Source organism: Manis pentadactyla, chromosome 1, assembly GCF_030020395.1.
Source record: "Manis pentadactyla isolate mManPen7 chromosome 1, mManPen7.hap1, whole genome shotgun sequence".
NCBI classification, from domain to species: domain Eukaryota; kingdom Metazoa; phylum Chordata; class Mammalia; order Pholidota; family Manidae; genus Manis; species Manis pentadactyla.
Window position 1 is genome coordinate 216,517,553 of NC_080019.1, and position 144,179 is coordinate 216,661,731.

The following is a 144,179-nucleotide window of genomic DNA, read 5'->3' on the forward strand; positions in this document are numbered from 1 at the left end:
AGTATATAAACATTTAATCTTAGAGTAAGTATGAATTTAAAGAAGTTATTTTTATCCCCAATTGAACTCTTACAGTTATACTGTTTCATGCACCAAGGTGTTTCCGAATGTGACATGGAAAGGGGCAGTGCTAATGGACAAACTCATGTCTGATTTTGTCGATGACACTGACACTGTTGAGACTGTCACCCACTAGATAGGTTGTCACATGGAACTCCTCCTTTCTTCTGGCTCTCGCATTGAAGCAAGAACAACACAAGAGTCGGGCCACCAAAGCAGGACGTGATAATAAGTTTGTGAAAGCAGTTTTATGAGCTCTTAGCTTATCATTCACAATGAGGATATTAAAAACAAGTGCTTGAAGACACAAAAAGATCAAATATTGTGTGACTTCATTTATATCAGTACTTAGAATAGGCCAATTTATAGAGACAAAAAGTAGAGTAGAGATTACCAGGGCTGGGGGCAGGAGGCATGGGAAGTTATTGTTCAGTGGGTACACATTTCTCTTTGAGACAATGAAATAGTTCTGGAAGTGGACAGTGGTGATGGTTGTGAACACAAATGTACTTAATGCCACCAAATTGTATACTGAAAATGGTTATAATAGTAAATTTTATATATATTTTATCATAATATAAATACATAAATACATACATACATACATGCGAGATTTTAAAATAAAATTACTTGGAAATAGAAGAAACTGACTGCTCCCTCCTTCCCTCCAGTTATGTCTCCCCATCCCACTTCCAGGCTAGGCTTGCAAGCCCAAAACAGGTCTGAGCTACAGGAGGAAAAAAGTTTCAAGCAGCTGAGAATCTGGGCTGTTTACATGATACTGGTCATAACATCTGTGGACTAGCCTGAGATTTCATCCCAGAGAAAAGAAAGCACAAGTCCATGAGAATGAGTTACCAGGGGCACTTGGGAGAAAGAATCAGTTTGCTTTCTGCTCACATTCTGCAGATTATGGCTTGTTCAACAAACTGATTAGACAAATATTTTCTCCATCCAATGTTTTAAAATGATAGCAAAAATAACAACCATTAAAGATAATATTTAACAAAAATGATAGAAAATAGTGTTAAAGTTGATTAACACAATCCCGTTGGGCACCAGAAACAACGTTCAGATCATTGAACATAGATTGATTCACAAAGCTAATTCTTTGAAAACTACTCCAGTTCTCATACCCATGATAAAAGCAAAGCTGGCTGATTTACTGGGAGTCCCCATAGCCTACTTCACCATGGTGTATCTTCTTCTGGGGTCCTAATATGTGTAGTAAACATGCTACTGATCGGCAGACAGGCTGGTAGGCTCCCAGAGTTCCCAATACCTTCCACTCTCAGAAGCTCCACTGATCTTTTCAGGCCTGCCAGCTCTCCATAATTGGACATTCCTTTTGTCCAAAGACATCCCTGAATGTCCAGCTAAGAACTTATTCTAATTAATTTTCTTCTTCTGTGGTAATTAAGGCCCTTTAAAGTGATGATTTTCTCTTCCTTTTAATTAGATGCAATGATTAGAAAGTATTTTGTATTACACAGTACTTTACCTCTAATTGAGTTCATTCTTCATTTTAATAAATTTTTATGAAATGATAAAGCACTTTTTTACCTTTGGGCTTTTATCAGAGTCTGTGTGTGTGAGTCTGCGTGCACTCACACAGAGCTGTGGGTAGGTGTGCAAGTGCTGCCATTCCACTGACTTTGCCCAGTAAGACTTGAAAAGAGAAGCAAAGAATGTGCATGTACATGATATATTTTCACCAACATGATTTTCATCTTCTGATTTGAGGAATACTGAGTTTAAACAGAAGCCAGAAAGTGTGCTGACCACTTCACATGCAGTATCCTATTGAGGATCCACAATTATTCCGTTTGGTACCTACTGCTTTATTCCAGTTTTGTGTACAAGATCTGAGAGCTGCTGAGTGGTGGCCTTGACTCTCAAATGCAGGTCTTTTGGTCCTGGAATATTTGCTCTCTACCTGTACATTCCAGTGACTTTCATTTTAAGTGAGACTTCATATCCATTGCAGAGATGGATTCTTTTCCGTAGGAAAAAATATCTAATTGACAAAAGTTATACCTGAAAATAAAGTTTTTCCTGCTGTGTGGGAGTCTGACTCACTTCCATTGAAGCATAACTTTTTTTTGTTGTTTTCCTTTTGGTTTTTTAGTTTTTCTCCTAAGAAACCTCCTATAATTAGTCCCCTTAACAACCTGTCATTTGTTATTTTCCCTAGAGAGAAAAATAAACACTAGAGAGTTTGTAAATTATAAATTATCATGATTTACTCTTATTGAACTCTTCAGCTGTCAGTTTCTCCTTTTACTTATGAAATTTACACACAAAATGTATAGTTTAAAGGCAATCCAGGATTTCACCCAGACTCAATTTATATAATATAATGTAAAATATGGCAGTGTTCTCAATGAATCTAAATCCGTCTGCAGAAAATTCTTCAAAATCAAAATACATGTTTTTAATAAGTTGGGAAAAAGTTTCATTTCTGAAAGTAAATGCTGCAAAGATATTTAAGGGAGAAGGAAGTATGAGTAGGTGGAGAGCATTGTTCTTGGAGTCTGGCTCAGCGTTTAAATCTCTGCTGCACCAGGTATTATCTTCATGGCCTTGGACAACCTGCTTCCTGTTTCTCAAAATTCCTTCTCTATAGCGTAAGAATAGTAATTCCCTCTTACGGACACCATGAAGGATAAATGAGATAGTATATACGAGAAACAAAGCTCTCAGCAAAAAGTAGACCGAGTATTCAATAAATAGTAACCCAGAAATTTTCTTGTCAAAGTGTGATCTTTCCTAAGGAAGTACTGTGTCTCTCTTCCCTTTTCTTTCCTTGTGTTCTAAAAGAATTTTCCTATTTCCTTTAGCCACCTCAGTAGGAAAAGCTTTTCAAAAACACAGATGTTTTTGAGGTAGTGATTAATTTCAGGACTTACTTTTAAGTTTCTTCTCTCTCTTTCTTTCAATTAGCAATGTCAGCTTTCTTTGGCTCAGGAGTAGCCAGTCCTCACAAAGTCGTGGATACCAATCCAAGCTTTATTGGGCCTTAGGTCACTGTTGCAATGCTAGCTTAATGTTGTCCCCTCTGTGATCAATGGCACAGCCAAATATGGGTTGCTTCACGCTAACCTGTGACACTCATTCCTGGCCTATGTGCTCTTTATAAGCCACTGATTTGTTATTTTAATTTATTCATTTATTTTTATATTAATATATACTTAAACTAGTTTTCAACAAGCAAACATTTTACAGCCCAGAGAGTGGCTGATGGTCTCATGCAGGGTCAGCTGACTGTCTTTTGGTTCATGCCAACTTTGATGTAGCAGGCCATTCAGCATTACTTAGGAAACCAGTTGGCCCAAGCATACTGCAAATTTTGTGATTTCTTGAAGATTTTCAGTATAAGCCACTGATTTCAAAAGTCTGCCATGAGGCAAGCAGGTTGATCAGAAATTAGGTTATCTCAAAGTGTTGCTTTAACATGCTCACTGGATGAAGACTCACTTCAATTAATGGGAGCCCTCAGAGTGACCAACCCTTACTAGTTTTTGGCTTGCTATCCCTTTGTTATAAACAACTTAGAAGGTGAAGAGATTTTGATGTCTTCATTGAAATTTTGTTGACATTTTCTTGGGCAAGGTACAAAATTAGTCTAATTAACTAACTGTTATGACTGCAACAGTATAGAATATGATCATTTTATTTCTAGAATAGTTGCACTGTCAATCTACTGTGCTGGTTTTTAAAAGGGTAGATATTGTTTGGGTTATTAGCGTAAAAATTTGTGTGTTCTTGGTTGGTGTCTTAACGTATCTGTGAAGAGCTGAAAGCTTTCAGTTTGTCTCAAGTCTATCCAAATTCATTATTCTCCTCCAGACATTATCTCTAGCAACTGATCTTGCTCCCTGTTGCTCTAGATTTTCATAGTTTCTTGCAATCATCTCTACAATGATATTCCTGTCTTTATTGTTAACATACACCAAATCCACACTTCACACTACCTTTAACTCTCTTCTTACCCAGCACATATGACAATGTCCTCCAAAAGCTTTTGATGGTTCCCCTTTGCCTGTGAGAGTAGTGGCCACCACTTTCCCCACACTTTCCCCAGCACTAAATGTTTACATGTGTTCGGTTGTTTGCCTCTCTCAGCATTAAACTGAGGTAGGAACTACTACCATAGCTACATTACCAATGCTCTCAGAGGTCTAGTAAACTGCTTACAGTCATACAGCTACTAAATGTTGGCACCAAATCTTGATCTCACTTTTGCCAGATTTCAGATTCCCGCGCCTGTAGCCTTATTGTTTGCCAATCAAACTTCTTAATCTATCATCTTTACATGGTAGGACTAAAGCTATCTTCCCAATTGTATCTTCTACAATAGTCCTACAGTATAGAGCTGTGCATTCCATAGTCTGTGAACATGCCCTGTATGTTATTACTTTGATGTTTTGCTTAATGCTATTCCCTCATTTCTAATGTCATTCCTCTTTTACTTACATTCAAACACCTTCATCTTTTAGAAGCCATCACCTGTATTATGTTTTCTGTATTGTTTAAATTAAATTTAAGCTCTCTCTCTTCATGTTCTAATAACACTTTTTTTTTTGTCACATCCATCATTGAGTTATAGGCAGATTATCATGTAGCTTTCTGTAGGCACACTGCCCAATAAACACCCTCAGAGCAGAATTGAATGTATATCTATTCTCATTCCATTTTTAATTTCTACCCTAGAATGGAAAAAACAGAGTTAAATGTTAGAAAGTAAATTTTAATAGGTTGTTCACCTTGTTTATTTAAATTAGCAAATGGGAATCAAATCCGGTATTTTTACATTCTCTTTTGAGATCCTCATTACATTAAAATAAAACAAAAATTGACATTCAATTGAGCTATTACTACTGCTTTTTGGTTTTGTCTCCTACAACCATGAAGTCTTCCTGAAAGAATTATTTCCTCACAATGGAGAAATTCAATCTGTGCCCTCTTTAACCAGGAGACTAAAGAGCCAGTGTCAACAAATAGAAACTTAACATACCTATGAAGTCTCCCCAGATGAGGTGCATAGTCATGAACTGATGACATGGGCCCATTTTACTTCCTTGTAACTTTATAAAAGAACACAAGTTACTTCGATTTACAATAGAGACAAGGTCATCCTTATAATGAAAAAATAAATAAAAGAAGGGAAACAGGATCTATATTTTCAGACCTTGAGATTCAATTTGTCATGAAGATCAATGACAGTTTTATTCTCTAGAGAGATGAACTATCCTTTTTGCTGTAAAATTATCACCTTCTTTCAGACCTTATGTTGTTCCTAAGGAATTGTGAAGCTAGAATTATAATGGGATGCTTTAACAATAGAAAACCATTACACCTGAATATTACTTTGTATGCATTGCTTTTCTTTCCAGACAAAGGGTATATGAATCCACTGCTTGAACTGGGGAGACTGGGTGAAAAAGTGACCTGGCTCATTAAGTTACTAATGGAACTCAAAGATTGGGTGTTCTCTGAGAGCCGCTAGGGTATGAGAAGGTGAAAGATAAGGCCAGAAATACTTGGAGGTAATCTCAGGGGGGAAAAAAAAGATGAAAAGTAGAAGAGAAATTATTACTGACCTTAAGATATTATAGAGCAAAAAGGAGAAAGAATAAAAACACAACTGAAGCTCCAAAAGGGAGGCAGGCTGCCTGCACTAACCCATCCAAGGTAACTTTATTGAGTATTTACCATGCACCCAACTTTCTGCCAAGTGCTAAGGAAAATAACATACCACAGAAGAGAAGCATCAGCTATTGTATCTAACTTTGAGACTTCACAGTCTATTGTGGAGTCAAGCACACAGCCATTCTGTCATTTATGCATTCCATGGGAGATTATTGAACACCTTTGCACTGTCTACCAGGAAGTAGAATGAGTGCTGGGGAATTAGGAGGACACACGCGATGGCCTCACCTAGCCTTCAGTCTAAGGAGATGGCCAAGCATCATAAGTATCTTCAGAATACAAATGTAGCCAACTCCAGTAGCTTGGGATATCCTGCATTCATGTCCTCCACATCTCCACATGATCAGATGATCAGGAAGCCAGTGACTTTTCCTGTGACTTCTTTCCCAACAGTCATGTCAAAGAATCTAAGTGTGGCTTAGTCTTGTTTCAGTGTCAGTCCTAGCCGCTGTGTAACCTCAAAAAGTAAATCAGAAGTTGAGACACAATCTCTTTTTTTTGACAGTTTTTTCCAGCTTTACCAAGGTATAATTGACAAGAATTATATCTATCTAAGGCATGCAATGTTATGTTTTGATGTACATTGTAAAATGTTACCACATCCATCAACATATCCATCACTTCACATGGTTACCTATTTTTGTGTGTAATGAGAGTATTTAATATTTACTCTCAGTAAATATCAAGATTATAATACAGTCTAATTAACTGTAGTCATCATGCTTGCACTCGATATATAGACCTTAGTCATCCTGCATAACTGAACTTTTGTATCCTTGGATCAACATCTCCCCATTTTCCCCACCCTATAGCCCCTGGTAACCGCTGTTCTACTCTCTGCTTCTATGAGTTCACCTTATTTTAGATTCCACACACAAGTGAGATCATGTGGTATTTATCTTTCTATGCCTTCCTTAATTCGCTTAGCATAAAACCTTCCAAGGTTATCCATGTTGTCACAAATTACAGGATTTCCTCCTTCTTCAAGGCTAAATAACATTTCAGTGTGTGTATCATGTTTTATTTATATAATATTCATCCATCAACAAATATGGATTGTGTCTATATCTTAGCTGTTGTGAATAATGCCACAGTGAACCTGGGAGTGCAAATATATCTTTGAGGTATCAATTTTGTTTCCTTTAGATATATACCCAGAAGTGAGATGGCTGGATTACATCATAATTTTATTTTTATTTGTTTTAGGAACTTCTGTAATATTTTGTGTGATGCCTACACAGATTTACATTCCCACCAATGATGTATGAAAGTTCTATTTTTTCCATATCCTTGTCAACACTTTTCTTTCTTTAATAATAGTCATTCTAACAGTTGTGAGATGGTATTTCGTTGTGGCTTTTATCTGGTTTTCCCTTATGATTAGATAATTCTGAGCACACTTTCACATACCTATTGGCCATTTGTAGGTCTTCTTTTGTAAAATATCTACTCAAGTCCTTTGCCCATTTAAAAAAATTTGTTTTCTTCCTTTGAGTTGTTTGAGCTCCTTATATACTTTAGATAATAAATGCCTTATTATATTATGGTTTGCACATATTTTCTTTCCTTCCATTGGTTGTCTCTTCATTTTCCTTTGTTATGCATAAGCGTTTTAGTTTCATGCACTCCTATTTGTCCATTTTCTTTTCTTCTGTTGCATGTGCTTTTGGGCTTTTTTTATTATTATTATTTACCCAAATGTCAAGAAGCTTTTTCCTTATGTTTTCTTCTACTAGTTTTCCAGTTTCCAGTGTTATATTTAAGTCTTTAATTCATTTTTAAATTGATCTTTGTATATGGTGCAAGAAAGGTTCCAATTTCATTCTTCAATATGTGAATATCTCAACACTGTATTTGTTGAAGAAAGCATCTTTTCCCCATTGTGTGTTCTTGGCACCTTTGTAGAAGACCAATTAACTGTAAATGCATGGATTTATTTCTGGTTTCTCTATTTTGTTCCACTGGTCTATATGTCTGTCTTTATACCAGTACCACACTATCTTGATTACTGTAGGTTTGTAGTATATTTTGAAAGACAGTCTGATGCCTACAATTTTGTTCTTCTTTCTCAAAATTGCTTTAGCTATCCTGGGGTCTTTTGTGCTTCCATATGAATTATAGCATTGTTTTATTCTATTTCTGTGAAAAATTCCATTTGAATTTTGATTGGAATTGAATTGAATCTCTAGATTGTTTTAGGTCATATGGACATTTTAATAATATTAATTCTTTCAATCCATAAACACAGGACATGTTTCTTGATTTTAGAGGAAAGCTTTTAGCTAGATTTTTTTTTTCTTTTTTGCCATTTGAGTAATATGCTCACTGTGGGCTTGTCATAAATAGCCTTTATTCTTTTGAAGTATGTTCCTTCTATGCCTAATTGATTGGGAGCTTTTATCATTAAAAGATGCTAAATTTTTTCAAATGCTTTTTTTCTGTATCTATTTGAGATGATCATGTGGTATGTATCCTCCAATGTGGTGTATCACATTTATTGATTTATATTTTGAAATATCTTACATCCCAGGGATAAGTCCCACTTGATCCTGGTGCATGATCCTTTAAATTTGATATGTAATCCTGTCTGGTAGTACTTTGTTGAGGATTGTGGCACATATATTCAACAGGGATATTGGCCTGTATTTTTTTCCTATAATGACCTCTGGCTTTGGTATCAGGGTAATGCTGGCCCCATAAAAAGAATTTGGAAGTGTTCACTCCTCTTCAGTTTTTTGGAAGAATTTGAGATAGTTTGGCACTAGGTCTTTGAATATTCTACACTTCAGCAGTGGGGCCAACAGGTCCTGGGATTTTTGTTTCTGTTGTAGGGAGGTTTCTTTTTATTATTAATTCACTCTCTTTAAGGATATGTTCAGGTTTTCTATTTCTTTATGATTCAGTCTTGGTAGATCATATGTTTCTAGGAATTTGTCCATTTCTTCCAGGTAATCTGATTTGTTAGCATATAGTTACAGTATTCTTCCATGATCCTTCTATTTCTGTGATGTCAGCTCTACTGTTTCCTCTTTAATTTATAATTTCATATATTTGAGTTTGATCTCTTTTTTTCTTATTATAGTTAAAATTTGTCAATTTTATCTTTTCAACAAACCAACTTGTAGTGTCATCAGGCTTTTCTATTGTTTCTCTAGTCTCTAATTTAGTTTTTCTCTGATCTTTATTATTATTACCTTCCTTCTGCTAACTTTGGGCTTAGTTTTTATTTTTCTAGTTCCTTAAGGTATAAAAGTACATTTTTTATTTGAGATCTCTCTTGCTTCTTAAAGTAGGCACTTATCACTATAAACCACTCTTAGAACTGTTTTTGTTGTATCCCAACAGTTTTGGTATGTTACATTTCCATTTGTCTCATTTGTTTCCCTTAAGGTTTCTTCTTTGACCCACTGTTATTCAGGAGTATGTTATTTAATTTCCATATATTTGTGAAATTTTCAATTTTCTTCCTGTTATTAATTTCTAGTTATATCCTATTGTGGTCAGAAAAAGTACTTGATATTATTTTAATCTTCTTAAATTTATTAACACTTGTTTTGTGGCCTAACGTCTCATCTGTCCACACGAAGTGTTCTGTGTGTGCTTGAAAAGAATGTGTTCTGTGGCTATTGGGTGGAATGTTTTATATGTCTGTCAGGGCCAGTTGGTCCATGTGTAGTGTTGTTCAAGTCTGCCGTTCCTTACTGATTTTCAGTCTTGATGATCTATCTGTTGTTGAAAGTGGAGTATTGAATTGGACTACTGTTATTGTATTGCTAAGATATTACCTCTTGAGGCCAAAAAACAATTACTGTCAATGCTTGTAATCTCAGAAACTGGATGCTGTTGCTACAGTTACTGCTTCTCCACCCCTTGATGTCACACATAGGTGAAATTATACTCAGAAAAAGATGTCCATTGTCAAATATTACAACTCCCAGCGAATCAAGTTTTTATTAGAATCATTGACACAGCCTTGTCTGTAGAATCACAGGGTTAGAAAACATTCTCTCTGACCAAGCAACAACATTGCACTGCCATATAGGATAGTTTTGGGGGCAGTGAGTTCACTAATCCCATCTCCTACTTTAACAGTGAGATATTTTTCATGGGCCTCTTTGCATTTTCCTACTGTTTATCCATAGCCAGAGCCATCCCATCGATATAATCCTTTAGTGTGAAGTCTCAAAAGATATTCGGCCATCTCCCACAGCAGAAGGCCTGTCTGCTTCTCTCTAATTTTGTGGGATCTCCAGTCAATTCCAGGCAGCATTATCCAAACTTCCTGTTTTCATGGATGTATTAAGAGAGGTAACACATCTTTGTCTGCTTATAAGGTCTGAGTCCTGGCACTGGCTCATTCAAAATGTCCTGTTAGAAGATGACCAGGAAAAGGATCTGTATCACAGCAGTGAAAAAATACACATTACTAAATATAATCAAGTATGAGACATACAGGGCAGACTGTTCTAAATCCTTTTGTGGTTGTTCTGCATCTTCAGGAAGATGAGCTTTACTTTTCTGACCTCACAGTCACTATCACTGTTCATCAAACAAAACATTCTCTCTTGTTTAACGAAAGGATAGCAGAGTTAGGTATGAGAATCACTCAGAAAGATGAGGGCTTACATCTGATGTAGTACTTTCCCATGAATCTTTCCTGACTGGTCCTAAGACTTCACATAAATGTTGCAGAACTGCAAACATGTAGTAGACCCCTGATAAATGTTTACCGGACCAAACAGAACATGGCCAAATAATACTATGATTTTTACAGATAAACTCTGATGTTGCACCATCTTATTTTATCAACTTCAATATTTACACTTCTCCTATAAGAGAAAAATAAAACAAATAAGATAAAAAACTTAATAATACAAAAGAGAAACAATTTAAATAATGCACACCATTCCATCTAAGAAGCACATGCCTTAAAGTAAGTGAGCATGAGGGGCGTGGGTCTGCTGTGCCCTAAGTGTGGCTTAGCCCCTGTGGGAACTTATATGGTAGTAATTACAGCGTGCTGAGTGAATGGGGACTCACTGTATGCATCATTCATACACCATGGCCCCTCTGCAGGAGTCAGCTCCATTATCTGATGCTTAACTAAACAAATGAATATCTACTTCACTGTTGGAGGACAACTGGCTGTACTGGAGTTGTTGGGAATTTCCCTCTCATTTGCCAGTGTGGTGCACAAATGTGGCCACAGCAAATCTTGCATCAGCCATGATACCAAGAATAGGTAGTTACCAAGCCATGGTAGCAAGCACTCCACTGAGTATGATGTTGAGAAGCTAGGTGCAAGGTAGTGGTGATTGGACTGCATGTGATTTCCATCTTACCTAATGTTTTAATGCTATGACATCCAAGGGAGGTGCAACTCCACCATATTTATATTATTCTAAATCCAAGCTTTGACCATTTATACTTACTGACACATGGCTTCTTATTTTCACCATAATTTAATTTGAAACACACATAGCTTAGCCATATAACCTTGAACTCATCATATAAATCTGTTTTGTCATCTGTAAGCCCGCAGGTGGGACATGTTGATCAGTAGTGCCCCTTCTAGTAGGACCATCCTCATTCTAAATATATTAAATTCCATTCTGTATGCAGAATAATCTAACTGGGAGATGATTTGGTTAAAGCTTCGTTATGAAAATCAGAGCTAGGAGGCCATTTTTGTGACATCGAGAATAGTCAGAATTGGGCATATGAAGTGGCTGAGTGAATTATTAAGGCTAATACTAATGAGATTCTATTTTTTATGAGCTGTCCCTTGACAGCAATTCTTAAGTAAGAGGATCGGACTAACATCTCAGGCACAATTCACTGCACGGTTGGCAAATACAGAAATACCTTTATTAAATTACCCCTGAGTCAAAAGCCTGTTTGTGAGATTATCTCTTATAATCATTTTTGATTAAAAAGTCAGCTACCAAGGGTTTAATTTGAGGACGTGTTACTATTTATAACTATGTATAATACTTTCATGTATTGAAGAACTTATTGGGCACATTTGAAATTCCATTCACAATATATACAAGAGGAATGTAAAAATAAAGTACGATTTCTGATTCTTCTCCCCAAGCACTGGGAACTTAACTCTGCCAGGCTCTTAGTGAAATGATGAAGCTGTAGTTTAGTTACACATATTCTGCTACTCTAATAAGATGTTTGCTAAGAAGTTTGAAACCAAAAAATTCCCCAGGGCATATTAATATATAAACTAATACAGGTGTTAATGTTACAATACAGGTGTTTCAAATTATATTCTTATTATGAAAGTTTAAATTTTAATCCAGATTTAAATGTTGCCTGAAGGGAAGACTATTAGTCCATGGGGGAAAAAAAAAAACCTCTCTCCCAATTAAACCCTTTGCAAGGATTTTTTTTTTCTGGTAGTTGTTTTGCCCTTACAAAGTATGGTTAGACTTTAAAATATATATATATATATATTGCTTATGTCCTCTATTGTATAGATAATTATCTTAAGAAATTATTGAAAGTCAGAAAGTTGTCAAAGTTAATAGAGAGCAGCAGCCAAAATTTAGAATGCAGGTCATTAAAAATTAAAATTCAGGTTATTCATATGTAATGAAATGAGATAATATTTTAAGATCTTGATCGATGTATTTTTAGTTTCTAGTATTCATTGTTCCTTCATGGACCTTTCCCATTAACCCTCTAGTTTAAGTGTTTTACACTCAACATCTCACAGAAAGGATGACTCAGAAGAATACAAAACAATTGATTTTTGGCTTTTGACTTTCAAGAAGCATAATTGTTGTTAGACCAAAAGGTAAAGGAGAAAAAGCTTCCTGACCCCTCTGTCCATCTCCTTAACTCGCACTACAATGATAATATCCTAGGTTGCTTAAAAGGGAGTAAAACTAGGGACAAAAAAAAACAACTTAGATTTGAGTGGGCTCTGCAAACCCTTAGATTCAGTACCAAGGTGGAAAACTAGAATATGGTAATAGGGTACTGACCCCGGTGTAGGGAATTCTCCTGGTTACCCCTACACATATACCAGAGCCATTTCCTCTTTTCTTTAGTAATAGAACTTGCAGGTTTTAATTGCCACATGGCCTTCTAGGCAAAAGACTGTTTTTTTCTGGCTCTTGGTTTCCTGGCCCTGCAGCTAGGTTTGATCGTGGCCTTTTCGCATCTTACCTTTTAACTGTCATGAAAAATAGTGAAAACTAGACCACAAGATAGTAGTCACAGATTAAGAATAGCAGAGCAACAAGAATCCTGGATGAAGACACATTTAAAGCCCTCAGTCATCACACCAACAAAGAACCACCTTCCCATATTTTCAAGTGAAGAAAAAATGAGCTTTTATCTTATTCAAATGACATTATTTTGATCTGTGATTAAAGAGTTCAGCTACTATCCTAATGTACTAGGTAAAGCCTAAAAGATGGGTTGCTCTCATCCAGCCTGGTGTGGGTATAGAAGACATTTCTGCAAGATGTGTCTAGGCAGATGAGACTGAGATTTCAGAGGGTTTCCCTGGCTACAGCAGAGGTTGGACAGGCCAAGGAGCATGGGAGTAAGGATCCCCCCCATTCAGCATAGTACAAGAGTGGGAGATGGTTTACCATATGCCCCTGACTGGCAGATAGCAAAAGGATTTGAAAATGTCTGACATTTGGAAGCAAGGGAGAATCTCAGTAACTATATGAAATGTTGACCAAAGTCCAGACAGGAACGAGACTTTTCAGCAAAGGCCCATTTAATGGAGTAATGACAATCTCGTGCCCACTGCACACTAAGCTAAGATGCCCTGACATTACATAAACCCACTGATTTTAGACACAACCCCCAAGAAAAAGGAAGGGAATAGATGATCCCAAAATCCACTGAAATTAATTTTTACCTTTTAGAAAACCAGAATCTTGTGACATAGATTGTCCTAAAACTCTAAAGTTAGAAAAACTAAAAATATTCCCAATTTTTACATTTCTTGATTTGTAGCCTTACACTTGCTGCTCAAAGCATTTTGTGGGTGGTAGAGTTAAAAAATGTTTTAATTATAAGCAATTGCTGTATTATTCCTTTCATTCATTCATTTCTAGTCCTTACCTAATGTCTGGCACATAGTGAGCAGGCCAATATTTTAAAATACTTGTTGCATTATTCTAGTGCATTGACTATGGTATTATATACATAAATTGTGCTCCATAAATAATTACAGGTAAACTTTAAAAATATCCCTCTCCTGTTTTACGTATCTAGCAACTACTTAAAGTAACTGTATACCAACTCACTCCCCTGAATATACATGTTACATATTAGACTCTGTAATACACTCTTAAATTTGGTGATTGTATTGGGTGACATATTTCCTTCAATACTATCCAAGTGGTATTTTACAGTTGATAAAAACTTTAATGTGACAGTATCTATAGGTGACCTGCCAATTTCCCTTTATTGCCTAGAATCCTTTGTATACAGAATTATTTATTGAACGCTTATTTTTGAGCACTCATTATACACCAGATACTGGGTTATTACTGCAGAGATAGCAGAGAACAAGCCCAACAAGTTTCTTGACTTTTAATGGAGAAGGAAAATATTAAACAGAGGGCGTCATTGCTTAAGATGAGACCTGACTATTGAATTTCATTAACCAGGCCAATAGGGTGAAAGGAAGGAGAAGGAGAAGGGAATCGTTTCCAAAAAGGGGAGCAGCACATTTGAAGTCTGAGATGGAAGGAGCTGTTTGTGAGGAATTCCGAATTCCGAGCGGCAGTATCACAGAAGGAGAAAGGGAAGGTAGAGGAGAAATAAAATCGGAAAGCGTGCATGCGCACACTAATGCAGATCTCAGGAGCCACAGCCCTAGGAGGAACCTCTCAGTAAAACCCATTTTTCTAAAAACTGCTAAAGAAAATTAGAGCCCCACAATCATAAGTCAAATGCTTTCAAACCTGAACGCCCCCTTGTGTCATAGTTCAAGTCAACTACTGTCCTCTCCTCTCAGGATAAGGTCTGGAGGGGAGAGTGACCAGCAGATTTGACCATTTTTATGGTTGTACATTTTAACAATTATTTAGAACCTTGACATACACTTTAGATTAATTTTAATGATTTTCACGAATATTTTCAGTTTATAGATTTTTTTTAAAAGAACCTTTTCCTCACTCCCATTGCCAGTCCTCAATATTAGCCTGGAAGTCTCTTCAGAAAAGAGATAATCAGTTGAGATAAAAAGGGAAGAGAATTAGTTTGCTCTCAACGCATGACATTGTTTTACTCCACGAACAGAAATAGAGAATGCCTCTTGAATAAAGGTTGGTAGATAGGTGCAAAATTCTTTAATTAGAAAAGACAGTTCAGTTCATTAAGAGATCATTTTTATCTTTCCAAACTGACAGAATTTGAGGGAATTCAAATTTGCTAAGAGATAGAAAGCTTATGAATGTTCAGAGAAATAAGAGTATACTCTGGGGAAAATGTTGCTTTTCCTCACACCCTATACACTAACTCTCCACGGCAAGATTGTGACTAAATTCTACTGGGGATTCTAGAAGAAATACCAATTAAACAGCCCATGAAGAGGGAATCTAGACTGTACAAATAATCACATTGTACAACATACCCTTAAAATTGCTAAACCAGAAGACACATCTATATAGGCTGAATTTAAAACCCAGTTCAGAGCTGAGTTAAAAGTTACAGTTACTACTTCTGAGGAAGATACACCCAAAAATTTAATATAGAATTCCAGATTTTACAAGACACTCACTATCCTGGATATTGTGTCTGAGCAACCTAGTTCACTAAATTGTAAGCTTGCAAGACAGGGAAAATGATTGAAAACAGCAGGAGGTGAAAGACCAGGAAAATATGTAAATATTCCAACTGTACATTATTTGAAAATTGACCTTAAAACAGCAAGAAAAATAGTAAATGCGCTGCATGAAGTCTACAAGTCTTTCTCTTAAGACTAGATTGGTCAAATATTCAAAACTATAAACAAAGGTAATGATGAATAAACAGGAGACCTTAAAAATAGATTTAAGGTAACTTTCAGCCAATATTCTGGGATAGATTCAACAGTAGAAGTCAAAAGAACCTTGTTCTCTCTTTTGTATTGCACACAATAAGGGGGCCTGAAATGGGAGCCTGGTCATAAAAATAATCACAGTGGGAAATTACCAATTTAGAAGATCTCCAACATGTATCTAAATATTTTCAAAAGGTCCTAGAAAGTAAAAAAGCTAAAAATGAAAACAAATGCCTGGCTGTACAAATAAAACAACTGGCCCCCAACACTGAACACAGACGAAGAGTCCTCTCTTCTCTAAGAATCTAGAACCTATAAATAAGGACACTTGTTGACATTGCAAACAAGAGTCTTTGGAAGAGCCAACATAACTTACTGGTTGAAAAACAAGACCACTGTTCAGAATTTGTTCGGTGGATGCTGCTCTAAGGAAATGTTAGAACCCAGTCATTCCCGTCCTCTCTTTAACTTGCTGCAATGAATTGTTTACAAATATAAATGAACAGTAATACACTTTCCTTGTTGATGCAGTGCTGCTCTGTAGACTTTCAATCCCCCTGCCATAGTACATCCGAGCCCAGAGCACTAAAACCACTCAGATAGGGGAAGTTCTAACACTCCTAAAGCCTTTCTACTGTCCCAACTTAAAATTGTTACTTTGTGGCTATTACTAGAAAAACAAACCTGTATCTTCTGTGACACAGTTTCTGCAAGTTTAATAGGTATCTATTTAGAATTGGAACTGCCAGATAAGACATACTACAAAAAGATTATTTTTAGACGTTGCAGAAAATTCTCTTACACACAATGAAATTATAGCTGATATGGACAGTAATATCCCTACATTGTCTATGATTCAAAATACCTGTGATAATAGCTACAGTTTCAGAAACTCTATGGACAAAAGACTCTTCACAGTTTGGCAAAAATAACTAGAGCAGAACTTGTAAGATTCCAGATTGATTTTTCTAAAACTTTGCCTACATTTTCTCAACACCCTCTTGGAGCTAAAGCCAGTGAAGGTGTCAAGCCAATTGCATTCCTTATCTGGGGCATTCCAACTTACCTATTCAGTGATAGAAAAACATATTTTACTAGTTGAGTCATTTGTGAATTAGGCAAGGCCTTGCCATGATCTCGAAAACTTCACTGTCTTTAATCACTTTCAATATGCTGGAAAAAAAGAAAAAGAGTGAACCATTAAAATGGAAGTGACCTCAACAACCAAATACCCTTGAATGCACATGGTCTCAGATCTGACAACTTTTATGGCCCTGTGGCTCTTCCCCCTTCAAGATCTCATAGATTCCCTCCTCATGAACTTGTAGGGTCTCCACATCCCAGAAAAGGGATACCTCCGCCCTTACTTGATTCCAATCTAACACAGGTCAGTGTAGCTAAATATATAAAACAAAACAACTCAATATACTCTGTCCTCTAACAGGTAAAGGCTGTCTTTCCTCACCAATCACCTCATCTGTATTTCATGACCTAAAAGCAAGGGTTCTGGTGTACTGGGGAAACATCAGTGACTGTTGTACAGTCATCATCTCACATCAATCTTGCATCAGTGCTGTAGGTATTATTACCTTCATTCCACAAAAGAGAAAAACTTTATTTACTGCTCAGATGTCTAGAAAATGGAGAACCTAGGATTTGAACTGAGGTTGTCCAAGGAATTTAACCACTTGGAAAATACTTTCAAGGAACTAATAAATTAATTAATACCACTTTTATCAACACTGGGTGGCTCTTCAGAAATGAAGTTCAGTTAAATTTGGTGTTACATTCCATAGGACTATGGCCAATTTGTTTGCCAAAACTTCTTTTCAGTGATGTCTCAGGTACTTTTCTTCTCTCTTTCATGGATTTTTGTCAAACTGATACATTGAAAATTGTTACTCAGACTGTTTGTTTATTATGTGTGTAATGAACATGCATAAGTCTTAGAGATAATGATAGAAGAACACACAATCCATTTGTCATACAAATACCTGGCCAAACACAAAAATGTTGGTTTTTAAGAGTGGAGTAATTAGTAATAGAAGAAGGAACAGGTTTTCAGAGTTCTGGCCAGTACCATCATTTGGTAGTAGTAATTATAATGAAAAATGAACTGACTTCTGAGTTCTCACAGTAATTGGGTAAAAGCTCCTGCTCGAGAACTTTCTTCCAGCTCTTCAAATGTGTTAGGCTAACAGAAATGAGGCTGGCAAATTAATGCACAGAGCATCATCTCTCATATGTAGCTCTGCCCAGATTATGCATATGCATATAGTTTTCTCATTAGCATTTACTGAAAGGAAAAGAGCATAAAATAATAGAGGCGCACTGGCAATCTGTAGAGAAATGGAAATAATGAGAGCCTCATCACTTTTAAATTCCTCTAAAAATATTTTTAGAAGGCAATTTCTGTTGATCTTTATTTTCACTGGTGTATGTTAAATAGTTCTCCTGGATTTGTTTTTGTTTTGCAATAGACATGACATGCATTTTCCTGAAGACTGGGAAATAGATGCAGGCCCCACGTGCTTTTCTCATCCTGAAACTAATGCTACAAGCACTTGATTTACCAGTCTTTTAAAAGTCCAGAACATCCACAGATCCGCCAAGTGACTTTAATTTATTATCAATTTTCCATAGTGTAGACTGGAGTAACTCCATCCGTTATTCTTCACCATTACCATATTCACTATCATATACCTATATTCTTTTTCATTAAGTGAAGTATTAATGTCCTTTCAAATCCCTTTCTGCCCAGTGCTTCTCTTCATTTTATTTCCCCATCTTTGCCTTTCATTTCCTACGCTAAATTTCTACTTACCTGGTGATTGCTTTCAAACCCTTTTGTATTAACCTTAGATTGTGAACGTTGTCATAAATGCTTTATAGACCCATTTTCATTGCAAAAAAAAAAAAAACATGGTTGGGCTCCAAAATCATTTGACTATAAAATCCAGCCATTTGAATTTAAGGTGGACATGCATAATAAAGGATACATTTTAAATGCACATTATTCCACAACATATATCTAAATTTTCAAGATCAGTTTTCTCATTATTTAGTAGGTCCTGAGAACTGAGTGAATTTTAATTGAATTCATCAAAGGAATATTCCTGAATGCCAAACACAATGTTCATCCTTTGAAAGAATGACCTCATACCCTGTAATGAATTTATGCAACCCATGAATGACCAAAACCAGGTTTATTTAAAAGCCTTATTAATCCCGAATGAATTATTTAGCTACCACCAGCAGCCATCTTGCACATCTGAGGAGCCACATTGACCTCATAGGTGAATGAATGAGAGAGTTGATCTGCTATGTTTTCCAGTTTGTTTATATTTCAGGATCTAAAAGGAATGCTAATGATATTGTTAAGAAAGATAAAGGAATTTAAAAAAATAACAATTGAGCATAAGATATATACAGGATAAGATTGGTGGAGCATGGTGGGTTCTAATGCTGGATAGGTTTGAACCATATTTTGAAAACAAATTAATTGGAAATCTAACTTGATCCTATGGACCACTATTTTCCACTGGGCTATATATATTAGAATCAGTCAGGGGATTCTTCAGAAATACTAATGGCCAGTTAAATCAGAAATTCTGGGCATAAATATTCAACTCCTGTATTCAATCTGTATTAAACTTCTCTGAGTGATTCTACAGTGTAGCCAGGGTTCAGAGAAGTGTCTCTGAACTTTATTGAGAGGATTACAGATTTTAGAACAAACCACAAATAGAGCAAACCATTTACAGATTCATTCAAAAAATAAATATGGATGAAAATTCCCTTGTCAATGTAAATGTCCTTCATAGAAGACTCACATAAATATGTCCTAATGAGTGAAACTTGAACATGAAGAGAAATTTGAAACTTGAACATCTCTGTGGACATTTTATGCAAAAATATAAAAGCATATCATTATTTGTGGTTTTAATATCATTAATTGTGAAGATCCTAAAAGACCAAAATATGTCAGTGTCAATTTTGAATTTCATGTTTTAAAGAATTTCTGTTTAAACCCTGATTGTTTCAAAACATTTCAGGTGTTTTGATTTGTGCAGTACTCAACCTCAGTTGCATATTTCAGTATCATGTCATACAATTAATTTGTGTGAAACTTGTAGTGCCATCAACCCCTTGAGTATTCTTTACACAAACTATAGTTAATATCTGAGTTTCCTCCATCCCATTTTTTGTGTGTTTTACAATATATACATACATATGTGTGTAAATCAAAAGCTCTTTTACTTACCCTTATTAAATCTCTCCTATTTTGTTCAGGCCTATCACCTTGCCCATTAAAATCCCTTCAAATCCTATCATTTTGGTCTGTTATTTACTATGTTTCCTAATTTTGAATCATCTGTCGGTATGATTTTCAAACATTATCATATAAGATGTTTCACCTGCAAGAAACAGAAGTCTAACTCTAAGTTGTTTGAGCAATGACAGAGACTATGGATCACGGACCCAAAGTGCAGAGGTAGGCCATGTGTGTAAGGTGGATGTCTCAGCCATGTTACGTCGTCAAGGCCTCAGAGGCTTTCCACCCTTCACTCAGCAAGAATGTCGGCTTCATCCTAAGGCTCTTCCTCCTTATAGCCATAATAAGATGCCTGACAGAGCAACTGAGGCTGCATGCTTTCAGTCACATATAAGACAGGGTGTATCTTCTATTCTGGAGACAATTTCACAGAAGCCCCCAGAAAACATCCCATTTTTACCCCATTGGACCAGCTCCTCCCAAACCCTCCATCAGAGAAGTGCCATGATGAATGGCAAAGCCTGGATTGCAGACCAGTCACTGGCAAAGATGGGATGGCTGGGCTTGACCTCGCTAATCAAGTCCAACTTCTAAAAATGTGGTCAGTGTACAGACAACTTAGTCTTTTACAGTGGAGCTGGTATACAGTGAATATTAGGGAGGCAACACTCGCATTCATTATACCGGCTTCTTCAATCTTCATCGAAGTCAGTGATGAGACTCACAACTTTCATATATGCTTTTCCTCCTCCCTGGAACATATTTCCCTGGAGATGTTTCCCCACACTCACCCTTGCATTTTATCTGATTCCCTTTTAGTTTCATCTTTCAGCCCTCATTCAAGATGGCATTTCCTCCATTACCTGAGCTTCTATCACTTTCTCTCTCTCCTTGGTGTCCCTGTAGCACCATATAGAACCCTAATTATGCCATGGTATCTGTAGTACAGCATAGGACGATGTGTATAGTATGCGTAGTATAGTACAGTGTGTGTACTAAATATTGTACAGTACTAGTGTAGTTTGTATTGCATATACAGTGTGTGCAGCATCGTATAGGAGAGGATTAGTATGTGGTGCTCCCTGGTGTCAGTGCTCTCTTCTTCCCTGGATTTCCTCACAAAGCTACAAGTTCATTGAAGGCCAGCTCATGGCTTTATACCTGTGGCATCCCTAATGTCTAGTCCAAGGACCTGGCAAATTATAAGCTATCAATAAATATTACTGAATGAAAAAATTACATTTGGATCTGAAATCTCACCACTAGAATCCCTACAAATTGACGTTAATTAATCACTCAAGCTTAAGTATAATTGTCCAAAGTATGGCAGGCCACCTAAGTGCATTATTAGCCAATCCAAATTTCTTCAAACGGGTATCCTTGAAACCTAAGACTGAACATTCACTGAAATAAGCTATCATTTGCCCACACCTCAAGTTTAGCAAATGTCAGAAAAGGAAATTCATTTCTGAGACTGGTTCTTAATAAACCTATATTGGTTTTCCAAGATTTTTATGTGTTTCTTTTATTCCAGATGTCCACAACATATCTGTTCATTGGTAAAATAAATAGAGGAATCAAATGTGATGCCATGAACCTAAATGAAATATTTCTAGCCTGTGGTGGAATGGAAGGCTGGTCTTCAGCACAGAGGAAGAGTAGATGCAGCAGTTCGTCCTGCTGCTAAGTGTGTACTTTTCATTCATGTTATTCTCCAAGTATTGATTATCATCCCTTTCTCCCCTCAGACTGTCAACATTCCAGCCTGTTATTATGTGGGGGGGGGAACATCTCCAAAAACATATGAGTAATATGTTTTTCTTTTGTTACAGAAGTCTTCCTGGATTTTTCTGAGAAAGACTAATTTCTTTGGGTGCAAATTGATGTTACATATTTCTACAAGACAATGTAGAGTGAAAGAAAAGAAACCAAGAAAAGCAATGTTTTACACAGAGCTAATAAAAAGCAGACAGATTAGCTCTAAATCAACTTGCAGCATGTCAGAGAAGTAAATTTAACTGCTCAGACTCACAGAAAGAGAATTCATCTTTGTCTCTGTGGTTTAAGGAATATTTTGATGAGAAATTTAATAATGGGAAAGAATAAGTATGCTACTACACACAGTGGTTTATTTCATGAAAGGAAAGGATGAAAAACTCACTCAGTGTAAGTCATTGTTTTCAATTCATTGTTTCTCGTTCATTGCATCTATTCATAAAAACAGTTTTCACTCAGCCTTCATGACTTTGGCATTTGGAATAAAAACGGAAGGAGAGAAGAGTTCCCAGAGCTGTTGATTGAGTGTTTGAGGCCATAAACACTAAAGCAGTACTTAAAGAAAAAAAAAATTGCACAGTAAACACAAAGCATTCCTATATACTGAAATTAAAAATAGATTAATTCTGCACTTGCTTATCATAAAATTTTGGATAAGTTCACCAAACTCAATATTCGTGTTTTCTCTGGTATTCCTGTTTTAGAGGTCGCTACGCCTTAAACAAAGACCAAAATGAAGGCACTGGTACCAGTTTTACAGGATTGTTCTGAGTATTTGAGATTAGGTGTGAGGGGGGAAAAAAACTAGACATATATGTAATAGATTTGTGGTTTCAGTTGCACCCCTTCAAAATTCATATGTGGAAACCCTAACCCCAGTTCCTCAGAGTGTGAACTTATGTGGAAATAGAATCTTTATAGAAGTAATCAATTCAATGTGAGGTCATTGAGGTAGGGGTACTAATCCAGTATGACTGGTGTTCTTATAGAAATGAGAAATTTGGACACACAGATGTGTATGCATATGTAAGATGATGTGAAGAGACGCAGGAAGCAGATGGTCATCTACAAACCCCAAGACAAGCCTGGAACAGATCCCTCCCTCACAGCCTCAGAAGGATCCAACCCTAACAACACCTGTATCTTGGGCTTTAAACTCCAGAACTTGATACAATGAATTTCTGTTGTTCAAGGCTCCCAGTTTATGGTACTTTGTTACACAGCCCTAGCAGACTAGTACAATAGTCAGTAAAATTCGTTTATTTCCCACACATTAACCTTTAGTCTTGGCTATCAAGTCACTGCCCTTCCATGCACTCCCAACACTTTCTGTTTGCTGCATCTATGGTCATCCTCTAGGAAAGGGACACAGTCACCAAAGCCTTGCTCTAGTCTACCCTGAACTGTGGCCAGTAGAATTCACCATGACCATCACCTTTCACGACTAGGCCCTCCCTGGCTCCAGCTCATGAGGTGCTCCAATTCAAACAAGAACAATAATGGGAATGCAACTAAATGGTCCCTATGGCTAGAAATAAGCAAAAGGTTTAACATAATTTTATCATGATGTAATTAACAACTTACAGTGGTATAGTGCCACATTCTTTTAAAATTAGCTTCATGTATAAGAATTAAAATAAAGAACTGGAGAGTAATTTGCATCCTCCTGGATTTGGCTGGCTTGATTATGGGAACCAGGTGATAAACCATTCTCTCATCCATTTTCTTGAGGTCTTAATTTCTCTTCTGTGAACTTCTGAATGTAAGGATAAAAACTGTAACCATCTCCAGTGCCTTCCTTGAATGGAAGCAAGAAATGAACAATTGCTTAAAGAATCTGACCCTGCACTAAAATTGCATTTGTCCACACCAAATTGTCTGAGGATTTTTGTAGCCCTGAATTCAGAATCTTTAAGCTGTTCGGACTTGACATTAATGTGTGACCTGTACCTAGCACCCTGGCAAAGAAGCAGTTCCCCACTAAGAATTAACCAAAAGATGTCTGTTTTCATTATCATTTGTATTTGCTTCCTTTGGCTGAATACATTTTCATTTCCACTCAGGTTTTACTGTTTTCAATGCTTCTTGACTGTGACCAGTTTGATTTCTGACACTTTGGCAGCCTCAGTGCAGAAGATGAATGCAACTAATTTGGTAGATAAAATTTTAATCTTTCCTGTCTTGATTGTCAATTTTTGAAAGGTAATCTAAGATGATGTCTTTATCCCATAATTTATTTCATCTCTTTTTGCCTAAAGCCAGGTTTGAGCAGTTGATTACATTCTCTCATCTGATCAGTGGAAGGCTGAGACCAATGACACAGGCTCTAATTGTAGGAAAAGAACACCCTTCTAAAGCCTTTTGTGACAGAGTTGGCAATAAATTTGCCAGTTAAAAAAGTGTTTATGAAGTTGCTAACGAGTGAACTTGGCTTTCTTCCTTGAGGTCTGCTTGCTCTGATCTTCTTGGTCAAGCAGAAAACTCTTTTGGCATATTTATGAAGAGCTGGGAAAGATTTTCTTTCAGAGAGAATTCCCTCTCCTCCAAAGAAAACTCTGTTCCACAAAGCAATCTTGATGTCAGCCTAAGCAGGTGCCAGCCACAGGCATATAGCACTAAAAAATATACTTATTAAATTATATTTTGATTCAGAAGCCATTAAAACTTTTTTCTACATGTTTAAGTCATCTGAATCACTTGTATATCTCTTAAGTTTTTCTTTTTTAGTGTATACATATATATATATAAATACACACCCTCCCTTGGAACTCACTAACCCTTAAATCTTTTAACTTTGTCATTTTGAAAGACTGTTTACACAAATGAGTTTAGTGTTTTCATTTGAACTCTGGGCTTTCTTATTTAAGCCAATAATGAGTTTATCATCCTTGTACATTGCTAAATGTAAAAGCACCCCTGGCATGTATGGCCACAAGCTCCCCACATGCTAGGCCAGGGCAGTGTCTGCTCCACTTTCTTGGCTTTAACCTTTAATGTGGATGGGCATTGTGCACCCTGCATGCATGATGAATGGAATCTCCAGTCTGCCTGAAAACAAGTTTGTGTCAGCAGGAAGATTTAGTATCCCCTGTGCACCCTCAAGATAAAAAATTGTCTGGGCTTAAGGGAGCAATTTGTCTAAGAAGAGTAATTTTAGAAATTCTTGCACTGTCTTTAGAGGTGCTGAATTCGCAGTGGCTTACCCCTTGATTTTATTTCAAACACCTGTTCTTCATGAACAGGCATAATTCGAAGCCAGTGTAATAGGGGCCCACGGATGCACAGAACACGCAGAGTGGGCTTTGGTCCTCTGTATGGCTTCTCTTCCTGTAGTGCGTGTGAGCCCATGTGTGTATTAAGAACATTTGCTAACTCTGGTTCTTGCATTTTCAGAACTTCAGTCCCTATTATGAGGCTCTTTCAGTGTGATAAGTCTAACTGATAAATTACTAAAACAAGAATAGAAAATTGATAGTTGGCGATAACTTTCTTTAGTACACAGCTGGTGCAGGCATCTCGTTCTCACATCTGTGCGTCAGCAGCCTGCCTCCAACCCCACCACTGCAGGCACTTCTTTTCTTCTCTGAAGTAAATCTCTTTGCCAAAAATCTGCTTGTTTGTTCTGCTCAACAAATGAGACATGTTCTTATTAATGAGCCCCCTTGCATTTCTCACAGGAGCACTACCAGGACTCCCTTCCTTCTCTTCAGTCTCTTAACCAGAGCCTAATGTGTAGACCTGTGGTCCCCCAGGTGAGCAGGACTGCAGGGAATGCTGGTTTGGGCCCCCTTGGCACTTTCTGCCATAGCAAACTCTACACTGTGTAGTCTGTCCAGATGCCCAGCAGCCTGGGTGAGCTGGCCAGTCCTAAGGCAGTGAGAGCAGAGTGTGCTTGAGAGCATGAAATCTGTAGTCAGGCAGATCTCACTCTTACGTTTATTACATGTGTGACCTGAGGAGGGCCATCCATCTCTCAGCCTAGTGTCCTCATCTGCAGCAGAGGCAGAATGCTGGCAGGATATTAATTTTGCTTGAGTCTAGGCTACCATACCACAGAGATCTGGGATTAACCCAGCGGCTAACTATCACCCAAGTTTATATCTTCTACACATTCCAGATTGGTGGGTGGCCCTATTCAGCAGTCACTCAGAGGTCTTCATTCATTCGTGTTGCTCTGCTCTAGCCTAGAAATTGGTTTTTCTATGTGTAGGATCTAGGCTGGGGTTCCATGGGTTCTGACTTGCTGAAAGGGAGGCAGAACATAGAGGACGCTTTCCCATAGTCTTACAGTGCCAGGCTTGACCTGGCACATGTTACTTATACTCACATTCCACTGGAGTGTACTGGATCACATGACTAAACCTAGCTGCAGGGGAGGCTGGGAAATGTAGTCCTGCTCAGGCCCAGGAATACGGAAGACAGATTCAGCCAGTGAGTTAACAGTCTCAAAAAAAAAAAATAATAGAGCCTATCTTGAAATCCTTAGATGATTAAATGAAATCACATATGTTTGTGACTGGCACATGGTTAATGTGGATTAAAGTGAACCCACATCATTTATAGTACTGGCATCTGATAAGCTGAGATGTTAGGATGAAAACAGACCACAAGCAGACTCAGTTTCCCTTAGTCCTACTACCAAAAGGATATTAGGAGTTTCTGCCACACCAGAAAAAGGACCTATAATTAGTTTATGTCCCAGTGTCCACTGGTCTGGAATCTGTGAGAGGTACTCATTTGCTTGGGTTTCCAGTATGGTTCAGATTCCCGCTGCAGTTCTTTGCCTGGTTATGACACTTCCCTCCATACCTAGTTCTTGAAAGTTTCTTTCACTCAGTGTGTGGACCCTGCTTTCTCTAACCCCAAGCCCCTAATTTGACTTCCCTCCCTCTTGGCCACCAAGTGTGGGTTAGGAGGAAAACCAGCAGACTACCGTATGTTGCCCTATCATGTCATAACCTTCATCTTACTCCAGTTTCCACTTACTCATCTACCTTCTGCCCCAAATTGTGAATTTTCCAAGAGCTCAGACTAGGTATGCCCAATTTTTATCGAAGTCCTTGGCATAGAATAAGTGAACTCAAACATCTGAATGAATAAAAAACTAAATTAAAAATGCCCCTAGAAACTCAATATATCAGTTTTCTTAGTATGCAACTGAAGCTGACAGTGGGCAGATTAAGCAGAAAAAAAATTATTTTAAAAGGTCACTGTTCTGGAAATCACAGAATTTTTAAGAGCATGAAGGAACTAAGCATGAGGCCATGTACCCAGGGTAGCACCAAGATCCACAATGGAAGTGGGTCAGAGGGGAGAACTGGTACCACCACTGACTACATTACATCTGTATCTCTGCCACTTCTGCCTTTAGAACTTGACCTTGAAATGACCATCAATCAAATGCGCAGTTGCATCTGGTTGAGACTGTGCATGCGCCAGCACCCAGTGTGTAAGGAAGTGCTCAGTATCCCTGTGTGATTCAGCATCTGCTCTCCCCCAGGATCCATAGCAGGAAGTTCCCTGACAAACACAGAAAAGGTCAGCTAGCCAAAAAGAGACAATTATTCATTATACACAAATGCATCTGTTGATATTTTAACACTCTAATTCCATTTAAAGAAAGTTGGCCTCAGATGCAAATTATTAAAGCCTGCTATACCATATTGTACTAACAGAATGTCCAAAGTCCTGCCTCACTTTTTCTTACTCTCTCAATTCTATATGTATGCATATTTCTGAATAATTTCTTGATCAATTTATTCCTTTTCATAGCAGCCACATTTTAGCTCTCTCTGGACACAGAGAAGGATTGCACAAAGATTTCTCAAAATCTGCCTTACAAAGAAAATATATAAAACTAAGGAACATGCTAAGCCTTAGGGCTAGGATGTGTTTCCTCTGTGGGAGGACATGAGACATAGTCTGTTTCTGTATATTTATACATCAGCTTATTTTCTTTTTCTCCATAGAAAACAATTTTTATAAGAGCAGGGACAAAGGTGTTGGGTTTTTCTTTCTTTGTTTTAATGCTGTATCCCCAAAACCTAGAACAGTTTGCTGAATGGTAAGCACTCAATATTTGTTGAATGAGTGAATAAATGGGCATGTACTATCTTGAGTGTAGTGGTTGACACAAAAGTGAGCAGTCTAACTTGTTTTGTTCCTTCTTCATGAATTTTGGTCTTTACATGTTACCTTCCTGTTGAGTAGGACAAGAGACTATAGGAATCCATGAAGAACTTACGTCCTTGGCCCCTCTGCCTTTGACTAGGTGCCTAATCCCTGAAGTCTCCAATTCTGCAATCTCTGCCAGTGAGTAACACCCTTGTCCTCCTACTTCTCTTACTCTTAACCTCAGACTCCTCTTTGGTCCTTTAATCCCACGGGGTTATTATTCAGCAGCAGCAGCTTTGTCACTTCTTGACTGTCAGTCTGTACTCTACAGCCATCATTTCAAAGATGCTCTTACTAGTTGTGCAGGATTGAATAATGTCCCTCTACAATTGATGTCCACTTAGAATCTCAGAATATGACTTTATTTGGAATTAGGAACTTTGCAGATATAATCACGTTAAGATGAGGCCACCCTGGATTAGGTTGGACCATAAATCCAAAGACAAATATCCTTATAAGAAGAGAGAAATCCAAAGACACAGACAGACATACAAGGAAGGCAAATCATGTGAACATAGAGAGATGGCTACTGCAAATCAAGGAATGCCAAGGATTGCTGGTGATCACCAGCAGCTAGGAGGAAGAAAGGAAGACCCCTACGGTCTTTGGAAGGTGCATGGCCCTGCCATCACCTTGATTTCAGGCTTCAGCCTCCAGCACTGGAAGAGAGAGTACATGTCTTTTGTTTTGTACCACCATCTGTGGTACTTTGTTAAGGCAGTGCTAGGAAACAAATATACTAGTCCACAGACCCTCACAACCTTGTCCTCCGGCAGTGGTCATGATACCCATCCCCAAACTGGAGTCCTTTCCAATATTTACTTCTGGTTTTCTTTAGCTGCAATGCAAAAAGTCACAAACACGCTCTATCCTTGGCCTTAGTCCCATTTTTTTCCACCTAACACACCATCTTAACTCCAGAACAATACCTGCCTCTGCAAGCCCTGTTCCTCTTCCCTAACCTCTTTTGTAACTTACATGCCACTAAAAAAACTCCCTGTGACCCTGTTACCTCTAAGGACCAGTTTTCTTTTCTTTCCCTCCTGCCAAACTCCTTAAAAGAATAAATGTGTTTTCTCTACATTCACCCATCTCTCATCCCCCCAAATGCATCTGTAAATACTTCATACCATTCTTAACATCTCTGTGTTTTTGAGCCCTATTTAACCTTCATGGTTTTCTTCCTAAAATCTTTATGAATCATCAAATTCTGGGACTTTACATTGTTCTGGTTTCTTCCCTCCTGACAACCATTCCCTTTCAAATTCCCCTTCCTTCCTCCCACATACCTGAATGCAGGCATGCTCCCGGGTCTGGTCTCTCACCTTCTCTTTTACTATTTTCCATGATAACCACAATTATTTTCCTGAATTCCTCTATCCCCTCTGCTTTCCCTATCATATACTTCAGAAGGTCCTAAGTACATGTTTTAATGAATAAGTGAATGAAAACCAAGTCTGTATCTGTCAGATCCATGCATTTCCAAACATATATGGAACAAGGTTTTATTTATTATGTATCTCTAATGCCTGTTTTAGGCCTTTTTATTTATGTACTGAATGAATGAATAGCTATTTTTATACAAATATCCTATTTGTATAGAAAAATTCAGTAAGTCCCACAGGTGGGGTGAATCTCACATATACCCATAAGCCAAATCTTCCTTTCAGGTTTTTCCCTGCTATAAGTGTCAACACCAATGCTTGGGATCATTTTTATTTTCTTTCTTTCTCTTATACTCCCTCAGTTACCATAATCTTTTGAGTTCCACATCTATAAAGCATTTCAAATCTCCCAATCCCAATTCTCATATTCTAGATTGGTGTTCATTTCTTTAACATTTGGCACATTTATTTCCATGCATTCTAAACCTCATAATTATTACCCACATTCTCATCTGCTTTCCCTTGTTATCTAGCCCTACTGGTAGTAGAGCATGATGTTAAGAATATCAGTTCTTTGTAAGCCTGACTCAGGGTGAACTCCATCTCTGCCACTTACTAGCCGTGTGATCTTCGGCAGGTCCATAATCTCTCAGAACCTCAGTTTCTCATTTGTAAAATAGGTGAAATAATAGTACCTGTCTCACAGGTGCAGGGCCTGGTGTCTGGTGCGGAGAGTGTTCAATAAACATGAGGATTCGTGAGTCTGCAGACGGGGGCCGTGGTGGTAGGTAGCAACAGCAGGTGGAGGTCCAGTCTCTACCCCTCCTTGTTCAGCCAGGCAAAGCTTTCAGAAGCTTCCAAAGACTGTGTATAATGACCAACCATCCACAGGCAGCCCTGTGCATCCTGTAAGGAAGAACACAAATGCCAGGAGTTAACCAGCCAGGAAGATACTAAAACCACCATCAGGGAATTTTTGTGAGAATTCAAAGAAAAAGTTCATATAAAGAGGTCATCCTATTAGCTGGCACAGATTAAGCACTCAGTACATGAAATATTATTTGGGAATATTTTAGAGGGGTATGAATCATAATATAATACTAAGTGTGGATGTGTTCTTGTGGTAACCATGCAATGAGATTGTAGTGGACATTAAAACCATTCTCCGCTGTTTAAGGCCACAAAAAGATTAAATTTCCTCGCCCTTTTGAAGTTAGGCATGTTCAGGAAATATGTTTGGGCCAATGAAACGTGAACAAAATGACTTCTTGCTTCTACATGGAAACATTTAGTTATTGACACTCAGTTGTCTGGAATTGCCCTGCTAAACAGAACCTCCCTTTCACCTTCGTGGACATCTAGTGTGAGAAATAAGCCTTCATCTTCCTAAGCCACTGAGATTTGGGAGCTGTGATTTCTGCATTATAGCCCAGCCTCTTCTCACTGTTCAGGACTGATAACCAGGGTCAGGGAGGAATTCTCTGTACCCACAGAACTATCTAAACTTGCTTCCCACTCTCGAATTTTTTTTTAAATAAAGTCCTGCAAATTTTAAAAAATGAATGAATTAATACAACCATGGGGGATTTCTTTTTAAGGAGAAATGGCACTGTTACTGGAGCTGGCAGGAGGACCAAACACAGAAGAACATCATTTCTGCTCTCCAGCTTCCAGAACTGTTCTACCTACTACTTCCTATCCTGGAATAGATCCCCTCATCAGCTTGTATCTCCTGCTCCACACTTTGTCAACCTTTCCTGAATGTTCCCCAGTAACTCCATGTTTTCTTCCTTCACACACATGCTCCCTGTTCCCTTATCTGGAAAGCCATTTTCTTCTTTTAATTACATTCCTTTATCTGCATGTCAAAATTTTACCCATCATTCAGGGTCCACCATAAATCCCTTCTCTCTCTAAAAGACTTCTTGCCCTTCCCAGCTTAAATTATAGCACCTTTTCTAATTTCCCAATGGTGTTTTATGTATCTCTCTCTTGAGTTACTTTTTATGTTATATTTTTCATTCTTTTGTTAACATATATATTTTAAATCAGTTAGTAGATTGAAACTCTTTAGTGTTTCATCTGTGACATACACATCTTATCCTGGGAAATTTAATAGATTGTGTAGACCTCAGTAAGTCCTTATAGGCAATTGTAATGAATGAAAGCAAATGAAGAGTATTGAGTTTTAACTATATGGTGAGACTTGATTGTCTATGGCACAAGAACTAAACTGTACTAAGATTTTTTAAGACATGCTCTGGTTTGTAGAAAACCTAACCACTCATCACTACACCCTTCCAAATTCTGACTCTGTTGCCAAATTGACATGGAAATGGCATTAAAGTGATCCTCTTCATAGTTGTAAAACTGGATTGGAAAAGGTAATTTGGATCCATGGCCAAAACGGGGCATCCTACAACCTCTGGAACTGATTGTGTGCAGCCAGTCACAGCTGCAGCAGCTGGAGACGTCGAGGCCTCCCAGCAGGGTGGAGACCCTGCCCTGGTGAGCTTCCTGCACAGTGGCCAGAGTGGAGAGGGAAGCACACAACACTCGGATGGTCGTGAGAGACCGTGAACCGGGCCCCACACGAGACATAAGCAGTGACCTTCATCCAGACACCTAAGAAACAAGAAAGGAACATGCAGTAGAGAGGAGGGTTTTCTGAGAGGACCAGGAACAAATAGGAAGAAAAGGAGAAGGGCCACCCCCACAAAAGCCACCTGGAAGCATGGGTCATAAGAACTGAACTGAAACATTTAACCACCATAGATGAGTGTGTAGAATGAAGAGCACACAATTCTTTGAACTTCCTGTGGTTTTAATGTCAGATTTTTAAGAAACCACACATAGCTAAGAATAATAGTCTTTAGATTAAGTTTGGAGAGTCTTGTATGCCTGATCTCCAAAGTAAATTTTTAAAAATATGCCAGTTTTGCACTGTTTATTTACTCATTTACTCAAATACAATTTTTTAATACTTTAATTGAAGAATAATATAAGCTGAACTACATCATATATATCTTATGAAAGAAAACAGAAAGCTTACATAGGATTCACTTGTTACTGACTGTCCAACTGGCCCCAGTAGATCATGGTGACTTAGTGCACATAGGGGAGGCCACAGGTGCACACTTGAAATTTGTTAACATTTTCGTTTTGACATGGCAATCTTCCATTGATCCAGAAATGCAGGCATTCAGTTTGTAAAGGAAGAGTGTCAACTCTATCTATGGGAATTTATCAGTCCAGCGAGTAAATGGCTTCTCTGATAGAGGGAAAAAACTATATATTGGCTTTCAATAAAATACACTCCATTAAGACTTAGAAGCAGGATAAAAGTGTTTTTGCTTCTGTTGTTTGACTTGTGTCTCCTATGTAGGTTTGTAATGCATTATTTCATGTTAGGTCACTTACAAAGACTTCAAATCATTAAAAGGCTATAGTTAATAAAGCAATGGGAAAGAATCAGAAAGTGTCCCCTCCTCCGCACCACCCTGCCCCTCCCCAGATAGCAGCACCTGCTGGAAGCCACGCTGTGCTTTCATAAAAAGCCATTGGAAGCCAGAGAACAACAGGCCAGACAGAATTAAGAAAAATGGATGTATCCCACTGACCCTGAGTACAGAGGAGAAATGTGGAGAATGTGTGAATTATTAGCACAGAAGAAAAATATGTTATTTAAGAACCACATCTTCACACTCTGCCTGAAGGGTTTCACTCAAGCTGCAAAAAAGAAAAAAAAGTACAGATTCAAAGCTCAGGATACTCAAGAATCTGTCATGTTGTGTGTCAGAGAATCAAAATCACCAGCTAAAAAAGACACAGTGGGAGTCCCAACTTGTAAACCATTAAGCTCCTGGACATGCATCATACTTCATGCTAAGGGACAAAAGAGGAATTTCAAACAAATTTCCCAGCTCTGTCAATGGAGTGGCTCTTTCTGACAATGAAGTTATCTTTAAAGGAGTCAAACTCAAGGCATTGTTTTATCTTGCTCTGCATTCCTCTTCAACAACGAATGAAATGCATTTACATTTTAGGTCCTCAAAATAAAAGATTGCAAAGAACTCATTGTAATTTGTTATCCAGGAAAGAAAGGACTAAGGGAGGGAAAACAACAAACAAACTATGACTTGGCCCTTAATCTAGTGAGTCCTTGGACAATTCATGGGTCACTGAGATAAGAGCTGTATCTAAAAAGTGAAATAACAGTGTCTGCTATACATTGAGCACTTGCTTTTCTCTGAGTCTTTGTTAAAGCTCTGCATTTTCTCTCCTCATTTGCACAACAACCCTGCCAGTTTAACACTTTATAGAGGAAATTCATGCATACCGAGGCAACATTTTACTCAAGGTCACACTTGTGGTAAGTGGCCCAGAAGTTTGATTCCCATCTGTCTGAGTCCAAAGTCATGCTCTAAGAGAGTTTCTCAAGCCTTGGCTCTACTATCATCTGGGTCTAGATAATTCTTTTTTGTGGGGCTGTCCTGTACACTGTAGTCCATTTAACAGCATCCCTGTTTTCTGCCCACAAGATGCCAGTAGCAAACCGCTACCTTCAGGTGTGACAACCAAAAATGTCTCCAGAATTGCCAAATGGCCTCTGGGGGGGCAGAACTGGCACCAGTTAAGAACCACTGTTCTAAACCGGTGTTACTCAAAAATGTGGACCAGGCACTAATTGCCAGGTTATGAACTATGAACGTAAGAAACATGTGCCAGAATGCAAATTAACTATGTCACGAAGCATAATGTCTACTTTGAATAACCTTTTTTTTATCCCCAGTAGCAAGACTTTTTCAATGAAAAAATCTATGTGCAAATTTTCATTCCAGGGCAAGTTTTTGATCTCTTCAAAGACAAGCACTATAGCTAGGTTTGCTTTAAATCACTGTGGTATATTGCTTCCATGAAATGGTGAGATTCAATAAGGATTTAATAAATCAATACTTTTAAATTTGCTTTTCTTCTCAAGCCTGTATTAGGCAGTGTTTGTTCTAGCAAAACACCTCTGGTCAGTGACAGAAAATTATTGCAAAGCAGAGCTTGAGAAATGGCTTTAAGATTTGGTTTGAGCGTTGCATTGTATTACTCTCTCCCTCATCTTCAAATTCTAAGATAATATTCGTGAGTGAAGATCTCAGTGCCCAGCCAGGCAGCCTGTCCCACATCACACCATTGCAAGGTCTAACACAATTCAGTCCAGAGTAACTATTGCAACTTACAAGTTACTGAGCGTAAAAAATATATACCAAAATATAACAATCATACCAAACAAATAAGTGGTTCCCTGAATTCATTCTTGCAGTATTTGTTGGGTGACTACTCTGTGCTAAGCATCGTGTTAGGCACTGGGGTGTGGAGGCTCTATCTCCCCTCAAGGAGTTCAGTCTTGTGGGAAATACTTTGCTGGAGTTGTGTACAACCAGTAGAAGAATCAATCAATCTGGCTTTTCGGGAATGAGGGAAACTGCATCCAGCAAGAAGGAAAGAGTAAAAATGGTAAATATTTGGAGGAGTGCAAAATCAGGTCCTCTTGGTCTGTGCCAATGAATGCTTCATAGAAGGATGATGTGAGCTGGCCCTTGAAGGGCAGGTGAGACATGGGGTAGAGGATGGAGCAGATTCTTCTGCAAAGAAATGGTGTGAACTGCAGTCCTATGTAGGGGAGTATAGAGTGTGTGCTGGCCAGGGAGATAAGCATTTGGGTGAAGCAGGGGGCCTGTGTAAGGCACCACTGGCAGAGACCTACTCACGCAGTCCCATTTATACCATCTCCAGAATCAGAATATCCTTTGGACTAAACCTAACTGAGTAATAAGAGCAATAAAAATGATGATATTTAATACCATTATTTTCCATTATCTTAATCTTCAAAGCAATACTAGTGGCTAAAGGATATTATCTTCCATTGTATAGCAGAGAGAAAGGGGTTCTAGAATTCTTAATTGTCTCCTACCCAACTTCACCCAGATTGTAAATACCAGAGCAAGGCTTTGAACTCAAGTCTGTGCTTCTTAAACTTAAATGTTTTTAACCACAATATGCAATCTCTACCCTAATTAAAAAACATAGATCCAGCTTTTTGTGTGTGACCCAGCAAACATTTGTTAAGCAAACATATACTCTTCATATTCCAGTAAGCATAAATAATAAGCAGAACAATGATGATTATAATAAAAGCAGACAAGCAGATAGACACCTGAGAACTGGGCTAGAGGTACAGAATAAAATAAGGAAAAATATAAAATCTAGGTAACTTCAACTTCCCAAGTCGGTAGGTGAGGCTGCCTTCTTCACAGCAGTCTTGAAAGAATAGATTCTTCGAATTCAAAGCAAGATTCTAAAAGACATTTTTTGCCACGCAAGTTATTTTTCCTTGTTTCACACTAACGTTAGGTTCAGTAGAATTTGGCGGTGTGAGAGAACCATGGGATGTGGTGTAAGGACAGGTTATTGATTGTTGATTGTTCCTGGAAGAACATTAATGCATGTGAATAACACAATGAGGGTGCTAAAATTGAGGGGGAGAGTGTCTTGTCAAATATCTAGCTCAAGGTCTCTCAAAGTATTTCTGAAACAAGCTGAAAATGACATTCTTTAAATGAACTTAAATGTTCGTATTGGATTTGGTCATCCTTTAAATGTTACTAAAATGAACATTTTCAGTGGGTAGATCATGTAGATCTATTCTTATGATAGAGAGTTATCACTGAATGACGATGAGTAAATATTTTCGTCATTTCTTTTGACAGTGACTTGTCAAGGCTGATGTGAACTGGACTAAAAACACTGATTCCAGAAATGAGGATGAAATGTTGTGATTCCCAATTATTCTAAGAAATCTTTGAGATTATGAATTTTGGAAGGATAAAGCAGCTCCATGTTAATCTGTGGAAAAGGACTTTTATTTAGAGGCCTTGGTCAAGTTAGCAAGGGAAAAAAATTAGACCAGGAAAAATGGTGGGAGAGTAATATTGTCGGCTAGTGCCCTCCAGTGGCAAAACTGGAGAGAGTTTGTGGTTAAGTAAAATTCAAAGTGTCTTCCATTTCAAGAATCAGGGTTTTTTGAACAAATGAGCCCAAAGCTTTTGAGAGCCTGCTAGTGAAGAATAAAAACACAAAGGCTTTAGAATCGGACATCATTTTACATTGTTCAGTTATAAGATGCCGACGAAGGACATCGTTTGCCTTTAAAGTAAAGTGTCTCACTTGTTGGTCAAAGGCTGTAGCCAGAGAGCCACAAATACTCGCTTTCAGTTTCCAGGACTAAGCTAGAAGTTATGGGGAAGGCATTAGAGAGTCCTCAGGCTGTGTGCTCCCGCTTTTTTCACGTTCCTTCAAAGACACCCCCTGCTGCTTCAAGGAATGAGCAGGGCCTTGCATGGGGGTACAAACCCTTTGCTTCGTGTTAGAGGCACCAACCATCCTGCCTATGGGTATGGGTGTTCCCTGAGGAAGCTGATAGCCACACACTCACCTGACAAAGGATATGGGTTTCCTCCTCATACTCTAAGGTCATTTATTTACGTCCTTATTTTCACGTCTTTCCCTCAACCTCCTTCAGATGCCTCTGGGTCTTGTCTGTTTTCCTTCTGAGCTTCGTTTCAGCAAGTGTCCTTATCTTCACTCCCCTTTGGATGTGAGGGTGTGCACATCAAGAGATCCCAAGGTACCTATATTCTTGAATATCTTGGTGTATTAAAACATAAAGAAATGCCAAGATAGGTTTTGCAGAACTGTGGTATATGTTCATGTTTCTAAAACTGGAATATATTTTCCTGTTAGTAATTTTAACACAAATGCAATAGAATTATATTATTTGTAAGATGGTTTCAGGTGATAACCTTTAAAAATTTCATAGCTCCAAGTGAACTGTGAAAAGGGTGATCTAAAATTTAAAGGTGTAGGAAGAACACCATCCTCCTGCAATCCTGTCCGTAGTACATCTCTCAAAAAATACGTACAAATTCATTGAGAGATAATGTGATAGAATCGAAAGTCTGAAATTATATAACATCCAAATTTTCAGCCCATCCTGAATATAAGACGTGGACCAATTGATGGCTCAGTCTTCTCTTAGAGAGGGAGGGAGAAGCAGGGTGTTTCTGTGTAACCAAACCAGGAAGTGAGTTCATAAACGAAACGAGGGAATTGAGGAAAGTATTTCAGCTGGGGCAGAGAGCCAGACAGTCTCTTAGTAACACCCACCCACACAGTCCGCAGTGGCTTCATATTTGGAGCATAGAATTGTAACTGCCTGAAAAGCCCTTGGGGCTCCCTCCGCTGCACCACAGATCTGGGGAGGGGGTGTGCTTACCTCTGCAGAGGTAATACCTCAGCGTGGACGCTTGGTGGCCGAGGCTCTTTTTCAGGATGCCCACATCTACCAGAGATAGTTCGCATTCTAATAGTTCTATCAATTATTTCTGATGTTTTAGAGGTTGGTGCCTCTGAAGCAAAGGGTTTGTATCCTCATGTGAAGACCTGTTCATTCCTTGAATCAAAAAGGGGTGTCATACAGGAATGTGAAAAAAAGCGGGAACAGTCAGCCTGAGGATTGTATAATGCCTTCCCCGTAATTTAAATTTATCAATGCTAATACAATATTTTTATAGCATCTAGAGGAGATAGGAAAGGCTAATTGTAGCTGACCTTCATTATTCTTGCCATCATAGTTGAGCTGCTCCAGTCTGTGTTTGCAGGTAGACATGAGGAGTCAAGCAGAGTTTTGAGTGTAAATCAGAACCACTGCTTTAAGGAGGCAGTAACCTTAATGCCCACTAATTCAGTTATCCAGTTTTCTTCTCAGACAGTCTGAGAAAGCATGCAGGCCGGTCCCACTCAGTCTGAGGTCACTTAGCTGTTTAGAGCATATAAATTTAACACCCAATCTCATGACCTCTCCATTTTGCTAACATGAAGTTATTGATTCTCTGGTTGCTAAAATGTTATATATAACCCCTGCCCGTTGCTATAAATATTTTGACTAGATCTACTCTTTTGTGGATTCTCTAAGTAATGCTAGAAATGGAATGTATTCAAAAGCAGTGCCCAACACTAAAGGATCAAGAGGGCAAAGTAATGGTGCAGTTTAATAAGACTGAAGTTTGGGTTCATCATGGGAATTGATTTCATTTTGAAAGGACACAGGCAATAGTTTGGATTTGTGATGTGAATCCATCAGTGTTGTGTACCTAATTCCATAGTTTAACATCTCTTTCACTAAATCAAAATTAATTTTAATGTTTTTTGGGTCACAGCACCTTCAGGAAATAGAAAACTGCAGATCCTTTCCTTCCCTCTTCACACTTCCCAAGTAAGGCACTAAATGTCATGTTCAGTTCCAGGGGATTCACTGACCTAGTTTTAGAATACTTGCTCAAGATCGTTGGTTTTCATCTGGGGGTGATTCTACCCTCTAGGAGACATTTAGTGATATCTGGGGACATTTTTGATAGTCACAATTGAGAAGGCCCTTGCTTGGACTCTAGTGGGGAAAAGCACAGGATGTCTGCTATACATTCCATGATGAATTGTTACATTCCCCCCACAGCCAAGTAAGTTCCTGTCCAAAATGTCAATAGTTCCAAAGTGAAGAAAACCTGCTGCAAATCTACACTGTCTAATTTAGTGGCCACCAGCCACATACAGCCACTGAGCTCTTGAAATTCCCGAATCTGAATTGAGATGTGCTGAAAGTGTGAAATGTACACCTGATTCATATAAAAATGTAAACTATCTCATTAATGGCATTTACATACAGAAACATACATACAGAAACAGTATTTTGAATATATTTGGCTTCATATGTTTATGGAACTGAACTATTTTTAAATTTATTTCTGTTATTTTAAAATATATTGTTATTAAATTATTCAAAAATATATTAAAATAATTAATGTCACACCTTTCTTTTTAGATTTTGTAATATGGCCACTAGAAAATTTTGAATTTTAAGTTTGGCGTACATCTGTGGCTCAATTACATTTTTATTCGACAGAGCTATTTTAGATTCTGAATAACGTTGAATCAGTGAAAACTAATTAATGGTTCGATTCTAAAACAGGTCAACAAACTAAGCCGTAAGCCAATCCTAGCCTGCCACCTGTTTTTGTAAATCAAGTTTTATTGGCACCTAGTCATGTTTGTTTATTTATCTATTGTCTGTAGCTGTTTTTAAGCTACAACCACAGAACTGAGTGTGTGACAAAGATTGTATGGCCAGCAACGCTTAAATTGTTCAGAATCTGCCTTTTCACAGAAAATCTGCCAACCCCAGATCTAAACACATGTCCACCAAATGGGTGGGATAAATGTTGTCATCCTGACAGTGGTAAGGTTTTCATAGTTGAGGTAAGCAAATCTAGGACGTTTGAAGACCTGGCTGCACAGATAAGGGAGCAGGTGTAGTAGACACACTAACTGGCTAAGCTGCCCTGATGTGACTGTACTTACAGTCCTACTCAACTGGAATATGGCTCTTTACAGTGGAGAATAAAAGAGTACCTTGTTTTAAAAACTGATCATTAATTCAATCCACAAATATTTATTGAGCCCTACTATTTGCCAGGCAGTGTTGTTGTAAGAGCAGGAGATATAATAGTAAGCAAAAGAAACAAAGTCCCTCTGTTCCTGGGACATATAATCTACTGCAGAAGAGAGAGTACAAATATATGTCAAGGGGTGATAAGTGCAATGAACAAGGTAATAGGGTATGGAGAGCTTCAGAGTGGAGGTGATACAATCTTATTTAGGATGATATCATCAAGGAAGGCTTCGCTGAGTAGGCAACATTTGAGAATGTGGGAAACGTAATTGTAAGCTCTCCCTGAGGACAATTTGATGGTATGTGTTTAAATCATGTGACCCACCAATTGTACCTGCAGTAATTTAACATAAGTTACTACAAAAATATAGCCAGTATATGTATACAAGAATGTTCTCTGGAGCATAAGCTTGAAGGAGGGACTCTTATGTTGGCCCTGTAAGGAGATATGCTAATCCAAGTTAATATTGCCTTGGCTTACTTTTGAACATGGCTGAGACTTTTTGTCTGCGACCTGAAACCAGCTTAACTTCCTGTCCCAACTGAAACAATTCTGGGACTGGGCTCATTTCCCATGCATACGTTAAACAATACTGAGAACAAGCAAAAATAAATACCTGTTCCTGTAAAGAAATACTTCCTCATGGGAGACAGGACTATATATCACTTAAAATAGCTTATTTATCAACACTTAGAGCTTGCTCGTTAAGACTTATTTCAAGACCCTCTCCTCTGTGTCTACCCATGATAGCTAATATATCATAAAATATGCCCAATCCCAACCATTCCCCACATTGCAAGACCTACCTAAAAAGCATCAAGCCTGGTCCCTAAAACCTTATAAATACCCTTTGCTAACTTCCTCACTCTGAAAATGCCCTAGACCCTGCCCTGGTGGCATCTCCCCTATGACAGTAGGTTCAATACATGTAGCTTGGCTTAGTCTCTTCTGAAGGTCTTTGAGATACTAGCAGTCTAGATGCCATTATTTCAGTTGATGTGGGTTGGCATATTCCAGCTTTTCTGGGGTATCTCTTATATATGACTCATAAAAACTCTGTCTCTAGGCTTCACTGTTCCCCTTTCAAGAACTGTAACTTATTCCCAACTAAGGCTCTTGGCAAACATCCCCACCCAAAGTTGCTTTTATCAAAGAAGCAACCAGACGAAAAGCCTAAAAAAAGAACCCAGTCTGTTGCAGTTTTTGTAAGTATCTTTGTGATTTAAATTCTGGAGATGCCTGTAAACAGTGGCAGCTGAATTTCACCTTTTTATTAACTTTCTTGGTGCAACATCTGTCTCACTGATTCTTAGGAATTAAGAGTTAAAGTCCCAAGTTCAATGCAGAAGCAAATAGAACACAAAAGAAAAGCAACAAAAGTGTGCAGATTCAGAGCATGGGTATATCTGGATACTGAGGTCAGACATCTCTGGATATATATCTGGCTCTCCTTGCTGCCTATGAGAACTTTGGCATCCCAATGTCCCCAACCGTCAATTTCCTTAACTTTAAAATGGGAATAAAAAATTGTACAGTAGTGAAGATTGAAGGGTCAAGCTAAAACACAAGCTCTGTAAATACTAAGCCAATATTTCACTTCTACAAACCATATCTGAAAGCTCTCAGATGAAAATAGAAATAAGATAAAAATTCAGATTTGCATTTGAATCCTGGTTCTTTCTCTTACTAGGCTTGTGTCCTTGAGTAATTAAACCTTTTAAGTCTTGGTTTTCTTACTTACAAATCTTAAAATAGAATCACTCCAACAATAATAAATAAAATAATGCATTTAAAATATAGGCACACCAGTCCATTCAGCCACCCACACTGAGAGTCAGAGTGCCTGTACATAAAATGCCCAAGTACTCTCTCTAATTCCTTCTTATGGAATGTAACCTTTGTGCCTAATTCAGAGTTTTACACATGCTAGATTTCCTTCAGAAATAGAGACCTTTGAGACCACCCCAGCAGGACTCATTTTAGTAAGCCCAAATTCCTCTCCCTTTTCTCCCAAAAGATCTCAGATATGCATTAGTTTGAACTCTAACCTGACTTTCAAAAAAAAAAGAAACTCCTAGTTCTGAATCTTTAGCTTTTCTCTACAAGTCGCAGCTACCTTGTTAGGTTTCTCTTCTTTTGTGTGCCCTCCTTTTTCCCTCATGTTCTCATCATGTTTCAACCAGAAATGATCTCTTCAAGGACATACCCACAAAGCAGTCAAGAAAGAGAATTTTAGAACTAGTGATCTGATACCTTAAATACGTTCCTCTTCCATGACTGAAAGTTATAAAGTTGGAAGCATGTTAAGAAGCAAATATTTCCATGGTTCATTAGGATATTCAGAGACATTTCTCTAGTATAAGTTTGCATTATTTAGTTTTTCCAGGAGCCGGCAAGAAAAATACCAAGAATCTGCTTTGGGGGAGATGCCATTTCATGAGTGATGAAGCAGTAATGGATGGTAAAGCTGGAATTTCAAGGAATCATTTTTGAGGAAGAGAGGCAGCGCTAATGCTACTCAGCTCAACAGACTGGCACAGGATGTCCTTATTTTTCAACTACCTGTCCATGCCCTCAGTAAATATTCATTTAGTAATTACAGCATCTCAGCCAGTACAGCATTAAAAGGAATTACTGCAAATTCCCTGAGACCTGAAGGGATGACCATCAATATTGGGATTGCTTTTATTCAAAAATACTGGAGCACTTTTACTCAAAAGAAACAAGGAAGGAAGGAGTGTCCAGAAGCACAGTAGGCATCCACAGCCTGAAGGTAGAAACAACATTGGACATGTCGGGAAAATGAAGGAAGGAAGGAATCAAAGGGAAACTGTATGCAAAATATACACCTCGGGCAGGTGGGGCCCAAGGAAAAGATGGTCCTATTACAAATTGCCAAATGGGCTTAGCATAATCCAGTAGCGGTGGGAGGTTTCAACTATTCAGACATGTAAACAAATTTTCATCTGACTCCAAGGCAGTGCGTTTAACACTGCTAGCGTCTCTTTCAAAGTGTCTTACAGCGGGCTGAACTAAAACGAGGACCCTCCTTATCGCAGTTTGGCGTCTTTCCTCCTGCAAAGCCTTGCCTGAGAGCCTGACTCCGTTTTAGCTTTCCTCTTGTGCTTTCCGATAGCCTCCACTTCCTTCTCATGCAGTAACTCCAACCACTCCTTGTGGTCATTGCGGCCGGTCTTTCTCCAGGACTGGACTATGTATGGCCTTCTTGGGAGCCAAAGATTGTCTCTCGTTTTCTGCCTGGTTTACTGTTGATTCTCAAGTGTCTGTTGAATGTGAGGGTTGATGGACTATTCGGGTTGGTAAATAGCTGGACCCACAGGATTGATGAATAATCTATAGATGATCCATCATGTGTATATGGATCTATACATGGTGAAAGCAATGAGTGAAGGCACTGCACACTTGTTTACCTAAGAGGAGTCTGTGATAATCAAAGTAAAAGTAAAGAACAACAGCTAAGCTGGCTTCTCTTTGCCAGTCTAGATGCCAGTCAGTTGTTGATCTAACTGGAATGCATAATCTAAAACTGGTACGTTTAGTCTAAACCTCCCACATCCCCACTGACGTAAGAATGGTCTGACGTGATGGCCGCCGGGCCCTTCTGTGCTTTGTGCAGAACCCAGGCTCCCTGTCCGCCTGTAGCCACAGCTCTGCCGCGGTCTGCGCGTGCCTGTGCGCTTGGAGGACAGCAGCTCCAACCTGAACAGAGCGGCTACTGACTCAGGGCCTTCCTGGGGAACCTGCCCCAGCCAGGCAAGCAGCGGCTCTGGTCGGCCCCTCCTTTCACTGCTCTTTATATACTAATGGGGGGCCAGGCGGTTAGGAGACCCTGTTAACCGTATGGCCCTACTTGCAGTAAAAAAGAAAGTCACATACAGCTATGAAAAACATAGAAGAGACCTGCCAATTCATCATAGTGGTTATTTCTGAAGATGATGGAGAATTTTTGAGCTTTGTATCTGTATTTTGTTTTTTTTTCATTAAAACTTATGAGAGCAACTCTAAACTCACAGCAACAGTTGTGACTACTTTACCACTCATTATATACCCTAAATTCCTTAGGTCAGATCATGTCATGCCCTAATGTGTCACCTCATTAAGCCCTAAACACAGGGCTCTGCCCAGCAGGGTCAAGATACCAAATGAATGAACTCTTGGTTCTGTTTACAGTTCACTCATGCTCAGCAGCGAGGATGATGAATTTTTTAGCCCTCATTTAAATTTGGAGAGCATCTGAAGGATATTTGTACGCTTTGAGATTGTCAGTCATTGGGATAATAGTGGCTTGAGGTCAGAAAGAAGAAAGAAGGAAGTAAATGCTGAGTCAGTTATGGAAATATGCTCATTGATTCTGACGGACATTTAATGGTAAACCATCTTCATTTTTCTTCCACATTCTTCTTAAATGCATTTTTTTCCATTGCAAAGTAGGCCTGTCCTTATGGTGCCTTTCAGTGGAAGCCTTCATCTTTGCATACTGTCTGAGGAGAGTCCAGGGAGGGACACAGAGGCCAATGTTCAATTTATTCCATCTCTTCTGAAACAGGCAAATTGTGCTTAACTGTGGCAAGCCTGACAGGGGCTCGCTTAGAGTGCATTTCATTAGGGCTGTCACTTTTCCTGGGTTTCCAGCAGATCTGGTGAAGAGCTGACCTCATACCTCAAGCAGGGTCAACTTTAATAATAAACACCAAAGATGGGCACAGCACAGCAAGAGCATTGCTGGGCTGGACCTTGATTTATGCTCCAAGGACAAGAGCTCTGTGCATGGCTTCCAAATGGAATCAAGAAAGAGACTCCTTACATCACATGGCAAGAAACATCAGGAAAGCAGGCTGCAGAGAGTTAACAGCACAAGCTTTGCAATCAGGTGAACCTGGATTCAGTGTCAGGCTCCATGGACCTCTGTAAGTCAGTGCCTCTCAGCCTCACTTTCCTCATCTGTAAATAGGGATAATGTTAATCCCTATTCCATGAATTCCCTAAGAGGTTTTAAAAAAAACAGTATGTATGTTTCACTTACTACAAGTACACCATAGGCACTTAATGAATGCTCTCGTTCTCACGAACAGTTGTAGCATATCCTAGTAGGGTAAGTGGAAAAATAAATACTGCAATTGGAGTCAGGCTCTGCCACTAATTATGTCATCATGAGTAATTGTGTAATTTGTCATTCTCAGTTTCCTCATTGGTGAAGTAAATACTTTGAACCAGATTTAGGATTGCAAACTGATCCCTTAGCAGTATTTTAAAAAGTTGGGGATATTTCTCTAAAACACCTACATGTCTTGTTTCTAAAGAACACCAAGGCAGCATCTCCAGATGACTATAACTGAATGGCAGAAGGTTTTGGACAGAGCATCCAACACTTCAGTTCACCACAGACCCCACCAGGCCCTGTTGTCTTACACTGGGGCCACCTAACTAATTTGCATTAACTTGCAGGTCCCTGTAACCATTTAGGTTTGCAGCCCATGGATTATACCAGCTGTTCTTCACCTTAGCATCCGGGAATATTAAAAAAAATAGTGAGTACTCCTCGTATAACAATTAAATAAGAGTATCTGTCCAAAGAGCCCTAAACACCTATATTTTTTTAAACTCTTCAAGTATTTGAAATCCACAGCCAGGGTTACGACCCGCTAGATAAAGTGTTCACTAAGGTTCTGTCATTGTGATAATTCCATGATTCTCAAATCATTAACTTTTATGCCACTCTAGCCTAAATGTGTAAGTAGCTACTATATGAAAATTAGATGTTCAAAATACAACTACTGTGTATTAAAACATGATGAAATACAGCAAATGAGAATTTTTGCTAACCTATTTTTTTCTGAGTTCTCTTCAATAGCCATGAGAGAATTTGGAGATGAATCTCATTTTGCTCATTCCAAAAATAATCATTGTAAAATAAAAAATACATTTTATAAAAAGAAAAAAAGCCTTCATCACTTTTATGATTCCTTTTTTGCATGTTATTAGTTACCAGTTCCTATATCAAGCTTAGAAACTTTTCCTAGATTTAATCTTCAGATGTTCCACTGTAATTACTCCAGGCAAGGAAGAAAAGCTATGCTATTACTCATACACCTCATGCTGTATTAATACAAAGCAACATTGAAAATAACCATTAATTCCTTTAGAGAGGAACATCATTTTCAAGTTTCATAATATTTTCTTTACCATTCCTTTTTCCTTTTAGCTCCTCTGGATATTTAAGGATCCTTTTGATCAGTTTTCTCACCTATTTACAACTTTAGGAAAGTTCATTTCATGCTCTTAACTTTTAATTTGAAAAAATTGAAATGCATTTGATTTTATTAGCTTAATTCACCTACTGCCAAATTTTATATTTCTAACAGCTGTGCTATCCAGTGAGTTTGGGGAGAAGCAGGAAAATGAAATTGAAGTGGATATGAAGCCATGAGTCCCAGTGGGGGACGATTTGCCCCCAGGCACCCTGGCGGCACCCGCAGATGGTTCTGGTCATCACCACTGGAGCGTTGGTGCTCCTGGCGTCCAGTGGACAGAGAGCTTCATGCTGCTAAACACCCAGCAGTGCACAGCACAGCCCCAGCAGAGGTATGTGGCCCCAAAGGACACAGTGCCAAGACAGAGAAACCTAATATAAAGAGCTTTTGTTTTTGTTTTTAACTTTGCTCCACATGAATAATTTAAGTCTTGGGTGTTCAGCCCCTGACCATGGAAAAATCATTAGTATGGTGCTTTCAACTTAAAAATGTGGGTGATTACTTTTTTCTCCTTCAAAGCACACTGTCCTCTGAAATGAAGGGTTGCATGCAAATTCTGGCCAGTTAGTCTCTGGCTGACTTAAGCACAGGAAGAGGACCAGGTGTGGCTAGGTCTCCAGAAAGGAGACAGCCAAAGCCATTATCTCATCATACTTATGCCAATTCCTCTATATTTCACCTCTTGGAAAACAGAGGGAATTTTTGTGAGAAGCCAGCCCTTTCTTGGAGAATGAGAACTTGCTGGTATTAATCAATGGCATAATTACAGAATGGCATGGGGAATCTGTGCATTTACTATTGAACATGTATCATCGACAAAAGATGGCACATTATAGATGGCTGAAGAGGTCTGGCTTAGAAGACACAATGTCAATTTCCAAGGCTCAAACCCTCTGGTTTTTAAGATGGTGCTGGGCTGGTATGCATATTATTGGAGTGGGAGTTCTTGCTGACCACAGTTACACAAGATTCACGGCTGTTAAAAAAATATAAAGGCTGCCTCTGAAATATGATTTTGGATGGGATGAAGCATGCCCGATACCACCTTTCCTTAGGTCAGAATTTTGCTTTAAGCTTATTTGGCAAAAGGTTCTTGTCTCTGAGCTCCACCTGGCCATGCCACAAAATTCAGTTAGCCCACCAGGAGAAGGAACTACAAGTCAGAAGTCACATGTTCCAGCTGAAAACTAAAAGGCAAGAAGAAAAAGACACAGCAAGACCAAACCAGACAAAATAGGCCTTTGGGCTGTGCCTGGCCTACTAGCTTGAAACTGATAGGCAAATAAAGTCTTATTTCTTTTCAGTTGAAAAATGGTATGGTTGGATTTTTAGTAAGAGAACTCACCATTGCTAGACTGTTTTTAAAATGTTATTTCCCTTATTGTATCATTTCCCTGCTCAAAAAATCCACAGTGGCTCCCTACTGTTCTGCAAATGGAGTCCATGCTTCCAAAAGGGCAGTACTCTAAATTGTGGCTCGGGCCTCCCTTTCCCCTGAGTTCCCAGCATTCTCTGACACTTGTTCAGCCCATAAGCTATTACGTTATTACTATGGGTCAGCCCATAACCTCGCTTCCTATGACCTAACCAAGATTTGTACTTCCCAGGCCTGCATTTTGGCCCAGTGAGGATCTCCCAGCAGACTGTGCTCTCTCACCCCAGCTTGGCCAGAGCCAGCCATCCTCCTCTCCCAAATGCCTTCTGTACAGCCCTTCCTGATCCCCCCTGGGGCATGTTTATCCATTACCGCTTTATCACAGGCCCGACCACCCTCTACTTGACGGGGGAAATGGATGAGAATTCAGGCCTGGGAGTCAGTTCCACCATTCACTAGCGCCTCACACTGGGCAGTTTATTTAACCAGTGAGAGCTCAGCCTCCTCACCTTTCTACTGAGTCTCTTCCCAGTGTCCACTGTCCCTTTGTCCACAGGAGTGGACTGCTTAAACTCCATAGCAACTAATTCACAAGCTGGTGATGATAAGAAATACCAGCACACCATGCATTTTATAAGTTTATACTTTTTTTTTGGTATCATTAATCTACAATTACATGAGGAACATTATGTTTACTAGACTCCCCCCATCACCAAGTAAGTTTATACTTTCTATTTAACACCTATTTTACTCAAACGTGTGTGTGGGGTGTGTGTGTGTGTGTGTGTATTATTATGTGTACCTTCTAAGTTGATCTCTTTGGTCTCATATTGTAAGTGCCTCAGCCTCCATTATGCAGAGAAGTTTACTCTGTGACTCCTGCATCTGTATACAATTCTGAACTTATCTCCCAGTTCTGTGAGTAGAGAGACTCTTTGGCTTTTTAGAAAGTAATAGAGAAAGAAACATTTTTTTCTATTAGTGATAACAACAGTACACATTTGTGGGGAAGTTGGGGTTCCTAAGGCCAGGATCCTCACTGAACTTAAACCACCTGATGATGTAACTGGCCTGTTGCTGGGCTGCCGCTTCCACACCTGTGGGCAATAAGCTATTGTTGTGCTATATAGAGAGCTCGGCCCAGTGCTCTGCACGGAGGTAGAGACGCTAGTGCTCGACCCGCCACCAGAGAACAAGCCGGGGAATAAACCCTTTCACCCCCAAGAACGTATTGCTGTCAATTTCTTTGGTCACACTGAATCCATAGCGAACTTGCCCGGGGCTGAAACCCACTGGCAAGACAACATCTTACGGTGTTATCATAAAAAGGTGACATCTACAATATGATATCATATAGCCAGATGGACTTGTAATTAGGTAAATTAGCAATACAAGTCAGAAGGTAGACCTCAAATTCAGTATTCTCATGGAATCCCCATTTAAAAAAATATATGGCATCTTTAAGAGATAATACCCAGTACATAGCTAAAGGCTCAAGGTGTAGGCTATTGTTATCACAGTCTGTTTTGGTTTTGTCTCCCTTTTGAGATTGTGGACACGTTCAGAGAAAGACTGTAACTTATTCGTGTTTCAATAAATAGTACAGCAATTCTATTCTCCACTTTGGCTCCAAATTAGAGTCACTGAGGAAGCTTGAAAATATTGTCAGGTCTTCAATCCAGATCAAGTACATCAGAATGCCTCAAGTGAGGCCCGGTTGTCAATGTTTTCCAGGTGATTTTTATTGTGAACCCTGGCTTGCAGCTACCAATTCATGCAGCAATAATCATTATTAGCGGGGCCTGGGTGTTATGCTGTGTGACCTGTACAGGTGCTGAGAATAAGGACCTGTACAGCCCCAGGTGATTCCAGTGTGCAGCCATGTTTGAGGATCGTGCCAGTTCCAGCACCAGCTCGAGGAGCTCCACTTCCCCCTCACAAGGTAGGCCTGTGGTCAGCTGCAGTTTACAGGCCGGGAAACTGAGGCAAAGGGGGGATTGCACATGCACTGGAGAAGATGCTCTTCCAGCCTGAAGAGTCTGATTTGGAAACCCTTACTTCCTGTCCACAGACCTCTCCTGCCGCCTGCAGGAGGAACCAAGTAAGTGTTACTAAACTGATTTCTTACCCCCACAGTAGCTGTTGCCAGGAAGAGAAATGTCCTTGTGATGCTCCTGCCTTGTCCTATCAGGACCACTGCACGGTTCTTTCGCCAGCTCTCCGGCTATGCCCACAGCATTTTTACCCTTCCTACGATGCTTTTTGCCTAGAGAGACTTTAAATTAAACTCAAATATATTATTTGGTAGTATGAAAGAATCCTGAGATCCTGACATTATTAAAGGAAGACATGACTTGATTTCAAATCCAGATTTGCAAATAAGAATATTCTCCCATCCTAGTGGGCATTGGCTATTTGAGAATAAGGACCTACTTTTAGTAGTATTACTCACTAACTTTAAATGAGGCAAGGTAGAATTATATGTCTTTTTTAATTCTGAAGGATTTGCAGTTTGGGTTTTAGCTATGTGTATGCATAAAATTTTAGTTATTTAAGGAATTTATGCTTAATCTCAAATGATTTTAACGTAAGAGAAAATAGAAAACAATCTAAGCCAACATTTACTTTACTTTAAAGCCTTGCTGGAAAAAAAAAATAACCTCAATATAAAAGTATCCATAATGTCGCCAATACATGAACCCTATTTTTACTAGAAATAAGTTTTTTCTGTTTGCACATTTATGAAGCCCGCAGTTGTTTTGGGCTTTTGTCACTGCCCCTTACTCCCCTTTTCCGTGCTGTACGCACCCCAGCTTCACCTTATCCCCCATTCCACCCATTCTGTAGGGACCCCACTTCCAAACATCCAGCTCCCTGGCTCTCAAACATCAACGGGCATCAGAACCACCTGGCAAGCCTGTTAAAATAGATTTCTGAACCCCAATCCCAAAGTTTCTAATACACAGGCTGTGGTAGAGCCCAAGTTTTTGCATTTCTAACAAGGTTCCCAGTACTCCTAATTCAGGAATGATACTTTGATCATCTAAATCAGTGGTTTCCAATCTCTAATGAGCTGAGTTTGTGTGCCTTTTCTGAAATAACAAAATCAGGAGCATGGGAGTAAAGCAAATACCTGCAGACAGTATCTATTGATTGAACTCTTCTAGATTCTGAGCAAGGACCTCTGTATCAAAAACTATTTAATTAATTTTAACAGATGCAGCTAGTTTTTGTGAGACTTGTAGCAGCCCTGGCTTCCTGCAGGTGGCAGAATATTCTAGCATAAATGTCATTTGTTTATTTTGTGAAATGATTGACAACTTATAGAAGGAATAATCAAAATACTTTGTGTGTTAAAGAAAAATAGAGGAAAGCATTTTAAAGTATAATGGGTTCAACATTCTGCACAGGAAAGTGAATATAATTGGCAATTTGGATAGCTTATATGTCAGGTCTTGAAAAAGCAACATTTAATAATTATATAGTAAGCATTTAATATTTATAATAACAGAATATGTGTTAATTGTTTTACGTGGCTCCTTTTCTTAATCCACAGAGCAAGCCTATAATGTGAATTATCAGTCTTTTTGAAGTATAATTGATATTTAACATTAGTTTCAGATGTTCAAAATAGCGATTTGGCAGTTAAATACATTAGAAATGCTTGTCACAAAAAAGTGTAGTTACTATGTGTCACCATACAAAGTTATTTTGATATTATTGGCTATATTCCCTATGCTGAACTTTTCATAGCTGTAAGTTTGTCCCTCTTAATCCCCGTTTTCTTATTTCACCAATCCCCCCATCCCTCCTTTATGGCAACCACCAGTTCTCTGTGTTTATGAGTCTGTTTCTGTTTTGTTTGTCATTGTTTCTTAGATTCCACATATGAGTTAAATCATATGGTAGATTATTTTTCTGTCTGACTAATGTCACAGCATAATACCCTGTAGGTCCACCATCCCTGGTATTGCAAATGGCAAGAAAATTCATTATTTTTTACAGCTGAGTAATATTCTGTTATATATATTAACCACACCTTTTTTATTTATTCATACTCAGTAGACACACTTAAGTTGCTTCCATTTCTTGGGTATTTTAAGTAATGCTACACTAAACATAGGGATGCATGTATTTTTTCATGGTGGCTTTGTTTTCTTCAGGTAAATACCCAGAAGCAGATTATAGGGTCATACAGTATTTCTATTTTTAATTATTTGAGGACCCTCCATAGTGTTTTCCATGGTGGCTGCACCAGCTTACATTCTCACTGTTGGCTCCCTTTCCCTACATCTTTGCCAACACCTGTTATTTCTTGTCTTGTCTATACTAGCCATTCTGAGTGATGTGAGGTGATAGCACATTGTGGTTTTGATTTGCATTTTCCTGATAATTGATTTTGAGGATCTTTTCATGTGTCTGTTGGCCATATAATTTTGTATTTCTTAGCGTGCTGAGAGGTGACACCCTAAAAGATATGTTCACATCCTAATACCCAGAACCTGTGAATGATCTTATGTCTTCCTTAGTTCCTTCCTTATTTGGAAAAAATATATTTGCAGATATAATTAAGGTAAGGATCAAAGGTGAGATCACCCTGGATTATTCCAGCAGGCCCTGACTCCAGGGGTGAATGTCCTTACTAGAGACACACAGACATTTAAGACGAATGCAGAGATCAAGAGTGACTGGCCAAAAACTGCAAAGGTTAAATAATTTCCCCAGGCCACACAGCCAGTAGAGGGCAGTTCAGAGACTCCAGCTCACATGGGCAGACTCCAAACTTCAGTCCACTTCAGTTTTTGTCAGGGTACTTTAGCGAATGAAAGGTGAAAAACAGAGACATGTCCCCTTTGTTTAATACCTGGGTTCTCACCTTTTTAATGAAGATTTCCTTATTCCTAAGAAATTTTTCCTTAACACCATTGCCTTAAAGCCAGTGTCATAAACTTGAAGGATCACTTGATTAATAGGAGAAAAATTTGGTTTAGGTCTGTTAGCAAAAACGGACTGCGGAAAGATTCTGTTCAGTCATCGCCCACAGGAGGTAGGGAGAAAAAAATCAGAATCTTCCTGGAGTGTGGTGCAAATAGAGTTTGAAAGAACATACTCAAAATTATAAATTTGTATTTCTCAGATGATAAGATCCTTTTGTTTCCTTGCTTAGGAAACTTTCTTCTGAGTCTTCATTTGCAGGTCCCTCTGAATGCAATCATTTTATCCATGTGCCAGTTCACCTGAGGGCTTGTTAAAGAGCCCCCTTCCCACCGCCCAGACTTGAATCAGGTATATGCCTCTTTATCAGGTGTCCAGGGAGACCACCGCTGTGGCAGCTCCAAAGGACGCCCTCATCCTGCAGATGCAGCATGTGGAACACGCAGGGTTGGAGGTCCCTGGATTTAAGGTAGCTCTCAATGCCTCCACTTAGTAACTTAGTAAACTTGGGCAGTGAAACTCAGTAGAGTGAGAGTGGGTAGCATCTTCCTGTTAGGAGAGTAGGGGTGGTGTGGGGTGGCAGTGAAGGGTAAATTTTTAAGTAAGTAAATAAAGCAAAAATTCGTGGTATTTAAGATTACTGTGGAAATGAAAGTCATTTCAGTTGCCCAGCATTGAAAGATTTCTGCTGCTTCCATTGAAATTAGTATCTTCTGCTTTCAGTGGTCTTGTGTGTGTGAGTTTTGGGGTGGGGAATGGAGACTCCCCATCTCCCTCTTTACACCATCTCCTGGTTATGAGATCTGTAGAAGCAGAGAAAAGTCACCCCCATCTGGAGAGTCATCCCCTGTCCCTCCATTCCTCAGCTTTTCTTTCTCTCTCTCACATTGCTAAGGGACTGTGCTCTACTTTAGGCAGTTAAATACCTTAATGATGGGACTCCAATATATTCTCTTCTGGAAAACAGGTATCACACCTCGAGAGTGTATTCAATTATGTCCTCAGGGCTGAGCCTGGCATATCGTAAGCACTCAGTAATGGGGAGCGATTATTTGAGTTGCTCCTGCCACTGTTGTTAGTTTCAGGGTTGTTTGAGAATTAAATGAAATATATATATAAGGAATCTGGACCATAGTAGATGCTTTTAAAAACAGCTATTGTACTTGTCCTTGTGGCAAGACCATTTATCAACCTTGAAGACATTCTGGTATACATTACAATCCTGTGTGTCAGAGGGACGTGAAATTTTAAGTGGAGAAATTATTTGTTGACCCTTAAAAACTAACTGTAGCATAACTCTGTGTTTACTTGAAGGTTTATCTTTTTTCCCTCTAATACAGTAATTCCTGTCAAAAAAGGAAATCTTTGCTTTAAAATATTTGCCAGACCAGCAGACTCCTGAAATACCAATTTGCTTCTTATGGACCATTAACCAACAAGGTGTTTCTAACTGGCTAAACCAAAGACATGTCATTTTGAACAACCAGCTTCTCTCCTGATTGCTCAGAGCTAAAGATGTTGCAGGTGGAGGAAGGAATGATTTTTGAAATGTCTGTGCAACAGCACCATCAGTTTCTTCACAAGGCTTAATCTGACTGGTCATTTTGGAAAATACAATATTACTTATTTATTCTGGCAAACCACATATCGCTGTGTGAAGTTTCATTCTGATATGTCATATTAGAGGTGTCGGCCCTCTCCACGGGAAGGAATTCTCTGTTCTATAATGACATTCTCAGACGCTTTAGTACTTGGACCCCTGATGTGATGGAGACCATAATGGCTGCTCTGGTGCCCACTGGTTTATTGACACAAGCCAATGATTAGTGCAGCTAATCATTGATTAGAGTGTGTGTTTGCAGACACTGTCTCTGGAATATAAGACATCACTCTTAAAAACTGCAAAGAAATCTAGACATGTAAGAAATCCAGGATATGGTGAGATCCATTAATCTCTTTCTATTTGATTGGTAGTTCTTTCTGCTCTGACATTTCCCAACTTATGAAGTCACCATAAAGGCAGTCAAATATTTCCTTGAAAAGAGAAAGATCTATGGGGTACATACAAAATGGAAAGCAGAAAAATATTCACATGAGCTTCCACTCAATAAAAGGCATGAGTTTGAATGTTTATTAGATCTCTTTGTAGACAGACTCCTCAACAGGAAGAATCTACAATAGTTAGAAACATTTCTCTTTTTTTTTAATATCAGTATTTGCTTTCTTTGAATTAATTTATCTGTAATATATAAGCTATATCATTTAGTATTTTAAGACTAACAATACTTAAGTGTGTAGAAGAATTTCAGTGCCCCACACTCACTTTTAAAAATAATCACTTTGTAAGGGTATAACATACATACCAGAAAATTGCAGAAAATTAACATTAGTATAGGGCTAATTTTTAAAAATAAAGTAGATAAACCCAATAAGTGACACATTACTTGCACCAGAATGCCCACTCAAACTTTCTCAAAGAGCTGCTGTCCTCCAACAGGTAACCAGGGACTTCTAACACCACAGATTGGTTTCACCTGTTTCTGAATTCTGTACAGTTTGTGTTCTTTTGTGTCTCCTTCTTTTGCTCAACATTATGTTGAGATTTTCCCATGTCATTACATTTATTCACATTTTTCTAGAATTCCATTGTACAGCTACGGCACTATTGTCCATTCTACTGTGAGAGACATTTGGGGGCTTCTAGTTTGGACTCTTACTAATAGTGCCGCTAAGAAAACTTAGCACAAGGCTTTTGGTAAACAAGTTTATGGAATTCTTTTGGTTGTATACCCAGAAGCAAATCAGTAGAAGACAGGGTAGGCTTCTGTTGAGCTTTAGTAAACACTGAGAGTTTTCAGTGTTACTGTAGTTGTTTGTACTCTACCAACAGTACATGAAAGTTCCAGCTGTCTCGTTTCCTGGCCAATATTTAGTACTGTCCATTTTTTTAGTTTGATGATGTGAACTAATACCTCATTAGGGCTTAATTGCATTTCCTTGGTGACCATTGAAGGTGAATACCTTTTCTTATGTTTGGATCTCTCTTTTGTCAACTCCCTGTTCAAATCTTTTTTACCCATTTTTCTTCTAGGTCATCTGCTCTTCCTCCTATTAATTTATTGAGTGTATTTGTATGTTTCTAGTCCTTTCTCCTATATTCTGTGAATCTTTTTCCACTTAGTGGGTTGCATTATTACCCTCTAAATTGAACTTTTTGATAAACAGAAGTTCTTTAAATGTAATGCAAACTGCCTTTTTTCTTTAAAAGGCATTTTTTATATTCTGCTTAAGAAATCTTTACTACCCTTGGTCATGAAGATATTCGGTTTTATTTTTCTAAAAGATTAAATGCTTTCCCTTTCACATTTAGATTGACCATCGATCTAGAATTCGTTTTTATATTTGGTGTGAAGGTCAGGATTCCTTTTACCCCACATGGCTGGCTAATCGTACACAGATTTTGTTCTAATTACTGAGACTCTTTTTCCTTTGGACTATTTAGGTCAAAATCCATTCTTCCCATCATTTGACACACAGGGTATTTACAAAAATGTAATCATATTTTACTTATTTTCATACTTGATATTTGGTAATCTAGTTTTTATGCAGTTAGTAGCTTGTAATGGACCTTACTAAAATGCAGATCTGCATTATTACTTTTTATAGCTGGTATTCTTTTGGGCAGCTGTGCAGGAATTTACTTAAACCGCCTTCTATTAGTAGACGTTCATGGTGGTCCAAATCTTTCAGGATCATAATCAATGCTATGAAAGTGATCTTTGAGTATATAGCTTTGCACATGTACTAAAACAGTTATTTTTAATAGAGTTGAGAATATGGTTGTTGGGTCAAAGAGTATCCACGATTTAAGGCTTTAGAGCAAAAGCAGAGATTCTGTGAAGCTTAAATTTCAGGGCCCCGGCTTACATAGGCATCTTTCAAGTTCCTGTAGAAAATTTTTTATTTGTAATTTTGTATTTTTTAGCAGTGATTGAGAGAGGTCATTTTCCTTTCTGTTTGTCCCATAAGGTATCATCAATTAAAGGTATCATTGAAAGGGCTTTTGATACAGTCTACCTTTGGTTTGAAAAGTCCACTGGTTCTTTTTCCTTTTTATTGTCTAACTAGTTATTTGTTAACGTGAAGAAGTGTTTGGATGGCCCAGAAGGTGGTGTGCCTTCTGGAAGAAGAGTGTCATGGATTTCTGATGACATTTTGTGTTGGTCTGTCCATAATAACAAAGAATGCCATCCATTTTGATCCCAAATCAAGAAGAAAATAGTGAGTACACACTATTCCTTGTGTCTAAAGGAAATGATAGTTTTAAGAGGTGTATGTGAGATACAGTGTGAAAAGCAGAAAAAAAGAATCTCAACGTACTAGTTTTTGGAATTCAAGTAATCTGAGCTTGATTCAAAACGAAGTTAAGGTCAAACTACCACACTGTCTGCTTACGTTGCAGCTTTATGTCTTTACTCACAAATTTTCTCTATAAAATTTTCTTCCCATGCAGAGAAAAGGATGAGGAAAGAAAAAGTAAATGCCTCCAATCTCTTTGTGCTGAGAGGTGTGATAAAGAACAAGCTAATCTGATTTCCTTGCTTAAATCATTGAAGTCTTTATCTAATCTCAGTCACTAAGTAATCACAAATGAGTGATAAAACTTCTCTCTGCCCATTTAAAACAGGTTATCTAGCCACCCTTCTATTTCAAACTTTGATAAGTAATCATCTACAATTTGGAAACCCTACTAATAAAAAAAGCATTGAAGAAGTCATTAGCATGGAATGTAACTTCAAAAGCTGCTTGATGTATAATGTGTTTCCATTCTTGTTCTTCCCACATACTTATATTTCCAGGTTGATGGCTTTTTTTCCTTTTAAAGTGACCTTTTCCCCTTGATGAGTATATACAACACCCTTTAACACAACAGCTTATTGGCCATTTGTGCAAGAAGTAAAACTACTTTCATGAATACAAGTTACTCATTTCTCTGTGGGGTTTGGCTTTGACCGTAACTGCAGATAATCATTGCAGCCTGCAGATGTTAGAGGGTGCCATCTATCATGTCCAACAATCCTGGGCAGTCAGATTAAGCACAGGCATCTGGAAATAGCACATCTGAAAATAGGTTTTATGACACCCAGCAAGCAGCCTTCTTTTCTTGTAATACCTAAAAATTTCTTAGCGAAGAAGGCATTGGCTGATAAGCTTTGCACAAATGTCACTCTGTAAGTACTAAGAGAAGCAATTTCCTTCCTGAACAAAGACCCCAAAGAAAAAAGCAACTTGACTTAGGAATGATGTAAGTAAATAAATAAATAAAGCCCTAAGTTTCCAAGGAGCCTCTTGGGTAGATTTTTTTCTTGTCAGCTGAACATTTCACAAGTTCTGCTAACTTTCTAGATCAAGTGGAAACAAGTACTATTTTCTGTTTTGCATCCAAATCCGCTTGTATGGGTAGCTCCACTGAACAGGCAGTACTCCGGGCCTAGGATGTCATTGAAAATAACAACAAGTGCCCCCAAATCACACCATTCCCTTTTATCATCAAAAATTAAAAAAAAAAAATTCCCGAAATACTGCATGTTTAATTTCTTCCAAGTCCTAAGGAGTCTTGATTTTTTTATTGGAATATAGTTTATTACAATATTAGATTGGTTTCAGATGAGAAACTTGAAGATTCATCAATTACATGCATTACTAAATGCTTACCATGGTAAATGTAATCACCATCTATCACGATACAAAGATATTACAGTATTATGAAGCATATTCCTTATGCTATCATTTTATCCCTGTAACTAAATTATTTTATAATTTGAGGTTTATGCAACTTTATCCCCTTCACCTATTTCACCCACCCACCCTTCCCCCTATGATAACCAACCATCCATTGTCTGTGTTTATGAATCTATTCCTGTTTTGTTTGTAAATTTGTTTTCACATTCCACATCTAAGTGAAACCTTGTGGTAGTCCTCTTTCTCTGACTTACTTCACTTAGCAAAATACCCTCAAGCTCCATCCATGTTGTTGCAAATGGTAGGATCTGTGTTCTTCATATGGCTGAATAATATTCCATCGTGTATGTGTCCCACATCATCTTCATCCATTCATCTACTGATGAACGTTTCAGTTCCTTCCATATCTTAGCTATTGTTAATAATGCTGCCGTGAACATAGGGGTGCAAGTATCTTTTTGAATGAATGATTCCATTTTCTTCAGGTAGATTCCCAGAAGTGGAATTGCTGGGTCATTTGGTATTTCTATTTTCAATTTTTTGAGAAACATCTATAATGCTTTCCATAGAGGCTGAACCAATTTGTAGTCCCACACCAGTATGTGAGGGCCCCCTTTTCTCCACATCCTTGCCAATACTTATTATTTCTTGTCTTGTTGGTACTTAGCAGTTATAGCTCATGTGCGATGATATCACACTGTGGTTTTGATTTGTATTTCGCTTATGATTAGTGATGCTGAGCATCATTTCATGTGCTTGTTGGCCATCTGTATGTCTTTTTTTGAAAAAATGTCTATTCAGGTCCTCAGCCCATTTTTTAATTGGATTTGTGTGTGTATGTGTGTTCATGAATTCTTTACATATTTTGGAGATTAGCCCCTTATCAGATGTATTATTTGCAAACACATTTTCCCATACGGCAGGTTGCGTCTTCACTTTGTTGATGGTTTCCTTTGGTGTGCAGGAGCTTTTTGGTTTGATGTTGTACCATTTGTTTATTTTTGCTTTTGTTTTCCATACCTGGGGAGATGATATCCAGAAAAAAATTACTAAGCTGATGTTCAAGAGTTTACTACCTATGTTTTCTTCTAGTAGTTTTATGGTTTCAGGTCTTATACTAGGTATTAATCCATTTTGAGTTTATTTTTGTGGTTCTTGATTATTTTTAAATGATTTGTGAGATATTTCAAATACGCAGGTGAGAATAAATAAAATTATGTAAGAATGCCAGTCTATCTGCCAGTTAACATTGTTATTTCAATTCTTCATTATTTTAAAGAATTAAGCAACATATAATTGAGCCCTCCCTGTGAATTCCTCTCTGCCCATGTATTTTTTACAATTTTACTCAATATTTTATATTGATAACCATTACAAACCATTCTGATGTCTTTAAACTATATATATATGTGTGTGTACATATGTATTTTATATATATATAGTACATTGAACATCTGTTTATGTAACTTGTTTATATTTGTTGATGTTGAATGGTTGTATCAATATATAATATTCTCCTCTTGATGGGAGTTTGTTTTTTTTTTCTCTCATGGGCGTGTGAGATTAAAAGGAGAGATGGAAAGGTATTAGCATCTTCAACTTGAGAAATATTGCCAGATGAGAAATACTGCTGATCAAATGGGGTTGTACCAATTTTTCCTCCTTATTTCTTAAAGACCCTATAGTTTTCTGTTGAAAATTCACCTCTTAGTCTTAGTGCTTCTTTTTTGAAAGTATCTGCATGTTGTTTCATTTTTTTTTTCCCCTGGGTGCTTTCATTCTCTCTTTCTCTTTGACTTTCACCAGTTTGACAATAATAGGTCCCAGGGCATTCTTTATTTATCCTGTGTGGGAATCACTGACGTTACAGCATCTGTGAGATGAGGCTTCTCACTAGTTTTGATAAATTCTTGGTCATGATCTCTTCATCTGTTACTTCTGACCCATTCTTCTTTCTCTCTCTAATACTTCAAATAAATGTATGTTTAGACTTTTGGCTGTGTCCCTCGTGTCTTTCATATTCCTCTTTTGATTCTCTTTTCTCTCTATGCTTCAGATTAGATCATGTTTATTGAATCATGTTCAAGTTCACTATTCTTATTTTTTGCTGTCTCTAGTGTGCTAAACCTATTCAATTTATGTATAATTTCAAATATTTTAGCTTCCAGGATATTCAATTTTGATAGATTTTGACAGATTGAAATTTTCTATTGAAATTCTAAATATTTGAAATTAGAATTTGGAATCTATTTCAGTAAATATTTGGAAATTATAATTTTTTGGGGGGCCGTATCTGGACCATCTGTGGGTCTGCTTCTATTGTTCATTTCTTTTGTGATTACAGGGTTACATTTTTATTCTGCATGGCATGTCTAGTACTCCTTGAGTTTGTGGCAAACATTGTATTTAAAAGAATTCTGGAAGTTACTTCCCCAGAGAAAGTTTGCGTTTTTTCTATTAGGAAGAAAGGGGAGAGGTCTGTTTTCTCAATCCCAGCAGGGGCTGAGATAGCGCAGGGCTGGACTGCACTCTTCGTCAGACCTGATGCTCCTTGCTTCATCTTTGTTTCTGGAGCATGGCAATTCTGGGGTTTGTTTGCAAGCCTGATTTTTCAGTCAGAAAAAAAATTTGTAAGGAAGATAGTGATCATTGATCTTGATGAAGCACCTGGAAATAAGTTTTTATTTAAGAATCTCCCCTCCACTTACAAAGTCTGCCTAGAGGAATGTTTGCTAGTTTTAGTAGAGATCCATGGCCACAGAGAAGGTTGGAATTTTGATGCTAATCTCTGCTGTTTCCTTTGACAATGTTTGGGATCATTTGACTTCCTTTGGATTCTCAACATCCCTTCTTCCTTACAAATAATCCTGAACTTCAGTATTGGGTGTTTAAGGACCTCTGGTTGGATTTTACCACCCGCCTCATGGTTTTGACTCCAGCAGAGCAGGTCGCTGGGAATCCTCCCACCCAGGCATTCCCTCCGCCCACTCAGGCCTCCTTGCCATTGCTCCTTGCCTTCTTTGCCCTGCGCTTGTTTGTCTCCAGTCTTCTTTTGCTGCTCAAGTATGCTTCATAAGACTTGGTCCAGGTGCCATCTCATTGCTAAGGCTTCCAAATTAAGAGGTTACCATTTCTCCCTGCCCACCTTTACATACTTCTGTGTATAATTCTTCTAAAACTCAACTTCAGTATATAATTCTACTAAAACTCAACAGATGAAACAGGCACCAAGCACTATCCAGTCTAAAGAAAGCCACCTACAATGGAGGCAAACAACTTGCACTCCAGGCTTTGCAACAGTTGCCTGCAAAGTCCCTACTACAATCAACTCCACCTGCTACTTCTCATTCACATAAACTGATTACTAAAAAGGGGAAGCGTCCAGTGCAGCTAAGCTACTACGTGGTATTGCTGCCCTAGCATCCATTTTGTTTGGCCAGACGGCCTGCAGAGACCTTAAACTAACCCTTGTCCCCTTCTTGCAAGTGTATGTCCTAGAGGCAGCTTGCAGAGTATCAAGCACATGTAAATTCCTGATATCATCGCCCTTCCAGTCAACAGTCCTCCTGCCTCCCGGAGCCTCTGTGCCTTATGCGTCCCTTCAACAAGGCCCCCAGGAGCTTAGAACATCCTGCTCTTTTGGTTTGAACTCGCCAATCCGACCCTTGCCTGGGAACCCTGCAGTGCTCTACCCATGGACCCTCATAAAGGTACGTTCCCCAGGTCCTCCCTCTCTCTCCCATGTGCACATTCTCTCCCTGCACTCTGCCTTGACCTCCTTACATAGCCCTGGGAGGCCTGCTGTGTGTTTCCCGTGACCTGTGCATAGCAAACGTCTCCATTTCACCTTGTCTTTGGGTCTGTTGTTGACCTGTGGCTCCATCCAGCACCCTGTGCTTCACTTAACAAATGTTCATTTGGCAAAGTCCTAACAGAAAGGGGCTGGAGAGAAAGTCAAATTCAGATGCCAAAGACTCTCCAGCAATCCAACCCCCCTTCTAGGAACTTGTTCACACCCCTCTCGTATGCAAGTGAGAAGATTTTAAGGCACCCACTCACAGGAGGAGTGTATGAGGTGAAGGTGGGGGAAGAATTTTTCTTACTTCTTCTTAGATATTTGCTTAGGCAACGAAGTTGAAATTTCTTGCTGTTCTTTATGCTCAAGAAAGAAGAAATTTGGGGGAAGATGGCATAATCACTTAATCCTCCTGATTTGAGCCACTTTGCTGTTCAGTCACCCATGAGGGGCTGCCTGTCAACTAAAAGACTCTTAGAGCTTGAGGATATGGGGCGGGTCACTGGGAGTAGGAGCTGGGGAGGCCGAGGAAGGGGCGGAACCTAAATCTGATTCTGGGACAAGCTCTACTCCTCACTGGCTGTAGGAACTTGGGCAGAATGCTTAAATTTTCTGAGCCTTAATATTCTCATCTGTAGAAAGGGATTATAAAAAACAGACTTTATAGGATTTTAATAAGGAATACACAAAACAGTGAAAGATGGTTAACATAGGACTTAGCATGAAGATAAAGCATATTTAATGATAGTAAATAAATGTACCATTTATTTTCCTCTGCTTCTAAGGCCAGACTTCATCCTAGACCTTAATCAGAGTTGGATTCCAGAACCTTCTTTCTCTTCCTTCTTATCCCAGACAGTGCCTGGTCCACCCAGTGCCCGGTTTCAGAGTTTCAGTCTTTCCCATCCTACTAGACCCTGCTGTAGTTTAATTAGCTGTGCCTGCCTGTGCCCAGATATGTTTAAATAGTTGAGTTTTGTAGTGTAAACTTTCTTACCCTACCTCTTAAAATATTCTAAATCATGTGATAAGAAGCTACTCAGGATACTTGCAGAAGCCAAAGGTATAACAAATCCTAGTGTTCAAATTGTACAAAGAAATACACAGTATCTGAGAGGCAAAACTCATAAAACAAAGAGAGCACAGTAAATACAATGAAATAAACATAAAATGGCCAGGCCCTATATAATAATAAAATTAGAGCCCATACTCTGCAGCAGCCCGTCTGGGAAAGCCATCAGCCGCACCTAGCCCAGGAAATTAGCTGCCTGTTTGTGAGTCACACTTGTAGTCAGACTGCTCGCTCCAGTTACAATCCAGGAACCCAGTCATAACACCTGTAACACTGGCCCAAAATGGTCAGGCCTTGATCACTGTTATTCTTACTTATTAATGACAGTTTCCCAAATTTTTATCCATACTTCCAACTTAGAACCACCCAGATTGCCAAATGCCCAAGCCTAACCTGTCCCCTGGGAGGCAGCACTGTGGTTAGCCCGGCTGCAGCTTTTCCCCACGCAGCCTCCGATCAGGACGTACCTGAAGCCTCCCCTTCTGTCCCTGTTTGAAGTTTCCCCACTCCACGCCCTGCCTTTGGATCTCCCAGAACACAAGAGATGCCAAACACCAAAGCTGACTCCCTTGTTTTAACAAATTCTGAATAAATAGCCTTTGATTTTTCTCATTTGGAGTTGTCTTTCTCTATGTCCACGGTATTTAAGTACACAATCTTGTTTCAGTTTTCTCTTAATGAAATCCGGTCCCATAAGCCATGGCTGTGTGGTGTCATGCACAATAGCTGGCCTTTCTGCGGGTGCCACAGCCATTTAACCTCCGGCATCTCAAGTGCACCCAAACTAAAACAAAGCACAGTGAGAAATAAGTCAAGACCCACAGTACCTGACAGGAAGCAAATAAAGATTTAAGACCCTCCAAAAGTGAGTGAGGACTCACTCCGCCCTGTCAGTCTAGGTCAGCTCTGAGAGGATGACCTGCTTGATCTGTAAGGTAATGATAAGTATCACCTTAAAATTAATTACGTAGTCAGAAGAACCGTTGACCCACTGACATCATTCCACATGGTCAACTTTCCCCTGTTTTCATGGTTCCTGAAACTCTTAGTATGTCAGGAATTCCCAAACTTTCAGCAACACTTTTTGTGGACCGTTTTTCTCTAACCTATATGTACATTACATTTAGAAAAATAATGCCAAGGTACACCAATAAATTCTTTAATAAGTAGACTATTTTAACCTCCTTACGACTTTTCAGCTCCTCTTAATTTTTTTAAGTGATTGCCTCTATTTCCTTTATTTTAAGCCCAAAGGAACTCAGTTGTTTCAGGGGGCTGAGTGCTGTGGCAGGCTGGCAGAAGGGAGTGGGGTCACCCAGCATACAAGGGAACAGGGAGGAGAATTGCTCTTAAACTTTTTTTAAAGTGCATTTTGACAATAACAGCCTCAGGCTATAGAGCCAAATTGCTCTGTTCATTTATGAGCATCTGTGGTTCCTCAATAGGTCTTTAACTCCCACAGGAGGACAATGAAGCCAGAAATAGCATCGTGATTACTGCAGGAGAACCTCACTGTAGTGTGGAGTCCAAAATAAGGCCGCTTGTCTTAGACCCTCGTCTCATATATTAAAGTATCCCCTTTATGTATATAAAGGGAGATTTCAACTTGTTCCATCTGCAGCCTCTCGTATCTAATTAGAGTATCAGTGAGCTTACATTCTAGTTAAGACCACCCTCCACGCATCCTCAGGTCTCAGCATGACCGACCCTACTCTCCAGGAAGCTGCTCCGCACCCCCTGGAAGTCCCCACCTCCCTATTGCATCTCTCCTTCCTCTTTCTTCATACTTCAGGTAGTTTCAGTCTGGTATTGCCAGTGTAATTGTCTCTTGAACATTTGTTTCCCTAATAAGACTATGAATACCATCAGTGTAGGCCCCCAGCACTATTTTGCTCATCTTTCCACAGTGACAGATTTTTAGAAGGGACTCAAATATTTCCTGAGTGAATAAGTGTATTTTATTCATGCTTGAAAGGCATAGCTGGGAAGGTAGCAGGGTGAGACAAAGAGAACTACACTTTTCTACTCAAAAACAAGAATTTGGGAATTAATCTAAGCAGAAGAGCAGTAGAGAATGGTGCCTAGGTAATGGGTAAAGAGGGCGGATGGGCAACATGGCAGCTGGTGTGAGAATGTGGGGGATGCCATGATGGCAGTGGAAGCCCCTTACAAGACTAAAGTATCTAAAGGTCAATTTTCAGGTTAGTTGCTAGCTGTGAATGATGAAGTCCATCGAATACCACTGAAGGACCAGTAATATATGCTATAAAGAGAGTCTGGAGTCAGTTGTACCCAGTGAGAATGAAAACCACAGAAGGGCAGGAAGAAATGAAAGTTCAGCCTCAGGATAAACCTCAGATGAATGCTTTTTCCTCATGCTGCAGATATAGTACAGGAGGTGGCCAGGACCAGTATTAAGCAAGAAGTACTGGTACTTGTTAAATATCAGTGGTAATAATGTACTTTGCCACTTGTCAAAATACAAAACTACTTTCATACTGGTTAAACTATTGCCACTGGCCCCCATCTCAGGACCTCTTGGAGTGCTTGATCCAGCTCGTACCCTTGTCTCATCCAGCCGACTCAAGAGCCAACGCCTGGTACAGTGGGGGGCCCTCATTCTGAATGGCCAGTGCCCAGGCCACTCTAGTTGGGAAATGGCCTGATTATCTCTCTTGAAGGCAGTGTTTGCAAAGAGAAGGGAGAAGCTGCTTTCTGAGTTTTTCTCCAAGCCTGCCCCAAACCTCAGACTTTAAAGAACAGAATACTGGTCAAAGTTTTAGGTATTCTTCCCATATCTTTCGCTTACTCCATTTTTAGAAATACTGCTCATCATTGTGATTATACAATTATATTCCTGCCAGCAACCTATGAAAATTTCCTTTCCTCAATATCCTCATCATATGTTGAAAGAAAACTTGTCCACAGATATTCATAGTAGTTTTGTAAATAATGGCCCCAAACTGGAAACATGAACATCCATGAACAGGTGAAAGAATAAATGAGATGCACCATTTTCAAAAGAGTTACATTTGATTTTTGATATATCATTATCATTAATCACACAGTAGCCTCAAGTACTTAGTTTACATTTATTAAGAAACTATTAAGCCTTTTCCCAAGGTGTAGGTACTTCTTTACACTCCCATTCCCTATATATGAGAGTTCAAGTGACTCCATATCATTGCCAACATTTGGTGTTGGTATACTTTTAATTTTAGCCTTTCTGATGACGATATTTTAATATCTTTATTACGGTTTTAATTTGCATTTCCAATGATGGATAATAATATAGGGCACTTTTTAATATGCTTGTTGGTCATTTATATGTGTATTCAAAATCTCCCCTTTTATTTAAGTTGAGTTTTTGTCTTCTTACTGTTGAGTTGTAGGAATTCTCTCTACAGCCCAGATAGAAATTTTTTGTCAGACACATGTACTAAGAATATTTTGTCCCTCGCTGTAGTTTGTTTTTGTGATTTAGAAGGTGTCCTTTATATAGAGTAGTTTTGAACTTTTGATTAAATCTCTATCATTTTTTTATAACTCCCAGTTTTTGAGGTTGGCTTGGGTTTTTCATGTGAATATTAGTTCAGAAACAGTTACAAAGTGTTTATATTGACCTTATTCTAGAGATAACCAATTCACAAATTTTATAAACTCAGTGATTTCCATGCAGGACAAAGAAATAAAATCACAGTGATCCACCTTGTCACCACACTTTGAAGATTAAAGGCAATGAGAATAATCTTAAAGGCATCCAGAGAAAAAAAGACTCACTATTTTCAAAGGAGAAGCAATAAATCTAAGAGCTGAATTGTCAACAGAAACCATCATATCTAGAAGAAAATGGAATTGCATCTTTAAAGTGCTGAAAGAAAGAAAGATCAACCCAGAATTCTATATCCAAGAAAAATATCCTTCAGAATTCTATAACCAAGAAAATATCCTTCGGTTACTAATATGAAATCAGGACATTTTTAGACAAACAAAAGCCCTGAGAATTTGTCAGTAGCAGACTTCCACTTCAAGAAATTGTAAAGGAAGCTCTTTAGCTCAAAATAATAGCTCCAGATGAAAGCATGGAAGAGCAAGAGGAAGAAGCACACCATGTAGGAAGAAGGATAAATATCAAAGAATATTGACTTTAGAAGAATATTAGTCATACTAATAGCATCTTGTACAGTTTATAAAGGAGAATATATATACATAACATTCTTAGCACAAAGAGCAGGAGAAGGATAAAAGGGATTAAACTTAAATTTCTGGCATCATTTGGAAAATGATAAGAGTAGTAATCTAAAATAAACTGTTATAAATCAAGGATGCACACTGAAATATAACCACTGAAAGAATTACATAAGAATGTATAATTAAAAGCCAATGAAGGTAAAAATAAAATACATTTGACCTTTGAACAATGCAAGGATTAGGGGCACCAATCCTCTGTGCAATTTTATGTCCATGTATAACTTATAACTCCCTCAAAACTATTACTAATTAATTATTAACTACTGATAGCCTACTTTTGGCAGGAAGCCTTATGAATAAATAAAGTTGATTGCCACATATTTTGTATATTATATGTATCACACACTGTACACTTACAATAAAGTAAGTGAAAAGAAAATGTTTTCTCAAACTGTCACAGATGTTCATAAAATTTTCCAATATATTTATTGAAAAAATTCCATGTAGAAGTGGACCAGTGCAGTTCAAACCCATGTTGTTCAAAGGTCAACTAAAAACAAATATTTAGCACACGAAAAAACAATGCCAACAGAAAATAGCAGAATCAAACCATAAAGAGACCACAAAGCCTACCATAGCTAATGTAAAATTGTGTTCTGTTCTGTCAGCATATGTAATCACAGTCCCTAATCCACCATCCATCTGATGGGCTGCATTCATTCCAGCCTGGTAGATGTTTCTTTTATGTTGAATGTATGAAATAAGATTCCTTTTTCTTAGTTGCTCTGCTATAAATTTCATGGCCAGAGGTAGCAAGACTAACATGTAACCTTTTGGTCATACTTTCCTGTCAGTATTTGTATATGTTGATTGTAAATAAAACAGGGGAGAAGGGAGTAGAATAAACACACTGCAGGAGTTAGGACTCACTGGGTTATGCTACAATAACAAATAGCCCCAAACCTCTTGGTGGTTCATGGAAATACTTATTTTTCACTTATGTGACATAACAATAGCAGTCAATATCAGCTCTCCTCCACAAGGGCTTCATTTGTGTTAGCAGCTGAATGGGTGTCCCTTATGTGGGGCAGTTCCCTTCTGGTAGCAGTAGGTAAGAGCAATTTCAGAATAGGACAATAACCCCTAAAGCGTCTGCTCCAAAATAACACAGCTCATTTCTATTCATATTTCTTTGGTCAATGCAAGTCTCATGGCCAGTGTTGATATTAGCAGGTTATAAGTATCCTGCAGCAGAGACAGGCCATGGCGAGTGGCCCGAGAGGAATGGGTCTAGAAGGAGGAACAGTAAATATTTTAAACAAGTACCACAATCTATCACATACATCTTATTTCCTAACCTTTATATTTGTGTTATATTGCTTTCCAACCATGATGTAGAAGTTACCTTATCTCAGTTCATGTGGAATTATCTGATTAAATTGCTTCTTTTCTAAGACTAATTTGACACCTTTCAAATTCCCTTTTTTCCTTTATAGTTTATAATCTGTTTATATCTACTGTATCACATTTATTGCTCATACCAAATACTAACATATATCTATACACAATATATGTCATTTTCTCTGTGTATATTTTTCCTAAGAGATGTTTTTGACCCAAGTGTATTTATCAATAAGTATTATTTTAAAATCAAGAAATATTCATTTTATTTATCTGTTTTAAGCCATATGTACATGAAGCAGACATATTTTCCCTTTTTTATAAGAGCTATTGCTAGTAGTTATAACTCATCATGGCTAGATAAGAAGCACAGGACTTCTCATCTGAAATCTTACATTTTCCACATAGTAAATAAATAAATAGAGATGATTCAAAACATGGACTACATCACAAAGAAATATTTTACAAGCCAATATTTATTGAAAGGGTTGAAGACAGAGGCATCCCTTTTAGTAATCTACAATTGTGAACTTGAAACAGGCTTTTAGAGAGTCAAGGCAGCAAACACTTCTTCAGCTCTCTACCCCATGTTTCACAAGTCATTGCCACCCATGGCGTCCCAAGCCGACTGAATGGATGACGAGGAAGGGAATGGCTACACGATGACAGTATCTTATACCGATGCCATGCTTTGCAGTTTACAAAGGCAGTTTTATGTCTGTTACCTCCTTTCAATGTGCCTACCTCTTTGTTGTAAGCCAGACTGGCCTTTTATTCCTCCTTGCAAGACAAGAGTGAAATGAGACTCTGAAACACTAAGTGACTTGTCCAAGGTCACCTAACTATTTAGAGGCAGAGATCAAACTTGAGCATGTCTTTGTGCTCTGCCCACTGATTCTCAAACTTTGTATGCCCAAGAACCAACAGAGGATTTTGTTCAAAATGCAGGTTCTTCTCACTGCATCCCAAAGATTCTAATTTAGTATTTCTGGGTTGGTGCCCAGAAATAGACATTTTTCCCTCAATTCCCAGGATTCTAGTGCAGGATGAATCCCATTTTACCTAACAGTGGGGAAGGGGGTGAAGGGACAGGAGGAATCTATGAGCAAACATTTGAAATTGACTGTCACCAACCCAATGAGATAAAATTTAGTCTACTCTGTGCACTATTACTGGTAACTGAAACTGGCATAGGGGTTTCCTGTGAGAGAACTTGTGGTGATGGTATGTTTTTTACAAGTAACATGATCATAGTACCATTCACCTTATGAACTGATTGGAGTTAATTTTGCCTGATTATGATATTACTACCCAGTAATATTCACATGTGGCAGTGTCTAGGGATGGGACCCTGTCTTTGCTTCGAGGCAACTTTAATAATATCAAACTCCCAACCTCAGTAGGATGACTGTTTGCTGATGACTGTTACCAACTACTACTCCCCTTACCTACCAATCCACATTATAGACAATCAAATGCTCATATTTTATGGACTAAATTTTCTTTGGTTCTTTTAATATGACTGAACATCAAGATTTTCTAACCAAAAATGTTGGAGGACTGACAAATGTTCAACGAGTGAAGTCAAAAGTTATGTTTCAGACTATTTTTCACAGTTCAGGCAGGTCAATATCAAAGGAAAGTCTCCTAGAGAATGATGACCTGGTAGATTTTTCCACAAACAGAATAAGGATCTTTCATGTCATCATTAATTTAATACTGGCTCTCATGTTTTCCTTTGCAATCTCTTTGATTGGATTATGTTCAAGGATACACAGCCTCTTGTCTTTTAAGTCCATGGAAGAGTTCATTTCCCTGCTTTGACATTCAGCTCAGGAGTTTCAACAGCTATTAATCAGAACTGTCCATATCAGAAACATCATTAATCTTTAGCAGACAAAAGCAGTTGTGTTTGCAACACAACTTCAATGGCCTCTTTAGTGGCAGGGTTTGCCATTTTGCAATGTTTTGAAAGGGAAGACGAGGCTTTGAAATAAAGCTGGAGAAACAGTTTTAAAAAGTTAGAACCAAAATCTGAGAGTCATTCAACGAGTCCTGGAGGAAACATTTGTTTCAGCTGCAGGTTTTGAGAACAGTCACTTCCAGGTTGAACACCGTCCAAGCGGGCATTAGGGCACATGGTTATCTCCTCCAGATTTCAGTCCTTAGCTGTTCTCTGCTCTCTCCCTCTGGATGAGCTCACTTCTTCTTGATTTCAGCTATCACCTCAGTGCCTCAGTGCAGATGATTCATGGATTCATTCAGTTACCCAGCACGTACCGAATTCCCACTGCTGTAATGACTTCCATCATAGCAACTTGCATTTATTGATGCCTCACTATTGCCAGAAGCTGTGCTACCCTCTCTATGCACTGAGACAAGAGTAGAGTATGGTAGTGTAGATGGTGCAGGGTCTGGAGGCCAAGTCTGATGATGTCCTTTCTATGGCTTCCCACTGGACTCTGAGGAGAACTCAACTCCCATATAATGGCTTAGGGCCCTGCCCTCTCTGGCTTCCTACTCCTTTCTCCCTGACCACACCAACTCTTGGTGCCCCTGCCCTTCATTCCCCTTTAGCTTCTCTGGGCCCCTGGCATTCCTTGGAAACCTTAAGGCCTTTGCCCTGATTGTTTCTCTGCCTGGACAGTCTTCACTGAGATATCTGGGCATCTCTCTTACTCTCTCACTTCCTTCTAGTCTCTGCTCAGAAGTCCCCTCCTCAATGAGGCTTATGTGGAATACCATGTTAAATATTGTAATATGTCCCTGCATATGCACACACACACATTCCTGATGTGTTACTAATGTATAAAGTGTTGGTCCCAAACTGGTACATCTTTTAGAGTTAAAGGAGGTGCTGTGAATAATTATGCTGGAACAATAAGAAAAAATTGAGCCTACCTTGGGTACACAGAGACCTATACCTACCCAAACCTGACTTGCTCTGGTTTTCCCTTGTTAGCATTTATTGCCTCTTGACAGACTGTGATGTTTACATATGAATTGTGTGTATTATTTTCTGTCTCTCCCTCTTAGTAAGTTTCATGAAAGCAAGATTATTAGTCTTTTTTATTCATTGACATATTCTACATGACTAGAATAGTGCCTGACAGCCTGGTACATGGTAGATTCCCAATAAATATTTGTTGAATTGAGTGAATCGATGATATGGGACAAAGATGATCTCACAATTTTCTTCAGACTTCAAGCATGACATGAGTTTGCCAGTTCAATTCTATCAAAAAATGGTAAAAAAAAAAAAATGAGAAAGATGAGCATGCAAATCCAAAACTTTAATCAGAGCCATGGAATTCTAGATTTTAATACTAAATCTGGGAGAGATCCTAATGGATGCTCTGGCTCTCTTTCCCATTTTCAAAAAAGCAAATGTTTATGTGAATGCTGCCAAGTTATTTTCTTGTTCCCCACCCCTGAATGTCTTTGACTAAGTCCCTTTCATCTTTAAAAAGCTCAGGTGGAAATTGCTTTCTAAAATTTCCCATTTTCTTCACCTACCCTGACCCTGAGAACAAGTAACCCCCACAAAACAATGTTCCTTGTTCCCTTATGTATTATTTCTGTACTTGGTCTGTGTCCTGGAATTGTATATGCCCCATTACATACCTCCTGTCCCACCACTTTACAGCTCACTGCTTATGTCCTGTAGGTCCTGGCTCTTTCAGTGAACTGGACATTTCATGAGACAGGTACACGTGCTCTACTTGTCCTCTGACTTACTTATCTTTGGCATCATAGCAACCAGCACAGTACCTCGCATGCAGTGGGCACCATATATGTGTTTACTGATGCAAATTAAGTTGGGTTTCATTCAGTGACCACTACACTCTGCCTACCCAAAATGTGCTGTATAACTGCACCATTGCAGTTTAGCTGTAAAAGTTTATATCACTGTGATAGCACAGCCCTTTCTAATATGACAGTTTCACTTACCAGTCATTTCTTAGCTCCTACATGACCCCATTCTCAGCTATAAACAATCTTCAAGTCCTAGTCGCCCTGTTAGAGAGTTACTGTTTTCCTCACAGCACTACAGATCAACAGTCTAAATTGTATTCTTTTACTTACTGGTGTATAATGTTAAAAATGAATTTGAAGCTATCAAATATAATCTGTGTGAAATCTGTAATTATATTCTCAATCTTGTGTTTCCATATGTAGATAGAGATACAGATGGAATACATATATCACACACCTGAAATATATGGGGATAGATATTACTGAAACATATCTCCTAGTTTTTGTGAATTATATTTTGATCCTTTAATGTGTTGATGACTTGGCTAAGTCCTTTTTTACTCTGTTAGTGAACAATTTGTCCATTACTGCTCATTCTCTGCTTCTGAGTTGTTCATATTTCAGCATGAGATGCTTTTACCGTATACATAGTACCACTCACCTGTGTTTAACTTTGACCATACTCAGTTTCTCAATTAATGTTGATCATGCTCAATTTCTGTGGTATTCTTAGCCTGAAACCAGTTCCTTTTCTTGCCCTCAAACCAACTTTGAATCTGAATCTTTCAATAATGAAATGCCTAGGAGTAACTGAAATACAGCATATCATTTAAGCAACACTATTCAGAGTCACCAATAACTGTCAGACTTTTTGTATTTTGCCCTCTACAAATCCGTGCCCAGAGCCTTCTGCCATGAAAGCATGCAATCATGAATTTGGTGATAATCTCCATCATTTAAAAATCTCTCCTCATTTTCTCCATCACAGAATATAATATATAGAAACTTTGCCTATCCTTTCCCAGCTGTTCCTTTTGTTCAGTCTAGAATCAGGCAATTCACATGACAGGTACTCTTGTTTTAAAGTGTGCTGACTCCCCACCTCACCAACAATTTCAGATTCTGTGCCCCTTAAATCACCATTCCACCAAAGGGAGAAATAGATGAATATTGCTGAAAATCTCGAAGAACAATTTCTCAAGCTGAGTTATATCATGGTATGATCTTCACAAAGCCCCAAAGCCACCAGGGGTCTGCTCAAAATAGTTACAACAGTCAAGCCCTCACAGTTACCAGAAATCGAGCTGACTTATGTAGGCATGGAGAAGATGTGTAACATACTTATTCTCTAAAGCACCTTAAGGATAACATCCTGTTCACTTTTCACTCAGATGATATCTGTATTTCAGCAAATGTCAGCAAGTACACATGCTTTGGCAGAACAAATGTTATTTTTCCTTTCATAACTGTCCTAAGAGGGATTGTGCGATGCTATAGATTATCACATGGAGCTCTCACGGGCACGTGGCCAAGCAGAATGCTCTTCTCCAAAGGACGCAAATTGTGAATTAGGTTCATTGCTGGCAAACTGCTTTTTGTGTTCAGTTTAATTTAGTTTTCAGGATTTTTTCCTGAGGGCTCATACGGCCTTGCTCCACTAATTGGTTTAACAGATCAGCTTAAGTTCAGAAACACTCAGCCTTTCCAGGATTTCAAAGTGGCTTTTTATTCAATTCCTGCTCAGTATAAGTGAGAGTAACAAAGGTTTTAGAAGTGTTAAACTCTCTAGGATAGAAATGGTTTAGAAAGTGGGAGGAAATTATAACAAATTATAACAGGCATAATTTTACTCACACTTGGAGAAAAAAGGAAAGAAGAGGAGGACAAAGCAGCTTTTCACTTTTAAAGTGAAAGTTGCACTTGCTGGGCAATGACTTATTTAAAAGTGTCAGGCAGTCCATGAATGGCAATAGCGATGCAGTAATGAAAATTGAGGACTTATGTTCAAAACAAGAGACTAGGACCCAGGAGCCTCATTCAGGAACTCAGTCTCTGCTCACAGTAACCGGCTGGAGGGCTCTCCTGTGAATAAACTCAAGGTCCCAGGTTGTCCCCATTAATGAAATATTGGAATAATACAGTTTATAGATTTTAGTAATGAACCTGAGAGTTGTTGTAGTTAGGTTCAGCTACATAGAACACACACATACCAAAAAAACACACCCCCATAGAAATTAGAGTAGTTCAAATGAAGTAAAAATTTATATATTACATTAAAAAACTCTGGAAGTGGGTAGTCGAGTACTGAAAGCATAATTCCCTATTCACCTGTGCTCTTTCCTCCTTTCTGCTCTGCAGTGCCATCACATGGCTTCAGTTCTCAGTGTTGCTTCATGTTCCAAAATGGCTGCTAGAGCTCTAGCCTTTGTGTCTGCTTTCCAGGCAGGTAGAAGAGGGAAATGCAAAAGGCAAGCATCTCCTAGTTGAGTCAGCTCTCCTGGCAGAACCTCCATAGCAGAAACACAGTACTGGTAACTGGCTAGTGGTAATCAGTAAACACACTAATGACTAGATGCAGGGAGGCTGGGAGAGGCAGTCTGTTAGCAAGAAACATTTTTCACTCCTTGCCAGAATGTTGGTTCAGCAACTAAAAAATACAAGGAGAGTAGATACTGATGAGGTAGCTTCAGTCTGTAAAGAAAAGTAAGTTTTCCATGAAACTGGAGAGGAAACACTAACCTCTTTTAACTGTTATCTCATATTTTATATAAATATTTCACAAATGACTTCCTTAATGCAAACACTTACTTGGTTACTTTTATTCTGTGATAAAATCATCCCATTAACAAGTAGAATGATGTCATGCAAGATGACATATTGCTGACTTCTCATAAAATGGTGTTATCCTCAGGACAGGTGGTAAGATTTGAAAGGTTACTGAGAAATCTCATCAGACCAAAACCACCTGTAGTATTGTGCCTAAATTGTCCATCAGGAAAGCCACTCCTTCTGCTTCAAGAGGGTATCCTTCAAAAAGTTATTTCTTTTAGAATATACATTACCTGGAGGGAGTAACTCATAAGCCTTTTGATATCCATTAATACATTTCTCTGTATCAGTTTATCAAGTTAAATATAATCATGGAAAGTAGAGAGGAAGGCTCTGAGGGAGTACAAGTAAGTTGGATACATTTTCAATAGGTGGCTATAGAGGAGTCAGTGTAGGAGGGGAATCCTTTATTATCAGCACAGTGTGAGGACACTGTGTGAAGAAGAAAGAAATTTGGGAGAAGCCACTTAGGAAGAGAGAACATGTGATAAGAGTTCGATACTTATTTTTGCTTTGGTTTTTCTTTTTAATGTGCACAAATCTTAGTATACCACTTGATGAATTTTGACATTTGTATAACTCATATAACCACCACCCAGATCAAGATATCAAATATCCTTACTAATTCTGTTTCCCCCTTCAGCCCCTTCCCTGTGGCAACTAATGTTCTCCTTGTTTATGAATCTATTTCAGTTTTTTGTGTTTGTTCATTTGTTTTCTTAGATTCCACATGTAAGTGAAATACTATAGTATTTATCTTTATTTCTCTGACTTACTTCACTGAGCATAATACCATCTAGGTCCATCTGTGTTGTCATAAATGGAAAGATCCCATTTTTTATGGCTGAATAATATTCCATTGTGTATATGTACCACATCTTCTTTATCCATTCATCTATTGATGGACACTTAGGTTGCTTCCATATCTTGGCTAGTGTAAATAATACTGTGATAAACATTTGGGTGCATTTATCTCTTTGGATTAGTGATTTTATTTTCTTCATGTAAATACCCAGAAGTCACCTGCTGGGTCGTATGGTATTTCTATTTTTAGTTTTTGAGAAACCTCCACACTGCTTACCTTAGTGGCTGCATTAATGTGCAATCCCACCAGCAATATAGGAGGGGCTCCCTTATCTCCACATCCTGGCCAACACTTGTTGTTTCCTGTCTTATTGATATTAGCTTAGGAAGAGAGAACACCTAGTAAGAGTTCTAAAAGGTTACTTTTTAGTAACTGAATGAATGAAGTAAAATACACAAAAAATATTCAGTAAATCCTTCTGGTTGATGATTACATAAATGCATGAGCAAATGAACAAATGAGTAAATTCTCAACAGTGAATTTTATCTCTAAATGTTACTTTACTTCTTCATACTACTGTTCTTGCTAATATTAAAAGGTTTTATAATAGCAAATACTAGATACAACCAAAAAAAGAGAGTGTGCTCAATATAGCTAGCTTTCAGCTTTGTTGGTTATGGTGAATATTAGAGTTGACGGATAGAAAGGACACCAGAACCAGAGGTCACATGCTGCACCAGGCCCTGCAGGCACCATGGGCACTGGCCAGAGGAGCAGCCGTGGGGCCATTAACATCAGCTTTAATGTGTAATTGTTTCATCCAGCAAGGAGGCAGAGAGTCTTGAAATACAAGCACTCAATACAAGGCAATTAGTGGTCAAAGATTTTCCTCATTTGACCACTATCAAATGGGCATACCCAGCCTAACCTTACTTACATCATAGTTTTGAGTATACCTTTCTCTCTTGGTCTGGAGGCAGTGTGGTATAATGGTTAACAATATAATCTATATTGTTTCCAGAAAATTTGAATTCAAATGCTGTCTATCCGCAGACTATTACTCTCTCCACTTGCTAGTTGCATGGCCTTGAGCAAGTTACTTAACTGCACTAAACCTCAGTTTCCCCATATTTAAAATCAGAAAAATTCAGTTGCCTCCCTTGTAAGCAATTGTGAAGTTTAGTTGAGGACTTTGTGATGGCAGCCACTGTTATTAGATACTATTTGTTGGGTATTAGGGGAATTGTATTAAAGTTCTCCTGAGAAATGGAATTAATAGGATGTCATAGAGAGAGAAAGAAACAGATACAGAAACATGCTACAAGAGAGACAGAAGAAAGATAATTATTTTAAAGACTTGACTCATACAATTGTGGGAGGAGCACGTACCAAATCTACAGAGCACACTCGCAGCCTGGAGATCATGCTGAGATTTGATGTTGCAGTCGAGGTAGAACTGCTTCTTCTAGAAAACTCAGTCTTTGCTCTTATGGCCTTCTACTAATTAGATGAGAGCCCCACACACTGTGGAAGCTAATCTACTTCCCTTAAAGTCAAGTGATTCCATTGGCAGTCATGGCAATTCCCATACCCTCACGGCAGCATCTAGACTGATGTTTGACAAAAACAAACAAAAACTGGAGATTGTAGCCTAGCCAAGTTGACACATTAAATTAACCATGACATGGACCCCATAAATGTGACCTGACCCCTTCCCCTTCTGGATTCTGAACAAATAGTGAAATAAGACAAAAGAGTTGCAGGGTAGAAAACCCAACTAAAGCTCATATGACAGGAAAATGCTAGGGTGGAAGATGTGGTTTTTATTTGTAGGTAAGCGGGTACATTGGAACTGGAAACTCACAACCCTCTGCCAGACCGATTAACACAAAGAAACCAGGCAGTGCCGTCAGGTAAGATGTACAGCGTGGAGGAGATGGGAAGGACTCACATGCTTCACAACCAAGACAGGAAGACCTAGTTTTCTCTTCCCACATTTTCCAGTTAAGTCCGTCCACATCACTGGAGTGGAGGCAGTCGAGTGGCAGCAAGGCCAGCAGCTGTTTCTGTCTACTACACACCCTGCACAGGGAGGAGCTATCTGGAGTCAGAGGAATCATTTCACTTACCACACCCTCCTCTCCTCACCACTACCATCACTTTTCTAAATGCTGGAACAATGCAGCTTATACTTCTCAGTTGAAAAATTGGACTAGGAAATTGATTCTTCAGAGGCTTCAATGTGTAAGCTTCCAAACTAAGGAAATTCTGCCCAGGACATATCCAGGGCCCAACCTATATAATCGTATATTCCACCAGCTGCATATTTCCTCTGCACTAGGAACCACCAGTTCATGTCTCCTCCCAAGAATCTCAGCGGCAAACCAGCTTGGGTTTCAAGTGTCAGGCCTGGTTTGGATCTCCTGACACCTCAGAAACAAACTCCCTGTCATATGGGGGGGGGGTCCCTGCATGAAAGCCCACAGAGCATCAGTCAGCTTGGTGCTGAAGCACTCTGACACACCCAGGGTAGGGGGGAGAACCGTGATCTTTGGGGCACCTTTGCCAGTGTCCCTTTAAAGAGTTCCCCCTTTCCTCCTTGTAAGGAAATCTGGGGGCAGAAACCTGATGTGCTGACCTCATCTTTCCCCTGGCCCAGAACCCAGGGTTGCTCACTTCCAGTTCCCCTGAAGCAGCTTGCCTGGGCAGGACTGGTGTCATGCCTTGTGTCAGTCAGAGTAGGGAGAGCATTGCCTATACAAGGCAGGTGAAAAATTAAAGTCATCTTTGGCTAGCAGACGGGTTCAAAATGCAGATCCACTTGGCAGCTTAGAAGCAGATTTTGTGGACGCTGTGTGAGAGATGGTAACGCATGTCTTCACCACGGTTCTTTATTTGGAGGCCTGCAGAAACTGGCCAGGTTTACTGCTTCTCTGAAGTTAAGTCTTTTAGTTCAAAAGCAAGCTGGGGAGGTTTCTCTGAGTCCCCAAGATTCCTGGTGACTGTGGAAGCCTCAAGGAGACTAAGGAGTCACCATCTGTACCTGGCATCTGCCTAGTATGGGGTCAGGGAAAGAACCCAGGCTTTGAAGCCAACTCTCCCCATTAACCAGTGCTGAGGTCTCCAGTGAATTATTTCATCTCTGTGGAAAATTTCCTAACCTCTCTAGTCCACATTTTCAAGGGACTCTAAACCTAACATTTTGAAGATAACTTTTCCTGAGCAGAAGAAATTGCATGTTACAGTAGAACGAGCTAGTCAGGTGTGTTTTAAATGTGAGATCTGCTGTGTATCCTGTGTGACCTAGGGCAATTGCTTGACCTCTCTGGGCTTCTGTTTCCTCATCTATAAAGTAGAAACAAATAGAACTACCTCAACAGAGCAGTATCTGGAGAATTTCATAATAAAGACCATAGCCATCTCCCAAAAGATGTGTTTTCTTGTCCTTTATCACAAATTGACATATGAGAAACCAGGGTTTGTGTTTGGGGTTCTGAAAACCCTCTCTGGATTTCTTGATTGTTTTTTTCTGACATTGCTTATATCAGGTATCTTATATTACTGGAATACTCTTAAGAAGATCTGTGGCAAAAGTAATCTGACTGATTTCCTGGGGTCAGTTTTTTCACTCGTTCTTGGGGGAGGCTTTAGGTAAATCAGTCTGAAGGTTCCAACAGATTTTCCTGAGCACACTGACACTGGGCTGGAGGCAGCTCCCTCCACGGTGCTCTGTAAGATTCTGACACCTGCACAAAGGTACCGTGAGGATCCAAGATCAGCATAGCTCATCTCTGAATGACGTTCATCCTTATCAGGAAACACCAACAAGGCCAGGAGCCCTGGCCACAGACTGGTTTTTATACAAGATGGTCATAAATAAGAATAATTTATGAAAAAAAAGGCACAAATCAAGTGCTGGTGATATTGGTCAGCAGGGCAAGAATTATTAATACTGTTTTTCATTTTTTTAAAAAAGGGAAAGAATTTGAGGATCCACATACTAATCCATGTAGTAATATTTTTAAAATACTAAGATGCCAGAGAGAGGCTTAAAGATAGCAGTGTGAGAAGTGAGACAGAAATCTCCCCCCAAAAACCACATATAATATGAAAATACAGCAAATACAATGAATCCAGAAAGAGCAACCAAAAAGAAGACTGACACTGCCTACATCTGGGGAAAAGAAAAGACCTCATGGAAAAGGGTAAAGTAGCGAAGCCATGATCCAGCAGGACCCAAGCAATCCCCCCAACCCAGCTCACTGGTGGGAGGAAGAGAAATGGAGCAGGGAAGGGATAGAAGCCTAGGACTGCTGAACACCCAGCCCTGGAGATGTACTCCAGGAACATGAACCCACATTGAAAGGAGCTCTGGAGATTAGTAGGGTTGGAAAATAAAGACAGGCAGAATACTCAGACTGAGTTTCCAGCCACTTGGGAAGAACAGGTACCCCCAACCGGCCGCTCCAGGATGAAAGAAAGGCAGGCACCTTGAAACACTTCCCAACAGCAAGAGGGCTGCTAAAGGAGCAAGGATTACACAGAGCTTGCTGCTCAGGAGAAAGGACAAAATCATCCCGGCACACTGAGCCCAGCAGGTTGGGACTCCATCCCGCTGACGGGCAATGCAGGCCAAGGCCCCCCATTGCAATACTTAGCCTGCCATTCTTTTCTCCTTGCTGGCACCAGTTCACAAACCTTCTGCCCCCACCATTGCAGCAGCCCAGCCAGAGGGTGGCTCTGCCTATGGCAGCTACAGGGGCATAATGCAGAGGCTCCTCCCTGCACACTCAGCCCACTGGCCTTGGCAGTGGAGGCAGGCACTGCAGTGGGAGGCACATGCCTTCCTTCCAACAGGCACAGGCACTGCTCACCTCCTACCCCCGCCACCCCTGCCATCACTCCCAGTGCTGAGAAGCTCCAGAGAGTAGAGCTTCTGGGCACTAGAGGGTGCTGCCTGCACAAAGTTATTATTCCAGAGTAATCAATACAAATATGAAATGGCAAAAGAACCTGGTACAAACCAAAAATCCACAAACACCAGAAAAAAGGGTAAGTAAAACTGAAATCACCAATTTTCCTGATAAAGATTTCAAAATACAAATCATAAACATGCTCACAGAGCTACAGAAAAGTATTCAAAACAGCAGGGAGGACTTCAAGAAAGATGTAGAAACTGAAAAATACAGTATCCATAAGAAAACATAAAATGGGGGGATTTAAAAGCATATTAGATGAGGTAGAGGAGATGGTGAGTGAAATTAGAGAACATGAATACAAAGAAGCTGAAGCACAGAGAGAAAAAAGGATCTCTAGGAATCAAAGAATATTAAGAGAACTGTGTGGCCAATCCAAACAGAACAATATTCGCATTATAGGGGTACCAGAAGAAGAAGAAGAGGGAGAAAAGAGGATAGGAAGTGTCTTTGAGGAAATAATTGCTGAAAACTTCCCCAATCTGGGGAAGGAAATAGTCTCTCAGGCCATGGAAGTACACAGATCTCCCAATACAAGGGACCCAAGGAAGACAACACCAATACATAATAATTAAAATAGCAAAGATCAAGGACAAGGACAGAGTATTAAAAGCAGCCAGAGAAATAAAAACACATACAAAGGAAAACCCATCAAACTATCATCAGACTTCTCAGCAGAAACCTTACAGGCCAGAAGGGAGTGGCATGATATATTAATGCAATGAAACAGAAGGGCCTTGAACCAAGAATACCCAGCAAGATTATCATTTAAATTTCAAGCAGGGATTAAATAATTTGTAGATAAGCATAAGCTAAGGGAATTTACCTCCCACAAACCATCTCTACAGTGCATTTTGGAAGGACTGCTATAGATGGAAGTATTCCTAAGGCTAAATAGCTGTCACCAGAGAAAATAAAACCACAGTAAAGGAAGTAGATGAATTCATTCCTAAGCAAATGCAAAATTAAATCAACTACCCACAAAGTTAGTCAAGGGATACACAAAGAGTAGAGAACATGATACCTAATATATAAAGAGTGGAGGAGGAAGAAAAAGAAGAGAGTAAAAGAAAAAATCTTTAAATTGTGTTGGAAATAGCATACTAAATGAGTTAAGTTAGAAAGTTGGATAGTAAAGAAGCTACCCTTGAACCTTTGGTAACCCCAAATCTAAAGCCTGTAGTGACAAAATGTACATAACTATCGATAATCACCCCAAATGTAAATGGACTGAATGCACCAATCAAAAGACAAAGAGTTAGTGAATGGATAAAAAAACAGGACCCATTTATATGCTGCCTGCAAGAGACTCACTTCAAACCCAAAGACATACACACTAAAAGTGAAGAGAGAGCATGAGTTGCAGTACTTGTATCAGACAAAATAGACTTGAAAATACCAAGAGACAAAGAAGGTCATTATATAATTATAAAGGGATCAGTGCAACAAGAGGATAAAACCATTATAAATATCTATGCAACCAACATAGGAGCACCTACATATGTGAAACAAATACTAACAGGATTAATGGGGGAAATAAAATGCAATGCATTCATTTCAGGACACTTCAACACACCACCCACTCTAAAGGACAGATCAACCAGACAGAAAATAAGTAAGGAGACAGAGCCACTGAAAAACACATTAGAACAGGTGGACCTAACAGACATCTACAGAACACTCCACCAAAAAGCAGCAGGACAAATTCCTCTCAACTGCACATGGAATATTTTCAAGAATAGATCATATACTAGGCCACAAAGAGAGCCTCAGAAAATTCAGAAATTTTAATACTGAAAAGATTGAAATTGTACAAACCAGCTTCACAGACTACAAAGAAATAAATTATGCAAAGAGAACAGAAAAGCCCACAAACACATGGAGGCTTAACAACATACTCCTAAATAATCAATGGATCAATGACCAAATAAAAACAGATCAAGCAATATATAGAGACCAGTGAAAATAACTCAACACTGCAAAATCTGTGGGATACAGTGAAGGCCATGCTAAAAGGGAAGAATATTGCAATATAGGCTTACCTTAGGAAAAAAGATCAATCTGAAATGGACAGTTTAAACTCACAATTAATGAATTTAGAAAAAGAAGAACAAAGGATATCCAAAGTCAGTAGAAGGGGGGACATAATACAGATCAGAGCAGAAATAAATAAAATTGAAAAGAATAAAAGAATAGAAAGAATCAATGACACCAGGAGCTGGTTCTTCAAGAAAATTAACAAAATAGATAAAACTTCAGCCAGACTTACCAAGGAAAAATGAAAGTATACACACAGAACAGAATTAGAAATGAGAAAAAGAAAAGTCACCACAGACACCACAGATATATAATTATTAGAGAATACTATGAAAAATTATATGGCAACGAACTTGATAACCTTTGAAGAAATGGACAACTTTCTTGAAAAATACAACCTTCCAAGACTGACCCAGGAAGAAACAGAATATCTGAACAGAGCAATTACCAGCAATGAAATAAAACTGGTAATCAAAAAACTACCTAAGAACAAAACTCCTGGCTGGATGCCTTCACAGATGAATTTTATCAAACATTTTAAGAAGAGCTAACACCAATCTTCCTTAAAGTTTTCCAAAAAGTAGAAGAGGAGAGATTACTTCCAAACTCATTCTATAAGGCCAGCATCACTCTAATACCAAAAACAGACAAAGACACCAAAAAAAGAAAACTCCAGACCAATATCCCTGCTGAACATAGATGCAAAAATACACAACAAAATATTAACAAACCAAATTCAAAAATACATCAACAGGATCATGACTAAGTGGGATTTATTCCAGGCTGCAAGGATGGTACAATATTTAAAAATCCATCAACATTATACACCACACTAACAAAAAGAAGGGCAAAAATCATATGATCATATCTACAGATGATGAAAAAGCATTGACAAAATTCAACATCCATTCATAATAAAAACTCACAACAAAATGGATATAGAGGGTATGTACCTCAACATAATGAAGGCCATATATGACAAACCCATAGCCACCATTATACTTAACACTGAAAAGCTCAAAGCTTTTCCTCTAAGATTGGGAACAAGACAAGGATGCCCACTCTCTTCACTCATATTCAACATAGTACTGGAGGTCATAGCCATGGCAATCAGACAACACAAAGAAATAAAAGGCATCCAGATTGGTAATAAAGAAGTGAAACTGTCACTATTTGCAGATGACATGATATTGTACATAAAAAACCCTAAAGAATCCACCAAAAAACTGCTAGAACTAATAACTGAATTCAGCAAAGTTGCAGGAATTAAAATTAATACACAGAAATCTGTTGCATTCCTATATACTAACAATAAACCATCAGAAAGAGAATTCAGGAAAACAACTCCAGTTACAATTGCATCAAAAAGAATGAAATACCTAGGAATACTCATAACCAATGATTGAAAGACCTGTACCCTGAAAACTACAAGACACTCATGATAGAAATTAAAGAAGACACTAATATAGAAATACATCCTGTGTTCATGGATTAGAAGAATTAATATTGTCAAACTGGCCACCCTGCCTAAAACAAGCTACAGATTCAATGCAATCCCTATCAAAATACCAACAGCATTCTTCAACCAACTAGAACAAATAGTTCTAAAATTCATATGGAACTACAAAAGTCCCTGAATATTCCAAAGCAATCCTCAGAAGGAAGAATAAAGTTAGGAGTATTACACTCCCTGAGTTCAAGTTCTAATACAAAGCCACAGTAATCAAGACAATTTGGTACTGGCACAAGAACAGACCCATAGATCAATGGAACAGAAGATAGCTCCCATATGTAAACCCAAGCATATATGGTCAATTAATATATGATAAAGGAGCCATGGATATATAATGGAAAAATGGCCTTACAACAACTGGTGTTGGCAAAACTGGACAGCTACATGTAAGAAAATGAAACTGGATTATTGTCTAACCCCATACATAAAAGTAAACTCTAAATCTATCAAAGACCTGAATGTAAATCATGAAACCATAAAACTCTTTGAAGAAAACATAGGCAAAAATCTCTTGAATATAAACATGAGCAACTTTTTTCTGAACACATGTCCTCAGGAAGGGAAATAAACAAAAATGAACAAATGGGACTATATCAAACTAAAAAGCTTCTGTACAGCAAAGGACACCATCAACAGAACAAAAAGGCATCCTACAGCATGGGAGAATATATTCATAAGTGACATATCTGACAAGGAATTAATATCCAAAATATATAAAGAACTCACACACCTCAATACCCAAAAAGCAAATAACCTGATTAACAAATGGGCAGAGGATATGAAGAGACAGTTCTCCAAAGAAGAAATTCAGATGGCCAACAGACACATGAAAAGATGCTCCACATCACTAATTATCAGAGAAATGCAAATTAAAACCACAATGAGATATCACCTCACACCAGTAAGGATGGCCAGCATCGAAAAGACTAAGAACAACAAATGCTGGCAAGGATGTAGACAAAGGGGAACCCTCCTACACTGTTGGTGTGAATGTAATTAGTTCAACCACTGTGGAAAGCAATATGGAGGTTCTTCAGAAAACTAAAAATCAAAATATCATTTGACCCAGGAATTCCACTCCTAGAAATTTACCCAAAGAAAACAAGATCCCAGATTCAAAAAGACAGGTGCACGCCTATGTTTATTGCAGCAGTGTTTACAATCGCCAAGAAATGGAAGCAACCTAAGTGTCCATCAGTAGATGAATGGATAAAGAAGATGTGGTACATATACACAATGGGATATTATTCAGCCATATGAAGAAAACAAATCCTACCATTCGCAACAACATGGATGGAGCTAGAGAATATTATGCTCAGTGAAATGAGCCAGGTGGAGAAAGACAAGTACCAAATGATTTCAGTCATTTGTGGAGTATAACAACAAAGCAAAACTGAAGGAACAAAACAGCAGCGGACTCACAGACTCCAAGAAGGGACTAACAGTTACCAAAGGGGAGGGGTGGAGGAGGGTGGGTTGGGACGGGGAGGGAGAAAGGGATTCAGGGGTATTATGATTGGCACATATGGGGTGGGGTGTGTCACGGGGAATACAGTGTAGCACAGAGAAGACAATTAGTGACTGTGGCATTTTGCTATGCTGATGGACTGACTGTGGAGGAATGCTTGGGGGCAGGGGGACTCGATAATATGGGTGAATGTAGTGACCACAATGTTGCTCATATGAAACCTTCATAAGATTATGTATCAATGATACTTGAATAAGAAAAATACTAAAATGCCACATTTCTTTTGTGCTTAATTTGTGCAAGGTGCTTTTTGCACATATCTCATCAAATCATCATAACTTTTATAAGCAAACACACTGAGTTCCATTTTTAAAATGAGGAAATTGAGCCTCAGAGAGGGTTGGTGACTCACAAAGTCACACAGCTCCTTGCAAGCCATTCTTATAACCGCTAAAATACACCACCCCCAAAACTAGCAGCTAGCATTGCTGCAAACATTGGACTTTGCACATACTAAGTTCATTTAATGGGATTATCTCCACAAACCTGGAGGATAGTATTCTTACTTTAATTTATATGTGAGGAAAGTGAGGCTCAGCTCTATAGTACACTTACCTAATATCACACAGTAGAAGTCTGGGACCTGAATCCAGGGAAGAAACTTAACTGTCTCCAGAGAACATCTCGAACCTCACACACACTTAGCTGCTTACATGGTCCTCACATAGATGCTTTCTCACTGTACAGTAGATGTCCATGCTAATCCCCCTGCAGTCCAGCACTTCAAGGAATTACACACCACTGCTCATGACCCACGTCAGGTTTCTACAACTCAGCTGACAGAAAGAGCTAGTGGTGCTCACAAAATCATCCTCCACCTTTGACTTCAGCCCACAATGCAGGATTACACAGGATTACACGGGATTACACCTCCAGGCCCCCTTGAGGTTGCATGGGGCCATGTGACCAGTGCTGACCAGTGAGCTCCAAGCAGATGCAACATGTGTCACTTTCAGGTCAAAGCATTTCACTGGCAGTGTGAGACCCTCCAGGACTTTGCTGGCAATAATTGAGGCAATAGCTGTTTTGTAAGCCTGGCGCCCTGAGTGATCTGTTCCAACCCGATGGATAGGTAGCATGAGCAAGAATTAAGCATTTATTACTGTAAGCCATTGTGTTTTGGGGTTGTTTTTAATAATAAAAACCCCACAACCATCCTGAATGATATAGAACCAAACCCAAAGGAGCTTTATAAACATCCCAAGGTAAATAAATGAAGCAGATGAGCACAGAATAGTAGGAAGAAGGGGGACTAGATAAATCTGGTGGACACACGCCAAAGACATGGAGGACTCCCTCTTTCCAAATCTTGGAATTTTTCAGGAGAAGTTGCATGTCTGTGATTTTGCATGGTGGATAGAACACAGAGCAGGCGAAGGAGAGCTGAGCTATGGACTGAGTTCACTCAAGGGTTTTCACTTTGCAGTTCATGTCCCCTCTGCCTCAGATTCACAAACAGGTTCCCATCTGTCAGTCCAACCACAAGACGGTTCTTCAAGTTACTTGCTGTGCGACACTGGGCATGTCAGTGTGGTCCTGTGTCGTCCCATCCATAAAATGGGTTAAGTGGGAGAAAACTGATGCTTCCTCCTATTTCTCTGGTGCTTCTTTCCAGTGAAATCTCATACACACACAAATACAAGGAATCCTATTTGTGTTTCATAGTTTCCAATGATGCTGTAATCCTCAACTATTGACCCCCTTCTGCACAGAATAGATCTGTGAAGTCAAGGGCCCCCATGATGCCAAGGTTTTCTTCCATCTACGAAGGTGCCATTGAGGCAGGAGGAATGGGGATTTTTCTCCCTTCCAGACATCCTCAGCATCTCTTCTTTCACTAAGGGAAGCCACTGCTCTGATGCAGTAGACAGTGATCACACGGAGCAACACAGTACAGGAGGTCTAGATTTGTTGTGATGTTTACATTGGGACGATGTGAGTCGACACGCTGCAATACACTTTTCAACACACACTGTGGTGCATCTGTCTGATCAGAAGGACGCCTACTATGTGAGTGAATGAGGATTTTTTTCTGGCTTGTGAATTGCTAGGTTCTAATTTAATTGCAGTGATTCGAATTTAATTGTCTTTGGCCTCCTTCAGCTTTATAATCTATACCATCAATGCAGTGCCACTTTAAAAATGATCTTCTAGAGCTCATGTCCAAACTGAGTGCCCTTCAGAGCAGATAATGTGTGGTTCCCACTGAAAGCCTTGAAATAAATTTTTCTCTGTGGTCACGTCAGCTCTAGTCTGTAACTGTTAAAAATCCATCCAGACAGGACTTTAGATGCATTTTTCTAAAGGAGCCATTGTAATATTTGTGGAGCTAAAAGCATGAAATTGCCAAAGTGTACACCAAGAAAAATGAAGCTAAATTCTGTTCCAGGTGGGTTCTGATTTCTTTCCTACTTTGATAACATGTGCTGTTAATACTTTCATCAACAGCACCTCTTACTATCTGTCTTTAATAAAGGAGGATTCCCACCCCATTTATCAGAAACTTGAATGTATAAACTGTCTTCTCTAGAAACTCCTTGATGTGGTTAGAATGAGACTGAAACTTCAATTAGACAATCATTCAGCTGAAATAAAATTTATCATAAAGGGCAATGCTAACATGAAATCTTTATATGTAACAAAGAGGTCTTAATTTGAAACAAAAAAAAAAAGAACCCAAAAGCAGTATTAAATTATGTCAGGAAACAGGTCCAAGGCCATATGATGAATTGGCCACAACCAAACCATTAAAGCTAGAAAGAGAAAACTAAATAGCATTTTAAATTTGTATTAAATTAATTCAAGCAAGATTGCTACCCCAAGATGCTAGAAATTTCTGGAAATAATCTGATTCTATCTTCCCAATTTCGTATAGTGACCCTATCAAGACAACCTGTCCTGTCTCATTCTTCATGTTCTTGCAATGTGTGTTCAATTCCGCAAATATTTAACAGGCTAACAGGCTTTCTGTGTGCCAGACACTGTACCGGGTCCTGTAGGGAACACCAAATAAGGCACTCAAAACTTAAGGAAGTAGTTCTTCAATGAGTCTTTTAGGGTGCTCTGAAAATACATATTCCTAGGCCCTACCCCAAGCCAACAAAATCAGAATCAGGGGTTAGAGAAGGAACCTGTATTTTAATCACATTCATCAGATGACACTGATACAGAGCGGGTTCAGATCCTACATGAGTCAGGATTTCTCTGTTGCAAGGGACAGACATCTAGCGGCTCAGAGCAAAAAGGGAAGCAGTCAGCTCTGGGAAGTAACAAGCCCCGTGAGCGTATGGCTTCCGGCACAGCGGGATCCAGGTTCTCAAGCAGCGTCATCAAGGACTGAGTAGCTCCAAGATTTGTCGCCTTTGTTTCTGTTTTCCTCTGCTTTGGCTTTATTCTGAAGCACAATCTGAAGTGCCACGGGGGGAGGAGAAGGAAGAGGAAGGAGAAGAAGGAGAAGGAGGAAGAAGAAGTAGGAGGAGTTGAAGAAGGAGAAGAAGTAATTTTACTGTTTCATTTCAGACATTGCTCTTTACCTGTATTGTCTCATTGAATCTTTACGATGATAATACGGGGTAGGAAATACTGTTGCCAGTTAACTCATGAAGAAACAGAGGCTCAAGAATAATAGCAATTTATTCAAAGACATCGTCATCAAAAGAGATGGAGAGAAGAATTGAATTCAAGACTGTCTCGTTCGAGTTCCCACTCTCTCACCCTTTCTCACATACTCAGAGGTAAAATACGTCAAGGATAAATCATGAAAATAAGTGTCAGAAGGCAAAAGAAGGGCAGGAGAGTAGATCAGAGGGCAGTCTTTATTTCTTATAAAGTGCCCTGTATGCTATCAGCTCTCTGTAGATTAAGTTTTGATAGGCCCAGGAGTTTGCATTTTGGGTGTTACCCAGTTGGTTTGATTCACATCTCTTACAACTATAGAACTTTTGCCAGTAACTCATCACAGCTCACAGAAGATCTGCTAAAGTGTTTGAATTCATGGGTAACAACTGCAGAACTATTGCTAAACTTCTGTTTTGCAAATAGGGTCTGTGGGAGTCATCAACAAAAAGGCAGAGAAAATAATTACAAAGTCTTTGTAGTTTTAGCTGATAGGAGTTGGTAAGGCCTGGACTGGTGGTTTCACTAGGGGGGAGGTTGTCACACATGGAAGCAGGATTTAATAGTAGAAAGGATTTGAAACATGGAGACAGATGTTGAAAAAGAAAAAGTTATAGGTGACAGTGAGTCCCAGATTTCTAACTTGGTCTGTCCTGAGAAATTGTGGTAGACTGGACCCCATGAACCATGCTGCCTGGCATTGTAATCGTATGTTACTCTGGGCTTGGTCATATGACTTGATTTCATCAATGGGACATTAGCAAGCATTACTGAGCAGAGGTTTGATAAGTGCTTGCATGTTAGGACTTGCCCTACTGGAATGCTACCTTGAGACTGCCATGCTGTGAGGAAGCTCAGCCTGGCCATGGGGACATAAACCGAGATTCCCAATCAACAGCCCCAGCCAGAGCCAGCTGTGTGTAACCACATGTGTGACCCCAAGCAAGATCAACAGGAGAATCACTCAGTCAACCCACACAATCCTAAAAAATTATAAATCACCATGGTTTAAAGTATAAGCTTTGGGTTGGTATATTATGCAGGTGTTGATAGCTGAAACGACAAACCATAATACTTTTTAGCTAATTGGCAGTGTAACCCATTTTCTGTCCATTGTGTTTCTCTCTTCTCCCTGGCTGCAGAGAATCTCAAAGCTAAGTTTTGTGTTCATTGCTGTGTCTTTCTTCAATCAGGAATTCTCATCAGAATTTATCTATTTCTCTTTCAGTTGTTTGTCTTTTGTATTGATTGATCTTATCCTGTTATTTGTTTTAAACTGGAATTATTCTTAAAGTAGTCAAGATATATATAAAGTAAATTAAAAGATTTGTGGTGGATAAGTAAAGAATGGCTGATAAGGGAGAAATAATAGTAAGTGACTACTATTACATATGAATTCAACTAAACATTAACATATTTCCTGAGCCAGGTCCTGTTTCAAAAGATTTACATGCATCCTGTTATTTAATTTTTCCCAACAACTATGGGCAAGTACTACTATCTCCCATTTTACAGACGAGGAAACTAGAACACAAAGTTTTTCCTGCCCATTGTCTCACAACTAGCACAAAGCCAGGGGACCAGCTCAGGCCTCCCAATGTCAGAGTCCCCATTCATAACCAGTATAGAGCACTTCTTCAAATGTTTTTCTGTTGTGTTTAGCCTATTTTGTTGTTGCATGTGAAATTTAAAAGAGAAGAAATTGTTTTCCAAGTACCCTTCAGTCCAAGAGTTGTCACCAGATTACTAAGTAGTTTTATGAAGAATAAAAGAAAAGAGAAAGTTGGAAATGAAGATGCTCTTGCCTTACTGGGCTGACATTGCATTCAAAAGAAAACTAATTTTCACCACATTCAAAACAGATGCTTAAGCCCTGACTTCTTATACCACCATTGTTATAGTTATCAAAGCCATTTCACTAACCACATTTTGTCCTTCAATAGATGAATGTTCTTTCAAATGTATGTTCTCAGAGATATATTACTTTTGTAAAAGTCTATGTGAAATATTTCAAAAAGTTAAACTATTGTATAAACACAGGGCTATTGCATGAAAATGGCCCCCAAACATGATTTAACCAATGTATTCACACGCTGATAACCTTAAAATATTCCAGAACCAAATATATACTTTGGTATGTTGACTGAATGAACATTTCAAAATATTCTGTTTGCTCTGTCTTTTGTCTCATTGTACCATAGTATCACAACTTTGCCTATAAAGCAGAGCTTACAGAATATTTTTAAATGCTTTATTGAATTTAGATATTAAGCTTTTCTTTTTTGAGTATAAAATAGAAAGCAAGAGTATTGATTCTAATGATAAAGTATTTTTAAAATAAGTAAAACCACAAGGTTGAAAGAAGTTATTAGGCATGCCAAATGTGGACTACTGTTAGCCTCTGAGGGATGATTTTTGCTCTTAGCTAGTCAATTGAAAAGGAAAGGAATATGATTCAAAATGAGTATTATGGAACTATGTCATTGAGTTTTACATCTAAGAGGTGAAATTAATTTTAAAATGTTATGATTTTTACCTTTGGAGCTGAAACTTTACAATCACAGAATTCTTCTTGTTTAATTCTAACTCAAAAATGAGACAACGTTAACGAGAGAGTCAAAATTACATTTGTCAATTTAACTGTAGGTTCAGTCCCAGATTGCTATTTCATACTGCCTTTACAAGGGAGCAGTGTCTGCCATAGAACATTGATTTTCCTATCTCCTCCTTTTTGTACATCCTTCTCAAATGCACGAGTCTGGCCATGTTGACCTTGTCAGACCATTCTTTCTGAATGATTCCGATCTCCAATCAGTGAGACTGGCTTCCAGCCCCCCAAAGTCAGCTTGAATTTAAACGCCCAGAAAAGTGAGAAGTGGTTCTGTGTTGATTTCTTCCTTATAACCAGGTTCTCCCAGGACAGCTGGGCCTGCAAAGCAGACACCCACCCATTCTGCCCCCCCCACATGCTGATATGGATCATCCCTACCTTTTTGGCTTCCTCCAGTCTGCAAGTGAGGGATTTTATTGCATGAGGACAACACTCTTTTCTTCTCAAATGCTAAATGACAAACACGCTGGCAAAAATACTTTGATAGAGTTCTGTTAAATGTTCACTGTTAATGTAGTGCGGGAAGGAAGTCTTTGCTAACATAAACATAGAACTAATAAAATGCTATCATTAGCCAGAGTAATTATCCTATGGTTAATAATTCACAACTTGAACACCTCATAAATAAGTATAGGTTTTCTGATCTGAGTGTGCTGATGGTGGGAAATAGACTTTCCCACTTTCCTTCTCTGCCCTTTGTCATCCCTCCTTGTCTGTTTTCTCTCCAGCATCAATATTTTCTGATCACCAGGGATAGAGACAAAGTTCTATTTAGAAGCTTGTTCTTTCTACACAAGGATAAGAGAATTCAAAGGAAGAGAAAGACTATCCTATTCTTATTTTTAAATTATGCTTCACTACTCCCTGTGCTGAAGAGGGCAGTTTCTTATATTGGTGAAGAAATTGAAGAAAAATTAAGTAATCCCTCAAGGGTGCCAACAGTTTTTGCTCCCATCCTAGAATTCAAACCACAACAAAAAGCCACCTCAAAGTTACCATGCTACAGAGCTCTCAAATTTTAGTTAGTAACAAGGTTTCTGCCTCCACTGAGTCCACTGGGTACCAGCAAATTTTTCTGTAAATGAAAACAAAACTCACAGTTTAAATACTCTTCCCCATGCCTCCAAAATATAATTTACTTTAAATATAATATTTAAAGAGAAAACAAAGATAGCCTCCTCAGCCTTGATTGTTTTTCCTGGTTTGGGGAACTGGTAACTTAATTCAGCACCAAAGAAGTTCTTGAAATTTTGCAATGTAAGTGAAATCATTGACTGGAGCTTTTTCTCCTCTAAAATTATAGCTACTGTTTTCAGGGTAAAATGTTTAAAAGAGGGTAAAGAGCTCCTAAAATTGCTTGTTGGTATAACTTGGCTAAACTTTAAAGTGAGCAAAGAAATCTGTACATGCAGGGGCTTCTGAAATAATAGATGCTAAAATTATGTTTTAAATCATAATGGCAAGAGTAATTAAACAGAAAGGTAAACAACAAACCTAGAAAAGGGTGAGAGATATAAGGTATAAATAATTTCCTCCAGCTACTGATCAGCTCTCAGAAGAATCAGATGCTATTTTTATCTTCCTGCCAAGGAAGAGCTTTTCTCTTCCTGCAAACTTTTTTTTTTAATCCTAAATTGAGTATGATAGCTTTGTCTGCCTTGAAGAGAAAGGAAAATAAAAACTTCACCACTGATCTCACAACTCAATTTTCCTTGTACTGTAATTTAAGATTGGAATTATTTCATCTGACCTGACCCATCAGAGGCCATGGACAAGTTTAGACATCCAAAGCCCAACCTCTTTGCTGGGACCAAAGGCAAAGATACTATTGTTGAGACACCCTTGAAAAGACATTTTGAATTGTTCAGAAATATGATGTAGGCAAATAGATGGCTTGTTTAATCCTCTCCCTCTCCTCCGCCACACTGAGGCTCTGAGAACGCTTCCACGTGCCCACTTGCGCTGCAGCCCCACCGTCCTTCCCGCAGCCCCAGGAGAGTGTAGCTGGTCCTCTGGGCCCAAAGTCACATAGAAACAGCCAGGCAGAAGAACGCAAAGGTGTGTAGGCTGCCATCCCAGTTCTGCCTCCTATGAGCTCTGTAGCATCTGTGAAGTCACATTCTGAAATATAGTTTGTTACCTGGAAAATGTGGAAACTATCATTTCTAACTTTGGGGTCTGCTGAAAGAATTCAATCACATAATCCATATGAAGCTTCTGACATCAGCCAGGAAGGAAGGAGATACTTAAAGCTGTTTCTGGATCCAACCCACTCTCCCCACTCAGTTCCTGACCCACCTCCCAGCAGCTGAAGTAAATCGAAGAGGAAACATGGAAGAAAAAGAGAAGAAACAGGAGCAAACACAGAAACTTTGAAATATCCAATGCTCTCCCCTCTGTCTTCATCCGCTTGTCAACAGTAGCAGGAAGTAGCCATGGTGGTAATAATAACTACCGTGTACTGAGCACTTAGTATATTCCTGGCACTGCGTATGGTATCATATTTAATATTCACCAGAGATTGTCAGTTCATCACATCAAGTACTAGGTTTCTGACAGCTCTGTTGACTACTAATTCAGACCTAGTTTCCTATTTAAATTCCGAAGTCTCTTTGCTTCTTGGATTTGCATAGTTAGTGTTTTGACCCAAGGTGAAGACTTGACATTTACCTATAAGAGGTTCGACACTGCTGGATTTTGTTTATTGTTTCTACCTGTCAAATTCCATCTGCTTTCTGGTGGTGTAGCCACATGTCCACTATAGCTCTTGGTCTCTTGCCTCTCACAGATTCACAAACGGTTGTCTGAGTAGTCGTCTTCTGAAGGGTTGTCTAAGACACTGATGAAACCGGCTTCTAAGTGCTCACTCACCACGGGGGTCCCCTTGGATCTCCACTGCAGTTTGGGGAATAAATTCCACGGCCCATCCCCACTGTTTAGAGCTGAGTGGGAGCACAAGCTCTGCAGCTTAGGGAGAGCTTGGGCCCAGCAGGAAGCCGCAGCCTCTCCCTGACAGAAGAAAGCCCTGGCCCCATGAGAAACCACGTGCAGGTGCACCCTTCCCAGTGGGGGAATAGGAGCCCCCCCATCCAGCCTGGTCAGCCCAGATGGAACTGTAGGTGGAGAATTCTCCTATCTCAAACATTCAAAAAACAGTTGGGATTCTAATGGATTATTTGGCTCCTAGAGGGAGCTCGTTTCTGCCTCTCCTTTGTTTTCCCTCCTGAGAGTCTTATTGGCTTCGGGTCTGTGGTGGTAAGACCAGCCCAGCACTCCCTCTCAGGGACCCGCAGCCACAGTCTCACTCCGCTTCCCCCGGGCTCTCGCTTTGGACGGTCCCTCTTCCTGATGGCAGTTGCCATCAGTTTCCAAGCTCCAGACAGATATTAGTGTTAAGGTATCAGAAAAAAAAAAGATCAGAATTCTCTGGAACACCCCAAATCTTAAATTGTTGTTAAAATACCTCCAATGTTCTTTGTACATTTAACTCATTGTTAGAAATATGCAAAATTTGTTTACTGAGCAAGATTTGTAAATTCAGTAATATTCACAAAGAACTGTAGTCTAGATTGAAATTGAATATCCAAACACTGGAGAACATCTGGGGATCTTGTTGGGTGGCTATTAAATAATGTGACATTCTACTCTTCTAGTATGATTTAACAGCTCTACACAGAAGCATGTATAGAATTTGCCAGTTTAAGGACTTACTTTTCCTTCAAACTTTTTTATGCCTTCGAATACCACTCATGCCATGCGAATAACCTTAGCATTCACTTTATTTGTAGGAAAAATTCCTACTAGCAGCAGATAAGGCCAAGGACATGCATTTACAATGTGATCAGAGCAACAGCAAAACTGATTAGACTGTGGCGGCCTCTCTCCTTCTCGCCCCAGCCCAGTTACTGGACACCTTGACTCTGACCGTCAACTCTGCCTGTCAGTTCTCCCTGCTTTTGCTTTCTTCTTGGCATCAAGGAGTCCTCTGGAGAGTAATGTCTCAATGCTGAATGTTAATCTTTTATTCTCACAGGAGAATTTTAGTCCTTTTTTCCCTTTCCCTGCCTTCTAAAATTAGTTTTTCTTGGGATGTGAGAGTCAGAAAAAAAAATAATTTTTGCCAGAACTACCAAGAGGGAATCAGCACACGGAAGCTGTTATTATAATGACCGTTGTTTGGGCCTCACCAGGACTCGTTTCCCCTTGTTTGGGAAGCAGCCTGTTGGTTTGTATTGGTGGAGCACCCCTGGCACCACGCTGTGCTGTCAGCCACGCTGCCCCACATTCTGTGCAGCAAAGTGCACCACAGCCCATGGGCCTCATGCTTCCCAGTGGCCGCCGCCTAGCTGTTGACTATGGCACAGTTAGCGGGTCCCTGACTCACAGCCATTCAGCTCTCGTTATTTGGGAGCATGGAGGCCCCCTAAGGTATCAAAGACAGAGTCAAATGACACTTGATGTCATGTCTACTCATTGGCAGAACCAAGTTTCATGGTTCCCAAAACTGTTCGAGTTTTACTTTGCCTCCTAAACTCCTACGTGTTTAATTGTCACATTCCAGTAAGTCACTTATTTTGCTTGTTCGCAGTAATTCTTTTGCTTGGAACTGAGGCAACTTAACTGATTCCACTCAGAACTACCAGCTTGGTCCAAAACGTTCTGTCAGATATCTACTCAAGACATCGAGTTCCTCTCTTGCTTTGGGCTTATGCATCTTTCTGGGGCCAATATACATTTGGTCTGGAATAGGCTAATCTTACCAATAGTCACCTGATTCGATTTTCACGGATTTGATGTAGGACTTCAGAGAATGACTCCAAAAGTCTCCCAAACCACATTGCTTTGGTTGTAGGTCCCAGTCTTTTAGCCCAGGCAACAGAAAATTTCTGATAGGCTTTAGGGCCTATTCTACAGAAATATTTTCTTTGATGCACAGTGTATTTTCTCCTTAAAATGTTTTTAAAAATTAGCCTATTAATCTAAGTCTCTGGATTTCACTTTTTAAACATCTGCATTTCCATTTTCTTTCAAATAGATAAAAATACCAAGAAAAACCGAGCCGAATATTTCTGAACAGCAGTCCCTTGGGTGGATTACACGTTCCCCAATGAGCCCATTCCACCCAGGAAGCTGTGCGTCTTTGCAGCGAGCTGCCTGGCCCCTAGTGGTGACTGAGTTTGTGACATCTGTTCTGCATGATTCAGCCAAAGCTCAGCAAAGAACTCATTTCAGTCCAAACCCTCTAGCTGGGTAATTCCGCTGTCGATCTAAAACGAAGCTTGTGGCTAGTTGAGGACAGGAATCCAAAGTCAAGTTGCAATCAGCTTTCAATGTCTTCATACATCCAGTAGGCTACTGGTTAGGGTATAGGATACATTGCTAAAGCAAAGAAACAAACAATAAAAATGCAGTAGCCCAAACAAAACAGGGGTTTCTTTTTCTTTCTAGAAATATCCCTGAAGCAGGCATGCTATTCAGGGTGTAAGGAGCTCCTCTCCCCAAACCATCCAAGCAACCAGGTTCCTTTGTCCTCAAGTGGCTCAGTCGTCCTCTAGTTGATTTCTCACCCACCTGGGGAAAGGTGGCTCCCACTTCACATCCAAGGTCCAGCTCATGGGACAGGGAAAAGAGAGAAAGTACAGAAGAAACAAACTACATGTAAGGGGTCTCAGAAGGTACACCCATGAACTTCTGCTCTTCATTGGTGAAAGCTTAGCCTCAAGGCCTCACCTAGCTGCCAGGAAGCATTCCTGATATTGAGGATCGGCGACCACGTGACCCGCCAAGACCCAGGGAGGTGCTGTTACCGGAAGAAGGCAGGAGCAGGTGCACCCTGGAGAACAGTCACTGTTCCCTACTCGAGTAGGGCTGCCAGGGAAGAATGGGAGACAGAAAGGTTTTCTTTTCAGAGACCACACTTACAGAAACGCACATGCAAACACATCACAAATACACCACACCACCCCTGCCAGAGGCATCTATCCATAAGCCCTGGAAATTCTTCATTTTTTTTTTTTAACCAAACAGCCAGAAACATCGCAATCGTGAGAAAATGGTCTTCCAGTCATTTGTGGGTTAGATAACAAGCCGTAGCTTTCAAAACCTATTTCCGGTTCTTCTATTTATTCACCTAATGGGTGAGAGTTTTAATTTTATTAGCATGGAAATTATACATTTTCTGAACTCTTTGGAGTGTCTTTATCTTTAAAAAAAAGAAAAGCATTAAACAGGAAACTAAACCTCGTGCACTGTGTGTTTGGGAGAGGGGGTGCCATATCCATCCGGAAAGGGGAGAGAGAGAAATGCAGTCACAGAGTGGTCCTCCCCCCGCGGGCTCTCCAAATCTTTGAGCCAGTCCTGTGGATCAGCTGGCATTCTCACCCAATAGGCTACTTGTGCACCCCATTTAGTCCTCAGAACTTTCAAGCTGCCCCCTAAGGTTTTAATTCTACTGGGAACTTTGGAAGAAACTTTGCATTTGAAGCCAAATTTTTAAGGTGGCTCAAAGAACGTCTTTATTTCCTATGCACAAGGAGTCATAGCTTTCATTCTTTCGTCAGCTTTTGTGCTTGGCCCAGAAATCTCATTTTCCAAGCCCCTATACATAAGGCAGATCAAATCACTGCTGCTCAGGTTAAAGCGGGAGTTGGTGGCCCGGAGCACTGACCACTGGCCCTCCCTGTCACGTCTCACAGAAGTCCTGGATGCCTGTTTGAGGAGCCCCCCAACCCCCTGTCATTCTGTGAGCACTCTATTTGTTCATGGCCAGAGGTTCAAGAGAAGGAGAGAAATGGGGGAGAAGCATCCAGGACAATGCCTGCCTTTTCTCTGTATCACCAGTGCAGTTTGCCAGTTCTGTTAATTGAGTAGAATTGGAAAAAAATGGTCCAAGTTGGCCATTGTGCATACAAAGCAGTGGTGTGATGTTCCGAGACTCGTGCAGTATTTAATGTCAGACTTGCAGGCCTCTCATACTTGTAGCTCTATTCTACTTTACATCTTTTTACTATGTAAAGCAGATGCAAGCATAGATGGGATCTAGTGGGGTCATCACAGCTTATTAAGAAAGTGACCATGGAAAACTCTGTTTTCCATTCTGTACAGGGGACATGGCACTGCTGTCTCTCTCTGGCACCAGGCTCTCTCCCTTCTTTGATTCTGCCAGAAAGGCCTCCCAGACCACCCAGTTTAATTAGCACCCCCTGCCTTTCTGACATTCTCCATTCCCTTACCTCACTTTCTTTTTCTCTATAGCACTTGTCACTGCCTGGCATCAGATTGTATTTATTCGTTTGTCACCTCTGTCCCACACCAGAATTCAGCCTCATAAGAGCAGAATCCTCATTTGCTTTGCTTGCTGCTATCCCCCCGGAGGCCAGGAGAGTTTCTGACATTTAGTATGTGGGCAGTAAAACAAGTTAGCTGTTGAGTGAATCCTCAGGTGGTTGTGAAAAGGGAAAGACTATGTAAAATGTTTCACAGGGTGCCTGGCACATGGGAAGCCCTCAGTACAAATTAGTTACTTGTCTTGTTGGCATCCCCTTCCAGCTAGAGACGCTAAGTTGATGATTGACTTCATGAGCTCACCCCTTTCTTTGCTTCTTGGTGGAGCTCTTTAATATGCTCCCCAGGACACAACAGAGGTTCCCATGACCTCAAGAGGCATATATGCAGTACGTATAGCATTTCAACTTTTCTGAGTCAGCACATGAGGTGAAAAATCACACATAGTTTGAATTACCCTTGAAGATTCTTTAGGGAGATGTTTTCTGCAAGGCCAGCCATGGCAGGTTTTCCTCCAGACCACAGCAGAGCAGTCGTTCTTTGGTTGAGTATTTCGCTTGTGCTAGAGCCTGTGTTGTACCAAAAACAATAACAAAAATTCAAACCATTATAATGTTGAATACTAGCCTGTCTAAACATCAGAATGTTTCACAGCAGGGTGAGATGATGGTACGGTGGGAAGCTCCTGGCATCTGAGACCAAATGTAGATGACAGTTCATGTCTCTTCTGGCCCCTCCAGTCCTGCACCTGTAGACTGACGACGGGCCAGGGTTGTCCTCACTGTTTCACTCTGCACTGCTCCTGTCTTGTGTCTCTCTCCTTTTCTGTCCCCTTCACCCTTTTCATTTCCGCCATGCATCTAGTGAAACACTATGAGTTAAACGTGTGCGTTTATAGAATCATAAGCTGTGACGAAGGACTGTTTCACTCAGAACATTTTCTAGTTGGAAGGATCTTTACAAGACACCTCATGCAACCTTTTTTACTTCACACAAAGTATATAAGAAAAGTGCGAATAATTTGTCTAAAGTCACGTAGTTAACCATTTCCAGTACTAGAGCCCAAGTCCGGCTCTGTGACCCAGTGACCTCCTCCACCTGCTGGGCTGCCTTCCGGTCACCCCATGTCGCTCCCTCTCCTTCCTCCCTCCCCCACTCCTGCCACTCACCACGGGGAAATGCCGCTGCGCTGAAGGCCTCTCTGCTGGGTTCAGGGTCCATCTGCTGTGCTGGAGACAGCACGCTTTCCCCTCTGTTCCTCCTTCAGGCTTTTGCCCCAGCCCCATCCCCACCCCAGGAGTCAGATTTCTACAAAGACTCTGGCACTCTGACTCACTGCTCTAATCAGGCCAGCGCCCGCCTCCTCCATCCCTTGGCAGCTAATGCCATTCCTAGTGGGAAACATCATCATGAAGCCCCTGGCATGGGAATCATGACAACGCAGGGCATCAGAGGCTAATATTTTCTCTTTGAGTCATGTTGAACAGGGCAACTTCCTCACACAAAGATCAGAAAACATATCCAGACAGACTGCATGAATGGATAATGAAGAGGACTTAGAGACTCCAACAGTATAAACAGAACTGCACTTTTAGGTCCTAAGTATTCACACATAATTCCAGATTATTGCTGTAGATTAGAATGTGGCTCACAATGACCTCACATTGCACTTACACCCTGAGGAGGGTTTTGATGGGGTGAGACGTTACACAGAACAACAGTTTGCTGCCAGTGCACCAACAGAGTTCTAGAAAATGTTTGACCACTTACACATGGGGCCCTTCTTTTGTGTTTTGTGGGTAGCCGTAGGGCTGGTTTCCCAGTGATCGAGCACAGATTCACCACTGCCGTCAGCCCCTCACTCCCGTCCCTCCCTCGTTTCACTCCTGCCGCATGCCACACACACACATTCTCTCTCTCTCCCTCTTTCTCAGTGCCCTTTTCCAAAATTTGCCAACAAATATGTGCATCTCCTTTCCTCCTTCTCCAGATGTGGTCTTTTAAATACTCTCAAGGGCTATGACTATGAAGAAAACAGTAGAAACTAAGGCAGCACCTCAAACAGAGTTTAAATTGGAGCTGTACTTCCCCAAGGTCATTTGATGGTGTTGGGTGTTAATGACTCAAGTGTCCTCTGATCCCAGAGTTCTCTCTTCCTTCTGATGATCTCAGGCACCCTCCACATGTTCCTTGGGATCTCCCCCTTCCCTTTACCACTATATTTATGCAAGTGGGGGATTGAGGGGAGAAAGAAAGGGAAAAAACTATAAAATTTCTGTTTGTGCAACCCTTTCTTCCATCTTTTGGCTAATGCCTGCGGTAATCTACTGGCCTTTGAAGCTGAAAGTAGATTTGAGTATATTTTAGTAGGTGGCTTTACAGTCTGACTGATGACATTTCATATTTTAAACTAGTTTTGCTCAAGTGTTTTCTTCTTGCAGTGGGATGGGAAAACCTTAATTCATGAGGCTATCTTATAATAGGTGGATAATTATCAGTGGGGACACAGAATAATGCACAAATCAACAGTGTGTGTTATTTTTAGAGTGTTCACATGATGTGATTCATCTAAAAGCATTTCTAAGTGTTAGGATATGAAACCATCAGCATGATTTTACTAAAGTCCTGGAGAACACATGTGACTTGTTTTAAAAATGACAGTGTATGGATACCATTGCTTTGTTTCGAACTCATTTGGCTTCTTACAGAATTGGTGGGTAAAACCCAAAGACCAACATAAATTCTCCCCGGTGCCCTGCTGTCTGTGTTCAAAGACTGGGAGTATTTGGTGTACATGATCTATGTACCAAGGTGATACTCAAACACAGACAAATTATGTTCAAACATCTGAAAGTCATCATTTCTATGCATATGCAGGCATTTTGAGAAAAATCTACAAGAGGATCAAAAATAAGATTAAACCACATCTGTTTGGGTTTAAATGACATTGTCTATGTAGTTCAAAGTTGTTTCCTTTTGTGTGTATATATATATATATATATATATATATATATATATATATATATATATATATATATATATATAAAACCCTGCCCAGCTGTTTTTTTATCTTAAATTCTTAGGCTTTCTCAAAGAAGTGTTTTCATTGGCTAAACAGTGTTGTTTCTAAAAGCTGAGCTAGTTAGGAAAGGGGGCTAAGAAAACGAAAATATGCTTTATTCATCTTGATTTTGTCCCCAGAGTGTTTTCTTGGCACTGGCAAAAAACTAATACAGAGGTTTCATTCAATTTGAAGTAGAAACACTGTATCTACTGTGTGTCATCATGTCATAAATTAGAATTCCATTGTTTTATATAAGTAATTGATAATAATTGACACTGATAAGAAACATGAAGCAAAAATGGAATCCTCAAAGGTATGAATTACATAATAAATCAACATTTGACTGCACGACTATTAGGCACTACTGAATGGGAAAGGAAATGTTTTTGAAAGCTGCCATCTATCAGTAAATAGTCCTCTTTTAATAGAGATGTGGGTCCAAGTGATATTGCACCAGTAGTGTGTTTCTTTTGGACATCTGATACATCTACACATTTTAAAAAATCACATTTGATTGCAAAGTCCTCCTACTTCATAAGTAATAAATAACCTCCACTATGAAGCACCACTAACTGTTCATTAGAACGAATCTTGAAAGCAAAGAATAAGAATGAATCAAAGGAATACGATATGACAGCCAAACTATGCTAAGCCATTCCTTAACTGCTTTCTGTTACAATTTCCAAATATTTTTAGCAGAATAAATGAGCAATTTAATACAGGGAGGTTTCCACATATATTCATATATTCACTCAATGGACTCTGTTGTTCTTATCATTTGTTAACAATCAGCAGTTAACTTTAAGGAGGATGTTATTTTTGAAAAGACAAAAAGACAGCTTTTCATTGTAGCATTTATAATCAGTTCTCTTCTTGGACACACACACACAAGTATTCATTTTCCTTATCAAAAAAGAACAGCTTTAAAATTTTTGGTCCTGAAGTTTGTGTCAAAGAAGTGGTTCCAATTCCTTCGATTTTGATTGCCATACAGACATATTTTTGAGACTAAATAAACATCAAGCCCTGGGTATGAGTGCACAATTCACTACACTTTCTCATTCACTGGGTTCCATCTACTTTTTCTCTAATATATTCAAAATGTTCAATTAAACACAGCGCTTGGCCTTCAGACTGCCTGGCTTCAAATCTTAGTTTTGCCACTTGCTACCTAAATAATTCTGGCTACTTAACCTCAGTTTCTCATCTTCAAAATGGAGATAATAATGTGACCAACTTCATCAAGTCATTGGAAGGATTAAATGAGAAAAAGGCATATGAACCAGTTGGAGTGCCTAGCTCATAATAATTACTCAAAAGGTATTTGTCATCATCACTCTGCAGACTGATCGTAATCTTCCTGCCCCTCACCCCACTGCTGTCCCTAACCCCTTGCTCTCCTGGAGCTCAAATCAGAAGCCAGGTTCCCATGCGAAAAGTTGGTTGCGCTTACTCAGCCCTTTCCATCCTCAGATTGCATATTATATTAACCCTCTCTCTCTCTTCCTTACCTTCTACTTTTGGCAAAGTCATGTTCTTTCCCTTCTGAGACCAAATCCTCCATCTCTGAAGAGAGCAAATGGGCTGCGCCAAGTGTGAGCCAGTGGCAGTGAGCTTCCCGTGCTTGCTCGGTGGGGGAGTCTGCCATGACCCGGTGACGCCATCTGCCCCCGTCCACAGAAGGGAGGCAGGGAGAGCGGGTGGCGGATGTACACCACCAGGTCCTGCATACTTGGCCCGAGCCCTTCTTTCCTCCTCTGAACCCTGACTCCATCATTTATCATCTTTCTCAATCACATTTTCCATGTCTGCCTCTTGGGAATCATTATAATAACATCTTAATAGGCCTCCTAACTACTGCCTTACCTCATTCCATTCCCTCCCAAAGCTGCTGCCAGGTTAATCTTACACAGGTACTCCTTTTCAGAAACTTTCATGGTTTCTATTATAGACAGGAAAAAAAATCTTCTCTTCTTAAAGCCAGTAGAGAAGGAAAATAAAAGGATTTTATACTACCTTTATTGAGGAAGAGATGTTTAAGTAGTCTTTTAAAAACAGATCAACTTTAGGGAGATTTCTGTGTGCCGAACATCATGCTAAACATTTTACCCATTCTCTCAGCCTTCCCAAGAATTGTCTGAGGTGGGTCTTACTGTCCTCATTTTATTAATAAGGAAAATTGGGCTTAGAGGTTACCCTTGTTCAAGCATGGTGCAGTACAGTGCTGTCTAATCATTTTGTTTGTGTGTTTCTTGTCTTCCCACAAGTTCTTTGGCACCAGGAAAAACATGCTAAATGCAGAGTAGGTACCTGGTGAATTCCTTTTAAATAGAATCAGGCCATAGGCTACAAACACATCCCTCATTAGTTGCAACATGCAGCAACATTGTTGTTTAGAATATTTCTGATTTTTAAAATTACATTACATGTGGGCCTTTAGTTCTCAAAGCATCTTCTCATGCCTCATTTGATCCTCAAAATAAACCATTAATCAAAATCTGAATATTCCCATTTTGCAGATAAAGTTCAGGATGGTTCTGTGATTTGCCACAGCCATATGGCAATGAAATCAATGAACTAGGAAATGGACCCCAGGCTCTCCCATCTTAACAAAAAGTTTCTTAAGCTAAAGCTTCAAGTATACAACTGTAGATGCCCGGAACAATAGGTCAGAAGCTACTAGAAGTTGGTAAGCTATGTTATTTTAAAATAAAATAGCCACTAAAGATCTTAAAAACTGATTGTTCAAGAGCATTGGCCCCCAGCTGTGGCTTCTCTGCCTACTTCTTTCCTGGGAGGTGAGTTGAGGATAGAGTGTCAGCTTAACAGTGAATGTCTTGGTTTTCCTGAATATATTTAACAACCACCCTGGATGTTATTTCAGCACAATTTATCTTCCTGCACAGTAATATGTCCCCTTGTAATTTCAAGGCAGATAGACATGGACTGGGGCTTTTGAGGTTTTTGGACAAAGGTGGCACTGAGGTTTATTGAGGGATTCGAATTTCAAATGGGCTGAGGTCTTGGCGCAATGCCTGCCTGGAGACGTTGCATGAAACTGCCAGCAAAGGAACATTAATGCTGCTTCTGTGTTTGGCTGATCTTCATCCAGAGAAGGAACAAGTAAGCATAGAGATGCTTCTCAAAGTAGTAGGAGGTAAGCCAACAGTTTTTTAAAGAGTATTTTGTCTGCTGGTTCCAGAAAGATTTGGTTAAGTGAATCTCCAAAGGAGAAATAATGAACACACCAAGAAGCAGGACCTACAGGCTGGCCAGCTATGGAATGAAGGGGCTGAAGACCTTGTCTTTGAGATGTGGGATTCTACCCAGATGATCCACTGGGGTCCACAGCTGGTGCTAGTCCAGCATTGGTTATAAGTCTTCTGTTCGTGGCTTCTCTATTTACTGCACGCTTGAGGCAAGTATGCACATCCATTGATTCAGCTGCAGCCATCTGTCATCGGAAGGAAAAAAAAGTGAGACCTATTCTGCACCAAAAGCATAGAATTTCTGTTACTTAGTAGGAAATATTCTGTAAGCTTTGTGTTGGACAAGGAATAATGAGAATTGATTTTGAAGAATCAGTTTTTCTCCTTTATTAATAGTCTTTTAAATTTGTTTTTAAAAAAACAAAAAAATAAAAGTCTGGTGCTGTCCGCATAGCTTCTGAGGTGTGGCGCCTTTCTTCACCTGGATCCAGTAGGCTCCCTTCAAATCTGAAATCATACTGCAAATTATTTACTTCTCTTCAGGTGTGATGATGGAGTGCCGCTTTGTATAAAAATTAAAAATGTTATCTATATTGTGAAATATTTATAAATGAAATATCAGGCAGATGGGTGGAGATAGGGAAGAAATAAGATTGACCGTGGGGTGACATTGCTAAAGGGGGGCCGTGGCTCCATGGAGGGTCATTGGACTGTTCTCTCCATCTATTTGAATTCTTCATAACAAATTTTAAAATAATTTTTAATGAACATAAAGTAGACCCCCTCCCCCTTGGCCCCACTGCGCATGCCCGGTGGCCTTGTTTGCTTTGTGCCATCTGGTAATTTTCCCAGTGTCTGGGGCTCTCAGGTCATCTGGTCGGCGGCTGGTTTACTTCTCCATCCCCCACCAGAGCATAAGCCCCGCAAGGACAGCACATTATTCATGACTTAGCAGGAGCACAGATGATGAAACATTCACATCTAGGTTTATATCTCAGCTTCACAGTGTTCTAAGGAGAAAATCTGGAGCAAGTCACCTAATGACCAAATCTGTTTTCTCACCTTCCATGCAGAGATAATCCCTCTTCTTCAGGAATGCTGGAAGCATTAAATAAAAACACCTATAAAGAGACAGTAGAGGACTTGTCTGTCCCTAAGCTTTCAACAAATTAACCTCTTTTTTGGCTCTTTTTTTTTTTTAATTTTGTGTGTGGGATATTAGTTGGTATTTACATTTTAATCAAGTCAAGATTGAGTAACTACAGGTATTTCTCTATACTTTAAAGAGAGACTGCAAAAGCAAAAAGTCTTTTCTTGGCTCTACCAGTTCTAACTTGATCTAAAAATTTCTTTTTGCTGATTTCTCCTGCAAAGTGGACAACCAGAGTACATGAGTTGGGGTGATCATTAAGATGAGAGAGATAAAACTATTTGGGACCCCATATAAATGCCAAGCCAAATTTTATAGAAATCCAAATTGCATTTGAGATATTCAGCAGTTCTCCTAAGGCCTGATTACAGGCTTGATGGCCTTAATTTCTCTCTAATATATAATTCTCTGTTATAGTTCTCTACAAAATGCTGTAGCATATCATTAATGCTTACAAAATGTCATAAAAGTACACAGAGCAGAAAACCTCCCAGCTAGAGAAATTTTACAATCTGAAGATAGAGGCAGTTAACTTTAATCTAAGGAGCAGAAAAACAACCACAGAATGGGTGGGTATATTGTAGAAAATGTTCCTACTTGCTCTTCAGAAGTAGGGGATAGGATTTAAGTATTGACAGTATATGATTGCAGGAGAAAAACCCAAAATAAGGTCCCAGAAGTACTCACGGTAAAAGGAAAGAGCAATGGGAATGAAGGAAATAAAATTTGAACAGAAGAGAGCCCTTTTTTTGAAACTGATTAAGGAACAAAAACAAAGGAATGATTTACTCAGATGGATTTTTTTAAAGGGGAACCTAAGTTTGAAGTCTCTGGAAATTAAAGGACATAAACAGCATTTTGGAAGTTTGGGAAGCTGTGTTACCACATGCACTGGAATACAAATAAGATCACTGCATGATTTCAGAGTTGAAAATAATCTGAGCTGTTAAGAGCCTGTGATGGTTCCACCTACAGTTAAAAGAACAAATGTATCCCAACTGTTGAAATCACTCGGCAAATCAACAAATACTTAGTGAGAACGTGCTGTGAGCCAGGCACTGGGGACATAGAAAGGGAAACCAGACAGATGCAGACCCCATACTTCCTACATTTACAGACCACTAGAGAAGGCTACTAATAAGTAATAATAAGACAAGTTCGAAAATTAACTAAATTGTGGTAAATTAGCAAAACAACTGTTCAGGAAGGCTCAGAAGCATTTAATAAAGAGGTCTATCCAGTCTAGGGGGTGGGAGAGGACATGAGGGAGACACAGCAAAGTGACCCCGAGGAAGTGTCATTTCTTGAAGCCTGATCCTGAGGAATTGGGAGTGGGCCAAGTCACCAACAGGGAAAAGGTTCGTACAGATAACGAATAGCTTGTGCAAAGCCGCCAAGACAAGGGAACACGAGCTGTGTGTGTAAACTGAGAGAAATTAAGGCAGCCAAAGTGAAAAGAAGCTGGGAAAGAGAAGCCAAGAGGAGCCTGGAGGACCGAGTAGGCGTCAGACCATGCAGGGCTTTGTTAAAGATTTAGGACATGATTATGTTACCAATAAGAAGTTACAGGAGATAAGACCAAAGTAGGTGCAATGATTTTCTTGTGATAGTCATTCCATAATGAGTTAAACTGTGATTGAACTGTGCTGGAAAACAGGCCATTTGAACACACAGGCCTGGACATCCAGACAACTCCAGAACTATAGGACTCTAAGAACTCATTGTGCCATATGACTGAAGAATCACGGTATATCCTGCCAAAGGGAAGACAAACACACCAACACAAAAAAATCAAAAGCCTGGAGATCATTTCTGGAAAAGAGACAAAATAATTCCAAACCACATCTAAGGCAGAAGTGCTTATGAAGAGATGTCAAGTGGGTGGGGCTGACCCACCCACAGGCTTATTGGGCAATTGCAGTGAATAGCTTGGGGTGGAGGACTAATCTGAAAGGTTGGCATCTTCTGAAAGTGCCACGAATGGGAGTGGTGGACTACCATCCCTGGAAATTCTTGCTTGTGGTCGGTGTATCTTGTGAAGGTTCCACCCATTTGCTCAAGACAAAAACCCAGGAATCATCCTTGATTCCTCCTCTGCCTCCGTTCCACACACTGAATCCCTCAGCAAAGCACTTGTTCTTTCTTCCAAACTATATCTTGCCTCCAGCTCTACTGCTCCCACCCTGGGCCAAGCCACCAGTATGTGGGGGCCTCGGCTGTTGATAGTCCTTTGCAGGCCATTCTCCATATACTAAAGAACGACCTTATTAACTTAGAGCTCATCACTCCCCAGCCCAAGATTCTTCAATAGTTTCCCACTGCCCTTAGGAAAAAATCATTCCTTTTTCTGGCCTACAAAGGCCTGCACGATCTGGCCCTCTGCCTACCTTATTCCATGTCTCTCAATAGTCTCTAAAACTAGCCTTGATTCACTTCCTTAAATGTTCCAGCCTCTTTTCTGCCTCAGAGCCTAGAACAGCGCTTCTCCAAGTGTGGCGGGTCGGGTTGTGGGGGGGGGGGGGTCCTCTGCATCACCTGGGAGGTTACAGGAAGTACAAATTCTCAGATTCTACCCCAGACCCACCAATTCAGAATTTCTGGGGATGGATTACAGAAGTTTGTTTTCTAACAATTTTCCTGGATATTTTTTTTCATTTTATTTTTGCCCCTCCCCACACCTTTTTTAAAATTCTAAAGTCTGAGAATCACCACTCAAAAGAATTCTGTTCCTGGGCCCAAAATGTTCTGTGATTTCTGCAGCAAGGGTACCAAAAGTAAAATAGCAATGCTTTAAAATGTAGGAATATATTTCTTTTTCAAGGAAAAGTCTGGGTAGGTAAGGGCTGGAATGGAATTCTACTTTCCCAGCAATGTAAACTCCTACCATTTTTTTTGCTCCACCATTCCTGGCCTCTCTTCTCAAGGTCATATCATGATGCAAGTTACCTACTTTGGTTCTAGCTGTCATGGCTTTAATCTAGGCAACTGGAAGGAGAAAAAGGAAAAGGTCGAACCTTCTCCATAAAGACACTTCCCAGAAGTTGTATACGGCACTTCCATTTATGTTCCTGTGACCAGAATCTTGTCGCATGGTTACACCCAGCTACAGTGACAATAGCCAGATAGGTTTATTCTGAGTGGTCTCTGCACCCAGTTAAATTTTGGGATTATATGGCTAAGGAGGAAGGGAAGAATATATGTTGGTGTGCAGTTACCAGATTCTGCCACCTGCCCAACCCAGCATATGCTTTAACTTAAATTTATCCTTCTCAAAAAACTCAGCCACCAGGTTGGAGTGAACCTATGCCACTGTTTTCCCTCACGCTCCCACAGTATTTTCTTTCTAGCTCGTAATAAAATTATGTACTTGGGTAAGCAGTGAGTGGCTCTCCTTCTAGAGTATAAGCCCCATAAGGGCAGAAACAACATCTGTTTTATTCACCACGTATCATCCAGCACCTGGTAAGGAGACTAGTACAAAACCTAGTACATTAGCCTTAGTCAGAAGTAGTTGAATGAATGAATGAATGAATGAACATAAATGAAAGAGTAGCTAAACAAAATAACCCTCCTGTGGCAGTTTGGAAGGGTTCTGGTGGAGAAGTACAAGAACTGCTGGCAAGGAGCCAGTTATCTCTGCCCCTGCCATATGGACTGGCACGCCCTCAAATTAGGGGACCTCTTGTCCCAGTAACAAATCCCACTTCTGCTACAACCCTCTGTACTCTCAACCAGTCTAACAGAAGTCAAGAAAGAAAGGAAAAGAACAGTAAAAAATCATGGTAAAGGGAAAACTCAAAGATCATAAAAATAAATCCAAATTTATTTGTAATCACAATAATAAAAGAAAAAAAATGTGCTCATTTAAAGTCACAGGTTCTCAGATTTAAATAAAAATTAAATTCATACTTTTTACAAGACACATGAGAAACATGATGACACAAAAGGTTATGTGCAACTTAGATTTTTTAAATTCTTCACATATATGGCAACAAATATCAAAGAATCTAGATCAAGCAGATCATCAACAGATCAAATACAAAACACTCTGGATCATGTGGGCTGTGTTCTCCAACAAGAGAACAATAAAATTGTAACTCAGTTAAGAGGTGGTCATTCTCCCAGATACCTCTATTTAGAAATTGTAAAACATTCTGCTATTAGTAATGAATAAAAGAAGAAAACAAATGAAAATTGTTTAGAGATAACTTGCCAAAACTGCTGTATCTGTAATAGAGTAAAATTCTTCCTGGAACAGAATGTGTCACCTTAAAAACATAGATCAGTGAAAGAAAAGCCAGTTACCTAAGGGTTCATGTTATGAACCTTGAAAAAGAATAAGAGAAAACTTAAGCACGCAGCAGGAAGGGAATAATAAAAATAAGAGCAAACCTTAAGGAAATATTTTCTGAAACAAACAAGCAGGAATGAGGAGGAGCCCAGCCTTACAGCAGCCCTTTGAAAAGCTAGGCAAACAGGCAACCGATGGCCAAGTTTCTGAGGGAGAGAAGGGCAGTCACTGCTGATCAATGGGATGAGTGGGTGACAGGCCAGCAGGTGACTGGACTGGGGTGAGTTGAAGGAGGAAATGGATTCTGCACATGAATAAGCCATCTAGTACCTGCAGCTCGGTGAGCATTCATTTCTCTTCTCTAAATAATAAATGAACTGAAAGGAAGTATTAACTGACAGTGACAATTTAGTGCAGCTGTTTTTGAAATGCAGAGGATTTCTTAAAGAATAAATCTTAAATGGAGTCCCAGTACATAAAATGATAATGGCAGAAGAGTTCTGAATAAAGGTGGTGGCACACGGAGCCCCCTCCTCTCTCTCTCACAGTAACCACGGAAGCACTTCCTGGAAATTTCTAGGACTGCTGAAACCCTAGTTCCAAAACCTGTCATTTAGCGTGTTGCCTGAGTCAACAGGTATCTTTTGGAGGCCCAGCGTGCCCAAAGCCCTCTGCTGGCTAGGGTCACCCCATGTGAATGCAGGAAGGGATTCATACTGTGGGGATACAGAGTAAGCCGGGACCTCTCCGTGGACTGTGTGAGCCTTCTGGCTTTCCTAAAAGTGCAAAGGTATTTTCTCCCTCCTCCTTCTTAGATCAGAACACAAGCATGGGCCACATCTGCCAACATTAGTGTCTCTGTTAGAATCCTTGGGTTGCAAGTAAGAGAAAACTCTGGCCAACAGCCATAGAAATCATTTGGAAATCATTCGGAGGAATACTGGGTAATTCACTGAATCCATGGACGAGATGAATAACTAACACAAGGAAGGATGGGAACCCGGACAGTTGCAGCCTTTGGACAGTAGAAGTCAGGAGAGTTTATTCACACACAGGCTAGCAAGGGATGAATCGACTCAAAGACTGCATCACCTTGAGGTGCACTTTCTGAGACAGAGACTTCACTGGGTCCAGCACCATGACAGACTGACCCCCTTGCCATTGCTGGGATATTTGATGCCTAGGTCTCTGTGACTCTCTGGATTCGGGTCCATATTCCAGCCTAGTCCCCAACTTTCCACTGAGTCTAGAACCCTCTGACAGATTCTGTAGATAAAGCCTCCCTTCATCAGGATAACTGGTCAGCGCCTGTTGATTACAGCCAAAACAAATTGTATTGGCTAATACAAAAAGGCTTTGTTCAAAGGGTTGTAGATCATTAATATCCATATCTTTGGGGGACTGTGGACATTATGGCCCTGGTACAATAGGCTGGAATCTTATTAGTGTATTATGGATTAAGACTAAATATAGTAGAAGTTATCGATTTAGCCTGACCAAAAACCTCCAAGTGTAGGGAACCTTTAACAAAACCCAAAAGCAGGGCTTCAGTTTCTGTTCCTGGCTTCTCTTGTGTATTTGTACCCTGCTCTATATTCTGAGTGAATGGCTTTCATTGATTACAATTGTTTTCTTGCCTCTAATTATAAAATCTTGAAATCAAAGCAGAAAAGCCTGCAATAAGCCCTTTTCCCTGCCAAAGTGGGTTTGTCAAAACAGCAGACAAACAGAATTCAATCTGATTATCCCAGGAAAATTGAACTTAGAAATCCTTTGCCAAAAATATTTTCTGAGCAAGCCTTCAATCAGAAGATGCCTTTTATCTTTGGAGACGTCAGTAAGCTGACCTTAAGAAAATGTCATTATGCTCTCTGTAGCCTTAAATGTGTGGGAACCAGACCTATGTCTCCATATGCCAGAATTTTTATTACAGAACAAACCCAAGCCCCTCAAAGTGCATCCTAAATTCATAGAAACATGTCCATTGAGACTTTTACCCAGTGAATGTGTGGGAAAGTAAAAATATCATCTAGGCCACTGTTTGCCAAACAACATCCAAGATACCATTAGTGACCCAGCTAAGGGCCTTGGAGGCTTTCCCCTAGGTCTGTCCTTGATTTTCTATATTTATTAAACCAACTCTACAGATAGAAAGATTTCCCAAGAGATCCACTTGCTGAGAAAGAACAGAGCCCTACAAGTCTAGAGGGTGTCTATCTTAAGAGAAATAATGCAAACCGTGAACTTGGAGAATCAAAAAAAGACTGCACTCTCTTTGGAAATCATGTGCATTCATCCTTAAGGCTCTTAACCCTAAAATACATGCCAGAAGCAGCCATCTGATAAATTGTACTGGGGATATAGCCAATAAACATATGAAAAGTTGCTCACCATCATTAGTCATCAGGGAAATGCAAATTAAAAGTACAATGTGATATCACTACACCCACCAGCATGGCTACAGTTAAAAGGATTAACCATACCACGTATTGCAGAGGGTGGCGAAACAGGAACTTTCATAAACTGTAGGTGGGAACTGAAGTTGCTTTGATGATTTTAGAAAACTGTCTGATAATGTCCAGTAAAGTTCAATATGCACACATCTGTGACCTACAGTTCCACTCCTCAGTGTACATCCAACAAAATTACTCACACATAGAGCAAGAAACATGCATAAGATTGTCTTTAGCAACATGATTTGTAATCACCATAAACTGAAAATAATCAAATGCCCATCAGCTGTAAAAGATAAATCTATTCAATTAATACAGCAATGCAAATGAACAAGCTACAAATGGCACACATCAATCTCAGGACTTAATACTGAGTTAAGGAGGCCAGTCACAAAAGAGTACATAAAATATTATTCTGTTTATTTGCAAACTTCAAAACCAGGTGCAACCACTGTGGTGCAGGAAGTCAGGATGGTGGGTACCTCCGGAGAGGGAGGAAGAGTACTGATTGGAAGGGGCATCATCTGGGGCGTGCAGTGTGCTAAGGCCTTGTTCAGTGGTGGTTAAAGGAGAGCTCTATGATTTATTAAGCTGTACATTTCTGGGTTGGACGCTATTCTGTAGGTGGACACATCAAACTAAAAAGTTTTTAGAAAGTGGTACCAGAGACCGCTGGAATAAGTATATTTCCAGGCCTCAAATGGAAGAAAACCACAGTGGCTGAACTCTACAATCAGACCTGGATTCACTGCCAGTCAGCTTCAGTTTCCTCATACATAAAACCAGGCCTAAGATTCCCTACCTCAGCGGCCTCAGACTTTAAAATGTTCTGTTCCCTCTGCCTGTTAGCCTTTCCCTGGCCCCTTCCTCCAACACCTTTACCCTTGATCATTCCTATTTGTGTTTAAGATACAAGGGTTGATATCACTCACTCTAGGAGGGTGATTGTCAATACCACACCCTTGTCCTGTCCACCTCACAGTGGGTATCATCAGGGTATCTCGTTTCACACAGCAGAAAGAGACTCAAACTGACCAAAACGTAAAGGAGTTCTAAAGAGTAATAAGAAGCACCCAGCATCACTGGGAAGGCTAGAGAATTCAAATTAAAGCAAGCAGCAGGAACAAACATCTAAAACTGTACCTCTGAGAGATTTTGTTGAGGAAAATGCTACGCCCATCACAGCCATTATCAGAAATAAAGCGCTTTGTCTCTTCCCTTGAGGCATAGAACTTATTCAGAGTCTAGCAAAGTGTTAACCTGATTGGCAAAACCTATGTCACATGCCTGTCACATAGCTGCAAGGAAAGCAAGGAAAAAATACCCAATGTTTTAGCTTTTATAGTTGGAGGAGGTCTTTGCTTCATTCAGACTGATAGAGAACTTCTTAAGGTAGAAAGCAAATCAAATGCTGAGTGGGCAAAATGAATTGCAGAAATTAAATACATCGAGTTTCTTTGCTTATCTGTCTTTCTGAAAGGCAGCAATATCTGTGAGGCCAGGAACCATATTCAGGTTGTGTATCATTTCATCTTTTCATTCAGCACAGTGTCTAACACAGAGTAGGCCCTGAATAAACATTGTTGAATGAATTAACAACTAATAGAATAGTTATAAAATGTTTAACATAGTACCTGATACCAGCAGAAGTTCTGTAAAAAATATAAAAGAAAACAGTATACATAAGATAAAGCAATGAATCCTTTGAAGACAGGGACCATTTCTCACTCTATTTTGTGTCCCTAGCAATGCATCTAATAGTTAGTATGTGTTCAATAATGTTTCTTGACTGAATAAGCATCAATGTAATGCATCTCTGGAAGGGTATATCCAAGGAGTTACTTAGGGCAAAGACTGACTAGGTGCTTGAAGGTTGAGCAATGCCTCAGTGAGACAGCTAGATCCTGGAGGGGAGGCAGCTATGTCAGATAAAGGGTTTCCTACCATCAGTCTCTAAAACTCCATCAAAGCTCGAATCTGTGTATACAGTCTATGAACCAAAGACAGTAGAAATGCTTCTTTTCCCTCCTTCATCTGCTTCTCAAGGCTCATGTTGCTTCCCCAAGTCCCAACTGCCTAAACATGTAGGGGCAGCAAGATAAGCGACATGGTTCTCACTATCAAATCACCAGACATAGTCCAGATGCCTCTGCAGAGTGCTCAGGTCATAGATCTTCAAAATCCCAGGTCCCGTTTTACCTGTCAGGCACTTCAGACTGATCAAGATGGCAGCACGAGTTCTGACAGTATTGGGCAACCAACCCCCGTTGGTGATAACTGGGGGCTGAAAGATGTCTATAGGGTGGGAGTATCTGACTCAACGTTATCACCAAACCCCAAAGTTTGGCCCAGTTGCATATCTTCAGTGCAGTCTTCAATACTGACTTAGGAACAGATTGGAACCAGAGAGAAAGAAACTCCGAAGGTCCTGATTGGAGTCTGTGATTATGTGTAGTCCCATCAGAATACAGCCTGATGAAATCATTTGTCAGGAGATAGAATGGGAATCAGAGAAAAGCCAACTGAAACTATTATCAGATTGTTTCAGCAGGCAGTTCAGCTAAATGAGAAGAGGGAGGGGGAGTTGAAAAGCTCCAGATGGTTATACTTATTGCCAAAAAAAAAAGGAAATTTTGAAGCATGGCAATTTTTCCCTTCAAATTTAGAACAATTTTGAAGCTGTTTTTAATGTGTAAGGCTAAGTACTAACAAATTAAACGAATAGGTAACTGTGATTACCCACAGCATCTGGAATGTTTTTTAACATCTTGAAACCCCAGCTAACTGTGAGCGACGGCCAGTAGATGGCAGCATTACCTCCACCATTTCAGTCTTACCAGCCAAACTCTGAGGATATCAACGTTTGAAAGTTAATCGCAAATCGCATACGAGCTGCCCAGTTTATTGGCTGCTGTAATCTCTTTTGTGATACACTTCTCTTTCAAAAGAGATCCATTTAGTGAATATAGGCTTTAAATATGTGCACAGTACTCAAGATGCATAAGCAGTGTGCCAATGTACTTTCTATTTTTTTTCTATTGGCTTTCATACAAGCAAGTCTTTGCATGTCTAATTGTGTGGAGACAATGATGTATGCTGTAAAGTGTTGCCTCCTCATATCTTGTCTGTGCAGCCCCTTACAATACAAATTTACTCACCAAGCACCAAAGCACTGCCAGTGGAAACAGAAAGGGTGGGCGATTTCTTTTAAATAGATGTGGTTCAGATCCTGGCTCCATCACTTAGTTTTGCTAAGCTGCATTTTTGGTGGTATTGTTTTGATTTTGTGTGTAAAGATGAAATTGCTAGAATTAGTAATATCTGCGTGGCAGGATTTATTGTCATGAATATGTATAACAGTTGAATTCAGTAAATGTTGACTGAGCCCCTACCATGCACCAGGCATTGTGTCAAGCACAGGGAATAAGTAATACACTGGCTTTATCCTCAAGGTCAGTCTACGGCTGTGCTGTCCAGTACAGCATCCACTCACCATGCACAGATACTTAAACTTAATTTAAATTAAGTCAGATTAAGAATTCAGTTCCTCAAGTGCACTGGCCACATTTCAAGTGCCTGATAGTCAGATATGACTGGTAGTTACCATACTGGATAATGCAGGGGTAGAACTTTTCCATCATTGCCAAAAGTTCCATTGGACAACTCCGGTCTGGAATGCTTAAGAGGCTCATAGAAAAGCGCTATCAGAGGCCAATGTACAAAACAGGGAGGCGAAACAAACGGGAGTGGTGAACTCCTCCACATGGTGTCAAAGGAGATTTACAAAGAGAGATCATTTAGCAGAAGGCTTTACACAGAAGGTGATACTCAAGTAGGAGTCTGAGTACCAAGGCGCTTTCCGAAGACCCCAGAGAAGAAGAAAAGCCCGTGAAGAGGCACCCCCTATGCAAAGTCTTTCAGGAACAAACCCCCGCAGGGTATATGCTTAGGGAGTGTGAGCTGCTGTATGCGTCAGAGAGTAAAGACTGAGGGGCAAGGAGAGGGAGCAGGAGATGAAACCAAGGGGGGAAGATCACTGGGTGTGAGCGCTGGTCGTGAACGGAGGCTCCGTAAGGCGTCCTTGCTTTTCTGTGCCCAGTAGAGGAGGACCAGTGGGGACTCCTCTCTTTTACAGCTGAGCTCAGGGAGAGGGAGCAAGGACAGAGGAAGAGGATCCTGACCGGTTCTTTCCATGGCTGCCTCCGCGTGGAGAATGAAGCTGACTCCCTTCCAGCCCCGCTCCCAGAGCCGGGCTCCTCCGCTCACGCTTCCTCGGGCCGTGAGAACGGCCCACCGGCCACGTCGCGGGTAACACAGCTGCCCCCAGCATCCCCCCTCCGCCCAGAGTGAGTAAGGAATGCCCTCTGCCAAGGAAACGTACTCAAGCCTCAGGAGTCCTGAGCTTTGAACCAATCTCCAACATTTTGTGGTTACAGTTCATAGTCGGCTGGCAAAATGTGACTTCCTTGTTCTAAGATAAAAGCCCGGGGGGCGGGGCAGGGGAGACTGAACAAACTTACTTGACATCAAATGGCTCTTGCGAAATAGAACTTTAATGAGCTAAGCACAAATGAATCTTAATCATCCCGATTACATTTCTGAAAATGTATACACTTCTTTAAATTTCAGAAGAAAGAGGTTTGGCACAAATCCGCTTGGGGTTTCTCTAGCTTCTAGACATTTGGGAGAGCTGGAGTCACATGCCAGTTTGCGGCACACAGCTGGGAGCAAAGGGCCTTGTTTCAGGGGAGGAGGAGAGAGGAAGGGAAAGAAAAAGTTCGGCTGTAATAGATGTTCCAAAAACCGCAGGTCTTTCTTAAGAGATGAGGTGGGAGGGGAGAATCGGCTGAGCGATTCATAAGGTTTCATTTAAGTTTGAATAGAGATAATCAACTCTGCTGTTTATTTCCATACCAAATGCTTGGGGCCAGAACTCTGTCACATTCCTAACCCAGATAATTTTAGCAGCAATCTTTCTAGAATAGAAAAAGTACCAAAGACACTTCCTCGTAAAAAGTTACCAGGAGAATCCAGAAGAGCCCATCCGAGACTCTGACAAGCAAAACAGCTCTCCTACCTCCCGGGTGGCCAATTATTCCGATGACAACACCTCATACTTTCCATGTGATGCCATTTGACAAAGGAGAACCTGAGGCGGGCTAAATGCTCACCCGCTTGACACTCACTGTCTGTTTCTTTATCCTCCCAATTAGAAAGCTGGGGGAAAGGAGCTGGCACCCGGGGTCAACTCCAAATCCTTGCTTTAAGGCTGATGAGGCAATAGGGGTGGTTTTTTAAAAGCAGAGGGTTCTGGCATCAGACAGCATGCTTTAGAGCCCTAGCTTGGCAACTGGGACACAGTACTTGACTTCTCTGAGCTTCAATTTCCTCATCTATAAAATGTATAATTTCATAATGTTTTACTCACAGAGTCAGTTTTCAAATCAGGTGAGCTTTGTCAGCTAGGTGCCTAGCCAAGAGCTTAGCACACATGGGAAATGTTTGATTAAAGTTAGTTATGGTTTTTGTCATTATGTCACACATCAACTGATGAGCCTGTAGCAGAGCCTGAAGGGGTGATTACCCTTCACTAAGGGATTTATTTTCAATTTCCTTAAGAACAAATGGTGCGTCCAGACACCCATTTTTTCTTTTTAATTGTGGAGAAAACATTTAACATAATCTCTACCTTCTTAACAAATTTTAAAGTGTGCAGTACAGTTTTGTTAACTGTAGGTACAATGCAGATCTCTAGAACTTAATCATTTTCCATATCTGAAACTTTATAACAGTTAAAATAGCATCCCCGCATTTCTCCACCCCCTGGGCTCTTGAAACCACCATTCTATTCTCTGCGTTTGACTGTTTTGTATACCTCATATAAATGGTATCATGCAGTATTTGTCCTATGATTGGTTTATTTCACTTTGCTTAATGTCCACAAGGCTCAGCCATGTATCACATATGGAAGGACATGCTTCTTATTTTAGGTTGAATAATATTCCATCATATGTATATACCACATTTTCTTCATCCATTCATCTGTCAATGGACATTTATGTTGTTTCCATATCACAGGTGTTGTGACTAATGCTGCGGTGAACACAGGAGTGCAGTATCACTTCAAGAAGTTGATTTTGGTTCTTTGGATAAATACCCAGAAATAGCATGACTGGATCGTATGGTAGTATGATTTGTAGTAGTAGTACTATTTGTAGTTTTTTGAGGAACCTCCATACTGTTTTCCAAACCGGCTACACCATTTTACATTCCCACCAGTAGTGTACAAGACTTCGAATTCTCCATATCCTTGCCAGCACTTGTTATCTTGTGTTGTTTTGTTTTGTTTTGTTTTTATAGTAGCCATCCTAGCAGGTGTGAGGTGATCTCTCATTGTGGCTTTGATTTGCATTTCCCTGACTGTTAGTGATGTTGAGGTCCTTTTCATATATATGTTAGCTACTTGTATGTCTTCTTTGGTGAAATGTCTAGTCAAGTCCTTTGCTCATTTTTTAATCAGGTTATTTGTTTTTTTCTGGGGTTTTTTTGTTTTTGCTATTGAGTTTGAGTCACTTTTATATTTTGGGTCTAGAGGTTACCTTTTCATTTTGTCAGATTGTTTCCTTTCCCTTTCCACTTTGTTAATTGTTTCTAGCAAGCTTTTTAGTTTGATGTTGTCCAACTTGTCTATTTTTGTTTTCGTTCCTGTACTTCTTGGGTCATATCCAGGACATCATTGCCAAGGTTAATGTCATGAAGTCTTCCTCCTGTTTTCTTCTAACAGTTTTACAGATTCAAGTCTTATGTTTAAATGTTTAATCCATTTCGAGTTGATTTTTTTGTATATGATGTAAGATATGGGTACAATTTCATTCTTCTGCATATAGATATCCAGTTTTCCCAGAGCCATTTGTTGAAGATATCCAATTCCAAATATAATTTCTGAGCAAGTCTGTCCTCATTGACATCAACCTCAAGGCTGAAACTTTGGCCTGTAACTTCCCCTTATTCACCTAGAATCAATCATCAAAACCTTTCTTAAACTTTATTCAACCTGTATTACCCCAGGGGAAGAATTCCATACCTGTGTTTTCCGGCAGCGAATGGAGCCTTTCATTTCATTAGAATCAGAGTGCTTTTCTCCAGGTGTGATGGGCTCTCCTCACCAGAGGCTGTGGGACCTTGAGAGAGAGGTTGCACGTTCATCCTGACTTTCTTTTTGTTGTCCTTAGACCTCCAGTTAGGAAGCAAGTGATAAATTACTGTTGTTTTTATTCTTTCCTCATAGGGAAAGTTCCTACTCAATTCCTGTTTTACTTTCCTTTCTCTTGGAGTTTTCTGGAACAACGCCTATCCCATGAGAATATTTTTTCTCTAGCTTACCAACTGGGGACAAATTAAACAAGTGGAGATGACTATTTCAGCAGAGCAAAAAGAGTTCATCCAGGACTTGGGTCTGGATGTGGTCATTCTTGCATACCTGCCCAGGCTGTGTGCTCCGCTTCTTTCCTGTTTGGTGGCCCCACACCCAAACTCCCCACAAACACCTACTACACCAAACAGAAGGAAAAGCAAGTCTCTTAAGAAGCTGAACCTTCTTCCCTTTTCTCTAACTACTAGCTCTAAGCATTGGATAGTAGGGAGCAGTGGGGACTGTGGCAAACTGGAGAAGGACATGCCTCATTAAAGAGAGCAGTCCCTCCTCAACTCCAACTGATTGTGCCCTATGAGAACATGAGCCCAATGCTGTTAGATGCTTCAATTTTTCAAAAGAAGCCAGAAATCTCATATTTTTATGTTAAATCTTATTTTTGAATGTTGGCAAGTAAACCAGTTAATGTGATTAGAAATCAGGATACTGGTTCCCTTTATATAGAAAGTAGTAGACCTTTTGTGTTGATAATGTTCTGTTTCTTGATTTTGGTGCTAATTACACAGATGTATTCTTTGTGAAAATGCATTGAACTAGACCCTATATATGCACTTCTCTGAAGTTAGTTATACTCAAATAAAAAGTTTTTAAATATGTTGGCAGGTACTGCAGATTTGAGAATCTTAAAACATTATCTGTGCCAACAATGTGTAGGCCAAATAAAGCCCATCTGAGGACTGAATTAAACCCTCAAGGTCACTTTTTATAAGCTTTAATTTAGAGCATATAGAAGGGGAAAAAAATGCTGATGTTTCCCAAAAAATGCTGATAATTCAAAGGCAGGGAGGAAGGAAAGGGCCAAACATAGCTGTAAGGGTCCAGTATATGCGGCTGTATTTCCTGGGTACATATAGAATAGCCCAGGCCCTCAGGCCCATACCCTTCTCATCCCCACCTATGAAAGTCTGTCTTCATTTGACTTGCTCAGTGCTTCCCTTGGTCCACCATTATTGGCGCCTCCTATCCGTGCTTTACTGGGTGTCCCCTTGTGGAAATTCTGATATCAGGTTCCCTCTCATTGTAATGAGAGCAGCGCACTGCAACCTAAGCTTCAGGAAAAAATGACGGTAATGCAAGAGAATGACAAGCTTTCAAGTCAGACACAGCAGAGTTCAGATACTGGCCCTGACACTACCCATCTGAGAAGTTGGGCAGGTTACTCTAAACACCCTGAGCTTTTGTTTTCTCATTTAAGTAACACTGTGTGAATTCCTGTTCCCTAAAGTTGTGAAATGCCTAAGGAAAATGACTATCAGAGCAATGCTTCTCAAACTATAATGTACATGAAAATGTTGCTGGGAATCTTGTGAAAATGCAGATTCTGACCGAGTTGGGTTGGGGTGGATCTGAGATTGTACATTTCTAAGAAGCTCTCAAGTGTGCCAATGCTACTGTAAGTCGCCAGACCACACTTTGAGCAGCAGGGCTATAGAGTGCTTGAGCACAGTACTTGATAGATGTTAAGATGTTTGCACCCTTCGTAAAAACACAAAAACACCCCCAAGAGGGATTTGGAAATGGAGAGCCAGAGACAGGTAGTTGTAGGCATTAACTTTATTTTGCAAGTGATTCCATTACGCTCTGGCAACCAGTTTCCTGTGTAATGCTGACAACACACTCCCAGTCTCCACCGCGATGACTTTCACAGGGAGAGGCTGGGATCCCTTTCATCTAGCAGTGGTGGTCACCAGGGCTCCTGACTGAGGAAATGACACAAGAAGAGTTAAATGTGCTTCTCTCTAGGAGGCGTCTCTTTGTTTCTTCAAGAAGGCTACCAAACTGGAGGGTTTGTTGTTTCATCTGCATGTTTTATTCCATGAATAGCCTAACAATATAAATGTGTTTCAAGTACATGAATAAACAACATAATAATAAAAAGCACATGACTTTCCCAAGAATGCATCCCTGCAGTTCTGAGTTAACCAAAAGCCAGTGACTTTCACTTCGGGGGAAGGGAATGAGGACAGCTTTTCAAATGTGTGTAAGAGACACACAGACGAAAGGAAAGAGGGGAGGGAAGAAATATTGGCCTGTGCTACTCGTATGTTCCCCTGAAGTGTTTTGGTGGGATTAGGGAGGAAGAGGAAAAACCATTACAGAAGAGACTAAAGTGGGAAGAAAGGACACATCTGGTTCTGTGCTGCTTTTTAGAGACAGGAAGAATACCTTTTCCCCAAGAGTAAGAGAAAGTGCATGAGCTTTTGATGCCGGGGTTCTCGTTTGCGGAGTGGAAGAATGAGCTTCAAAAACAGTCAAGGTAGGAGAGCGAGGTACAGGCTTTTATTTAGAGATACAGTGAAAGGACAGAGCTCCCAGATCACGCCAGGAGGGGACAAGAGAGTCCGTAGTGGTGCGTCGTCTAGGGGGTTTTATAGACAGTTGAGGATTTTTTGAGAACATGAAAAAAACTTAGGGGTGTGGACTTGTTAAGTGGTCTCTGAATATTTAGAATTAACTTAACACAAGCAACTTCCTCTGATGATTTCTCCCTGGGATACCAGCATCTTGGTCTGGGGGCACAGGAAACAAGGCCACCTGCTCAGCCCCCAAGGTGGGCCAAGGTATTGTTTTGCTAAAGAGTAAGTTAAGAATTTCTAACGTCTTAACTTCTTGGGTATTAAAATGTAATCTTATCTTTAAGGTGGAATCCTTCCTGCCTTTTACTGTGTTGTTTATGCCTGGGCTTACTTACTAAATTAGTTGCTCAGTTTGCAAAATCACTTCATCAGATCTGAAGGAGAAAGACAGTACATAGGCCTGGGCCTTTTAGTATGCTAAAGGAAACCTTACACATGATTATAAATGGTTAGCATAATAAAACGTGTGCTACTCTTCTTTATCTGGGGAACATTAACTGATTTTAATGATTCTAGAGCTCAATGTCTAACATAGAGTTTTAGCAGGGGGGTTTCCTTGCATGTAATTGCATTGCACTGACTGAAAATATTCCGCCCTGCTTTTCCCCAGAGGCCCTCACCCTACTCTGACTACATTTACTGTCCCTGTCTCACTTTGGAACCAAGCACAGTCTGGTGCCAGGTGGCCTCGTCTCTTCCTTGCTGGGCAAGTCTGTGTAGGTCACTTACCTGAGTCTCAGTTTCTTTATCTGTAGCAGAGGGAAAGTACTATCTACCCTATTGAATTGCTCTAAGAAGCTACTAACGTCACACATGGAGAAGGGCGGTGCTCGGTGGCCACTTAGCCTAACAGATGCTCAATAAATGTGTGTTTCCTACCTCCCTTCCCAGGAGGCTGACGCTACTGACCACAGACCCTGAGCCCAGAAAGAGTGTCATATCCTCACACCCCAGACTCATCTAAGTCCTCAGGTCACATTTTTTTTGCAAGGCACATATTCCAACCCAAGGTGTCAGACCCTGGTACACATTCATGGGATGTATTCCAAATCATCACTACCATCTCTTTTGTTCCAAACCTCCTTTGGTCCCCTTGGCCAAACAGCCCCTCTTTCAAACCCACGTTCACCAAGTCCTACTCCACGGGCACTTAGCCCTGACCCCGTGGCCTCTGTCACTGTCAGGGTGGTGTCACAAAGCTCTGGGCTTGGACCGTAGCTTTCTTACTCATTAGCTGTGAGAACTTAGGCACATTACTTACCTCTGCTAAGTCTCACTTTCTCCATCTGTAAAATGGGAAGATAATGAGGATAAAGTGAGGCCTAACAGAGAAGGCACTTTGATGTTAATTGTTTTTCACAGTGGGCCTTATACTTGTTTATAGGTGAGGAAATTGGCATTCCAGATGAACAAGTGATAAAGCCAAGCTTTAAAATTTGCCAGTTCCATTGAGGCAGAGAAGTTCCAAAATGCAAAAGAAAATGTGGTTGAGCCATTAATTTTTTTTTTTTACCAGTTGGTTCCAAAGCTATTTTGCTTGCACGGCAACATATACAGCTAGGTACTGCAGAAGGTACAGGAAGGTTAACACACAGAAGCGGCCTTTAAAGTGCTTTCAGGGGTTTGTATGAGTCCTCCATGGAGCAGCGAGCTAGTTGTTTGATTTAGCGGATGTCAGTGTTGATGGACACTGTTCCCTCCTATCATTTTTCCTTGTAGCCAAGGATTTCCACATACCTCCACCTCCGGACTTTGTTCTGCTTTCCTAACTGGTTTCCATCTCCATATGAAAGCTGGGAAAGGCACTTAAATAAGGCAAGAGGAATCTTCATGAATCAAAAGTAATTTTGCAAATGAGTCAGTGTTCCTGGGTCAGCACAACTGTTCACCCAGCGTCCTTGCTCACATTCTTGGTATTTCTCAGGTAGCTGGATTTGGACCCCCACCTCCTGTATCAGGCTCTTGGGCCTGCCAGACCCTTATCTAACATACTTCTTGCCCATTGTTTTCCTGACCCAGTGCTGAGTGTCAGCTCATTGCAGGTTTGCAGGCCTGCATGGTTTTGACTTTTCACAGGGCTCCCACACCCACCAGATTCCTTGAAACTTGCCTCAGTTTCCCCAGCACCTGTCCTTCATCCTGCATTCACAATTCATTGCAATAGAGGCCCTATATCCTCTTTACACTGGTGTCCTGTGCCTTGATTTGAATTTATCTCTGAGCAAGAAAACTGCTGTAGTGATTCTGTGTGCTAATAGTATATTCTCTAGCCTATAGACTTTCATACAATTTAATGGAAAATATTTAATGAGTGGTACTTTAAATATTTAATACCACTATTTAATGAGTGGTATTAGATAGAACAGAGACAAAACAAAAACACAAAGATAAGTGCCTTTAGTTTGTACCTGGTTACAAAGTATTGTGTCTCAAACTTTCTCAGTTTCCAGCAACTTCCTCTTCTTCCAGACTTCTGAATGATGGAGTATCTTAGGATTCCACTGAGCCTTTTCTGTCCTCTGTCTGTACTCAGTTCCTAGGGGATCTCATCCAGTTTCAGCTTTAAATGCCCGTCTTCTGTGCCTCCCAAATGCATATCTCCAATGCAGACCTCTCCCTTCTATGCTGGACTCACACATCCAGCCACCCACCTGATCCATCACTCGAGGTCTGACAGGCATCATCCATGGAGCAGATCCAAGCCAAACTCTTCGGCCCCAGTCTTCCCCGTCTTGATTAAAGACAGCGCTACCCTTCCATTTCCTCCTCCTAGACACCTTAGTTTCTCTCATGTGCTGTATCCAATGTGTCAGCACATTTTACAGGTTTACCTTCGAATTATGCCCAGAATCCAACACCAACCATTAACCACCATCAGTTCTTGCCAGAGTTGCAGTAGCTCTAAGCTGGTTTTCCATTTCCACCCCTGTCCCCGCACAGTGTGTCTGCAGTAGAGCCGCCAGGGTGACACCAGTCAGTCAGGTCATGGCAGTCCTCTAGCTGCTCCCGGCTCCCTGTTTAGAGCTGACATCCCTACGGTGGCCGACAAGACCCCAGGTGATCTGCCCTCCCCCGGCCTCATCCTCTCTCACTCTCCCTTTCTCACTTCTCCCTGACACACTGCCGCCTTGCAGTCCCCAGACATACCAAATATTCCATCGTAACCAAAGACTTTCATACTATTCCCTCTGCCTAGAGTCCTTCCCCCGGATATCTGCATGGGTCGTCCCACATGTCACTCACGTCTCTGCTCACATTTTCACTCTGCATTGGCCCCTCCTGGCCACCCATATTTATACTCCTTAACCCCCATCATCACCATCTAATTCTTACTTACTTTGTCTCTCCTGACACTTATCACCACCAGCCTTCTCATACCTTATAGATTTATGTATCACCTATCTTCCCCCAAACAAGTAGACCTTCATATACTCCACGGGCACAGACACTTTGTTTTGTCATTGTGTCCTCAGTACCCAAATAGATCCAGGCACAAACAGTCAGTACTTAATAAACACTTGCTGAATGAATAATGTCATAGCTCATTTTCTCGTATGAGGCCAGGAGGACCAAGAGTCGCCCATAGAATTAATCTTCTCTGTTAATGTCTAAGTTGTTTCCAAAGGACTTAATGACCTCGCAGTCTGCTTGTGACCCTCTCCTCCTGCTGAACCAGTCCCAGCTCGAGGCCAACTTTACAGGGTGCCAGCTCCTTAAAAGTCCTACATTTTTGTATCCTTCATACTGCATTATTCTGAATTATTTCAATTGCAGCTTACAGAAACCCAATTCAAGCAGCTGTAAGGTTAAGAGGGAAGAAAGGGGATTTGTTGGCTAATAGGACTGCAAATCCCACTTTAAGAGCAGTTGGAGGAGGGTGCTGGAAGGATTGTTAGAAATGTGCTGCTTTCCTTCTCAGCTTGGCCTTCCTCTATTCAGCGTGATTCCAACCAATTCTCCCCAAGTAGGGCTAAAGATGGCCACCAACATCCTGGAGCTCATAGCCTATCAAGTTAGCAACCTCAGTGTCAGACCTAAGCTAAGATGGGGTCAGTTCCCCTCAGACCAAATGGGCCTACCAGAGGTCAAGACGGTTTCCTCAAGTCAGCCCTTTGAAACTAAAAGAATAAGAGTGGTTGCTGAGCAGATGAAAACAGTTAATGTCCACTACATTTATTTTACTTGATGTTCTCATCTTACAGCATGTATGTCCTGACTCTGCCATATCCAAGGATAGAGACTGGGCCCCTTGTATCTCCAAGATCTCACAGGTGCCATACCTAGAATAAACATGCTATAAAATGCTTGATGAGAATGATAGAATTATCCCAAATCCAGTATCCAAGCCCAGAGCTATGACTTGATTTTAAGAATTTTCCATCCCAGAGGAATTTGAATTTCCTTTCAGAGACTAAATTTCCTTCTTCTAATAAATCTTCTCTCTCCCTGCTCCCTTGAAAGGAGTCTAATACAATCTTGCTTCATTAGATATCTATTTCCTGGAGTCTGATACAATCTTGCTTCATTAGATATCTATTGCTGTGTAACAAATTATCCCAATACTTAGTGGCCTTACAGCAACTGCACCTATTATCTCATAGTTGTCATTAGTCAGGTGTCCCGTCCAGCGGGACCTAGTTATTTGTGGGGACGAGGGGGATCCGACCTGAAAGAAAATGGGGGCGAGAGAAGAGCGAAGGCAAGACAGTATTCTGATCAAGCCCTCAAATTTTATTGTAAGACGGGGGTAGATATACACCAGTGTTCAGGGGCAGAGTGGGCCATAGGATACTTGTAAGCAGGGGATTGGCTGCATAGCAGGGATGGCGCAGCGAGTTACATTCTGATTGGTATATGATAATGGGGAAGGAGGGGGAGAAGAGTATCTCTTGGCGCGCGCGGGCTTTCTTGTTGGCGCGCGCGGGCTCGCAGCTAATCTCCAGGAAGTGAAGCAGGAACCTCATGAACTGTGGCCATCTTGTTGTCTTTGTGTGGCTCCCAACATCTCCTCCCTTTCTATTTATTTCAGAAAGGTGGGCCTTAATCGAGTGAGGGAATAGAGGCCTGGCTCCTCCAGCAGGGTAACATTTCGCAAATGCTCTCGGTATCTTTTAGGGAGGAGAGGCAGAGCTGAAAGCCAAATTGATCTTAATATATCAAGGCTTTATGTACATATGGATACCAACCTCTATGCAAGCCAGGCGTATTCTCAGGGAGGACCAGAGAGGTTCTAGGAAGAACCCTCCCTTGCGGTACTTTGTCTCGCACTCATCTCGATGCCCATACCCTCATAGTTAGGGGTATGTCTGGTTCTGGCTGACCAGCATATGGGCCACATTAAGTACGGTGCCAGAATCGATGGTACCATGGTTGAGGCGCCTGTAAAGTTGAGAACCGGAGACCGGGAGCATTGGTTGGTTCGGTGTAAGACTCTTCATCACAGGCTGTAAGTCTGTGATAATGAACAGCAACCGCTGGCTTGACGAGCTGGTCAACCTGCTCTCGAATAAAAACTGTCAGTTTTCTTAAGGCCCAAGGGCCAAGAGACACTAAAAGGAAGAATCCTGCCAAGGGTCCAAGGATGGTGGGGATCAGAGTAGTTAACCAAGGGGTGGCAGAGGTCCAGTTTTTATACCAGGCCTCATCCTTTTCTCTTTGTTTTTGCCTGGCTTCTAGGTTTTTCTTAACTTTATCAATGCTATCTTGCACTAACCCTGTTTTGTCTTTATAGAAGCAACATTCTTCTTTAAGAGCAGCGCAGAGGCCTCCTTCTTTCAGGAAAAGGAGGTCTAACCCTCGGCGATTTTGGAGCACTACCTCAGAGAGAGAGACAACAGATTCTTTCAGGCTGTCTAAACCTTCTTGCAGATTTTGTATGTCTTTATCAATAGCCTGACTAAGAGCATAATATTGTTGTTTAGAAGTAATTATGGAGGCAATGCCTGTTCCAGCCCCAGCTGCTCCTAATCCTAATATTACAGATAAGGTAATGGCGGTTACTGGCTCACGCTTAGTGCGAGTAGAGCCCGAGTAATATGGAAGGAGGTCTTCGGTGGGATGTATGGAAATCTTGGGCATGAGCATGACTAAAACACAATATTCATTGTTAGATATTAGCAAGCGCGGGTTAACAGAGGGCGTTATGCCAAAGGAGCAAGCAAAATAAGTACCGTTGGGCGCGACAAGGAATTCATAGGACAGCGGGGGTGAGAAGGAGCTGTTACAAATGGGTATTAGCTGAGGGGGTAGACGCAAGATGGGGCTATGTATACAGAGGCCTATTCCCGAAAGCTGCGTCAATGTGAGACCCGGAGAGGTCTCTGAAAAACGGGAGGGGTCTGACCAGCGAGTCTTGCTGGAGTCATTGGTAAGTATGAGGTCTGCTGAGGTGTTTACTAAAACTGCTATCCCTTCGTAAAACGGGGGAACGGGGGAGAAACATAACCAGCACTCGCTATATCCAGTGGAGTTAAGGGATTCTGCAGTCACATTAGCCAGGCCTTTAAGGATTTCGCCTGTAGAGGGTAAAACTGGGGGGAGCAAGGCCTGGAAAACAGTACTAGTAGACAGGGGAGAAGGGTTAGAAGGTCTTGGGTCTCTTGCCTTAGGGGCAATAGGGCCAAGGACAACGTGCTTGTTGGCGTTTGGAATGGATCGAATTAATTTGATTTTAAAAGTGAGCCCAGGGTCCTTTCCTGAAACATAAAGCCTTAGCCCCCATTCATGTCCCCTGAGCCATCCATCAATAGGGGCCCTTTTTCCCTTGTCAGTAAAGGCAATGGAGAGCGGTGTACATCGCCCCCTTGTGGATTGGGTGCTTTGACATTCTGGGGTAACAGTTGAGTTAGGCTTGGGATTCCAAGCCCTACTTACAGTTATATAATCCCAGGTGGAGCTAGGCTTCCAACTAGCATCTCCTGTAGTCTCACACCCCCAGGAGTCACAGAAATAGGAGTCTCTATATCCACATTTATAGTTAAGGGCTCGATCTCTATGAGCTCCCGGGCAAACATAAAATTCTGTTTCTCTGAGGTAGGTTCTCCTAGGGGTGTTGTTACACCCAGGAGAGGTGGTAGATTGTCCCTCAGGGTAGGTCTCAGGGGAGGTGGAAAAAGGAAAGTAAATGTCTGGGGTCCCCCAGGCCGCAGAAGCTCCAGCGGCCAAGTCACAGAGGTCAGGGGCAAGAACAGGCCATGGGGGGGAACTTGCTAAGGTAGAAGAACTGAAAACGACGTCTCCTGCTTCACTGGTGACTGTCCAGGTGAAATTGAAAATCTGATGGGTCCAAACGGGGCGAAAGGTCATGACGAGGGTCAATAGTGTACAAATCTTCATTTTTGCCTCCTGAAAATAAACAGAAAGGGAAGGCTTCTCAGGGGTTAATATGCCCTGGACTGGAATTATTATTGTTTTTGCCTCTATTTGTGTCTAGGAGTTTAATGAGCCTATCTGGGAGCCATCGGGCATTTTGTGCCTTAGCATCATATATACAAGCATGTCCTTTCCCCCATATGAGCACAGGGTCAGGCCCGTGCCATGTGTTGGTCATCGGATCTCTCCACATAGCCTGTGCATAATTATCTGCCGTGGAGGGATGCCAAAGGCGATCAGCAGCGGTTTTACCCGTGGAGTCATAAGTAAGGAAATTAAGAACAAACAGTGCATGATTTAGGAGTGTCTTTGCATTACCTGTTTTCGGATAGAGTACTTCTCCCCCCGACTGAAGTTTGAATAACATGTTTTTAAGGGTTAAGTGGGCTCTTTCAACAATGCCTTGGCCTTGGGGATTATAGGGAATTCCTGTTATGTGCTTAATACCTAACTGCGCACAGAACTGTTTAAAGCTAGAGCTGGCGTATCCAGGCCCATTGTCAGTTTTTAAGATTTTAGGTGGTGGTAGATATGCCAGGCATGAGAGAACATGGGTAATAACATTTTTAGTTGCCTCTCCCGTTTGCAAGGATGCACATAGGAAACCACTACATGTGTCAATAGACACATGGATATATTTTAATTTACCAAAGGGAGGGTAATGAGTGACATCCATTTGCCATATCTCTCCTGGAACCAACCCCCGGGGGTTGATTCCGTTATGAGGCTCTGGGAGGAGAGTTAGACATCCTTGACATTGCCGAACTATTTGGCGGGCCTGTTCTCGGGTGATTGAAAATTTGAGTCTAAGAGTATGAGCATTGAGATGATGTAGTTCATGAGCCCGTTGGGCTGCAGCCAAGGGTGAGTCTGACGTGACAGAGGCTACTAATTGAGTCGCCAGATCAACTCTGTCATTGCCTTTGGCAAGCGGCCCTGGAAGGCCAGTGTGAGCGTGTATGTGCCCGATGAAAAAAGGGGCATCGCGGTTTAGAATTAATTTTTGCAATTTTGCGAATAGGGGGGAAGCATTTGTAGAGGGACGTATGTAAGGCACTGTCTCTAATAGGGGAACAGAGGTTGCTACATAGGCACTGTCAGTGTAAAGGTTAAAGGGGGCATCTATTAAAAGCTCAAAAACTTTGATTATTGCAGTTAGTTCAACAAGTTGTGCAGAAGAGAGGTCTGTCTGTATTCGAGTAACTTGCCCATTAATACTGAAAGCGGCTATACCGGAGGAGGACCCATCAGAGAACACCATTACGGCCCCAGCAATTGGCGTGGTTTTAGTCCTCTTGGGAAAGACAACCGGGGTCTTTTGAAGGAACTGGACTAATCTGTCTGCAGGGTAATGATTGTCTATTGTCCCCTGGAAGGAGGTGCAGCTAATTGCCCAATCATCATCATGTTGAATAAGCCATTGTAATTGAGATGTATTGTATGGGAGGGTTATAACTTCAGGGTCTCTCCCAAACAACTTGAGAGCTGCCTCTCGGCCTAAACGTAAGAGGGCAGCAACTAATTGAGGATAGGTAGCTAAGACTCTAGGGGGGGAGGCTGGCAAATGAACCCAAAATAGTGGATGGTTTTGCCAAAGGACTCCTGTAGGGGAGAAGGGGGTAGGGAAAATGAGCAGCCACAAACTTAGATGTGGAGAGAAGTAGCTAATGGTCTGTTCAGAAATAGCCCGCTCTACAATGGTTAAAGCCCTTTGTGCTTCTGATGAAAGCGAGCGGGGGGAGGAAGGATCAGGGTCTCCACGTAGGACATCAAACAAGGGCTTTAACTCTCCGGTGGTCAGCTTTAAATAAGGCCTGAGCCAGTTGATGTCTCCTAGCAGACGCTGAAAATCATTAAGAGTGTTTAAGGAGCTTCTCTTTAACTGAATTTTTTGAGTGAGGATTTTATTAGAAAATAATTCAAAGCCTAAAAAAAGTTGGGGGGGGTGGACCTGGACTTTTTCTGGGGAAATTTGTAGTCCTCGATCTCGGAGGGCAGTGACTAGCTGTTGACTGGCCGCATAGAGCTGTTGCTGGTCAGGACCGGCAAGAAGAATATCATCCATATAATGGATAATATACAAAGTGGGGAAGAGCAACCTAAAGGGGTCTATAGTCTGGGCTACAAACTTTTGGCAAAGAGTGGGGCTGTTGGCCATTCCTTGTGGGAGAACTCTCCACTGAAACCGGGGAGAGGGCCCTACACAATTGGTAATGGGTATACTAAAGGCAAAACGTTTGCAATCATCAGGATGCAAAGGTATGGAGAAAAAGCAATCTTTTAGATCAATTACTAATTTGACATACCCTTTAGGGATGGCTATTGGAGAGGGAATTCCTGGTTGTAATGCGCCCATAGAGACCATAGTCTTATTAACCGCCCTGAGGTCTTGTAGGAGCCTCCACTTGCCTGATTTCTTTTGGATTACAAAGATTGGGGTGTTCCAAGGGGATGTAGAAGGTTCAATATGTCCAGCAGCCAGCTGTTCCTGCACTAACTCTATGGCTGCATTTAATTTTGTAGTGGTAAGGGGCCATTGATCGATCCAGACAGGAACATCACTTTTCCAAGTAATCTTGTCTGCCTGGAGTGCAGGAGGAGCAACGGCCCTTACGAAAAATGTTTTTCAAACCCTAAACCTGAGCGGTCTATCTTAGGCGTGGCCAGTATCGGGTTGGGATCTCCCTGTTTTAGTTTGCCCAACCCCTGACCAGGGAGGTAACCCTGTGAAAGCATCTGCTGTGTTACAACTTCATTAGGGCTACACATGATGACCTTCATTTGAGAAAGGATATCTCTTCCCCAAAGATTTACCGGCAACCCAGGAACTACGAAGGGTTGAATGAATCCGGTATTTCCTTCTTCATCTTCCCAGTTTAATAACTGTGAGCTCTGTAAGGTGTTTCTTGACTGCCCAATTCCTTGTAGATGGGTCAAGGAAGCGTGTAAGGGCCAGCTGGAGGGCCAAGCCTGAGATATGACCGTAGAGTCGGCCCCCGAATCTAAAATTCCTTCAAATACTTTTCCTTGGATCTTAAGTTTAAGAGTGGGGCGTTCTTTAGTAATAGCTTGGATCCAATATAAGTCTGAGGAACCTGGGGTAGAGGAGCCTCGCTGCTTATGAATAGCAGGGTGAGATGTACTTAAAGGGAGGGGGAGCGCCTGCGCAAGGCGCTGACCTTTCATAATGCTGACAGGGCACTGGGGGGCACTAGCAAGAATTTTTATTTCTCCAGTATAGTCATTGTCAACTAAGGAAGGGTGGACAATAAGGCCGTTTATTGTGGTGGAAGCTCGCCCTAAAATTAGAAAATAAGTATCTTTGGGAGGTGGGCCATAAATTCCTGTGGAAATAATTGTAATTCCCTCTTCAGGCGTTAATATTGTTGAGGAGGAGGCACAGAGGTCAAGTCCTGCACTCCCGGGTGTGGCCCGATAGAGGGCGGGAGTGCTACAGCTAGGCTGTTCCCCGAGGCCGGCTGAAATGGAATTGGCTGGGGGGCCCGGGGCTGGCCCCTCAGCCCGTTTCCCTGAAAAGGGGGGGTGAAAGGATTTGTGGTACTGTAAAAAGGATTTGTTGGATTGTTACGGCACTCTTTGGCCCAGTGCCGCCCCTTATGGCAGCGAGGGCAAATACCGGGGACTGACCCAACTCTAGGAGGAGGAGCTGTGGTAGGGCATTGGCGAGCGAAATGGCCTGGCTGTCCACATTTAAAGCAGTCACGCATAGGCGGTGCGCCCCTGGGGAAGGAAGGAGGATAAGAAGCCGGGGGAGTTTGAACAGCGGCACCTACAGCTAAAAGGGCTTGGACTTTGGATGTAAAAGGATCGACATCTCTACACATTCTCAGCATTTCATCAAGAGTTTTGTCTCGAGTCTTACCGCGGAGGACGGCTCGACATGCCGAATTGGCGTTTTCATAGGCTAGCTGTTTTACAATCTTATCATTGGCAGCCGCGGAACCAAGGGTCCTTTCGGCGGCCTCTAACAGTCTGCTAACAAATTCGCTATAGTCTTCTTGCGAGCTTTGAGTGATCTTAGTTAGAGGAGTGTTAGCAGTCCCGGAAGCAGGGAGTGATATCCAAGCGCCCAAAGCGGCATCTTTCACTTGAGATAAAAGACCAAGGGGAAGGCGCTGCTGCCTGGTTTCAGAGATATATCTGCCCTGTCCCGTAAGCTTATCAAAAGTCCAGGACGCTGTTGGGGAATGAGGGTCTTTTACATTGGCAGCAGCGATGGTCTGACAGCGGTCAGCAAAATCTGCCTTCCAAGTTAAAAACTGACCACGGGTAAGCACAGCCTGGACTATACGCAGCCATTCACCTGGGAGTAAATGTCCTCCTCGAGACAGCGAATCAAGAACAGAAAGGGTAAAAGGGGCATTGGGGCCATAAGCTTTAACGGCCGCGTTCAGCTCTTTTAAGCTTTTGAAATGGATTTTGTGAAATTCTCTAGGGCCATCAGCAGGCTCGGCCGGCTCTGGCTCAGCCTGCTCCTCTCCCTCACTTTCTATTTCCTGAGCAGCAGGGGCGTCTTCGCCGTCGCTTTCAAGATCGCCCTCTTCCGGGCTATGTGTTGTGGAGGTGGGGCCAGAGCGGGCGGAGGCCCGGGTAAGAACAGGAAAGAGCAGTTTTTTAGGTTGTTTTTTAGGTTTTGTGGCTGTAAGCGGTTTCTTAGAGAGGCCCCTTTGCGAATATAATGCGGGACGAACTGGTTGGGAGACAACTAATTTTTGGAGATGGCAAGTTATTCTTTGTTCTACTATCTGTGCTATTAGGTCTTCAGTGCTGGTAGGGGGGCCAACAGGACCGGGAGCCGGAGGGGGTAGCGGAGGGGCCGACGGGGGCAAAAAGGCCGGGGCGCAAACATTGGGAGGCCGAATAGGGGGAGTGTAAGAGGCTCTTTTCAAAACTGGGGGTGTGTAAGAAGGGGGGTTAAGCGACGGGGCGGCAAGGGGCCAATCTGGGTTGTGATACCTGGCCGCCTCGTCTTCTAGTTCAGCCGCGTCTCCCGGATCTAAAGGCTCGCCATTTTGGCTCTTAGTCACGACTGGAAAAACCTTTTGTGTATCGACAAAGTCCGAATCTCGAGGGAGAGGCGGATAAATGCAACATTTGGGAGGGGTATCATGGAGGGCACCGAGCAAAGATGGTGTCGGGCTAGGGGAGGGGGATTTAGCTGATTTTGGGGCAGGGGGATCACTCGAAAGAGACGATTTTGAGGCCGCCCGAGATAGGGGGCGGAGGCAATATTCTGCCACTGACAAGAGTTGACGTTTATCAGGGTCAGTATTTTCAACAATATCTCTGATAAGACCCCAATAGGAAAATACTGAAACAGGAACAGAGTCAGGGCCGTTTTTGATAAGATAATCATTTAAATCTCTACCTACTTTCTGCCATTTTTTAGGATGAATTTCGGGGCCATTAATGATAAACCACGGACAGACTTCATCAACAAAAATAAAAAACTTTACCAAGTCTTTCTTTTTAACTCGAACTCCTCTCTCCCTAAGTGAACTTTTTAGGTCTCTTATGAAGACCGCTTCTTTACTTAATCTAGTTCCCATTTTCTTGTAAGGCGGCCGGTACTCACCAGGGACGACGACCTCCGTGAGCGGCGAAAGGCGTCTCCTATTGTTTCATCAAGAAGGGGTCTGGCCAGACGATATCTTACTCGGGGGTCCGCCTGCGAAGGATCCGCGCCTCGAGCCCCACGTTGGGCGCCACTTGTCCCGTCCAGCGGGACCTAGTTATTTGTGGGGACGAGGGGGATCCGACCTGAAAGAAAATGGGGGCGAGAGAAGAGCGAAGGCAAGACAGTATTCTGATCAAGCCCTCAAATTTTATTGTAAGACGGGGGTAGATATACACCAGTGTTCAGGGGCAGAGTGGGCCATAGGATACTTGTAAGCAGGGGATTGGCTGCATAGCAGGGATGGCGCAGCGAGTTACATTCTGATTGGTATATGATAATGGGGAAGGAGGGGGAGAAGAGTATCTCTTGGCGCGCGCGGGCTTTCTTGTTGGCGCGCGCGGGCTCGCAGCTAATCTCCAGGAAGTGAAGCAGGAACCTCATGAACTGTGGCCATCTTGTTGTCTTTGTGTGGCTCCCAACAGTCAGGAATCTGGATCCTCTGGCTGCAGTGAAGGTATTGGCCAAAACATGTTTGTAAACACTCAAGTCATCTCAAGGCCCAGCTGGGGAAAGACGCACTTCAAAGATGGCTCACCTGGTTGTTGGCAGATTTCTGTCAGTTACTCTCTATTGGACTGAGGGCCTTAGTGCCCCCCAAGCTATTGCCAAGAGACCCCCTCAGTTCCTTACCACAGAGGCCTCTCCGTGAAGCAGCTTACAGTATGGCAGCTGGTTTCTCGGTGACAGGGAGAGTGGGACTACCCAGCACAATGAAAGTCACAGTCTCTTGTAACCCAGTCTCAGAAATGACATTCCGTCCTCATTTTTGCTGTATTCTGTTCACTAGAAGTGAACACTTGGTTGAGCCCATCCACAAGGGGAGAGAATGACAGGGTACAAATAGGAGGAACACTCCTGATAACAGAAAGCTATCAAAAATGCAGGACAGTTTATGTCACTGGAGAAAGCTCCAGTGGATTTTCACAGGCTAACAAGAACAGCACTAATGGACTGACTCCAAAAAAAATCTCATTTTGTCAAGATTCTGAGGTCTCGTGGACTCAGTGAGAAAAGGGCCCTGATTGATCAGTGATGACTGCCACCGACAGGAGAGGGAAGGAAGGCAGCGTGCTATATATTGTCCAGCCCCAGTCTAACAGCATCAGAACCAGTTTTCCCAGGCCTAGCAGACAAAACAATTTCTCTACAGCATTAATCAGAGAAAATGATGAGCTGGCTAAAATTCATGTGCATGATAGCTGAGGCTGAATGTGCTCTGATCAAATGGTACGACTTGAGTTACTGTTCACAACAGATGCCTTGTCTCATGGGATTTTTTGTTTTTTAACGTACACCCAAATCAATATTGAACCATTCTGTGCATTTGCATCCAGTTTCCCACTACAAACATATTTAAGAAATGGAACAGGGTGTTTTTGTTCTGTTCTTTGGTTTCTGAGGTTGTGTGAGGACCTTGGCCCAGCTGCTGTAATCGGTGCCTAGGCTCCAAGTTGGTTTGATGGCGGAAAACCAAGTCTCTCCACTCTCAGAAACAGTAACTGTGAAGGCTGGACTGTGGGTAGAGCAGCAAAGGGAATGAAGTCCTGTTTCACCCAGTACTTTCTCTTCCTCGAAAGAACCAGCAAGATGTCTGCCAAATGACAAAAATAAATAAATAAAATAAAAGGAGTCTGATTAAAAACATATATGTAAACACTCTCTTCTTTTTCACTTAAGCAAGAGAATGCAGCTGGCTTATTTTGACTTCACCCAGCATAAGTTTGTTTGGAATCATGTAAGAAATGCAAAAAAGAACACTATTGCCTTAAATACTAGATGGTGTCTCAGAAATGAACACATTGCTTTATGCACTGAATGTTGGAGCAACAAGGTTGTGTTTCATTAACTTCTTTAGAAGGTCAGTTGCTGAGAATTGGTATTAGCGTTTCTTCTTCCTTCCTTCTCTCTTTTCTGCTTTCCTTCCTTTCTTTCTACCCATTTGCATTCAAGGCTTGGAAGCTGACAGTGGAGTTTACAAAATACAAAACAAAACAAGACCAAAATAAGTTGTAAACATGCTTTATTCTACAGTTTATTTTTGTCTCTTCTGTTTGGATTGTTTTGTTGGCTGTGCGGGGACCCAGGCCATCCTGAGATTAAAATTTGCTCAGAAAATGAAATCTGCACTCCCAGACTCCTGTAAGGCAGTCTAGGCAGCCAGTCTTCCCAGGGTTCACATGTTAGTATGGCCACATGTTAAACTCAGTCTGTTCCAGGGTGTTACATCCCCCAAAGTCAGCATCTCAGGAAATGTAGCCTACATCCTGTGGCCATCTGGAGCTGGCTTTGCTGAGCCATCTATTTTTCACCAGAGAAGTTACAGAAAGGGTTAATCCATCACGGTGCCAGTTCAAACACTCCTGCTTGTGGAGGCTCACACACCCCAGCTCCCCAGCCGGCTGAGCAAGGCCCCACATCAAAGCTACAAACTCAAAGCAAATGTGCCAAAAGCCCAAATGGAAATGGCCAGATTGGAGACACCCTTATTAAGTGTCACTTCTTAATACAGCCCCCAAGCAGGCATAGGTGACGACTGTCACACCCAAGGCAGAATTTCGGCACGCCAGGCTGGGTGGACACTCGGGCTCCCCGCTGAGATGGCCAGCATCCCCTTACAGTTGATCTTTTAATAACTCCCCTCTCCCCTTGAAAACACGGCCAGGCCAGGCCGAATGACAAAAGCAGAGTTTTCCCTGGGATGTCAGAACAAGAGAGCTTGTGCTCTCTCGTGGACCGTGGACCTCCGTGAAAACACGCAGATGTCCTGCCCTCTGCTCCCTTCTAGAACATTTTTGAATTGGACACAGAAGACAATTCCTTCACCATTGCGTAGGCTATCTGAGAAAGGGAGGCTGGCATCGTTTTCTATCTTTCTTGACCTGGCTCTCTGCCCTTAGAATATTTTAATTATCCTACAGGGTAATAAATTTCTAGTTCAGCCTTCCAGTTCCCCCATATCTTCCAAATAGTATCTTCAAAGTCAGATGGGCTTGAACAAGAACCATGGCTTTGTTGCCTCAGAGGTATGTGGCAATGCACCTGTGGGGCTAAGCTTTCCAAGCCTCAACTGTGTCATCTATAAAGTGGGCATAATCAGCATTCCTTGAGGAATTTTGAGTTGTTGAGAAGACTGGTGAGGGAATGCATATGAAGACTTAGCACAGTGCCTGCAGATCATAAGCACCCAAAACAGTCAACCCTTGAACAACACAGATTTGAACTACACAGGCCCAGTTATATGTAGATTTTTTTTCAGTAAATATATTGGAAAAGTTTTTGAAGATTTGCAACAATATGAAAAATATTTTCTTTTCTCTAGCTTACTTTATTCTAAGAATACTAGTATATAATACATTGAGTATACAAAATATGCATTAATCAACTTTTTGTTATCGACAAGGCTTCCCATCAACAGCAGGCTATTAGTTCAGTTTGGGGGAATTATGTGCAGTTTTCAACTGTGCAGGGGTTGCTGCCCCTAAGCCCTACATTGTTCAGGGCTCAACTGTATGTTTTTTCCTGCTGCTGTTGATCATGTATTCTTTCAACATTCTCCATATACCCTCTCTGTGCCAGGAACTGTCCCAGTCTCCGTGGGGAGTGATGAGGAACATGGACGAGGTCTTTGCTTCCATGGAATGTATGACCTAATCAGAGGAAACAGAGGATAGAAAAATAAATGAATAAATGAACAGGTACAGAGGGATGAGCACAATGCAAGAATGAATGGAGGCTGTGGTGACAGAGAAAGGCCTGTGGTTGGGAAATTGAAAGTAGGGGTTCTAGAAAATTCCTCTAAAGATGTGAGCATCGAGCTAAGACCTAAATACCAAAAGATTCTAGGTTCATGAGAATCTTGGGGCAGAAAGTTCTAGGCAGAGGGAACAAATTCAAACGCTGTGGGTCAGGACTGAGCTTAGCATTTCTGTTTGGGGACTGAAAGCAGGTGGTCTGATGAGAACACAGAAAAGACCAGGAAGAATGGAGAGAGCAAGGAGTGGTGGTCGTCTTATTTCTGTACACATTCTCAAGGAGTAATTTTACATTTTGCTCTGCTCACTTCATTCGCCAGTCTGCGAGTCCATTGCGCAGAACAAGGGGAGAGTTAATTTATTCTCCCCAAGCCTAAAAGCCCCCTCTGTCATTCACAAAGGCACAGATTGTTTCCAAGAGAAGTGCAGAACCTGAAAGTCAAGCAGCTCTGAAATCTCTGGAGGGAAGTTCACACACATGCCAAAGAAGGCGAAGTAGAAACATGTCTTTTTTTTTCCCTTCCCTAGAGCTGAAATGAACACTGTAAATGTAAGGAAACACAGGGACTGAAATCTCAATTTAATTCCATTAGGTTTTTCATGCTTTGGGTAAACGGCTAAACATCTGATTGTTATCTGCAGGCCTTTTCTGTGTATTGTGATAGAGAGAACATGCCATGTGGAATTTTGTTCCATGCTTGGTTTCTTAGTTCTGCAGCTTAATCACTGTGTGATCCTAGGCAATTTACTTACCTCTCTGAGCAGAGCCTCTATTTTTTTCATGAGGATATAATATACATTATAATAATGATGGTAGGATCTGTAGGAGAAACACCTAGCATGGTCCTGGCAGTGAGTAGGATGCTCACTGGACAGCAACTTTTCAGAACTGATGGTAATACAAGTCTCTGGCTCAGGGGGCAGCAGATTGCTGCCCATGGGCCAAATCCAGACAGCTGCCTGTTTTTATAAATAAAGTTATCCTGAGACAATAGCCGTGCTCATTCATTTATGTGTTTATGCTGTTTTCATTCTATAACAGCGGAGTTGAGTTGGTACAACACAGATTGTAGGGCTCACCAGGCCTGTTTTCTCTCTGGCTCTTTACAGAAAAAGTTTGCCAACTCTGCTTTTGACTCCAAATATCAGTGCTCCCTGTACAACTTTAAAATGCCTCAAAATTCACTCCATGTCATAAGTTTCACTTGTCTTCCTCACTATGACTTGCACATAGCCCATAATGAGTAAATTAAATTAAATACACATACACATATATACTTACACACATACATATGCACATACATGCATATACAAATACACATACGTGTGTGCATATATGTGCACATGTTATGTCTACATGCATACATATGTATATACACATATGCATAAATATGTACACACACCTACACTCACACATACATACATCTTCAGATTTCTTGTTGTTGCTCAGCCTTTTTTTCTCCCCAGAGAGCCCTTTCCTCAGTGCATGTTCATTTTTTTCAAACCATTTTTGGCCCCTCTGTCTGCGCATGGCTGACAGATGTTACAGGTTTACAGACACCCACATAACCTTTGCCCTTTCAGGATCTGATATTCATGGGTTCAGCAGAACCTGAGCCCACGAGACCACCCAGGGCTTGAGCATTCTATCTTAACTCTCTCACCCTCGGGATGTCAAACACTGGAAGGGTTATTGAAACTGTCCAAATACCCCAAGCAGGAATTGCAAATAATGGACCAGCCTGCAGGGGTGAGGGTGTGGGATCCTAAGTCAAGCAGCTTGGATGGGAAGAGCCAATGCAGCGTCCACCAGTCCTCACCCCGTTCCCCTCTGACTTCATTTGCGGCCACTCTAACCCCTGCCCACTCCAGTCCCCACACACTGGCTTCCTTGGTGTTTCTCACTCACCCCTGGTCCCTCGCTCTGGCTGTTCCCTGTCAGGAGTACTCTTCCCTGAGATAGGGAACTTTTTGCTCAGAGTTTACCCTCTACCTAAGTACTGCTCTGACCACATGGAATGCTGCAGCCCTTCACCCTTAGGCACATTGCCACCAGGTCGCCCAGGCCCTGTTTTACTTTGTCCCTACATCTGTGACCTTCTGCCATTCTGACTCCTTGTTCATTATGTTCATTATTTATCATCTGTGCTCCACTGTATGTGCAGGCTTCACAGGAGCAGGGACTGTGGTATGCTTTGTTCACTGACATTTTCCAGTCAAGCCAAGAACTTACATATTTATATATTTATTAGACAAATACAGCACTTATTTTGTGCCTGACACTATTATAACCTCTTTAAAAATATCTTCATGCGTAATGGTAGGTACTTGATACATATGTATAGACTGGGTGAGTAAAGGGAGACAGCAAGGGTGCAGCTCTAGGGTCAGACTGAGTGGAGTTCCAGCCTTCACTCTGACACGTTCCTGCTGTGTGACCTTGGCCAGGTCACTTAACCCCTCTGAACATCAGGTTGGTTGGTTTGTTTCACTGAGAAAAATAGGAATGGCAATTTTCATTCAGTCGTTTGATAAAACTAAATAGGATGTTGTTTAAAAGGTCTTGGTATCATTTGCACAGAGAAAGAGTTAATAATGTTAACTTCAATGGTGATGCAGGTCACTATGCAGAGTTTTTAAAGTGCAGCATGGCTGTAACTTCTTGTTTCCATCACTGTCTCTTTCTCTCTTGAAAAAGCAAAAGGGCCCATTAGGGTCATCCATCAGATAGAAGCTCTTCAAGCCAAACACAGGAAGGAATCAGAACCACTGTCTTGGCCAAATTTCTCTTGAAATTGTAATGGGAACTATTTTCAAAATTTTCAGTCTAGTGACTTCTTATATTTTTAACATTGTGTTAAGAACACTTAACATGAGATCTGCACCTTTAACACATTTTTAAGTGTGTAATACAATTACTAACTCTGGTGCAGTGTTGGCTAACACATCTTTAGAACTTAATCATCTCTCATAACTAGAACTCCTACCGTTTGAACAGCGTTCCCCATTGCCTCCTCCCCTCAGCCCCTGGAAACCAGCATTCCTATCTCTGCTTCTCTGAGTCTGACTATTTTAGATACATCATGTGTTTGTGTTTGAGATACCTCATTTAAGTATTACAGTATTTGTCCTTCTGTGACTGGCGTATTTCCCTTAACATAGTGTCTTCCTGCTTCTTTTCTGTAGTCCTAGATGGTAGCATTTCCTTCTTTTTGAAGGATAAATAATATGATGCTGTAAGTACAGTGCCTTCTTTTTATACCTTCAGTGAAACCAGAAGACTGGGTGACTTAAATATAAAAATGGATTTATTAAGCCACTCAACAACCATTTATTTTATTTATTGAGTACCTGATACATGCTTAAACCTTTGCCACGGAAGCTGAGGATGCACAGTGTCTTTGAGTAGCGACTCCCACCCAGGTCGCACTCCAAAAACGATAAAGGTGGGTTCAGCACATGATAAAAACTGTAATGAGGGAAACAGAGTGATGGGTACACACAGATCATACATTATAGTGCCTAATAGTCACTGATCACTGTCTTTGAAGTACTGAGTCCTGTGCTATATATTCATATTAATATTTCACTTAATATTTCTGTCAAGCCTGTGAGATAGTTTCTATCATTATCCACTTTTTTCAGGGAGAAAATGAAGTTTAAAAAGGTTAAATTGACCAAGATCAGTTTTAGTAAGAGAC